The sequence below is a fragment of the Eubalaena glacialis genome, chromosome 1 (genome assembly GCF_028564815.1).
Source record: "Eubalaena glacialis isolate mEubGla1 chromosome 1, mEubGla1.1.hap2.+ XY, whole genome shotgun sequence".
In the NCBI taxonomy this organism is placed as follows: domain Eukaryota; kingdom Metazoa; phylum Chordata; class Mammalia; order Artiodactyla; family Balaenidae; genus Eubalaena; species Eubalaena glacialis.
The window spans coordinates 183,156,691-183,300,869 of record NC_083716.1 but is presented as its reverse complement, the minus strand read 5'-3'; the positions used below and the strand labels follow the sequence as shown (position 1 = coordinate 183,300,869).

At 36.6% G+C, this 144,179-nt stretch overlaps 1 protein-coding gene across 4 annotated transcripts; it reads right to left on the bottom strand.

Annotated features, from left to right (window-relative positions):
- Positions 1-25,294: 25,294 nt before the first annotated feature.
- On the bottom strand, positions 25,295-90,442 carry MTX2 (metaxin 2). Of its 4 annotated transcripts, XM_061202369.1 has the most exons (10): positions 90,179-90,441; positions 63,568-63,615; positions 62,473-62,519; positions 42,198-42,270; positions 37,174-37,250; positions 35,819-35,911; positions 35,269-35,307; positions 34,753-34,878; positions 33,458-33,534; positions 25,295-25,651 (listed from the first exon to the last, which is right to left on the bottom strand). In XM_061202369.1, the coding sequence occupies exons 1-10, from the start codon at positions 90,216-90,218 to the stop codon at positions 25,477-25,479; spliced, it is 795 nt and encodes a 264-aa protein (XP_061058352.1). In that variant the 5' UTR covers positions 90,219-90,441; the 3' UTR covers positions 25,295-25,476. The 4 variants fall into 4 exon arrangements, with proteins under 4 accessions (XP_061058352.1, XP_061058362.1, XP_061058370.1 ...); XM_061202379.1 differs by lacking the exon at positions 35,819-35,911; XM_061202398.1 differs by lacking the exon at positions 33,458-33,534 and having other exon boundaries at positions 25,565-25,651; positions 90,179-90,442.
- Positions 90,443-144,179: the final 53,737 nt, after the last annotated feature.

Here is a 144,179-nt window from a genome sequence, read left to right as displayed (position 1 = left end):
CTAAAATGATGATCAGCCCCAGGAGCAATGAGTATCACTAAACACCACTAACCACCACAAAGAACCAGAGTTTTTAAGAGATATAGCTGATCCCAGGTCTGAGAAAGAAAATGTATAAATAGACCACAACAAAAACCAAGGAAGCTGCCAAATACTACCCCAGTCAAAAGGACTCAGAGGTCAAGCTGAAAAACCTCCCACTGGGAGGGAGGGAGATGCAAGAGGGAAGAGATATGGGAACATATGTATATGTATAACTGATTCACTTTGTTATAAAGCAGAAACTAACACACCATTGTAAAGCAATTATACTTCAATAAAGATGTTTAAAAAAAAAAAAACCTCCCACTGGCCAAAGATGGGACCATCTGAGCATCAATAAAGATGATAAATGCGTGGATTAAACAAACAAACTTTAAAAAATCCATTTGTTCATAATGATTCTAAAACAACAACAACAAATACACTCATTGGTCATTGAAGAGCATTAGGGAACAAATTCATTCATTTGGAAACTGGTAAATAAAGGGAAAGAAGATGCCATCAGCAAATTCAGACTGCAGAAAAGGCTACAGGACAAATACCTAGTTTTTGCCACAACTAAATGCCAAGAAAAAATAAAGAGATGGAGGAGTTCTCTATAGCTTAATCAAGAGTAAGTGACACATCAACCTGACAGCAATGTGTGGACTTTATTTAGATCTTTATTCAAACAAACATAATTTTCAAAATACCTTTATGAGACAACAAAGGAATATGAACATTGACTGCATATTAGATGATAGTCAGGTATTATCGTCAATTTTGCTAAGTGTTATAATGGTACTTAATAAGGTTTCAAGAGAGCCCTTATCATTTAGAAATATATACTATGTTTAAAGATGATATATATCATCTAGGATCTGATTCAACACAATGACTCACAGAAAAAATGGGAAGAGAGGTATAGATGAAACAAGACTCTCCACAAGTTCATTACTGTAGAAGCTGGGTGATGGGTACAGGGAGTTTATTACATTAGTCTCTCTAGATTTTTGTATGTTTAAAATTTGTCATAATAAAAAAGATTTTTTTAAGTGCCAAATGTTAACAGTTGAAAGAAAAAGGGAAATCAAGAACTGGACATGTGAGCTAAAAATAGATGTCACGTACAGGAGAGATCAGACTTGGTGAAAGCTATAATAAAATGTAAAGAATTAGTTCCAAAACTCAATCAATGCAAAAAGTTAACAATCAGATAATATTTGATAAGTCCTGTTTGATTAATTAATCAATTAATTAATTAAGGCCATGAGGTCCCTGGAGCAGGAAGTTCCCTGCTAGAGCAGAGACAGAAAGGGGGCACCTCAGTCTGGAGGGAATAGTTAGCAAAAAATAAGAGAACAGTGAGGATCTGAAACCAGGAACAAAGCAGTGGAATGAAGATGATGGGTGAATTCTAGAGACCATTCATAAGAACAATTGACAGTACTTAATATTGCAACGAGGAAGAGAGAGGAGCCAAAGCTGATTCAGTTCAATTCAACAAATATTTACCAAGTATCTGCGTGCCTTTCAAGGTCTCGAAGACCTAACGGGTCTTCCTGAAGAGATAAATAATTAAAACTATAACATATACAAATGTTTTATAACAGAAATTAGCATGAAAGTTGTAGGAGAACAGAGATGAAGGAACAACTGAATAAATATTGATATTAACCAAAATGGGGAAAATACTGGAGGAACAGTAGTTTAGAAAGGACTGTATTTTTTTTTAGGTGCTTATGGGACATTCTGTTGAATAGGTTCAATAGAGATTAGACATAGAGGTCATACATCAGCATAACGGCAATGACTTTCAAAATAAATAGACTAGTTAAGTTTGTTGGAAGACAATTGCCACCTTTACACTTTGGTCCTATGAGTAAAGTATTTGCTATTATCAGCATCTTCATCACGTCTAATTATTTATTTATTTAAATCTATCCTGAATGCTAAAGAATATTTTAATTTAATGTTACAATAAAGAATTCCTGATATCATCTAAACCTTAATGTCAAATTCCCTGATGTAACATTTAAGTGCATCATTTAAGAGAGATTAAAACAATTCATTTATAAATGCTTGCCTCACTGTACTTATCAGTACAAATATAAAATAGCATAGTGATAATGGCTACCTTCAATGAGAAAAAATGTTATTTCAAAGATGGAAATGTAATAAATCTTTGTTTTAAAGGTTATATAATGAGAGGGCAGATGCAGCTCTGCTGATATAACTGAATGGAAGTAACTTTTCCAAATGAAAACAAATCATATTTCTCTTTAGAAATTTTTGTACTCAATTTCTGAATGCCCTGTTTTAGAATTTATAATTTCCTATAAATTAGAATTTATAGTTTTCTTGGAAACTCTGGGAAATTGAGAAACGGTCTCTAAAGTTCATTTATCAGTGATCCAAATACATGCAATAGAGCAATGACTCAGGAGTGTTTATAACATTTGCTGTGAATGTTTACACTGAAAAACACAGTTTTCAATACCAATTGGCATCAAGAACTCAATAGTAAAAAGTGCCATATGGTATTACATTCATTTGGTAGAAACAGGGACAATGCTGTCTCATTTTAATCACCATTTACAGTCATTTTCTTGGGTTGAAAAAGAAATCCAATAATACCATATATAAAATTAAAGGTGACTATGAGGTATCATTGAACATTTGCATATTAACTTCTTAAATTTCTTAGAAAACATAAGAAAAATCCTTATGATGAGCCATTTTCATCTTATTCACATTCTACATATCTTTATAGTGAGAAACAGAAGTCAATATTCTAAAAAATAGCCTCGCCAATTTGAAAAATGAAGTAAAGTTGAATAATGGTGTGGATGGAAAAGTTTATTTAACTACAACCTCACCTAGATATGGAATGGAAGACTGCCTCAAGATCCCTATCCCATACAATGCGCGTTTTTATTTTTATCTAAGCACGATACAGTCCATGACTAAACATGATCCAATTTGATTTGTGTTGCCGTGGTTCTCCAAAGAACAAATCTGTAAAATTACAACATGTGAAAGCTTAACACAGTGATATAAAATGGCAGTGGCACGGTTCATATCTTAAACTGACAGACTGATGGTGATTATTGCAAGGACAATGCCCTGCATATGTCAAACGATTTGCAAATAATTTGTCACCTTCCCCTCCATTATTGTTTTTGCAGAGGACGTAAACTGTGTCACCAACATTAAACTGTCTGCAAAAAGAGCCGAGCTCAGCTCTCTCTTCTCTGAGAACGCAGAGCCACCTGCACCCAGACAAACATGCACGTGGCGATCATTTGTCCAACATTTTACACAGTGTGAAGGTTTTTTACTTGAAATGCCAACCTGTGTGGCAGATGATGTATGTGTTTCCTCAGTCCCGTGATTACCGGGCCCGCGCCGCTGCGCCGCGCTCTCACCTCATCAGTTCCACAAGCTGCGCTCCAAGGTGCGTGAGGCATTTGCCGCAATATGGCTTCTGACACGCGCGGGGCGGAGGGGCTCTGGTGTGAATATCCGACTCCGGATTTTGTTCCAATCAGGGTCAAAGCCTGACCCGCAGAAATTAGTGTGGGTAGGGATTTAGGACTCGAAAACAGCGATTTTAAAACTGGAATGAATATATTTTGATAAAGGGGAAAAGCAAAGGGCACTCTTGCTATCCCCTGGTTAACTACTGTGTCAAATGCCTCGGAAATGGCCTTTGTTTTGTTCCTTTGGAAGAGAACGCGGTGTAAGATATACTTGAAATCACCGGTGGTAAACCGAACTGGCTACACCTACAACCAGAAGGTGTGATGAGTTTTAGGGATTTGCCATTGCTACAGACAGGAAGTAGAGGGAATTGTCATCCCTGCAGGCTCTCTCACACACACAGACACACCCTAAGAGTGAGATCGTAAAACATAATTTCTCAACTATTAAGATACCTTTTCTTTTAAGAGCTCTGCAGAATCCAGACACTCGATTCAAGGCAGAATACAGCATTTTCCTCTGTTTTTACCAGGGAGGGAGAGGGAAGCACAGAGGAGGAGAGCTAAGAAGCTTAAAGATTGTCCCAAAGGGATCCGTTTAGACATCAAATAGCTTTTACAAAACCACACATTTTGATGAGTGAAGTGTAAGTTCATCAGAAACAAATGGATTTATTTTCCTATAAAATTCACGTGGACATAAAATATCTCCCCAACCTCCCTCTTTCAGTGGTGGGTGGGCAGCGGGGAGGGGGAGGGGCACTAAAATCAGACCTGATATTTAGTTCTTGTCCTCCACCATTTATCAGATTTGGACATAAACAAAAAAGTTTTCAAACGTGGACATTGAAACTTCGACCAAAAGTACCTAATTTTAATTTAAGAAAATAATCCCTCAAAATTTTTGTTTGATTTTTGTTTTAATTTGTAAAACAAAAATCTATGTACTTAGCAAAATGAAACATCCCACTTAGGACCAGTTATGCTTACGGAAGTAGTGAAATAGAAGCCATCAAGGCCATCTTCGTAGTGACTCAGTATGATACGATTTCCAGAAATTGAACACTATCAATTGAAAATAACAGGCAGTTAACAGAATTTCTGTCAATATTTGTCACTTCTGATTACCTGTAATTCTTTCAATTAATGACAAGAGGGAAGAAAATGGAAATATACATATGTTAATAATAAAATTATGGAAAAACAAGCATGATGGATTTTGTGAATTTACATTTGGGGACTTTTTAAGATGTGGCCAGCAGCCCCTCAGGAGTTTATCCTGACAAGTTTAATTTGCATGTTTTTAAATGAGCATTGTCAAGGTTGGCAGAGCCAAATTATACCCGGTTTACCCCTCCCCCATCCCCAGGCTTTTTGTTCTCCTACACCCTAAAAAAACCAAGGAAACGCTTATTAAAATTTTCTCTAGGTACAGAAGATTCTTTGGGAGATTCATTAAATTCGAATTGTGAAAACTAACGTCTTTGTAAACTGCCTACTGGATATTTCCATTTGGATGTCCAGAGTAACATGCCTAAACTGGCCTCCAAACTGTCAACCACTCATGAGACTGCTTTTCTAGAAACTATACTTTTTCTGCTATTGAGGCTCAAAACCTTTGACGCTACTTTTTCTTTCTCCACATCTGATTAGCTATCAGCCCTGTAAGCTTTTCCTTCCACACTTTTCTCAGATCTGCCCTCTATTTCCTTTCACTTGGTGACCTTCCTAATGCAGGTCTCTTACCTCAATTTAAAGTAACGAAACAGCCTTTCATTTTTGCCTCCTAGCTGCAGGAAGCATCCAACACCTCACTTCCTGATCAAGCTTGCTCAACAGCCAATTTAATCATATCTTATTCTTCTCTCCAATAACAATAACACTTTGGATTTGTGGAATGCTTCATAATCCACAAAGCACTTTCACATTAATTAATTTGTTTGATCGTCACAACAAGCCTGTGAGGTTGGCGGAACGGGTATTCACATTTCCATTTTGTAGACCAGGAAGCTAAAACTTGGAAGGGGAGTGACTTGTCTGAAACCATGTACATAGCTACCAACTGGAGCCAAGGCTCCAACTCAAGTCTTTTTGACTCCAAGCCTGGAGCAATTTCCATTATACCATTCTGTGTAGGATGACTGCACATTGCCTAAATGTCAAAATTTCTGAAGTGCACTCAAAGCATTTTGTAATCTAGTACAAATTTACATTTATAACTTCATCTTTCATGGCTATCCTACAGAAACCTTCTGATCCAACCACATTGATTTACCTACTGTCCATGAACTTGCTGGGCCCTTTTTACTCATACTGTGACCTTCTAATAAAAGTTTTCCCCTATTCAAAATCTACCTACCTACATTTAAAAATGTAATTTAGTTGACCTTCTCCATGAATCTTTCCACAACCATTCTATTAAATGTCTATAATTTTTCACATGTTTAAACTCAGTGTCATTTCTTGAATACTTAACTATGTATTACCATGTCCCTTCTTAAATTGTTGCTTTTTTGTACTCTCATTTAACTTTTCACACATCTTTGTCTGATCTACCCATACAGATTATAATCTTTTTGACAGCAGGAGCTATGTCTATCTTTGTACCTCCTTCAGAACCTAACAAATGCAATATTAAAATGTTCAACAAATATGTTTAATTGCATTGAATTCATTTTGATTGAGTTTTGTTAGCAGATGGTTTTTACACTTGGAATTTCCATTCTGGCATTATAATAGGATTCCATATACAGATATCCTGACTACCCTCTCTTAGATACTTTCAATCTAATTTGATATATTCTTTTAAATTTTATTTTAAATACTATATTATTAATCATCATTAAATGAGGAGTTTAAAATAAAGTAACCTTTTTCTTGGTCTCTTTTAGAAATCAAGTGTTCATGTGACATTATTTTCTGATTAGGTTTACACAGAGATGGTGTTCACTGACTCCTATTAGAAAACCACTTGAAACAACTTCACTAGGAGAAATGTGTCATTAATCAGTGGTAATTATTAAATATATTGTAAAGCTTTGATGGCATACCAAATGAAAAGAACATAAACCTACATTTTGTTTATTCCTTTGTATATTTTTAATCATTTTAGGATAATTTTAACACAAGCATAAATATAATAAAGTTCAGCATTTCAATTTGCCATTCAGGATAATTTTCCTATTGTTTGAAAATATAAATGACAAATTTTTCAAGGCTTTCTCTACTTACTAAATTGCATCTTCTGAAAAGTCAATCATATTAATCCTGGCTTATTTGCATTGATTCAGTCCTTAGCACACTTTCAAAGCTCTAACATCAATTGTCTACCTAGAATAACACTTATTTTCCATAACATTCTCTCATCTACCTTCTTGTACATAGGGAGTATAACTGCTGTTGTAACATCCTTATGTACTAATTCTGTCACCTCTGTCATTTCTGGGTCTATTTCTACTGACTAATTTTTCTCCTCATGTTTCTTTGCATGCCTGGTAATTTTTTCTTGCAGGCCAGACGTGAATTTTACATTATTGGGTGCTGGAGATATTTATGTTAAGGTTTTGTTCTGGGATGCAGTTAGTTATTTGAAATTAATTCAGTTCTTTTGAGACTTGCTTTGAAGCTATAGTAGGCAGGTCCAGACAGCCTTCAGTCTTAAGTCTAATTTGGCCCTAATCCCCTTCTGAGGCAATGCCCTTCTGAGGACTCCATTTGATCCCCATGTTTACCAGGTAATCTTTCCAATCCGAACTGGTGGGACCACAAGTTCTTTGCAGCCCTCCATGAGCTCTAAAGATTGTTCTGCTTGTTCTTTTCCAATAGTTTTTTTCCTGAGTCTTGGTAGTCTCTTCATACCCTTGTGATGATCAACACTCAGTTGAACACTAGAAGTGGAACCCTCTATAGCTCTCCAGAGTTCTCTCTATGTGCAGTTGGCTTATCTCCAGTACTCTGCTTTGTGAATTCTAACCACCTTGGCCTTCGTGAACTCTCAGCTCTTGTCTTCTCAACTCAGGGAATCTACTGAGCTCTGTTTGGGTTCCTCTCTCCTTTGTTGCGGCGTGGGGATGCTTTCTAGGCAGAAGCGGGGGTAAGTGAAGGCTCACCCTGTGTTTCCCTTTCATGCAAGGATCACTGTCCTGAACTGACTATTGTTTCGTGTCTGAAAACCATTGTTTCATCTATTTTGTCTGGTTTCTTTAGCTGTTTAAGGCAGGAAAATAAATCCAGTCCCTGTTACTCCCATAATGACTGGAAGTGGAAGCTCTTAGATGGCATTAATGAAAGGTAAAGATTACTCTAGAAGTCAGAGTAAAAATGAGTTTTTCTTATTTGGAATTGTGGAAAAAAAAAACAAAAACCTAACGAACAGAAATGAAAATTTACCCTTTCTAAAATAAGCCCTTCAGAAATGGTATTTAGTTCAAAGTAGAAAAAGTAAAATACATTGACTGTTTATAGTAAAGTCTTTAACTTATACATGTTTGAGGAGATAATTCAACATTTAAAAGGTTATTTACCTAACCTCTTTTGAACTCAGTTTAATTTCTTAATGGTCACAAAAATCATTGCTTTGATAGCCAGAAATATTTCTTAATGTACTATTAAAACATAAAGTATTTGTCCATTTGTGTTATTTGGTAGCAAAAAGCAAAAAATAATGTGACTGGCTACACAAGTCTGTTCATAGTAAAAATGGAGAAAAAGCGAAGGAGAATGGAGAAAGAGCAAGAAAAGGAAGGAATGAAATAAACAGAAAAATTGGTCTAAGCAAGCTGGTACTTTTTTTTCTTACATGCCCCACTTTGTATTGGTAAGACCAGATAATGAGTAGCACTTTTTCTTTGTAACAATTCATTAATCAGAGAAATGATCCTTGCTAGTGTTTAGATGTTTTACTTAATTTGGTACCTCTGGCCTGCTGCCCCACTAGTGCCAAAATTATTATTTCTCACCCAGCAGGTGATAAATAACAACTTCAGTCCTGATTAATACCATGAATCCTTCAACCTGACTAATGCAAAAAACTGGAGACCTACAGAACAAGTGGGTGATAATTGTTGTGAGAATTGTTGAAGCTCTGCTCAGCTTGTGAGGAAAGAAAGCCACAGGAAATGAAGCATCTGCTAGCAGTCCAGCTGATACTAAGAGGCTTCATTAAGCCCATCTCAGTGACATTCACCATCTGAATACCAGTGCTAGATATTCTCCCACCCAACACTACGTTTTAAGTATCTTCAGAGAAAAGAAACCACTAGCTCATTTTTGCATACATGTAAATATTTATTGAATGGATGAATAAATGGATAAATGAATAATACATGAGAAAATAGAATTCTTGCCCAAGTACTCGACATTGTAATATGGGTCATTTGAGAGCTACATATGGTTATCTCTTGTCATTTCTCTAATAATGCAATTGTGCACAAATGTAGTTTTGCTAAAACCCACAGCAAAATTAACATTCTCTGCTGGCAAAAAGAAAACTGTTAGTAATGGCCAGTAACTAAAGCCACATGGTGCCATCAACTTGATTATGATCATTTAGCACTGGATACCAAGGTAGTATACAAGTCATCCTCAATTAGGCAGATGGTAAGGGGAATATGTATTGTTTGAAAAGCTTCCCAGGATATTCCTTGCCTCTTAATTGAGAAACTTCTTTAAATGATACTATATATTTTAAGTCACAAGTCAATGGATTCATAATGGTGTCAACCAGTTGAACGTGGCCTAAAGACATATTTGCTTGGCAGGCAAGTTGTTTTAATTTCTTTATGCTATTTAAATGCCTTAGGCAGAGGGATGCGTTCTCCAGTTTTGCGCAGCCTCCACCATTCTCTATTGTCTTAATATCCTGTCCATCTCACTCATTCTGACTTCCAAACTGAGTTTATGATCCCTAGCTAAATGGAAAGATATAAATAATAACAACCAAGGGAAAAAAAAAAACTGAGAAAGTAACCTGGATCAAGATATGTGGCTAAATATATCCAGAGATTTTTCAAGAATCACAAATTATCTAAGCATCAATTTCTTCAGTTAAGAAATATTTTACCTCTGCCCTATCTAAACAAGCAATGCCTGGCATGGTATCAAGATCTCTTGAAAATTGCACAATGTTATAAGTGATATGGAAACACAGAAGAGGGGAATGTAACCCAGCCTAGATCTCAGAATAACTCTTGAGAATAGTTTTAGCCAAGATTTGAAATAAATGGAGAAAGAAACAGAATGAAACAAGAACCCTCTTCCCTCAGTAACCAAACGTCTCATAACGCTTAATAAGAAGTGAAGAAAAGTACCTTAAATTGAAATTCTAGACTATTGATTCATCACTGATTTGCTCTTTAAATTAAAATATAAAATCTAAATAAATTAAAGACAAATAATATAAATTGAATTGGTAGTCAAAAATCTACTCCTCCCCCAAATCCAATAACCTTTAAGAAAGACAATCCCTATATCGTATAAGTTTCAGAGAACAGAGTGTCATCTAATTCATAACTTTATATCAACTTTATTGAGGTACAATTTGCATAGAATAAAATGCAGTTTGATGAGTTTTGACAAATATATACAACTTATATACAACATCAAAATCAAAATATAGAATTTTTTCATTCCCCCCAAAAGCTCCCTTGTGCCTCTCTGTATTCAAGCAAAAACAAAAACAACCCCCCGAAAACCAAAATACCTCATCCCCGGCAACCACTGATCTGCTGTCACTATAGGTTAACTTTCCCTATTCTAGAATTTCATATATCCATACATAGAGTATGTATTTTCACTTCTGGCCTCTTACCTTCAGCCTACGTAATGGTTCTGAGATTCATCCAGGGTGCTGTAAGTCATAGTAGTCTGTCCCTTTTATTATGAGTAGTATTCCATTGTTTGAATAAACCATTATCTATTCATCTGTGGATGGAATTTGTTGGGTTTTTTTTCAAATTCCAGGCTATTATGAATTCAACTGCTATGAACATTCAGGTACAAATCTTTATATGGACGTGGTTTCATTCCTCTAAGGCAAATACTTAGAAGTGGATTTGCTCAATCATACAGTAAATGCATATTTAAGAAACACAGTTTTCCAAAATGCTTGTACCAATTTATACTCCCACTATCAGTGTGTGAGAATTCCAATTTTTCCACATCTTTGTCAACACATGGTAATGTCAAACTTTCCAATTTTAGCTATTTTAATAGGTGTGTAATGATATCTTGTGGTTTAATTTACTTTTACCTGATGGCTAATGACATTAAGCTTGTTTTCATGTATTTATTGGCCATTTATATCTTCTCTTTTGTATAATGTCTGTGTTATGTCTTTTGCTCACTTTTTAACCTGGGTTGTCTTTTTATTAAGTTCTAAGGGTTATTTATCTGTTCTGGATAACAAGACTTTTATCAGATATATTATTAAAAAATATTTTCTCCATCTGTGGCAAGCCTTTTCATTTTATAAAGTGTCTTTGGAAGAGCACAGGTCTAAATGAAGTCCAATTTTTCAATTTTTTTTTTTCATAAGTGCTTTCTGTGTCCTATCTATAAAACCTTTGCCTACCCAAGGACACAAAGATTTTTTCCCAGTGTTTTCTTCTAGAAGTTTTAGAGTTTTAACTTTTACATTTAGATCTATAATACATTTTGAGTTAATTCTTATGTATGCTTGAGGTAATATTGGGTTTTTTTTTTCCATATGATATTGAGTTGTTCCAGAATCATTTATCTAAAAACCTATCTATTCTCCCCTTTGAATTATCTAGGGTTTTATTGATTTTCTCTATTTTGTCTCTGTTTCTATGTCATTTGGGGTTTATTTTCTCTATTGTTTGTCCATTTCCTATTTTATTGATTTTCATTCTTTGTTATTTCCTTCATAGTACTTATTAGGGGTTAATTGCTCCTCTTTTTCTGGATTCTAGAGATGGAAGCTGAGATAATTGATTGTAAACATCTTTCCTTTTCTAATATAAGCATGTACAGCTATAATTTTCCCTCTAGGCACTGCTTAAATTAAATCACATGAGCTTGGATATATTTTCATTATTCCTAAATTCAAAACATTTTCTAATATCCTTTGTGATTTCTTCCTTGACCATGGGTTGTTTTGAAGTGTTTTGTTTAATTTCCAAATATTAGGGGATTATCCATGACCTAAATTTACTCGGTAACTATTTGTTGAGCACCTGCCATATGCTCAACAAGTTAGTAAATTTCTGGAGATACGGGACAGGAAAATAGCAGATCTTCATCCTGACTGCTTAACCTTGCACAGTCCCTGGCAAATTAAAGGTGTTTACTGAATGAATGAATATAAGCACTTTGGGGATGTAAAAATGAAATTTGATTAGAACTTAACTCTCAAGAGTATTAATCTAGTGATGAAGAATATGATTGATACCAAACGACAAAGACTACATGGGTATTCAAGAACTTGCCAAAATACTGCTTCTTGTGCTAATGAGAAATTCAGCACTTCTAAATTCTCCAAGGGAACAGATAATGGATGCCTAATCTGATACTGCTTTTAGTTGGAAAAAACTTTTAACATCACATAGTCAAATGACTGCCAATAAATGATACAGTAGATCTACCCCATATGAATAATGTGTTAAATTCTTGTTTACACAATTATAGCCTTATATGCAGGAACATATCATAGACTGTTAACTAACTTTCCAGTCTATTTAAAAAATCAGGGACTTCCCTGGTGGCACAGTGGTTAAGAATCCGCCTGCCAATGCAGGGGACAGGGATTCGATCCCCGGTCTGGGAAGATCCCACATGCCACAGAGCAACTAAGCCCATGCACCACAGCTACTGAGCCTGTGCTCTAGAGCCCCCGAGCCACAACTACTGAAGTCTGCGTGCCCTACAGCTTGTGCACCGCAACTACTGAAGCCCGCACGCCTAGAGCCCGTGCTCTTCAACAAGAGAAGCCACCGCAATGAGAAGCCCGCTCACCGCAACGAAGAGTAGCCCCTGCTCACCGCAACTAGAGAAAGCTCACACGCAGCAATGAAGACCCAATGCAGCCAAATAAATACATAAATAAGTAAATAAATAATCAACTATCATAATAAACAACTAGCTAGTAGGAGAAAGGTCTTTCCTATTTAAAGGCCTAGACATTTTTAAAAATTCAATTGACAATTTAATTAATTAGCTTTGCCTTTTCATTTTGAAACTCCATGTATGGTCAATAATAAGACTCCCGTATGTTTTTCCTCATGCACTTTCTTCTTGTCTTTCAGTTTCCCTGTTTGTGATACAAATTCTCAATGATATCCTTAAGTACATACCTTGCTTATTCCAACAGAAAAAAGTAAAGAGAACTGGGAATTCAAACTAAATATTTACAATAAAAAGCTAAAAATAGCAATATCCTTACTGTTTTATTTTTAATGCTCTCTGGTTTTATAGGAGTGAAACATTACACTGATGAAAGTACATTGCATTAAACTCGGTAAGCCAACATTTCTGATTAAAATACCATAAAATTAGTCATTTTTCTGGTCTAAGCTATATTATAGTCTTTTATACATTATTTTTAAAATAACTTTTGTTTAGTTTTAAAACCTAGGCAATGAAAAACAATAAGGAGCTAATCCCCCAGAAACAACTTTGCGCCTATAAATGGTATTTCTTTTGAATGTATGATTAAACCAAAATGAAATAATTACATGTTCAACATTAACAAAATACACGTTATGTGGGCGCAGAGAGATTTAAGTATGCTCTACCCTCCCCAGTTTCAGCTCAATAATCACTGAAAGTTCACATATTAAATATTTGGGTGTGAAACCCACAAACATACTGAATAATATCTAACACACCAAACTTAGGACATTGATCTAATACTCAGTATAAATTAACAATCCATCACCTAAGATATTAGGTAATATTTGTAATTTGGTAAAGTTTTCAAAATACTTAGTAAATACAAAGGGTATGATTGTTTTTTAAGGTATAGCCTTTTACTATCTCTCACTAATGGAGGAAGTTAGGAATCAGGAGGGAGAAACATTGTTTTTCAAATTAGAATCAATATTTTTTCCTCCAATACAATCTCATCAAGTAGGCAGGTGAGGATAAAATGAATACCTTATACCTTTAGTGTTTAAATAGAATGTGAGCAAATCAAATAAGCTATGTTTTAGAACTTTATAAGGATTAATAATTATGATATATACAGATGTATCTAGCATTCTAGCAATAGATGTAATCAATTGGCACTAAAATTCTTCATTCTAATTATAACTGATTTTCATAAAAATAACCTGAAGCATTATAATATCCTAGAATACATTCTGCTTCATTCTGAGTAATTAAGTTATGCCTGATGCTATTTCACTATTAATTACAACCTACTGCATTTTAATGATTTGAAAACTGAAAATCCATGTAACAAGAAATACTATAATTTACCATAATAACAAAAGTTAGTGTAACATTTCTGGACAAAATTTCAAATTGGAATTTAGTATGATAAGTATGGCATTTCTAATCAGTGAATTCATAAAATGGTGTTGGAACAACTGGCTAGCCATTTGTATGAATAGGTAAATAAATGAACATACAAATAATAAAGCCAAATCCTTAACTCTCTTAATTCTTGCCTCAAGATAACTTCCAGTTAGACCAAAATAAGCATACAAATCAGAAAGCCATAATAAAAAAGAATATATGACAATACATTTAAAAAAATTTAACTTACTTCTGGAAAAAATGAAGTCAAAAGCAAATGGCAAGCTGAGGACAAAGATCCACAATACCTATGAAAACAATGGGTTAATTTATGCATGATACAAAGATCACATGTAAATCAATAAGGAAAAGAAACAATCTAATTGACAACGAACAAAATCAGACATTACAAATAACTAATAAAGATATGAAAATATGTTTAATCTCACTTATATAGAAATACAAAATCAAAGAGTAATGAAATACTACTTTTCACTTAGATTGGCAAATATTTAAATGTTTCATGGTGAAACACAGTTTTGTGTGATGTAAACTGATATAATTTAGCTATATGACCGTGAACAAATTTCTTAATCTCTCTGTGCCCCCTTAGTTTTCTCATCTCTAAAATGGGGATAATATTACATCATAGGGTTATTGTGAAGAACACATTATTTAATATCTGTAAAGAGCTTAGAATAATGACTCACATCTGCAACTACTATAAGTCTTTACTAAATAAATACACTTTTAAAAATTAAGACTTTATTTTTTAGAGCAATTTTAGGTTCACAGAAAAATTGAAGGGAAAGTACAGAGATTTCCCATATATTCCCTGCCCCCAAGTATGCAGAGCTTCTCCACCATTATCAACATCCCTCACCAGAGTGGTACAATTGTTACCACTGATGAACCCACAATGACACATCATAGTCACTCAAAGTCCACTGTTTGCAGTTCATTCTTGGTATTATACATTCTTTGGGTTTGAACAAACGTAAATACACTTTTTTAGAAGGATAATTTGACAACGTATACTCTTAAAATTTATCAAAAGAAACATATATGCTTTCACAAAAAATTTCCATTAAAAATTTACCCTTCAGAAATATTTACATATTTTAAGATATATGTTCAAGAATGTATATTACAATATAACTTATGTACACTGTAAACCACCTAAATCTCTAATTAATGAGGGTGATAAACTACTTATGGTACACCTTCATATAATGAAACATGTAACCACTGAACATGTGTCCACAATATTCTACCCTATAGCCCATAAACTGTCAGAAAAGTATTTTAAAAGAATATATCTATAGCAACTGTGGAAAACAAACAAACAAACAAAAAGGGCTACCAGAGGGGCAGAAATTCTGAAGAAATTCTGCTTTAAAAAATAATGCAGATGGCATAAGATTTACACAGAAATAAGTTTGGAGGAAACCAAAGCTCCAAGTAGAAGCAGAAGGTTATCACAAAAAATGGCAACAGTCCAAGGAAACTCTGCTGGTAGGTACCACCTTATACAAATTGCAGGAAGGGATTTTAGGTATTCAAGTGATTAATTAGGAAAATTAATTCAGAGCAGCTTGGCTAATGGGGCTCTCCTCCATCTCCAGCTTTGGCTAAGAAAGAGGTGCTCAACAGCAATATAGTATTTGCTCTCAAAATGATGTGGTGAGCATAGATCTGAGATTAGAGAGACAGTGAAGCACACAAGTAACAACTAATCCCAAGAATGAGGAACAACACACTCACAAACTGCCACCAAACTCTATTTAGAAGCACATCATGGAAAATGAGAAGAACCAGACAAGGTAATATAACTAGCACCCACAAAGAAATGTGTAGCAATTCTCAAAAACAAAGAAAGACAAGCAGACAATGAAGAATTGGCAAACATATAAAGAAAACCAATTCCATTAGAGAAAGACACCCAAATTCAACAGAAAACTGCGTCGCAGAACAAAGCTCAAGAATATTCATACGGGGCTTCCCTGGTGGCACAGTGGTTGAGAATCTGCCTGCCAATGCAGGGGACACAGGTTCGAGCCCTGGTTTGGGAAGATCCCACATGCCGCGGAGCAACTGAGCCCATGAGCTACAATTACTGAGCCTGCGCGTCTGGAGCCTGTGCTCCGCAACGGGAGAGGCCGTGATAGTGAGAGGCCCGTGCACCGCGATGAAGAGTGGACCCCGCTGGCCACAACTAGAGAAGGCCCTCGCACAGAAACGAAGACCCAACACAGCCATAAATAAATAAATAAATAAATAAATAAATTTAAAAAAAAAAGAATATTCATAGGAATACAAAAATATCCAGCCCCCCAAAAGACAAAATTAACAATATCTGACATCAAGAGTTACCAGGTATGCAAAGAAGCAGGAAAATATAACTTGTAACAAGGGGGGGAAAATCAGTTTATATGCAGCACACTATAAAACTTTCAAGAAGTACTCAAAAGAAAATCTAAATGAATGGAGATATTTACCATGTTTTAAGAGCAGAAACTCAATATTTTTAAACTGTCAATTCCCATCTAATTAATCTACAAGAAAAGGATCTTCCATTTTTATTTAACATTAACGTAGAGGTGCTAGTAACTGCAATATGACAAGTAAAAGAAATGAAAGTTTAAAAGAAACAAAACTGGGGCTTCCCTGGTGGCGCAGTGGTTGAGAATCTGCCTGTCAATGCAGGGGACACGGGTTCGAGCCCTGGTCTGGGAAGATCCCACATGCCGCGGAGCAACTAGGCCCGTGAGCCACAATTACTGAGCCTGTGCGTCTGGAGCCTGTGCTCCGCAACAAGAGAGGCCGCGACAGTGAGAGGCCCACACACCGCGATGAAGAGTGGCCCCCACTTGCCACAACTGGAGAAAGCCCTCGCACAGAAACGAAGACCCAACACAGCCATAAAAATATAAAAATAAATAAATAAATAAAAATTAAAAAAAAAAAAGAAACAAAACTGCCATTATCTAGGCATTATATTATTTTATCTATAGGAAACCAAAAAGGATCCTTAGAAAGATCATTAGAATAAAAACATTCAACAAGATTACTGGATAGATTTCATACAAAAGTCATGAACATTTTTTATATCAACAACTTAAATTTTTAATTGTTATTTATAATGGCTAAAAATAGAGTGAAAAAATAGAAACAAAATCAACAAAAGATGTTCAAAACCTCTATGGAGAAAAACCTTATTGAAGGACATTAAAGAGATATGTGGAAGTATGACACATTCATGAATATAAAGACTCAATTTTGTAAACGTAGTGATTCTTCCCAAAATGATCCAGAGATTCAATGTAAACCCAATCAAAATTCTTCTTGTTTTTGATGGAATTTTAAAAGTTGATCCTAAAACTGACATTGAAGGGCGAAGGTCCAACTTCAATTTATGAAGATAAAGAATAAAATGGGGTATTTGCATTATCATATATCAAAATTTGATATAAACTATAGTAATTAAGAGAACTTGATTTTGATGCAAAGTAGGATAGCCATACATGGAATAGACCGATATAATAGAGTCATCATATATTATCTCCAAAAACCTCTGTATAGAACACAGAAGCCAGGTAGGCAGAGTTTAGTTTTTTGTAGAACAATTCTTCAAGCTAACCAGTTCTTGAAGAACTTGACTGTTTTTCTTTTCCTTAAGTTTTATATAGGAGTGCTATGCAGTTGAAAATTATACCTTTCTCAACATATCTGTTGTCAGTTTCCCATTGTCTTTCTCCACAAATTTCAACAAAAAGTAAACTGAATGTGCTTAGGAATTTCATAAAGTGTTCTTTGTGGTATTACCTTTAACATATCAGTTAAGGTCTCCACTCAGTTGATAAAGTAGGCAAGAACTTACAAGGGGAACACTAAAATAAATACATGGAAATATTTTGCTTCACATCATACAATGGGTATAGTTTCCAGTTACCTGCTCTATGACACTGAGATCTACCATAACCATACTGGTTCACAAGACTGTGTCCACTGGACTGATTAAAATACAGAAAGTAAACTAGTCACAAGGTTTTAGGAGTCACTTCCCATGGAAAAAAAGTAAGGCCTTATTTTGGAGTCCCATGAATGAGAGGACTGTAAGACTGAAGCCTGACTTATACATAAGGATTGGGAAGGATGTCCTGTATAAACTAGGCACAAAAATCTCAAATCATGAAGGAAAAGATTGACCATCACTGACTATATAAAAATTGAGAACTTCTGTACATTAGAATACACCATAAAGGGAGTGAAAAGACAAACAACAAGCTAGGAGACATTTGTAACCCTTATAACCAAGTAGGCATTAATATCTATAATACAAATAGGACTCCCATAAATCATAAGAATAGGCAAACAACCCAACAGAAAAATAGGCAAAGCCACTAGGAAGAGTCATTTCAAAAAAAAAAAAGGAAGAAGAAAATGTCCAATAAATATAAACATGTACTCAGCTCACTGGTAATCTGGAAAATACTAACTAAAGCCCAAATGGAAAAAAAAAATTGTCCAATAATTCCAAATGTCTGCAAAGTGGTAGATAAGTGTAAGTGTGTAAACTGGCACAAACATTTAGGAAAACAACTTGGAATTACCTAGTGAAAGACACATACCTGACAGCCCAGCAATTATACTCCTAAGTATATACCCTGGAAAAATTCTTACAAATTTATATCAGGACATATGTACAGAATTGTTCATAAGCAGCATTTTTTATAACAGCAAAATTCCATACACAGCCAAAATGCCCACTGACAACAGAACAGAGAAATAAAGTGTTGTATTTGCATACAAAAGAATACTATGTAATTAACCACTGCTAGGTGCAACAAAATGAAATTTTTAAACGTAATATTGTGTGAAAGAAGAAAAACACAGCAGAATGCATATAGTATGATTCCATTTACAGAAATATCAAAGTAAAAAATTAAATCATGGGAACGATTAACACAAAATTCAGGATAGCGGCAACCTCCAGAGGTAGAGCAAGGAGTTGGGATTAGATGAAAATAGTGTCAAATAGAGGTTTTAAGATACCAGTAATGTTCTATTTTTTAACCTAGGTGTGGATATGATCTACATAACAACAAAATATTTTTAAGAACATGTTTATATATTACATCTTCAAAAGCAGACTTACATGAACTTTTGGGCAACATATATTATAAAGTAAATAAAGCATATAAAAAAGAATGGGGGTACAGACCGCCCTGAGTTGGTAACTATTGAAGTGAGGTAGTGGTTCATAAGTACATGGGAGTTCTTTTTATTTTCTCTTCTTTTTGTATGTTTGAAATTTTCCATAATAAAAATGCTTTAAATAGTCAGCACTTAAAATTCTTAATGAGCATTTCTTGCCTCAAGAGTAAAAAGCAGATGGCAGAGTAGAAGGACGTGTGCTCACTCCCTCTTGTGAGAGCACTGGAATCACAACTAACTGCTGAACAATCATGGACAGGAAGACACTGAAACTCACCAAAAAAATACCCCACATCCAAAGACAAAGGAGAAGCCTCAATGAGACAGTAGGAGGGGGCAATCACAATAAAATCAAATCCCATAACCGCTGGGTGGGTGACTCACAAACTGGAGAACACTTATACCACAGAAGTCCACCCACTGGAGTAAAGGTTCTGAGCCCCACGTCAGGCTTCCCAACCTGGGGGTCCAGCGATAGGAGGAGGAATTCCCAGAGAATCAGATTTTGAAGGCTAGCGGGATTTGATTGCAGGACTTTGACAGGTCTGGGGGAAACAGAGACTCCACTCTTGGAGGGCACACACAAGGTAAGTGTGTGCAACAGGACCCAGGGGGAAGGAGCAATGACCCCATAGGAGACTGAACCAGACCTACCTGCTAGGGTTGGAGGGTCTCCTGCAGAGGCGGGGGATGGCTGTGCTCACCATGGGGACAAGGATACTGGCAGCAGAAGTTCTGGGAAGTACTCCTTGGTATAAGCGCTCCCAGAGTCGGCCATTAGCCCCACCAAAAGGCCTGTAGGCTCCAGTGTTGGGTAGCCTCAGGCCAAACAACCAACAGGGAGGGAACTCAGCTCCACCTCTCATCAGACAAGCTGATTAAAGTTTTACTGAGCTCTGCCCACCAGAGCAACACCCAGCTCTACCCACCACCAGTCCCTTCCATCAGGAAGCTTGCAGAGCATCTTAGATAGCCTCATCCACCAGAGGGCAGACAGCAGAAGTAAGAAGAACTACAATCCTGCAGCCTGTGGAACAAAAACCACATTCACAGAAAGACACAATGAAAAGGCAGAGGACTATGTACCAGATGAAGGAACAAGATAAAATCCCAGAAAAACAACTAAATGAAGTGGAGATAGGCAACCTTCCAGAAAAACAATTCAGAATAATGAGAGTGAGATGATCCAAGACCTCGGAAAAAATAATGGAGGCAAAGATCGAGAAGATGCAAGAAATGTTTAACAAAGACCTAGAAGAATTAAAGAACAAACACCTAGAAGAATTAAAGAACAAACAGAGGTGAACAATACAATAACTGAAATGAAAAATACACTAGAAGGAACCAATAGCAGAATAACTGAGGCAGAAGAACGGATAAGTGACCTGAAAGACAGAATGGTGGAATTCACTGCTGCAGAACAGAATAAAGAAAAAAGAATGAAAATAAATGAAGACAGCCTAAGAGACCTCTGGGATAACGTTAAAGCATGAACATTCGCATTATAAGGGTCCCAGAAGGAGAAGAGAGAGAAAGGACCTGAGAAAATATATGAAGAGATTATAGTCGAAAACTTCCCTAACTTGGGGAAGGAAATAGCCACCAAGTCCAGCAATTACAGAGTCCCAGGCAGGACAAACCCAAGGAGAAACATGCTGAGACACATAGTAATCAAATTGATAAAAATTAAAGACAAAGAAAAATTATTAAAAGCAATAAGGGAAAATGACAAATAACATACAAGGGAATTCCCATAAGGTTAACAGCTGATTTCTCAGCAGAAACTCTGCAAGCCAGAAGGGAGTGGCACAATATATTTAAAGTGATGAAAGGGAAGAACCTAAAACCAAGATTACTCTACCCAGCAAGGATCTCATTTAGATTCGACAGAGAAATCAAAAGCTTTACAGACAAGCAAAAGCTAAGAGAATTCACCACCACCAAACCAGCTCTACAACAAATGCTAAAGGAACTTCTCTAAGTGGCGAACACAAAAGAAGAAAAGGACCTACAAAAACAAACACAAAACAATTAAGAAAATGGTAACAGGAATATACATATCGATAAGTACCTTATATGTCAATGGATTAAATGCTCCAACCAAAAGACACAGGTTCGCTGAATGGATACAAAAACAAGACCCATATATATGCTGTTTACAAGAGACCCACTTCAGACCTAGGGACACATACAGACTGAAACTGAGGGGATGGAGAAAGATATTCCATGCAAATGGAAATCAAAAAGAAAGCTGGAGTAGCAATACTCATAACAGATAAAATAGACTTTAAAATAATGTTACAAGAGACAAGGAAGGACACTACATAATGATCAAGGGATCAATCCAAGAAGAAGATATAACAATTATAAATATATATGCACCCAACATAGGAGTACCTCAATCCATAAGGCAAATGCTAACAGCTCTAAAAGAGGAAATTGACAGTAACACAATAATAGTGGGGGACTTTAACACCTCACTTACACCAACGGACAGATCATCCAGACAGAAAATTAATAAGGAAACACACGCTTTAAATGACACAATAGACCAGATAGATTTAATTGATATTTACAGGACATTGCATCCGAAAACAGCAGATTACACTTTCTTCTCAAGGGCACACGGAACATTCTCCAGGATAGATCACATCTTGGGTCACAAATCAAGCCTCGGTAAATTTAAGAAAATTGAACGTATCAAGCATCTTTTCCTACCACAACACTATGAGATTAGAAATCAATTACAGGGAAAAAAACGTAAAAAACACAAACACATGGAGGCTAAACTATGTTACTAAATAACCAAGAGATCACTGAAGAAATCAAAGAGGAAATCAAAAAATACCTAGAGACAAATGACAACGAAACATGACAATCCAAAACCTATGGGATGTAAGCAAAAGCAGTTCTATGAGGAAAGTTTACAGCACTACAATCCTACCTCAAGAAACAAGAAAAATCTCAAATAAACAATCTAACCTTACACCTAAAGAAACTAGAGAAAGAAGAACAAACAAAACCCAAAGTTAGTAGAAGGAAAGAAATCATAAAGATCAGAGCAGAAATAAATGAAATAAAAACAAAGAAAACAGTAGCAAAGATCAATAAAACTAAAAGCTGGTTCTTTGAGAAGATAAACAAAATTGATAAACCATTAGCCAGACTCATCAAGAAAACGAGGGAGAGGACTCAAATGAATAAAATTAGAAAAGAAAAAGGAGGAGTAACAATGGACACCGCAGAAATACAAAGCATCCTAAGAGACTACTACAAGCAACTCTATGCCAATAAAATGGACAACCTGGAAGAAATGGACAAATTCTTAGAAAGGTATAACCTTCCAAGACTGAACCAGGAAGAAACAGAAAATATGAACAGACCAATCACACATAATGAAACTGAAACTGTGATTTAAAATCTTCCAACAAACAAAAGTCCAGGACCAGATGGCTTCACAGGTGAATTCTATCAAACATTTAGAGAAGCGTTAACACCCATCCTTCTCAAGCTCTTCCAAAAAATTGCAGAGGAAGGAACATTCCCAAACTCATTCTATGAGGCCACCATCACCCTGATACCAAAACCAGACAGAGAGGGGCTTCCCTGGCGGCGCAGTGGTTGAGAATCTGCCTGCCAATGCAGGGCACACGGGTTCCAGCCCTGGTCTGGGAAGATCCCACATGCCGCGGAGCAACTGGGCCCGTGAGCCACAATTACTGAGCCTGCACATCTGGAGCCTGTGCTCCGCAACAAGAGAGGCCGCAATAGTGAGAGGCCCACGCACCACGACGAAGAGTGGCCCCCGCTTGCCACAACTATAGAAAGCCCTCGCACAGAAACGAAGACCCAACACAGCCATAAAATAAAAAATAAATAAATAAATAAATAAATAAATAATAATTAAAAAATAATGATAATGAAGTATATGGGAGAATGTGTGTAGGTTATTGCAAATACTGTACCATTTTATATGAGGGACTTAAGCATCCAAAGATTTTGATATTTGCGGGAGGTCCTGGATGACTGTAGTTATTTTAAACCCAACAACGTACATCATTCAGAAGTCATCAAATGATAGGGTAGGCTATACCTATCTTGATTTAAAGTTTCTCACTACTTATGACTTAAATTTTAATTTAAATAAGGAATCATGCTACTTACTTTAAAATTCAGTACACACCTAAGTGTTTTGGCAGCAAAACCTTTAACTCTTTGGTCAGCAAACTAGCTTTTCAGTGGTAATTTCTAGCTACTGTGACTTGGCTTGATGGACCCAAATTTAAAAGATAAAAGCAGGTATTAAATAACCATAACTGAATGTCAAGGTTTCTACTTTTTAAGGCATTCTGTTTTGATGGTGATTCACTCAACACTAGAGAAAAACAAGACCTCTATCAAAGTGATCCTACTGATTAAGTCAGTAAGTCTTAAATAAGAGTAAATATCTCAACTTGGAATAAACCACCATTGTCTGCCAATGTTTCTCATATTAAGATAATACAGCCAGTTGTAATGATTAAGATTAAAATATCAGAGCCCATGTTGTTATAATATCTTTATATCCAAAAAACCAGAAGAAAAAAGTCTAGATTTTATATACTGAGTACAGAAGGTACTTGTTCTATGAAATGAACGTTATGGTATTATTAAAAGAGCATCATTCAGTATAAAACAAGCATACAAAAATACATACCAAAAAAAAAAAAACCTGTCATAAAAATTGTACAAAAGCACAGGTAACTTGGAATTTTTATTTTAATAATAAAACAAATTACAAAATCAGTTCAGGAAAGCTATAATAAATAGCACTATAGTCAAAAGGGAGTACCCAAAGTTTATGTAGGACTTGGGCTAAGGAGAACCTAATACATCCGTTATAAGGTATAAATCTATAATCTTAAAAAAAAAAAAAAATGTTGTGTTCTTTAAAAGCCAAACAGATGCCAGATGCCTAGGTTTGAATTCCAGCTCTACCACTTACTAACCTTATGACCTTGGGCAAGGTATTACCCATTTTGTGTCTCCATTTCCTCTTCTGTAAACTGGGAATAATAACCTTCATAGTTTTTGTAAGGATTAAATGAGTTAAAATGTCTGGTACAGGGCTTCCCTGGTGGCGCAGTGGTTGGGGGTCTGCCTGCCAATGCAGGGGACACGGGTTCGAGCCCTGGTCTGGGAGGATCCCGCGTGCCGCGGAGCGGCTGGGCCCGTGAGCCACAATTACTGAGCCTGCACGTCTGGAGCCTGTGCTCCACAACAGGAGAGGCCGCGGTAGTGAGAGGCCCGCGCACCGCGATGAAGAGTGGCCCCCGCTTGCCACAACTAGAGAAAGCCTTAGCACAGAAACGAAGACCCAACACAGCCATAAATAAATAAATAAATAAATAAAATTAAAAAAAAAAAAAAAATGTCTGGTACATAAAAAGAAATATAGAAGTACTACTATTCTAGATATTTTCAAGAAATTATTTGTACATCTGACTTTTATAGCATCCCTGGCTTTACATAAAATATTAGAAAAACTGAAAGAAATACAGCATATAATCTTTTATGCTTATGTATAAATTGATACTTCTGTGAAATCTATACTCCCTTCCCCACAAAAGGAATAAAACAGCATTATTAAAATATTATTTTCTCCAAAAAGAAGTTTCAAAAAAATAAGGTCCTTGAAACTTATCCCTTTATCAAATGTAAATTATAGCTACTCTGATAAAATGTTTTTAAGTTCAATAAAGTTTAGATAAGAAAAATGCTCTTAAATGGTAATCTGTTCCAGGATTTAATCACTTTGTAATCATGCGCATTTTCTAAGTGCTCACTGTTAAGAACATTCTTCCCATGACCAGGTTTACCATGCATTACACCTAGCAAAGTAATCTTGGGAGTATGGAATACAAATTATTGCCTTAGAAAAGACACTGTTTATTCCATGTATAAAGCTCAGAGAGCAGCTTTCAGAAAGATGGGAAGAAAGTAAATACATCGGCCACAAAGTTGTTTGAGCTTTATTTTTATATGCATACATGTGTCAAAAAAAACAAAAATTTCAAGATATAGAGTACAACATATCAAATGAAATCATTCAAAATTATTTTAATGTATACACAAATAGCAGTATAAGGTACACGTATACATTATGTAATTTGTTTTGAGGTTTTGAAAAGCAGTATTTTTGGTTTTAAAATTCTGATACCATTATCTATTACATCATTCAAGTAACATATATTTCAAAAGTTAAACTTTTTAAAAGTAATAACTAAATTAACACATAACTCTAAGACAATCTGATGGATGAGCTGACTTTACCAAAATAGTGTTGTTCGATTCTTCTACAGAAAGCAAGGAGGTTGCTATAGTTTTTCACCTTCTCAGAAAGTTCATCATTGGTCAACTGTGTGGTAAGAATGGTGTACAGATGGCCAAATACCAGTGCATCTAGTTCAGTAGGCCTAAGACAAAAGCAGAAATGAGAGTAACATGAACAGTGTTTAACTTGTATGGTAGACTATATACTATTTTTTTAAACACTTTATTCATCTATTTAAAAGAAAAAAAGTCATGTAAGCAATAAATCCTACCCCAACTTGATAGAATTTATTCTATTTTATTGGAGTTTCTGTTATAAGATATGAAAGAAAAAAAAGATCTTTTAAACTATGATTTGCTAGTTGTGTGACTTGCTTTTTTAAATAGCATCACTTAAATGTGTTAAAATAATATTGGTGTAAAAAAAAAGAATGTCATACAAATGGAATTATATAGTATGTAACCTTAAAATAATAATAATATTGGTGTAAATGATCATATTCGTTTTATTCATTAATTTATTCACTAAATATATACAACAGGTCTCCAGTGTGCCAGGAACTATGCCAGATGCTAAAGATATAAAAGCAAGAAAGATATTCTAAGACATGGACACAAAACATAAATTACCACAACACAATTTAGTAAGTGCTTTTGTAAATGCATAACCAAAAGGCTGTCAAAGCAGAGGATTTCACTGTGGTGCTAAGAAAACAGAATGATACCTGATTACCTGATCATCATATTACAACATGACTTAATTTTAATTTTACCATTTTAAAAGTAAACTTAGCTTCTGAAGGAGATGTAAGAATGGCTTCAACAAAATTTTTTCTATGTTTTTTTTCCCTTTAATTATATATTACTAACAAAAAGATGAAATTTATCTACCTTGCTACTAACGGTCTATAAATGGGACATCACCAATCTATATTACGTTAAAATAATTACAGTAGACCCTTGAACAACACTGGTTTGAGGGCTTCCCTGGTGGAGCAGTGGTTAAGAATCCACCTGCCAACGCAGGGGACACGGGTTCGAGCCCTTGTCTGGGAGGATCTCACATGCCGCAGAGCAACTAAGCCCGTGCGCCACAACTAAGCCCGTGCACCACGCCTCTGTGAGCCTGCGCTCTAGAGCCGTGAGCCACAACTACTGAGCCCGTGCTCTGCAGCAAGAGAAGCCACCGCAATGAGAAGCCCGCGCACTGCAACAAAGAGTAGCCCCCACTCGCTCCAACTAGAGAAAGCCCGTGTGCAGCGACAAAGACCCAATGCAGCCAAAAATTAATTAATTAATTAATTTTAAAAAAATACTGGTTTGAACTGTGAAGGTCCACTTACAGGCAGGTTTTTTCAATAAATACGTACTACAATACTACACAATCCAGGGTTGACTGAATCTGCAGATGCAGAACCACAGATGCAGAGGTCTGACTGTGAAGTTATACATGGATTTTCAGCTGCAGCAAAGGGTCAGCACCCTGAGCCCCCTCATTGTACTGTACTAGTACAATATTACTAAAAGGAGAAAATACGATCATTATTATGAACTAATTATTGCTGTCAGCCCTACAGTGATAAAGTTACTGAGAAAACACATTAGTTGACCTAAAATGTAAAAATATGTTGCAGTAATCTGGTTTGGCAGAACAGATTTGGGGGTCCGTCAAATCCTAATTCTGTCACTTACTAGCTATGTGGCCTTGATCGCCACTGATGAATGACTTCTTTTAATAGTTGCATGGCTTTGTATCTCTTCATGCCACTGATTCCTAAAATATTTATCTCCAATCTGAGTCTCTCCCCTAAAGTCCAGAATCATACATTCAAAGGCCTATATAACAATTCCACTTGAATGTTGAATAAGCATCTCAAACCTGCTTGTCCCCTCATCTTCCCAAAATAAAAGTCACCACTACCCACCACCTGTTCAAGCCAAAAATCTGAGTTACTCTTCAGTCCCCTCTTTCTCTTACCCTCCCACATCCATAAGCAAGCCTGGTGAGACACAACCACCAAAATATGTCCTGAATGCCACCACTTATCTATATCTCCTTCAAGCATAAAACATTCGAATGAATTTCCACTCCACTTACACTAACATGCCAAACTCCTTATCCAAAACACACAAATCTTAGATGATCTGGCTCCTGCTTACCTCTTCAGTCTCATCTCCTACCATTTTCAACACACAACCATAAATGGTTTTGCTTCTTCCATTTGAACATAAACTCTAGCCAATCTTAGGGCCTTGACCCAACTATTCCTGCTGCCTGGAACACTCTGCCCTTGACTTCATACTGCTGGCTCCTTGTTTTTCAGAATACAACTTAAATGTCACATCTTAGTTTGAGTGGTCAGCGTCCCCTGACCATTCAAACTAAAGTGGACATATAGCCGCTTATTGTGATGTGATCCTATATTAATTCTCTATATGGCACTTAAAACTATCTAATATTTGTTTTTAATTAACTATCTCTTTCTACCAGGACATTGTCTACTTGTTTCCTGCTGTGTCCCCAACACCTGGAACAATGCCTGGTCCAAAGTAGGTTCTCAATAAATATGTGTTTAATGAATCAATAAAAAGGCGAAGTACTTCTCATACCATACTATAACTGTTTACTTAATGTTTCCCCCATTATACTCTAAGTTCTCTAAAGATAACACTGCATATATCTTTATAACCACAGTTCTTAGCAAAGTATCTAAGGAACTGAATGGTTATTTGCTTAATAAATACATGAAAGGGAAAAGAAAGCATCCTGCCTAAGTTGTATAGGATATTTAATTTTTCAATAGTAGTTATTCACATTCTTCCAAAGCCTTCCCTCTTTTGACACATTCATGAAGTATTAATCAAAGTCAAATGTGCAATTTATGGCCATGTTTAAGAGGGTAGTCAATAGGATAGTTTAAAAAAATCACAAGTGTCCTGGGACTTAATAGCACCATGATCCTAGCATTACAGATGAAGAATCAATAACAAATGGATACCTGTAAAAACCAAGGATGTAGAAGGTGGATAAATATTGAGCTGAGGCACTTTGTGAGAAGTAATATAAACACCAACTCCTCCAGATCCCTAAACATATTTCTTAAAACGTGTATCTTACCAATTTAGGATTAACTACCCTCTGCTTCTTGTACTAGAGCCTAAAAAAAGGTGAATATATTCTCTGATGCAACTTCCAGTAGGGTAGATGGGCATCTTTTATCAATAAGTGAAGGCTCTGAATGAGCTCAGGTATGAAGGTATGTTCAAACCAGAGTAGTCTAGAAGTACCCCTCAAGTGGCCAAAATATTATTTGCTTCAAATATACATCCACATAACTCAAAAGGTCCTGAATTATGTAGGGTAATGAGCATACAAAAACTGATCTGATGTTACCTAAAGATAGCAACTTCGTGACAAATTACTTTTAGAACATCTAACAGGAAGTAGAATACACTATACTAAATCAAACAAAACACACACATAGGGCTGCCCTGGTGACGCAGTGGTTGAGAATCTGCCTGCCAATGCAGAGGACGCGGGTTCGAGCCCTGGTCTGGGACGATCCCACATGCCGCGAAGCAACTAGGCCCGTGAGCCACAATTACTGAGCCTGCGTGTCTGGAGCCTATGCTCCGCAACGGGAGAGGCCGCAATAGTGAGAGGCCCACGCACCGTGATGAAGAGTGGCCCCCACTTGCCACAACTAGAGAAAGCCCTCGCACAGAAATGAAGACGCAACACAGCCATAAATAAACAAATAAATAAATGAAATTTAAAAGAAAAAAAAAACCACACACATAACAATGCATATTTTTTGTAATCCTTACAAATTTCAGCAACTACTTACATTAGTTGACTCTGACATATATGTTATCAATTCCCACAATTCTTTCTTTTTAAAAAGTACACTGTGGTAGTGGGGACACAACTGTATACCACTGCTAAAACTCACAGAACTATACACATAAAAGCGTCAATTTTACTTTTTGTAAATTATGCCACAATAAACCTGACTTTTAAAAAAAGCAATAAGCTCAGAAAAATATTTGCAACTCCTGTAAGAGACAAGGACAAAAAATTACACTTTAGCCAATACTTCCACTGAATTGTTTAATCAAGCCAAGATTTCATGTACCTCCAGTTTTAATTACCTTTTCTATACAATATGGAGAGAAAACATAACATTTCCACCCTTCTGCTTACTAAGTAGTTTGTAGATTGTAATTTGGATATAGATAGCAACTCTCCTCCTAAGACCTTCAACATCTTTCACACTGTTGCCTTCCCATCTTGCATTATCATTCTTTCCACATTTCTGTTGGTTACCTACTATTCTTTTTTTTCCCAGTTTTATTGACAAATAATTAACATACACCACTGTATAAGTTTAAGGTGTACAACATGATGGTTTGATTTACGTAAATACATTGTAAAATTGTTGCCACAATAGGTTCAGCTAACATCCACCGGTTATCTACTATTCTTTCATTTGAATATCAAAATAAAAACGGTACCATAAAATGCGAATGTTTTCCTAACCTTTCCCACTAAAAATTTTTTTGTACTTATCTTTTTCATTTTCTTCAATTATTATGGTTCCACATTTCTTTCTCTCTTTCTGATACGTTTCACAGTCTAGTTTCAAAAACATTAATTTTGTCTGAATGTTCCCTAATTTTTCTTTCCCATTATACTATTAACTTGTCATTTCTTCATACTAACAGAAATAATCTACATATCCTTTCTTTATATATCAATCACTGATCTTTAGGACTATCATTCAAATTTGTAAATCAAGCCCCTTGCCATCAACTTTGCTATATTTTGCTTTTGGATATTTTTGAGCAATTTCCCCTTAATTTTCTTAACTAGTGATTTCTCAATTGAATAAACTTCAATGAAATCCCATTACCCCCTGAAATTTTTCTTAAGGTTCCCAAGTATAATTTTTGCATCATTTCTTTAAAATACTTTCCTATCAGTATATGAAGGTATATTTTCAAATTTTACCATTTACTTAATGGTTAATAGCAGTATTTTTTCTTTTTCAAACCTAACTCCTTTTCCAATTTCTCAATTTAATCTAGTCTTAACCAACATTTACTGAGCTTCCTCTAATAGGTTTTGTTTGGAAAACACAGACCCTCATGGAGCTCATAAATGCTTTGGAGTAGTATTAACTCTTTCTATCCTGATTACATTTAGAAAAATTGTTTTTTTCTTCTTCTTCCCCTTTATTGAAAAGGTAACATGAAAATATCACTTCAAGAAAAGTTTTAGTTTTTTATTCCAAATCCACTCACGAGGTGAAAGGGAATAAATTACCCAGTCTTTGTGTAGGTGTCTTAACATATATCACATCAGCAAGATTACAGATACAACAGATAACACAGATTTTGAGTTGCATTTTAGAAATATGATTTAAATATTTAAAAGCTACCAACTATATATTATGAAGGATAAAAAGGTCAACAATTGTTAGTATCTACTTTGTATTATTTCTAATTTTTTTCAAATTCACTTTCCTTTTTCCTTTCCACCATTTAGCTTCTTTGTCCTCTTTTCCCAATTACTATTCTTGCTGCAAGATCTCCCTCAACTATCTTTCCCTTTCTCTCATCAAGTAAAACTACTGAGTTTCTTTCATGAGGCCTCTCAACATGTCTAGTAGGTAAGCTAGAAGAAAAGCTGATTCTAATTTTAGAGGGTAAGGAGAGGATACACAGGGAAATAAATTTTAATATTAAACAATTGGGTAAAATTAAAATGAAAAATTAAAACTATTCTATACTTCAATGATAAAAATGTTTATCTAAGTCTCATATAAGGTAAAATTATTTCAAAAACCTACATCTTAATACCAGTTAAACAGTTTCTCAATTGTTTTTGCACCTATTCTAAATTTTGAATTTTTCATTACAAGTTTAAAAATAATTATACCCAAGCTGATCTCCCTGTGCTATGCAGCTGCTTCCTACTAGCTATATATTTTACATTTGGTAGTGTAAAATAGCTCGGTGCTTTGTGACCACCTAGAGGGGTGGGATAGGGAAGATGGGAGGGAGACGCAAGAGTGAGGAGATATGGGGATATATGTATAAGTACAGCTGATTCACTTTGTTATAAAGCAGAAACTAACACACCATTGTAAAGCAATTATACTCCAATAAAGTTGTTAAAAATAATAATAATTATACCCTTATAAAGAAAAAAAATTTTTGATATTTCCACTGAATCACATGCCAAATGATACCTGGTTACTAACTCTTTGACACTGAGTTTTAAATGAGGAGAAAAATAAGTTAGATCTATTATCCTGGCTTCCCATGGAGACAGGGTGCATAAGAAAACTAACTCCTAAAACAGAGTGATGCACTTCAAACAATAAAATGCACCCCTTCTGAGCTTTTCAGCTCCTAAGAATTCCTATATCAGAAAGAAAGGGGACTACATAATACTAACATTTTGATACCTTTCCTTTGTATTAGAGACTAAACAACTAGAATCAGCATAGCAAACATCACTAGAAATAAGAACATAGCTGTAGAAACTTTACCTACCAGGATTTCATGGTATGAACTCCATGACCTTTCTGCTTCAAAGATTAACAGAGGGGCTTCCCTGGTGGCGCAGTGGTTGAGAATCTGCCTGCCAATGCAGGGGACAGGGGTTCGAGCCCTGGTCTGGGAAGATCCCACATGCCGCGGAGCAACTAGGCCCGTGAGCCACAACTACTGAGCCTGCGCGTCTGGAGCCTGTGCTCCGCAACAAGAGAGGCCGCGACAGTGAGAGGCCCGCGCACCGTGATGAAGAGTGGCCCCCGCTCGCCGCAACTAGAGAAAGCCCTCGCACAGAAACGAAGACCCAACACAGCCAAAAATAAATAAATAAATAAATAAAAATTAAAAAGAAAAAAATCATTCACTTTAAAAAAAAAAAAAGATCAACAGAGTCCAATTTTATTTTAATATCAGTTATATAGCACATACATTAATATAACTTTAATATTTCCAAGCTATCATCATAGTCATTTTTGCTACAAATATTAGTACCTCTACCAAAAGATGTTTGATATAGCTATAGATGAATGCCTACGAAGATGTAATAAATAATAGCAAATAAACCTTTTTAAAAATTATCAATCTAAAAGTCAAGAGATTTTTATTAAAAAGCCAAGAAAAGATTAGAATTCTAAGCAAACCAATGAGGTTAAAATGCTAATTTAAATCCATCTTAAACTGGATCACAGGATAGCTGATTCTGATATACTAAAATTGTAACTTTAAAAAAAAAGGAAAATTCATTCTTTGCCTACATTAGATATTATTTTTCAAATTACAAAAAAATTCTGTCTTAATAAAACATGAATTACTCAATTTACATATATACACATACATATATTTAATCTATATCCTTCACAATTATTTCTATGCTTTACAAATATTTTCATTAAATTTTAAAAGAAAAGTTCATAATAATGCTTGTCCATCCAACAATATTTTTTACGGTTTAGTTTTATTTACTTTTCTAGTCCTCAGGGTATCATCCTATACAGACAAGTATGGCTACACTTCACGTTTTAATAGTAGTTTGCAAGCTCAGATTTTGTTAAGATGTCATAGTTCCATACAAAGCACCTTGAACTACTTCTAGTAGAACCTCTATCATATCATACAATAATGACTGGTTTACATTGTCTACCCTCAGGAGAAAATTCTTAATAGCTAGCACTGCATTTTAGAAATCTTGGTCTCCCAGAAGCTAGTGCTATGCCTGACACCCAAGAAATTAAATGGTTAATGAATGCAAAAATGAACTTTAATATAACTAAATCTTTTCATAAATATTTCTTGATAAAATAATTCCTCTATGATAAAATGTTTGATACGATATGTATGATAAAATAATAACATAGAAAAGAAACTAACTAAAAAGAATAAATTCTTACTGCTTATTGAAGAAATATGGTTGTGTTCCCAGTCTTTGAGAAAGAGCTTGACAGCACTGGTCTACATCTTCTAAGACCTAACACAAGCAACAGACCCCAAAGAAAAATATTTAAATTAGCAAAGCAATAAAATGTGTCTAAAACTTAATTTGTATCATAGTTTATAATAAAAATATAAATTTAGGTAACCATTTACAGTATATTTAAATCAGACTATAGACCACATAGAGAACATACGTAATAATTTCTATACAAGAAACAGGAAGAAAATTTGAGAGCAAATTTCCTTTAAATACAAGTACATTTAAGTTACTTATAAGGATTATGATCAAGAAAGTTTTTATCTCAAAACTCTACTCCCTACAAAAATGTTCTCCTGAATCCATATAATCAAATGACTTCACATATATTAAAAAATCTGCTTCATAAAGATGACACTGCTGACCTACCATGAGTAAAAAACATTTGAATTGTTTTCCCACTAGTGGAAATAGATTTTATCTACTCCATCCCTATTTATTTACCCAATCCCCGTTGTGGCCAATGGCACACATCAATGAGCTGGCTGACTAGGACTAGGGGTATCCTTGAAAAAGAGACATTAATTAGCTTAATGATGCTCAAACTCATGACCTTGACAAGATATATATTTTTATAATTTTGCTACTTCAGTAAATTTAAGACCAAAGAAAAGCAGGTATATTAAGCACTGCATCTAACAGGGTTGGGTTTTTCTTTTTAAACCCTGATGCTGCAGATCTATATTTATTGGCATAAAAAAATGTCCACAATGTATTGCTGAATGGATTAAAAAAATGAGGTTATAGAGTAGTGGTATAATATGACCCCATTTAAAGAAAATGTTATTAAGAGACACCTAGAAGAATGTTTTCCATATAGTTAACAGTGGCAATTTCTAGATAGTAGGATTCCAGCCAACTTTTATTCCGTTTTTGAAGTTTTCTGTATTACATAATTTGTTTTACAATAAGCATGTGTGATTTTTATAAAACAAAAAAGTACTTCATGTCAGAGAAAATAAGAGCAAATGTTTTGTTAATTTTTTTTTATTATGTTGGGAGCTTTTTTTTTGTTTTGGCTGCGCCACGCAGCATGTGGGATCTTAGTTCCCCGACCTGGGATGGAACTGGTACCCCCTGCATTGGAAGCGGAGCGTCTTAACCACTGGACCGCCAGGAAGTCCCCTGGGATTTTTTTTAAAGGACTATCAATTAAAAATCTTTTTTCTTTATGTATTAAAGTTGAGGGTTTTATCAACTTCAATCTGAACTGACCTGGTCCAGAGTCTTGTTACCCCATCCAATAGCTTTCATCTTACGTTTGACTTCCCACTGTTTCTGATAGGCCAAAATATGATTCAGAGGCCAAGGGTAAGGAGATCCATACCTAGCATGAGTGATCTAAAGCAAAAAGATTATGTTAAAAACATGATTCTAAAGACATAGCCTGTTTTCTCAAATAAAATTCTAAGGGAAATATATTTCCAGAGACCACAAACAGAGCAATCTGAAAAAATAAAACAAAACAAAACATAGCTTGCAATCTAAAAATTAAAATTTTAAACCATTCCCTTTAAAAATATATAAACTTTCACATACTCTGCAACCAGTTATATCAAACAATGACACACAGCTTCCCTAAAATGTATGTGCAAGCAAAATTAAAGTGAAAAACTATATCACTAATGGTATAAACCACAATGTTTCATTTATGAGCAGGGACTTATGATTCTGAGCAAAAGTGTTTTTTCATTAAATTTTAATTAAGATAAATGCTGCAGAACCACTCACCTCCCCTACAGTAGCTTCATCACACCACTGAAGATACAACTAGGAAAAAAAAAAACAGTCACCAAAACTTTATAGAGTATCAAAGAGAAAATGGATAAAGAAAGTTATTTCTTGCCAGGGTTAATTTTTTATAAGCCAACATCATAAAAGTCACATATGTGAGGGTTGTTTCTGTTTTTTCTTGGCTAATGTTGCTACATAGAATTATTAAACTTAATGGTGGTACCTATAAAAATATTTCTTATTCATAGGATACATCTCTAAATGCCATTAAAGTATTTTACAGATACCATTTAAGTGAATTTCACAAGACCAAAATAAAATAATGAGTGGGCAAGAGTCACTCCTGTTTACAAACAGAAAAACTAGAAATGATAATATCAGGCAACTTGCTCAAAGATAATGATCAAATAATTTGGGTAACCACACTAGCCCTAGAATTTGCTTGACTGTTTTCCTATTTTTCAGTAACTTTAACATAACCCATAAGAAAGATGATCTTTTGTAAGAGAAAAAGCTTATTTTCAAGGCCTATTATCTTCTATTATACCTCTGCAGTCAACAGCATATTGTTGACTAATTCCATGTAGGCTTTCATTTCTGCTTTTTGGACTTCATCCAGCCCATCACTAAGAGAATGGCCCTAAAGGGAATTTAAAAAACTTTAAAAGAGCATCATATTAAATATACAAAAACTTTCAGTTATCTTACTACCAAGTAATACAACATCAATGTTTTACTGCAAATGTCCAATGGATTAATTTCCAAAATGCCCCCAAAACATAATTATTTTATGTGAAAAAATAATTAATACTTTGCTATCACTACAAAATATTAATAAGAAGTATTTACTTGTCATTATAAAAATGTATCTTTCAAGAGACAAAATTACATTATTATTTCACAAAAGAAGAAAACAATGATGGTCAGTAAACCTTGTTTTTTTTAAGAGACTAACCTTTTTAGTAATAAAATAAATTCCAAAGATTGACATGTGTTACTTATAAAGTGGTCAAAGATTTTTTTAAATGTTATTAGTAAAGGATAGGGAAATAGACACTAATTTTTAAATTCTAATACAGTATAGTAATGAGTGGATGCATAAAATAGTATAAGCTTTAGTTGTAAGATTTTTAAAATGCATACCCTATAACACTGTATTATCACTCTTAGGAATTTACCCTAAGGAGATAATTTAACAAGTGTACAAAGGTGTATGTACAAGAATATTTATATTAGCACTCAATAACAGCAGAAAATTGGCAACAACTTCAGTGTCCATCAATAAAGACTTAAGTAAATAAATTATAATACATCCATATGATAGAATATTATACAACAATTTAAAAGGATAACATATATCTATAGTCATTAAATGGAAGAATTTCCAAACACATTGATGATTTTAAAAGGCAGGTTGCAAAATAACACATAATAGTATGACCTGTATTTTTCTACATATGCAAAAAAATTCTGGAAGCATGTTCCCCAAAATGTTAATGGAGGTTGTTCTTTGATAACTATTAAAATCTAAACTGAATAATAATTCAAATGGGTGAATTAGTATTGATACATTCAACTTTTAAACATATTCTATAACTCCCTTCTCAAAGGTTAACCTGATATTTTACAACAATGAAGAGTTTCCATTTGCGACAAAAATTCTCATAAGCATGAGTTAGAAAATTATCTATCACTTCGTAAAGATCAAATGGCCTCTTTTGCCATTGACTTACATTATGGGGAAAAAAACCTTACTCTTTAGAAATATTTCTCTGGTAGTTTATATCAGCATTTTGTAAAACTAGGTTAAAATCAACGTAAATGTTACAACACCCTAAAGAATGATGAATGACTTATTTAAAAGTAACTGTGATCAAATGTATTTAATATCTTTTTTATTACCTTGGCTTTAACGAATTGGACTATTGGACCAAGTTCCGATACTACTTGATTTCCTACGTGAATAAAAGGTACTTTACCTGTTGAGGGGGAAAAAAATGTGAAAACACTCTCCATAAATTAAAGTTTGTGCTAAAAAGGAAATCAACACAAAACTGGGATATGTTTTATTAATACACAGTTTCCTAACACTATGACTTTTGAAAATTACAGTTAAATGCATGTGTTAAATTCTAAAAATTTTAAAACATTAATTACTAATTTTAAAACAAAAGAAAACAAGGAGATTCATTTCTAGAGTTCTTATATGTAATAACAGATCACAATATTCCCTTTTCAGAGCTAACACTAATAAATCACTATATAGCAGTAAATACTAATTATTCAAATTATATGAACCAAGCCTAGTCATTGGTTCATGACCACTGATAGATCTGAAAAAATTTAACTGGGCCTTCTCTTCAGAGTACAATGAATCAATCTATATTTAAACTACATTTATGAAGCTTTATTTATTTTTTTTACACCTACTACTTTCAAATCTCAGGTACCCATTCAGATCAACTGTTTAAGCACATAATGGTGCATTAGTAAATGTATCTGACTCAAAAATATCAGGAATTAAGACAATAACAATCTTTGAAGGTATGCTAGCTTATGAATTATAATACAAAGTATGTTCCCAACACATGTGGGGAAAAAAGAATTAGTATGCTTACAAAAACTGGTTTCCCTAAATAAATGCCACATTAAAAAAGTAATATTTCATTTTTTAAATACTAATAATAGATGAAATTATCAGAGATGACGATCTCCAAATAGCAATAAAGTCTACCTCAAATGCTAGAGGATGAAACTTTGTCAGACCTAGTTCAAATAGAGTTCACACTAACAGCAGGCTTCTTCGTGGTCCTTTTCAACAGATTCACTCCTCTCTGGCTTAGACAGCCTGAGGGTAATGGATGAGGTGCACAGCACCAACAAAAGCTTCATCTGCGTCCACAGGACAACATTACAAAGGAAAGGCAGGCCTTTTGGAATACAACTCAACAGAGGTATTTAGAAGACATTTCCATTTACCAATATAAAAACACTGAATTCTGCATTCCTTTTTTCTACCGCTTTATAAATCTTGCAAAAGAGAAAAAAATTTCTTATCTGCATTAAGAATTAGATCATACTCTTTTTTAACTTGGGATAATATCTTTGTAACTACTATACTGCTAGAAATAGTGCAGGTCCTCTGAGATAATATAACCAGAGAATGAAAACTATTTGTGAATGAATGTCTAGACTGAAGAGTATTTTGGGGTGGTACATTTTGAGATCAAAGTATATTTCTCATTTTCATTATCCAGTTTGGAGTTCTTAGAAGACAGAGTTTATACTGGCATACCTTGTCTTATTGTACTTCGCTTTATTGTGCTTTGCAGATATTGCGTGTTTTTACAAACTGAAGGTATGTGGCAACCCCGAATTGAGTAAGTGTATTGGTGCCATTTTTCCAACAGCATTTGCTTACTTTATGTCTCTGTATCACATTTTGGTAATTTTCACAATACTTCAAACATTTTCATTATTATTATATTTGTTATAAATATAAAACTTTAAAGGATGAGGAGTTGCTTCTTATGGATGAGCAAAGAAAGTGGTTTCTTGAAATAAAATCTACTCTTAGTGAAGATGCTGTGAAGACTGTTGAAATGACAACAAAGAATTTAGAATATTACATAAACTTAGTTTATAAAACAACACCAGGGTTTGAGAGGATTGACTCCAATTCTGAAAGACGTTCTACTGTGGGTAAAATGCTATCAAACAGCATTGCATGCTACAGAGAAATCGTTTGTGAAAGGAAGAGTCAATCGAAGAGGCAAACTTCAATGCTGTCTTGTTTTAAGAAATGGCCAGGGACTTCCCTGGTGGCATAGTGGTTGAGAATCCACCTGGCAATGAAGGGGACACAGGTTCGAGCCCTGGTCCAGGAAGATCCCACGTGCTGCACAGCAACTGAGCCCGTGCGCCACAGCTACTGAGCCTACACTCTACAGCCCGCGAGCCACACCTACTGATGCCGTGTGCCACAACTACTGAAGCCCACGCACCTAGAGCCCGTGCTCCGCAACAAGGGAAGCCACTGCAACGAGAAGCCCACGCACCACAACGAAGAGTGGCCCCCGCTGACCGCAACTGGAGGGGGCCCGCGCACAACAACGAAGACCCAACGCAGCAATTAATCAATCAATCAATCAATCAATGAAAGAAACAATAAGAAATGGCCAGAGCCACCCCATCCTTCAGCAACCACCACCCTGATCAGCCAGCAGCCATCAATATGGAGGTAAGACCCTCCGCCAGCAAAAAAGTTTTGACTCACTGAAGGCTCAGACGATGGTTAGCATTTTTTAGCAATAAAATATTTCTAATGGAGATATGTATAGTGTTTTTTTAGCCACAATGTTATTTCACACTTAACAAACTACAGTATAGTGTAAACATAACTTTTATATGCATCGGGAAACCAAAAAAATCCATGTGACTCACTTTATTGCGATATTCGCTTTACTGTGGTGGTCTGGAACCAAACCCCACAGTATCTCAAGGTATGCCTGTATTTTATTTCTTTTCTTAAAAATACTTTGAGCATTGTAGATTCTGAAGCAGGGAAGCAGTGTGGGTAGTCAATTGAATACTCATATATCTCTAAATACAAAGAAATAAATAAAAATCAAGGCAACAAGGGACTTACCTGGTGGTGCAGTGGGTAAGAATCCACCTGCCAATGCAGGGGACACGGGTTTGAGCCCTGGTCCAGGAAGATCTCACATACCATGGAGCAACTAAGCCCGCATGCCACAACTACTGAGCCTGCGCTCTAGAGCCCGCGAACCACAAATACTGAGCCCGCATGCCACAACTACCGAGGCCCAGGCGCCTAGAGCCCATGCTCCGCAACAAGAGAAGCCCGCACACTGCAGTGAAGAGTAGCCCCTGCTCGCCACAACTAGAGAAAGCCCGTGAACAGCAAAGAAGACCCAACGCAGCCAAAAAATTAATTAATTATTTTTTAAAAATCACGGCAACAAATTAGAAGTAAATAATGTCTTCTGTCACTAGCCTGACTTAAAGTGGAGCCAGTGTTATATCCTTATTATTGGAGGTGATCAGGCAAAGGCAGAGTGAGACAGTTATTCTCTGGCACCAATCAAAGGTCATTAAAAAAAAAAACCCGAAGGCCCTGCTTCTCATTTTAGGCAGAATAATCATTTTTGGAACTATTATATTTAAAGAAAGCAAGAAGATGTTGCCAAGCAAGTTTATTTATTCAGAGAATATTAGAAATAGAAAGGACTTTGGATGTCATCTAATCCAAACACCTCATATTACAGATGAAGCCACTGAGGCTCAAAGAAGAGAAGTGAAATTTCCCAAGAAAACTGTTAACATGTGACAAAGTCACAGAAGGGTTAGACTAAAAATTTCCTAACTCTTAGCCAAGTGGTCTTCTGACTATTCCATGATGTTCTCTGCTTTAAAAATCTACCAACAACCAGATCAAACAAGCAAATAAAATATAACACATTCCCATGGTCACCCAAATCATATGAAAGAAATACTAGAGACATGATGAAATTTAAATACCTTAATAGAAAGTGCCATTTTCATCTACCTATAGGAGACTTCTCCTATGCATATATGTATATATGCATGTATTGTAGTCTCTATACTATTTATGTTTGTCTTTCCTAGAATCTATAAAGATGGATAGCTACCTAGGTAATACTACATATAGTACAGTCATTTTAGGAAATAGGTGGATAACCTATATGGCTTCTCCTTGATTTGTCAAAGATATTAACTTTAGTATTAGATTACTAACCTTTTTATATGTATATGTACACTCTTTGTATGACTACACAGAGGAAAAAGATGGACAGAACCCAATATAATTCATTTCACCAGAATTCAATAAAGTTTATAAAACCTATGTATAAATTTAAAACAAAGAATCTAAAAGATGTCTATGTTTATAAGTCTAAAAATTCATTTATTGAAACATTTTTAAAATGTATATTCATAAACCTATAAATGTAGAGGTATTCATATAGAATTTTCAGTGTGTATAGAGAGGGTGTCTTCACAGCTGTTGACAATTGTTACCACCCTTAAGAGTTTATGATGAAAAAAATGTCATTCCTAATGATCCAAGTCATTCCTAAATTATCACCACAATAAAGAGATCGATAAATGTCTCCCTAAAAAGCAACGTAACACACTTGTACCAATCAGTTATATTCAACGAATTTATTCATAAAGCAGTGGTTCTATGTGTTATTATTGCTCCAGCAAAACCATAATTATAATAACCCATACCAATTCTATTTATTTATCAGATTTGGTGGCACTATATTTTTATATTAAAAATTACCTGAATCGTATTTATTTAAAACTGTACCTTAATCTACTAATACATGATACACAGAAAAGGCAATACTGATTATAAAAAATAGCAGAAAGGCTAAAACCTTAATAAGAAAAAGTACCTTAAAAACTTAAAATGAAACAAAAAGAATCAGAAACCAAAGACATTCAGATCTATGACATGTTAATTTAATTATTCCACAATCTCTCTTCTTCCATCGGCATAATGGGAGAATACAATTTAGAGAAGTGTATTTAATAATAAATGGATTCACATATTAAAATTTGTTTTCTGAAGAAGGAACAGTCTTATGTAAATAAGACTGGGGGAAATCTGAGATTATGTATTTTCTTAACACTTACTATTTGAAACAATTCCCCTAACTTTCCAGTAATCATCTCTGACCACAGAGTTGAAATGAGCAGACATGTCACCCCAAGACTGTCAAGTTTGCAACTGTTACTTTATAGAACGGGAAAATTCTTCAAAGGGTAAACAAAAAATATAGGCATTTTAAAAATCTAGGTACAAACTGGACTATCACTGCAATTTTATCAATGCATAATATTAACAGAGAAGAAAAACAAAACTAAAAAACACTTACCAGATGGAGACATATATTCTGCATTTGCCCTGCAAACCACTTTGACAGGCAGATTACACATCTGCAAAAAGGCCTGTCAACCAAGAGAAGTCTACAGTAAGTCTAGTGAAAGTATACGCATATTCGAACACAACTTTTTATTTATTTACTTTCTAAACTTAAGTAATAGCTCAGGAAAAGAAAAGGAATGAATCAACTTAAAGTGAAAGACTTGTACTCTAAAACAAAAATAAAATGTCATTTCAATACTCAAAATCAATATGACTTAGACACCAGTAAATGTATAAAACTTAAAGCATTTATACACACAAATGTAAATTATCCACTTATTTTACTGCATTAGTTTATGTAAGTCAGCAATACTGTATATTTATTTAATTTTCTTTAACAGATGACTAAAGTCCAAACTTTATAAGCTATTACTAACTTCCACTACTCTTTACAGATTCCTTATCTTTCCTGTCTTAGGGGAAAACTCTCAAAATGTTATTTTTACTACTTCAAAGTTCTCTTCAATAATACTCAACATCCTAATGTGTAGCTTTCATGCTTATTAACTCACTTTTTAAAGATATAGAATTGTTTATTTTTACTTTGTTTATAGCAACAAAAATTTTATAAGTGACTTAACTGTCTAACAATAGGGAACTGGTAAATTATTTATGATAAATGCAAACCATATAATTTTATACAACAATTTTTTAAAATCATTAATTATATCTTCACACATGACTGCCTGAAATAAGAACTTTATTTCCAAAGCTTCCTTCCAACTGGGTGTGACCAATGTCTAAATTCTGGCCAACGGGACTCAAAGTTCTGGGCAACTGCTCGGGAAGTTTCTTTAAAAAGAAGAGATATGACCTCTCCTCTTTTTCCTTCTTGCTGACTAGAATGTGAAAAAGATGACTTACAGCCACCGTAGCCAAACTGAATCACAGTAGAAGCTAAGTGTTGAAGATGGCAGAGCAACAAGAAGAGGCAAGAAGCCTAAGTTTTTGATAATCATTCAGTCCCAAACCTGGATTACTTGTATTTAAAAAAAAAAGAAAGAAAGAAAAGAAATAAACTTCTATCTTTTTAAGCCACTGCTATTTTGGGTTTTCCATAACTCACAGCCAAACCTAATCCTAACTAATTTACCAACAATTACTGTTTCTAGGCTTAAACAGCACCTCACCCAAACAAAAGTTGACTCCTCTATGTCTATGCAAGTATAACTAACAGTCCTCTAAACACTATAACCTATGCTCCCAATTTATAACAATAATAGTGAGCTTCTTGGTTGGCCCACAAGTATGGACTCCAGGTAGTGGTTCTCCAGCTTCAGTGTACCATCAAAGTCATGTGGAAGGCTTGTTAAAACACGGATTGTTAAGAAGGGAAGAATTAGAATAAGTATAAAGAGACCTTTCAAGAAGACTGAGAAGGAAGAAGAAGGGAATTAAGAAGGGTCAACTCCCTTCTATTATATATGTATCTGTACCCAATGATGGAAAAAGGTTGAGCTCATTAAAACATATATAGGAAATAGGTTGAAATGACAAGAACCAGGCAGAATAACTGACATACAAGATCCATGAGAAGATAAAAAGGAATGAAATAAGAGCACAGGTGGAAGCATCTGTTTTTTTCAGGAAACAGGACACTTTTTCCACTGTACTTGCAAGGGGTGGTCAGCATCAGTGATGATGATTGCAAGCTGATAAGTGAGAAGGTCAAGAAAATGAGGGAGTGCTCATATTCTGTGAAATGGGAGAAAAAACTGTCTGCCGAGAATGTAGGACTAAGAAGGGGTTTAGGCCTTCAGAAGAACAAAAAGAATTTGAAAGAACTGCTTAATGCATCTTCTCAAAGGTCAGAATAATACTCAGTTGTTAGTTAACAATCATAGTACTATATAAAATAGTAAATACGGTATATTTTGCTAACCTCCATGTATATTGGTAACTGTACTAATCATTGTTCCAAAAAGCTGTGTTTCACTAAAAGAGATTAAGCAAAATTGTAACGTTCTACAATCAAAGCCGTGTTTCCAGTCCTGTGAATTTTTTACTTCTTTACTAAAAAATAACTGGCTTAATTTTAAACAATTTAACAACATTCAACTTACCACAGACCTCAATTGATGGCACAATTCTACTTAGCCAAAGATTAATTTTATAGTATTTACTGCAATTATTCTTCATCCCTGATTCAAAAGAAATTTTCTGAATTAATCCGAATTAATCACAAAGAAGTCTGATGTCACAAACACAGTATTTTCATCCAAACATTAAAAATGCAAACCAAAACATTACCATTGCTGTCTTCAAGAATATAAAAATTCCAAATCCAAAACAGACTTTGATTCAGCAGTATTTCTCCTTTCTCTAGTAGCATAGGAGAAAAATCTCTGAGGCTCCAAAATAGTACTTTCACCTTTCACTTGCATTTTCAATCTCTTATCAGCACCTCAAATACTCTAATTAAAACAGGTGTGATACAACAACCTAAAACACATTTTATTTTCAATTCTGAATAGCAATCTGCATACTTTTATTCTTATGTAAATCCAAAGAGAAACGTAGTTCTAATTATAATAAGGAAAGTTAGGAAAATTCAGCCAACTCCTATTCCTCTGTTGGATACATTATTCCAAACCAAGTGATTGACAACATAAAGTAATTTAAATAAAAAATTTAGCACACCCTATGAGAACAATGATTTATAACTGTGCTGTCTAGTATGGTAGCCACTAGTCACCTGTGGCTATTTAACTTAAATTTAAATTGATTAAAGTTGAATAAAATTTTTAATTCAGTTCCCCAGTCACACTAGCCATTTCACAGGCTCAACAGCCACATGTGGCTAGTGGCTACCATATTTATTGGCCAGTACAAATAACAGAACATTTCCATCATCACAGAAAGTTCTACTGGACAGTGTGGGTCTATTGCAATAGCAATGGTAATCAGTGCATAAAAGATACCTTAGCACAACAGGCTGACATCATCTGAAAGAGATTAGGCTAAATATTATAAAAACAACCTGCATAGTATTACAGTGATGACTGTGAGACATTAAACACCATAATATTTTCAATTTTCAGAAAGAACTAATATAGGGTTTACTCATTTGCTGAGCAACCCCAATTGACAAAATGGGTCAGGTAAGTTTATTAAAATGTGAAAACTAAGAACTTTAGAATGAATAAATTAAAGCACAGCCAATAAACATATTCTTTGAATATAAATTTACTGAGTACCTAAACATATGACATGGTAGGACTTTTTTAAACACACACACACACATGCACACAGAACATAATACCCAGTACCTAACATCTAAGACCCTGAAATTTAATTAGCTTCATGTAGTTTCAACATATTGAGTGAATTAATTAAGTTCATAGCGTCAAAAAAATTCATTGAAGGGTATGTCTGTATATTTTTTTATTTCCACAAAAAAATTCAAAGGAAAAAAGTAATACTAGATCATCGAGAACCAGGTAAACATGAAGGATTGAACTTACACATATATCTCTGCAACCTTACAAAAAATCCAATGAAATAACAGTGAAGAAACAGAAAATGTGTAAACTCAGAAAAACACAAAGAATGGAAGAGGAGACCAAAGCAGACCAGAGGTGTCAACCCATTTTTATAAGCTAAAAAGCAGACTTAGCAGGGCAGAGGAAGCTGAAACCTAAGGGCATGCAGAGGAGAAAATCAATACATTTGCATCACAGAAACTGGGAAGATTCCAAAACTGGAGGCACCAAGTACCACAGAAGGCAGAGGTGAGGTAAAGGACTAAAAATAGGAGAATTGGATGAAAGTCTGTAAAAGCATCAGACAACTAGCCCGCCCCCAATCTGGCAGGAGACAGGGGTTCATTCTCTGGAGAAACCCAACCAGAGAAGCTCCTGACTCAGGACCCAAGCACAGCAGAGGGCCCTGGGTAGAGGGTCACACTGGAAGGAAGGTTAAGGGAAAGTATGTACACTGTAGAGAGCCACAGCACCCTCTCCCTCTCAGCTCCCAAACACTGGCAGCCACATTAAGTCCTCCAGAGTACCTCTGCATAGAAAACACCTACCAATACTGATGATTTTAGTGAGGGGTAGGGACAGTGGCCAAAAAATGGCCACTGTGCAATCAGTCTATAGTGAAGCCCGCATGTCAAAAAGTCCCTCAATGCCCCACCAGCTTTTTAGTGCCTCACTCTTAAATATAAATTGTTAGCAGAGATCAATAGATATTTGAGGAAAGCCTCAAACATACAGAGCCAAAACAAACTACAAAAAAAAGTAGTTGAGAGGAAATAAAAAATGCAGACAGCAACTTCAAAGAAAAATTATAATGGTTAATATTCATTGAGCACTTACTATGTGCCAGGTACTTGTATAAGAGCTTAACTCTATGAGGTAGGTACAAAAAAAAATCCCTATTTTAAGATGAGAAAACAGAAGTACAGGGAGGTCAAGGAATCTATTCAAGGCATATAGGAAGAAAGGAAAGGAGGGAAGGAGGGAAGAAAGGAGAGAAAAAGGGAAAGAAAGGAAAAAAAGAAAGAAAGAAAAAGGGAAAAAAGGAAAATGAAAAGAAGCAAAGCATAAAAAGGACTGAGATGACACTGAATGTCTCAAAAGAAGCTCCAAAAGCTAAAGGATGACAAAAGGCTTTCAAAATTCTAACGAAAAATCTTGCCAACCTAAAATTCTACATGTGGCCAAGGAATCAATCAGGTGTGAAGATAGAATTTAAAAAAAACATAACACAAGCAAGGTCTTTTTTAAAAGCCTAAAATAAAAATAATAAACCAAGAAAAAAAGAGCATGGGATGCAGAAAATTAGGGAATCCAACATAAAAGGAAGGCAAGAAGAATTCCCTGAATGATGATGAATAGCAGTCATAACAACCAGCTGTGACGCCAACCAAGAAAGAAACTGTCCCAATTAAAGTAGAAGGAACAGGGCTTTCAAAGGTAATAGTTCCAAGAAATAAATAAATAAATAAAGGACCTGACGTGTTTGACCATTGTGAGGGGGAGTTTCACAGTTCAGTCAAAGAGTTTAGGAGAGAAAACTACCCAAATGAATTAAATAAAGCAATTATTTACTCAATGGAAAAAAAATCATATAGAAAGAATATGTTCATTGTACACTAAGCCACTCAGCTGGGGTCAATATTTACATTCTAATTATAATATAAACACTGAATGTTAATTTAACAAAAGTTAAAGAACTATTGGGAAGATGGGGAAGGAGAAGGGGAAGAGAGCTGCAAATGGTAAATTTCGTAGTGGAATTCAATAGATATATTTAAATTAAAAAATGAAACGGCAACACAAGCATCTTACTTCGAAATATAGAGGTAAATACCCAGGCGAAAAAAATACAGCTGAAAGAACAGAAAGTGGTTGTTTCTGGGTATCAGGATTTGGGGTGAGGTAAGGGTGGGACAGTCGACTGTTTTCTGTGTGTGATAAGACTCCCATACATTGATGGTGGGAGTGGTAAACGAGCCAACCACTTTGAACTGTTTGGTAATATTGACTATTAAGCAGATGCCTACTCTGTCAGCCAACAATTCCCCTCCCAGAAATACACCAAAAAGAAATGAGGCATATAGTCACTAACATACAAGAATGCTCCTAGCAACTTTGTCCATATAATCAAATAAAGGAACTCAAATGTCTGTTAACATGAGCAGCAATTCTAAAATTCCTAATTCCAAGCTAAAAAGGATATATAATGTTACCAATTGCTATTATAAAAAAGCGAAAAATATAAAAAGATTACACATTTTTCTTAACTCTAAATTCTTTAGAAATAGCATACTTTGAGAACTTTTAAATCAGAGAAATTCTAGAAACAGTCCCAGAAGGTAACACCTATGATAATCCATGAAGATTCTAAATTCTATTTCTTCAGTAATTACTTCTGAATCATATCTTCTGGGAACTACAGCTCAAATATTTTGTAAAAACTAGTTTTGAGAAATAAAATATATTTCATTTACATATAATTGAAACTAAGGCCAGGAGTCTAAAGAAATAAGAACAATCTGTTACCAATCAATTCAACCCGTACAAATACTTTAAATCCTATGTTCAAAAGTTGTTATTTTAGATAACAGGGCCACTCCTTTTATTAGATCATAAAACTAGCATCTTAAATGTTTGGGGAAAACCTAACACATGTTGCAGATAAAAGAATGTCTTGTGATTGCCGGGGCCGGGTTGGGTGGGGGGTGGCAGCAGCGGGAGGGATGAATGAACCGGGAGTATGCGGTTAGCAGACACAAACTACTATATACAGGACACATAAACAACAAGGTCCTACTGTAGAGCACAGGGAACTACATTCCGTATCCTGTGATAGACCATAATGGAAAAGAGTATGAAAAAGAATGTATATATATGTATAACTGAATCACTTTGCTGTATAGTAGAAATTAACACATTGTCAATCAACTATACTTCAATAAAATAAATTAAAAAAAAAAAGAATGTCAGGAATATAGACAGGGATCCTGTAACAGCAATCCTTCAGTAACACAGTGGCAAGGCTTCTGATTCCTCTTCCTTCTCATTTCAGAACCCTCTGTCTTCTAAAACTAGCTTTTACTGCTGTAATTCCCAGTTATGTGCCTGGTACATAACTGGCAAATAATAATTATCAGCTTAATGAATAAATGAACAAACACACAAAAATCTGAACAATACATAAACCACAAAATAAACAAACAGTAGAGAATCCAAAACTCAGTACACCTAGTTCTAGTCATATATGAATTTTTCTAAATGAAACAACAGAAACTTCTGATAATAAAAACACAGGGGGGAAAAAAAAGGCTGCTTTTGTCAAAATTCAAAACAAAATTTATACTCAACCACTGGTCGGGGTATAAATCAATGTAATCTTTTTAAAGGGCACTTTGGTAACATCTACCAAAATTCTAAATATACAGAGCCTTTGACCCAGTAATTGTATTGCTAGAAATATATCATATGGGCATATTTACATAAGATTATATAAGGTATATGTAAGGATAGTCACACCTAAGCCCTATTTATAGTAGCAAAGTAATAATTTTAACAATAGCCTAATATCCATCAATAAGAGACTGGTTCAATAAACTGTGGTGAATCTATTAATGGAATATTTGTAGCCTTCAAAAAAGAATGGGGTTGCCCCTCAACTGAACTTCTCACACTAAATTCCAAAGACATTTCTCATCTGCGCTACTGAATGACATAAGACAGTATACACCAAATGCAGAATTCCTTTTTGTGTTATTTTTCTTCTAAAGGCCTGGAGCAAATCACTAAAACCATAGCTTAATAAGGCCTGCAAAAAGCTAATTTATTTGGTCCATTGCATAGCTTCCTGTGAACTAACTTGGTAGGAGGATATAATTTTGAATATCTAGAAGAATGAATGGAAAGCAATTATTCACTCATTCACTCACTCAATAAATATTATTGAGCACGTGCTATATATCAGAAACTGTTCTTGGCACTGGGAATAGAGTGGTCCCAGACCTCATGGAGTTTACATTCTAATGGAGACAGATGATAAGCAAATAAAGCAGAATAGATCCACTGTGATTCCTGCTACTTAGAAATACAAAGCAGTGTCAGGGTATTGCTATTATATGTAGGATGGTCAGATAAGGGTTCACCGGTAACATAACATTTGAGCATAAACCTGAAGAAAGTTAGGGAGCAAGCCATGTAGGTTTCTAGGAGAAGAGTAGTCCAAGTTCAAAGCAGTTCTATGCTTCAACTGGAGTGTTTGAGGAACAGCAACAAGACCTGTGTGATGATGCAGACTAAGGAAGTGAGTGGTAAGAGACGAGCTCAGAGAGACAACCAGGAGATCATGTAGGACATCTAGATAATTGTAAGGATTTTGGCTTTTAATTTGAGTGAGGCGAACAATCATTACAGGAGGTTGAGCTGAGGATTGCTGGAATCTGACCGACATTTTAAAGGACTACAAACCACTATACAGAGATTAGGTTGTAAAGAGGAGAAGGGTGGAAACACAAGAACTAGTTAGGAAAATTTTGCACTAATCCAGGCAAGAAATGATGGCCGCCCAGGCCAGGATAGGAGAGCTGGAGGTGGTAAGAAGTCAGATTCTGGCTATGTTTTCAAGGTAGGGCCAAAAAGATTTGCTGGTAACTGGATGTGGACATAGCAAAAAAAGAGAGGACTCCAAAGATGACTCAAAGTTTCTCACATAAACAATTAGAAAGATGGAATTGCCATTTACCAAAATAGGAAAAACTGTGGGACGAGCAGGTTTTGGTGGGAGGAGGAGGATTCAGGGGCCTTTAGATGGTCTTCTCTAACTATCACTTCTCTGTTAGACTTCTGACAGGCAATGACTAGCAGAAAACTCTGCTCTCTTTTCAAAGGCCTGGAGTTGCAAATGGCACAGTTATATGCTTTGAAACCAGATAAACAGATTCTAATGAAACATCAAGAAGCCCAATCTCAAAGGCCACCCCATCTCTTTTATGAACAAAGGTGAAAGAAATACCTACAAATCAGTATCATCTTTGTCAACACTTTCCTGCAAGTATGGTAATATCAAGGTGTTAAGAAATGGGTAGAGCTACAGATATTATGCAGAACAAAAACACAATCAAGGACAGTTTTTAATCTTTGATCTTTTCTGCATCTATAGCCCACCAAGCTTAAAAACTGAAAAGTCAATTTAACACCTGGTTAAACAAGAAGCTTTAAGAAGCTAAGAAACCATCTGATAAAAACAGTATTATCTTCTGAAAATTTACTGAGAAGTAACACAGGAAGCAGCCACTGTCAGCCGGAGTCCTTTAAAATCTCAGCAACTATGGCCCAGTTGTCAGAAAATTTAAAATAAGCATGCAAGTCTCACAATTAATATAAGTAGGTAAACAGACTAACATTAATGAGTAAATCAAACAAAACATCTCAAATAGTACACAGAACTAGTTTCTTCACGTCTTTATTCCCAAAGCAATATATTAATAATAATATTCCAGGAAGAATCTAGGGGGAAATCAGTGAAATTAAATTTAAGCCAAGAAGTCATCAATTTCTTTTACAGAAAACAATAATTATGATGGTCCCTGACAGAAGTAAGGAAATAGAATCTACAACCTTAAAAACCTTAAAATATCAAATATCCTTTGTTTTAATTGCATTGTGTTAACAACAACCAAAAAGGTAATTAAAAATATTCAGTTCATGAAATGGTGTAACGGGCTCAACCCTGGTTGAATAGAAACACAGCCAGCCAACCACAGGCCCACCCTGGTCACTGCATTTGCACACGAAGGATGCTGCCTCATTGAGATGCTGTCCTTACCATCATTTAGAGTAATCTGACTTTCTGTTGCTGACTCATAAGCCATACCACTCTTATGACTGGGCTACTATTAGCACACTCTCACTCCTTATTTGTCACTGGTTAAGTGCCCTAGCAGAACCTAATGGATCCTAACAGAGTAGAGATTTAAGAAGCAAACTGTTTAAGTGGGAGACTATAGTGTCTTTTGAAAAATGGGAATCCCCTGCATCAGTCTTAAAAGTCAATATAGAACAAAAAAGGTTAATAGAGCAGTGAGACAGCTCTGGGTGGAATCTCGGTGATGACTGTGTTAATCTGAGAAAGTTCCTTTACCTTGTAAGCGCTCCCATTTCTAAAATGAAGACACCTTATTAGGCAGATTAACTGAAGTGTTGTATGTAAAACACTTTACATACTGTCTGGCACATAGTATTTCAATAAATATAAGGTATTATTATTAAAATTAGTAGTAATAATATTAGTAATAATAAATACTCATAGATCTATCTGCAAAAGAAGAAAGACTATTTAACCTTGGTGATTGCAAAAGAAAAGTTCACTTATTTTATTACCTATTAACACCTCCTTAAGAGAAAAGGGCAAATAATAATTATATACTGTAACTTAGTTATATTTATTTATAATCAAAATAGAAAAATTGTACACTAAGACAGAAATCTCTAAGTAGATATTAAAAGAATAAATAAGGGAACATAACCAAAAGCTTATACAATATAAAATCTTCTCAACAAGGCAAAAACAACTGAAGACATTTTGATATTGACATAAACGTTTACTTTACAAATAATTTTTCAAAGTCATACACACTGACGAAACTGATAAAAGGCCTCCCCCTCCAGAACATAAGTTCCATTAGTACATGATGACCACGCCTATCCTGTTCACTACTTTATCCTCAGCACACCACAGGTTCTCAATAAACGTTTGCTTAATGAATAAGACACAGATATTCATAATAATAAATACAAACATACCTAAGTTCATAGAAAAAGAGTAAGCTACAACAAAGATTAGCATTTTGTTATTTTATGTTACCAAAGCTCACTGCATTAAAAAGATCAATGTAACTCCTGTTAAATTCAGAGGTTGTTTAGAAAAACAACAGGAATTCAACTTCTTAAAAAATTAGCTATGCAGAAATCATCAGAAACCACAATTCAATATGCATAAAAAGCTCTAAATAGAGCAAATTTGTTACCAAAAACATGAAATGCTATTGGGAGCACATATGAAACATCACATCAGAGACTAGGACCTTCCTAATTAACACAACTCTCACCTGAATACCACTCTTGTAATATATGACTCAAGTTTAGATATATCAATATCTGACAGCTGTAGGAAAAAATCAAGTGCAGAAAGAAAGCAACGAAAAAGCTAACCAGAATAGGAAAAGATATAAGCTTTCCCTGTTAGGATTAAATATAAATAAAAGTAAATCGTAGGGTCAATATTAAGTAAAAGAGTTATAAAATAGTCAAAGACACAGAAAGAATAATTCTTGTAACCCAAGAACCTAATACAGTATCAGTCACAGAGTTGGCACTCAATGAACAATTTGGGAGTAATGACAGGAAACTACTTTTTTTCTGAGTTCCTATAATGAATGTTGTAAAGTTTTGTGATTTACAGATTAAATACTCCCAACTGAGAAAAATAACAATAACAACAAAAAAACCCACTAAATTTAAAATTCTTAGTATAAGTTAAATAGTAGATGGCAATATAAAATGTATTCATTTCATTTTAATAACCTAATGGTAACTCGATATTGAATCATTTACCAATGAGCAACACCAATTAACTTCTTTTCTTTATTCCAAAAATAAAATGAACATTTGTCTTATAAGTTAAATACATAACAATACTCTTTAATTGCACTTAAGCAATAAAATCAACATTGCTTGCCAATAAAAATATTAAAAGAACGCAAAATTTTAAAGAATTGTCCTCAATAACCTTTTAAAAGATTGGGTGCTTTAAATTGATTAACACTGTGGAATTTAAGGGATTATAAACATAGTTTCTAAATGTATGTAAATTTAACATTAACAAAATTATCCAAATTCTAAGTAGAAAAAAATCCATTTTCAGTCCAACCATTACCAGTTATCCTTAGACAGCAGGCCTCAGGTTTTCTTTTTTAGGACAAAGCTTCTATTCATTTCATAATTAAATTTGAAATATTTTAGGTAAGAACTCACTAAGGACTATTCTAAAGCATGCAATGCCATTTTCAGGGCACAAAATAAAAATGGTTCTGAATTTTAATTCATATCTTGTTTTACCCAAACACAAAGGAAAATCTGTGACAACAACTGAAGGATTATTTTCCACTTTACTGAAGAGACATGTTTTAAAATTAAAAACCACGAACAAATCTATCTACAAAATAATTCATTTTTTATATCAAACAGCTGCAGACCCTGTAATTGAAATAATGTATCTAAGGTTACAAATGAAAAGTGTTAGGTATCATTCTTGAAGTGACAGATTAAGTTCCTAATCCAGTTAAAGTAATAGCCATATTTGTAGTTTAACATAAATTAAGACCTTAATTATATTTGTGACTATTTTAAACAAAATAACAAATTCCTTTGTACCTGGTAATGTAATTTATATCAAAGCCAGGTTCATTTTCCAAACCAATCTATTTCACACTGCAGAAATACTCTGGTATAATGGTATAATGTAATTCTTGTTGTAGAATGTTGAAAGAGTAGATTCACTAAAAGCACAGAAGAGGTCTGAAGATAAATGAAGATGCTATTCATTCAAGGGTAATTTCATCTTAGAACTATATGAAAGATGTTTCGCTCACACGGGGTAGTGTATGGTCTCAAATTTAAGTGCATTTTCAGCTCAAATATAATGCTGCTAGATCGATTATGTTGATACTGTATATCTAATCATGAAGAATTCTAGCATTTTTTCTGTTTAAAAAATAGACTTGTCATTTTTTTCATCTTACTGCTATGTCTCTATTGTCTGTTTAACAGCAACAAATTTTAAAATCCTGCTTGCTATTTACTTTTTAAACAGAAAAGTATACGGTTGATACTCTAACTTGCAATCTCTCAGAACTACAGAAATGTAAATTTCTGCTAAGTTAAATAGATATTTATATTAGCAAACCATTACCCTGTATAACCATTTTACATTATTTCACTAATTACTAAAAATGGCAACTCTAATAGCCACCTAATTCTATTTTGAATATACTTCATTTTCACAAATCTGTAAGATTAATTTAAATGTTTTATATACACCATACCATTTATGTGTTGAGGGATTAATATTAATACTGAGAATTTTTTTAATCTTCTAAATTCTATTTGCACTTTAAGTTCACAGTCATCTTTCCTAAAGGTCACATTTTATACATTTAAATCATTCCATGTGTTATATGCATATATCACCAAAACGCTTTATAATACTTCTGATATAAAAAAGGTAATGTAATGTAACACATTCAATCTGAAGAATTTAAATTCAGTGATATCAAGGAAACATCTGCAGCCTCTATTTTGCTCATTTTAGAACACTGAAAAGGATGCACTAAATTCTCCCTATCCCTTAGCTTTCCTTCTCCTAATCCTGAAAGTGAACACAGAAGCCTCATTTTGCAGAAAATGATCAAAGTGGAAGGGATAAACATACTTTAAAAAACTAAAATTTTACACTTTATAAAACTTTAAGAAAGTTATATCAATTTTAAAATGTTTTACATAAAACAGTATTCTATTAATTCTCTATTAAAATAAATGCATCGGTGCATTCCCACCTATTGTATTTATATCCGGTTTAAACTGACACTTAGAAACTACATACAACCATAAACAAGCTGTTTAAAGTAGAAAATGTATAAACCAAACTGAAAATTCAAAATCATTTCCTCTAAAATTCTATAGGTAAGTTGTCCACTGTGACCATCTGAATGACACAACAAGTTCACAACAGCTGTAATTTCATAATCACAGTTCTTTCTCCAATGCAAGAATTGACCTGCAGTCCCGAAGGAGAGATACTCCTCTTTCCTGCTCTTCCCCAATCACTACATTATGATGTTATCATTTAACTTCATATTAATATGTCCACCTAAAAAGCATCAATCGTGAAAAGGAAAAAGCAAGGGTCAGCTAACTGCTTATCAGCAGATCTGACATGTTAGTGTTCATGGCCCAGTATTAATGGGGCCTATAAAAATGCTGACATTTTTAATGATTAAAGTGGGGGGAGCATATAGAGAGGCAGGCTCTCAATGGAATAGCTTAAACTATATTTTCCTACTGTTAAAATAGGACTTCGCTCTCCCAGTTTATTTCCTTTTGTACCAATAGTAAATAATTCTTTGGGGTTATATGACCAGATATAATTTTAAAAAAGCAAAACAAAAGTTTTTTTTTTTTTATAACAGCCTGTGTTAATAAAAACCACAAAACCTGAAGAAAAAAAAACAACATATTCAACAGAAAGAATACAGTTTTTTTCTGTTGTGTTCCCTTTCATTTTTAGAGATTAAGTATTTATTCACAAAGGATAGGAAAAAATAAGAATATTATTTCCCTTAACCTGAGCTTAAATGTTATTCTTACTTGAAGTAAGTAAAAAATGAAGAAGTAAAAAGTAAGATTACTTTTTCATTCAGCATTCTAATAATCATCAGTTTGAGACACTCTCTAAAAAATAAATTCAATAACTAAACTTTTACAATATTTAGATTAAGCCATATAAAAAAGGAAAATAGGTTTCTTTTTAAATTGGCTTCATATATAATAAACAAAAATCCTTTCTAAAACTTACTAGAAGTAACATTTTATTATATAAAGACATTCACAAAATATGTATATAAATCTTTGAAGCAAAAATAGGCACTAATTCAGCATTCAACATCATCTTGTAGTTCTACTGCTTTCACTTTTTTCAAAAGAATTTCCCATTTATTACCTAACTTGAACTTCCTAATAACCCATAACATAGGTAATGCTACCTTTATCACATCTCAGAGATCCAAAAGCTGCAACATATCTATCTCTCACATCTTAATGTAATCCGTAAATGGTAAGATATAATTTGCTAGGAAATGTCAGAAATGATTTTTGAATTAAGTGTCTACTTATTTTTGGATAAAACTCCAAAGGTCTGTATCACTGGACTGGACTGGTATGCAGCAAAGTGTTACAAGGGTGGACTCTATACCCAGACTCCCTGGATTTGCATTCCAGCTCTGTCAAGTACTAATTATATAAGTTTGGGCCAATTGCTTAACTTCTCTGCCTCAACTTCCTAATCTGCAAAATGGAAATAATAATGCTACCTACCTCATATGGTGCCTGTGTGTAAGCATCATCTATGATACCTAAAGTACATAGAACAAGACCTGGCTCATGGAGTAAGTGCTGTGTAAATTTTAGCCACAGTTATTATTGTTGTTCTTATTAATATTATCTGCAGAATGGGGATTATAAAAGCACTGACCTCATACCGTTATTATAAGGATTAAATGAGTTCATAAGAATTAAGTGCTCAGCACAGTGATGAGCACATAGTAGGCACTCCACCAATGCTGTTGGTGTCTGTTTACCTCCGCAATTTGTGGGCTCTATGACCTTGGCCAGAGCTTTCCTGAGCTTCAGTTTCCACATCTTTAAAATGAGCTTAATAATAGTGCCCTACACTAGGGTTACGGTAAAGATTGAATGAGATACCGCACATGAAAGCTCTCAATACAGTGCCTTAGACAATAAAAGCATTCAATAAATACTCAATTTTAAAACAAACCTTATTTAGTATTATTAAAATAATGGTTTGTTTGAATTCAAGCACTCTATATTAACAACTTTTAGTTACGGAATGGAACAATGATTATAAAAATTATTAATGTTCATACAGATTTAAATATGTCCAAAAATAATTCTTACACCTAACATTTATTTTAATTACTTTAGGCATTACAAAGTCTGCAAGCTTCCATTCCTGCTGCTGACACTGATTATGTATATTTCTGTCAAAGAATCAGGAAAGAAGGAAATAATAACCAATATTCATTGCATGTTTACAATATGCCAGGTGCTTTTCTAAATGCTTTAATTTTTATATATATTTTACATATTTTTTAACACATTCAGTCTTCATGACACCCAGTAGGATAGCTTCTATTATATCTCCATTTTACAGATGAGGAAACTTGAAACAAAGAGTAATGTTTAAGGTATTTGGAACAGAGACCAACCACCCATTTCATTTGTGGAATCTGCTATAAAAGACAACATATACTGAATCACTAAAGACATAAACTTCTTGAAGAAAAATCAAATGAAACATTTTCCGCAGAAAACTTTGAAGTTCATATGCATTTGCTCATACAGTATTTCTGGACATGTGCTGCCCAATACAAGAGCCACCAGCTACATACAGAGTACTTGAAATGTGGTTGGCAGAAATTGAGATGTGCTGTAAGTGTGAAACACACAACAGATTTTGAACTTAATATAAAAAAAACCGAAAAAATCACGTTAATAAATTTTGTACTGATTACACGTTAAAATGATATTTGATAATATTAAATAAAATATATTATTAATTTCACCTGTTTCTTTTTCCTTCTTTTAGTGGGGCTACTACAAAATTTTAAATTACATATGTGGGCAACATTATATACATTATATATCTACTGGACAGCTGATTAGGTTTAGGGGATGAGAGGATAGCAACAGAGAATTGTTATCAAAATTCTTTTACCAACCATTACAAGCTTCAAAGTGGAAGTAATATTATGAAATGGAAGATTTCTCTCCCCCATGTTTGTGTATGTAATACTGTCTATGTGCACCTTGCCATATATATGTGTGTGTATATATATATATATACACACACACACTGCTCATGAGAACCAGAGGAACACGCTACTCTAATACTTCAAAATATTCAACATACAAGATTATTTTATGACTAGGCAAACACTTCAGGTAATACCAATACTTTGTGGATGAAAGAAGGAAAGAAATCTAAGAGGAAATAACAGCCATGGGAAAAAAAAAATTTATTTTCTTTTAAACTGAAATCATAAAAGTTCCTTTAACCAAAAAAAAAAAAAAAAAATCTAACCACTTAGTTCCAGGAATATAATAAATGCCAATTCTATGTGGTAAGTAAAATTTAAATTTCCTGATGGCTTAACTGGCAGACTACTAAAATATCTGATGCTTGATATCTGATATCTTCTAGAAAATATCCAGTTTATGGATACCCATCACATTGTTTTGATCAATTTTATACATTTAACTGATTCTTCTAAACGGATACTGGTCCACTATATAGAAGAAAATTACTCCATAAAGTTTACATCAGATATCTGGAAAAGTCACATTTATAGTCATGGCTACTATCAGCTGTCAAGTCAAAGAATATTGAAGAAAACCAAGAATTTTTAATATATGCTGGTTAATTTATCATCTAAGTGACATACATAGGATAACAAAAAAAATTAAAACGGTTACGCAAAATTCTGCATTTTAAAAGGTTCTTATTTTCTGGTTTTAATTGCAACTGTGATTTGAGATGCCACGGTGAGAAAGCAAATTAATAAGAACCATAAAAACAGAATTACTAGATAAGGTACACACTAAGATTTCTTTTTTCTTTCCTTCCCCAGATTATTTAAAATGTTAATTTTTTTTAACAGTAATATAATGATATCTTGGTTTGTGCTGAAAACTAGTTAAACCGTCTATTCTAGGGTTTCTCAACATTGACACCATTTACATTTGGGGCTGGATAATTCTTTCTGTGGAGGGACTGTCTCGTGCACTGTTTCACAGCATCCCTGGTGTCTACCCAGTAGATGCCAAAAGCAGCCTCACTAGCAGTTGTGACAATCAAAAATGTCTAAACACTGTCAAATGTCCTCTGTGGGGTAGTAATCCTCCCTCAGTTAAGAACTACTGGTCTATTCCTACCCAAAATACAAATGGGACCTAATGAAACTTAAAAGCTTTTGCACAGCAAAGGAAATCGTAAACAAGACGGAAAGACAACCCTCAGAATGGGAGAAAATATGTGCAAACGAAGCAACTGACAAAGGATTAATCTCCAAAATATGCAAGCAGCTCATGCAGCTCAATACCAAAAAAACAAACAACCCAATCCAAAAATGGGCAGAAGACCTAAATAGACATTTCTCCAAAGAAGGCATACAGATTGCCAACAAATACATGAAAAGATGCTCAGCATTGCTAATCATTAGAGAAATGCAAATCAAAACTACAATGAGGTATCACCGCACACCAGTCAGAATGGCCATCACCAAAAAATCTACAAACCATAAATGCTGGAGAGGGTGTGGAGAAAAGGGAACCCTCTTGCACTGTTGGTGAATGTAAATTGATACAGCCACTATGGAGAACCGTATGGAGGTTCCTTAAAAAACTAAAAATAGAACTACCATACGACCCAGCAATCCCAGTATTGGGCATATACCCCGAGAAAACCATAATTCAAAAAGAGTCATGTGGGCTTCCCTGGTGGCGCAGTGGTTGAGAATCTGCCTGCTAATGCAGGGGACACGGGTTCGAGCCCTGGTCTGGGAAGATCCCACATGTCGTGGAGCAACTAGGCCCGTGAGCCACAACTACTGAGCCTGCGCGTCTGGAGCCTGTGCTCCGCAACGGGAGAAGCCACAATAGTGAGAGGCCCGCGCACTGCGATGAAGAGTGGCCCCCACTTGCCACAACTAGAGAAAGCCCTCACACAGAAACGAAGACCCAACACAGCCAAAATTAAATAAATTAATTAATTTAAAAAAAAAGAGTCATGTACCACAATGTTCATTGGAGCTCTATTTACAATAGCCAGGACATGGAAGCAACCTAAGTGTCCACTGACAGATGAATGGATAAAGATGTGGCACATATATACAATGGAATATTACTCAGCCATAAAAAGAAACGAAATTGAGTTATTTGTAATGAGGTGGATGGACCTAGAGTCTGTCATACAGTGAAGTTAAGTCAGAAAGAGAAAAACAAATACCGTATGCTAACACATATATATGGAATCTAAAAAAAAAAAAAAAAAAAAAAAAAATGGTCATGAAGAACCTAGAAGCAGGACGGGAATAAAGACGCAGACCTACTAGAGAATGGACTTGCGGACACAGGGAGGGGGAAGGGTAAGCTGGGACAAAGTGAGAGAGTGGCATGGACATATATACACTACCAAATGTAAAATCGATAGCTGGTGGGAAGCAGCCGCATAGCACAGGGAGATCAGCTGGGTGCTTTGTGACCACCTAGAGGGGTGGGATAGGGAGGGTGGGAGAGAGGGAGATGCAAGAGGGAAGAGATATGGGGATATATGTATATGTATAGCTGATTCACTTTGTTATAAAGCAGAAACTAACACACGATTGTAAAGCAATTATACTCCAATAAAGATGTTAAAAATATATATATATTCACTGTGCCCTGAAGCTATCTTTTCAAAAGTATAAAGATTGAAGACACTATTTCACACACAGCAAATAATTTACTTGTGCTATCAGTTATCAAGCAAGATTGCTTCTACCACACTTATAAACGCTTCATTCAACAAATATTTACTGAGTACATTTTATAAGCTAGGCACTGTGTCATCAGTATTTGAAAACTAAACTTAAATTTCAACTTCCTTATCCCCCCTGCCAAAAAGGCAGTATAAAGTCCATATTTATTAAATATAACCAACTAAGAAGTTCTGCCTCTCAAAGATTACCGTAAGAAAGAAAATACACTAGTTATAGTACTAGTGCCTAAAGATAAAATAAAGGTAAGTAAATAAAATAAACAAAATTTATATTCTTGGTAAAAAGATATAAATCTTCTAAAAGAAAGAAACTTAAAAAAGCTCATACTCATACAAATAAATTATTGTCCAAACACATTTCTTTCTATCTTTTCCTTCTTTCCCTGACTTAAACAAAACTAAAATGTACTGAATGACATACTATGTATCAGACATAGTTATTAAGCCCAGATGATATCAAGTTGAATTTAAAAAAAACAAGATGACCAAGTGCCTAGCATCATGCCTAGAACGCAGCAAAAGCAGTCCCTCTTCTTCCTTTTCTTTCTGTCCTCAAGAAGCTCACAGTCTCATCTCCAACAAATGTCACATCTTAGATTTCTCTTTTAAGTTATCTTTTAGGTGCTACACAATAAAATTCTCTTTGTGATTCAAACTATGTAAGCTAACCAAACAGCAACTAAATATGTAAAATGTTTCAATAATTATAATTCCATAATCTACATAAACATTTCTCTTTTTTTTAAGGTAAACAATTCCCAAGTATCCTATTCTTCCTATAGTGCAGTTTAAAGTTTACAAGACCACTAATCTTTTGGACTACACAACTGTGATATACAACTTGAAGAGTTATTATTATATTCAGTAAGTGGTCTGGGGATAATAGACACTAATGTAATCGATAAATATATAAGGAATGGCTGGAGAAGAATATGTTTGCTTCATGATTACCAAATGGATTAAGGCTAGAATGAGAAGAATGAGAGAATGATGCTTAAAAATATGTAGTGAATAAATCTTTACAAATAAGTTAGAAAATAGTTTTGTGCCTATAAATGAACATATCACCCCAAATAATCAATACCATCATATCTAGCCAAAAGCAAAACAGCAAATAAAGAAAATGCACCTACAACATAAGTGATGTTTATAAAAAGAATGAATAATGAAGATTTTTATGTTCATTTTACATACTGACAACAATTACCTGAATAATATTACATAATAAAATTATACTTCACAAAGAGATGTTATATTGATAATGATAAATCACAAAAAATTCTAAACATACAGTATCAGACTGGAGAGGAAAAAAAATTTGCAACTCAAAATTTAAAAAATTACATTATTTACATACTTACCTGCACAGCAAGAGAAGCTGCATTGTCAGAAAGCAAAATTTGCTCCCCTGTGGAAATACAATGAAAGGTCTGAGTCAAAAGCATAACTGCTAAACAAGTAAAATACATTTATAAATGTTTTTATTTTTAAAAACTATTCCTATTTCTAAAAAGAAAATGTAATCATGAAGTTCTATATCAATGCTGTTGTGTCTATATGTCTATATCAATGTGTGATTATAATTTTGATTAAATTATCATAGTATGTAAATAACAATGAAACAAAACTATTTACTCTGAAACTATTTGATCATTATTGTATTTTATCAACAATTTCCTCTAAAACTAATTGATCACTTACTGTATTTTATCAACAATATGTAATGAAAATCGCTCACTTAAAAACAAATTCGTTTTCCAAGTTTTCAAGAAACATTCCTCTTCTTTTCATTAAAATTAAGTAAAATAGTATCTCTACTCAAACCTCTCTAGTTAAAAGTAAAAGCATTCAAAATCATACAAAACCAGCTTACAGTTAATATTACACAGTGTGTCTAGGTCTGTCACACAAAAGAAAGATGACAAGTTTGCTGCAATAAAAATTCCATGCTTAGAAGACTAGGACTGCTGCCTATTAGTCTTCATTACTTTGCAGTCTTCTGACAACTGTAGCAGGCTGCTGAGCCCCAAATGGGGTCCATAATGTGACCTGATGATATATGAAGAGCTGCTAAAGGGAGCCTGAACCATCCTAGCCTATACATTTTAACAGTTCCTTTTTACTGAGAGCCCACTTTACCACAGGACTTCAAAAATCTGCTGTGTCAGCTATTGGCACAGTAAATCTGCCAACTGCTCCTGCAACCACATCATTTTACACTGCCTACAGCAGCCAATATAATGAGTCAATAATAAACTAAGGACCTTATAGGCCATGAATAGTTGGTTTACACTGGCAGATATAAATTTAGGTAAAATCTCCGAGACAAATTATACAAGGGAATCCCTTCTTTATGTTTTATGTTCTCTTTGCAAAGGATTATATTATTGAAGGGTGTTTTTGGTAATAAATATATTTTGATACAAAGCCATTTTTAACTGAGAACAAGTACCTACCTTTCAGTTGCTGATATAATGTAGCATTTTCAGGCCAAGGTTCTGCAGCTGTGGAAACACAGCAGTGATAATTAGGCACATAGGGCAAAAACATACCAATAACCAACCAAATTAATAATCACATACATTTGCCTAGAGCATTTAAAGTCAATTGCCAAGGATACCTTAAATATGGCAACTAGTCACACTACTTTAGATTCTATGGGAACCTATATAAGCAGGTTAGATAATTTCTTTTAAGTGAATGTTTGGTGGTAGTTTCATTTTTTATGGGGAGGAGGTGGAAGACATCTTGCCCAATCAAAAGGGAAAATTTTAAAAATAAAACAGCCTACATGCTACTATTCCTTTAGCCTCCTTCAAACACAGACATATGCAAAACGTTACTCATGCATATAAAAAGATAATGAATTTCAGTTCACTATCAAAAAGAAAAATAGTGAAGCAATATTTATAATATTTTACTGTAAACTTTTAAGGAAGTAAATTTTCAAAAGACAACACTGTATGAAAGAATCAAATACATCTGTATCAGGCTGTGCATCTTTCCTTATAAGCTGGTAGTATTTAAACAGACAGAGGAATCCTGTTGTTGTCTACATTTCATTGCCTTGACCTCACCGATACCATCTCACAAAAACAAAGGGAAGTAATATGAAGCAGTTAAGTACCTACAATGTGAAATAGGGCTGCTAAAGCTAATTTTAGGCCTGAAGCCAGGCTGGACCTTGACTCAATCTCTCATTCAGAGTAGACTCCAACTACAAACAGAATATTAGCACCCTACCAGTGCTTGGAAAAAGCACTAGATTTCAATTTGTCTAATCAACTGCACTTAAGAAGCAATGCCTCCACTGACAGAATATTCAGTATATCATTTGTTGAATTCTTCTTTGTAAAAGCCATAAAACATCAGAATCACCAATTCTAACACTCTAACTATATTTGCTGTCAGCAAGAAAGTCAAATATGAAATTTGACAATAATTGGTATTTTTCTTACTGTGTTTAAATTAATACAGTCTCTGTGACACAGTAACAGATTATATTTTTAATATATACTTCCAGCTGGTTTTTTAAAAAAGAAATTTATACACATGAATTACATGATTACATAGTAATCAAAGTGGCAAAAATTAAAGACAAAGAAAAATTATTGAAAGCAGCAAGGGAAAAACGACAAATAACATACAAGGGAACTCCCATAAGGTTAACAGCTGATTTCTCAGCAGAAACTCTACAAGCCAGAAGGGAGTGGCATGATATACTTAAAGTGATGAAAGGGAAGAACCTACAACCAAGATTACTCTACCCTGCAAGGATCTCATTAAGATTTGATGGAGAAATCAAAAGCTTTACAGACAAGCAAAAGCTAAGAGAATTCACCACCACCAAACCAGCTCTACAACAAATGCTAAAGGAACTTCTCTAAGTGCGAAACACAAGAGAAGAAAAGGACCTACAAAAACAAACCCAAAACAATTAAGAAAATGGTCATAGGAACATACATATCGATAATTACCTTAAACAAGAATGGATTAAATGCTCCAACCAAAAGACACAGGCTTGCTGAATGGATACAAAAACAAGACCCATATATATGCTGTCTACAAGAGACCCACTTTAGACCTAGGGACACATACAGACTGAAAGTGAGGGGATGGAAAAAGATATTCCATGCAAATGGAAATCAAAAGAAAGCTGGAGTAGCTATACTCATATCAGATAAAATAGACTTTAAAATAAAGAATGTTACAAGGGACAAGGAAGGACACTACATAATGATCAAGGGATCAATCCAAGAAGAAGATATAACAATTATAAATATATATGCACCCAACATAGGAGCACCTCAATACATAAGGCAACTGCTAACAGCTATAAAAGAGGAAATTGACAGTAACACAATAATAGTGGGGGACTTTAACACCTCACTTACACCAATGGACAGATCATCCAAAATGAAAATAAATAAGGAAACAGAAGCTTTAAATGACAAAATAGACCAGATAGATTTAATTGATATTTATAGGACATTCCATCCAAAAACAGCAGATTACACGTTCTTCTCAAGTGCACACGGAACATTCTCCAGGATAGATCACATCTTGGGTCACAAATCAAGCCTCAGTAAATTTAAGAAAATTGAAATCATACCAAGCATCTTTTCTGACCACAACGCTATGAGATTAGAAATGAATTACAGGGGGAAAAAACGTAAAAAACACAAACACATGGAGACTAAACAATACGTTACTAAATAACCAAGAGATCACTGAAGAAATCAAAGAGGAAATCAAAAAATACCTAGAGACAAATGACAGTGAAAACACGACGACCCAAAACCTATGGGATGCAGCAAAAGCAGTTCTAAGAGGGAAGTTTATAGCTATACAAGCCTACCTCAAGAAACAAGAAAAATCTCAAGTAAACAATCTAACCTTACACCTAAAGAAACTAGAGAAAGAAGAACAAACAAAACCCAAAGTTAGCAGAAGGAAAGAAATCATAAAGATCAGAGCAGAAATAAATGAAATAGAAACAAAGAAAACAATAGCAAAGATCAATAAAACTAAAAGCTGGTTCTTTGAGAAGATAAACAAAATTGATAAGCCATTAGCCAGACTCATCAAGAAAAAGAGGGAGAGGACTCAAATCAATAATATCAGAAATGAAAAAGGAGAAGTTACAACAGACACCGCAGAAATACAAAGCATCCTAAGAGACTACTACAAGCAACTTTATGCCAATAAAATGGACAACCTGGAAGAAATGGACAAATTCTTAGAAAGGTATAACCTTCCAAGACTGAACCAGGAAGAAACAGAAAATATGAACAGACCAATCACAAGTAATGAAATTGAAACTGTGATTAAAAATCTTCCAACAAACAAAAGTCCAGGACCAGATGGCTTCACAGGTGAATTCTATCAAACATTTAGAGAAGAGCTAACACCCATCCTTCTCAAGCTCTTCCAAAAAATTGCAGAGGAAGGAACACTCCCAAACTCATTCTATGAGGCCACCATCACCCTGATACCAAAACCAGACAAAGACACTACCAAAAAAGAAAATTACAGACCAATATCACTGATGAATATAGATGCAAAAATCCTCAACAAAATACTAGCAAACAGAATCCAACAACACATTAAAAGGATCATACACCACGATCAAGTGGGATTTATCACAGGGATGCAAGGATTCTTCAATATACGCAAATCAATCAATGTGATACACCATATTAACAAATTGAAGAATAAAAACCATATGATCGGGCTTCCTTGGTGGCGCAGTGGTTGAGAATCTGCCTGCTAATGCAGGGGACACGGGTTCGAGCCCTGGTCTGGGAAGATCCCACATGCCGCGGAGCAACTGGGCCCGTGAGCCACAATTACTGAGCCTGCGCGTCTGGAGCCTGTGCTCCGCAACAAGAGAGGCCGCGATAGTGAGAGGCCCGCGCACCGCGATGAAGAGTGGCCCCCGCTTGCCACAACTAGAGAAAGCCCTCGCACAGAAACGAAGACCCAACACAGCCATAAATAAATAAATAAATTAAAAAAAAAAAAAAAAAAAAACCGTATGATCACCTCAATAGATGCAGAAAAAGCTTTTGACAAAATTCAACACCCATTTATGATAAAAACTCTCCAGAAAGTGGGCATAGAGGGAACCTACCTCAACATAATAAAGGCCATATATGACAAACCCACAGCAAACATCATTCTCAACGGTGAAAAACTGAAAGCATTTCCTCTAGGATCAGGAACGAGACAAGGATGTCCACTATCACCACTATTATTCAACATAGTTCTGGAAGTCCTAGCCACGGCAATCAGAGAAGAAAAAGAAATAAAAGGAATACAAATTGGAAAAGAAGAAGTAAAACTGTCACTGTTTGCAGATGACATGATACTATACATAGAGAATCCTAAAACTGCCACCAGAAAACTGCTAGAGCTAATTAATGAATATGGTAAAGTTGCAGGATACAAAATTAATGCACAGAAATCTCTTGCATTCCTATACACTAATGATGAAAAATCTGAAAGAGAAATTATGGAAACACTCCCATTTACCACTGCAACAAAAAGAATAAAATACCTAGGAATAAACCTACCTAGGGAGACAAAAGACCTGTATGCAGAAAACTATAAGACACTGATGAAAGAAATTAAAGATGATACCAACAGATGGAGAGATATACCATGTTCTTGGATTGGAAGAATCAACATTGTGAAAATGACTATACTACCCAAAGCAATCTACAGATTCAATGCAATCCCTATCAAATTACCAATGGCATTTTTTACGGAGCTAGAACAAATCATCTTAAAATTTGTATGGAGACACAAAAGACCCCGAATAGCCAAAGCAGTCTTGAGGGAAAAAAACAGAGCTGGAGGAATCAGACTCCCTGACTTCAGACTATACTACAAAGCTACAGTAATCAAAACAATATGGTACTGGCACAAAAACAGAAACATAGATCAATGGAACAAGATAGAAAGCCCAGAGATAAACCCACGCACCTATGGCCAACTAATCTATGACAAAGGAGGCAAAGATATACATGGAGAAAAGACAGTCTCTTCAATAAGTGGTGCTGGGAAAACTGGACAGCTACATGTAAAAGAGTGAAATTAGAATACTCCCTAACACCATACACAAAAATAAACTCAAAATGGATTAGAAACCTAAATGTAAGACTGGACACTATAAAACTCTTAGAGGAAAACATAGGAAGAACACTCTTTGACATAAATCACAGCAAGATCTTTTTTGATCCACCTCCTAGAGTAATGGAAATAAAAACAAAAATAAACAAATGGGACCTAATGAAACTTCAAAGCTTTTGCACAGCAAAGGAAACCATAAACAAGACGAAAAGACAACCCTCAGAATGGGAGAAAATATTTGCAAACAAATCAACGGACAAAGGATTAATCTCCAAAATATATAAACAGCTCATTCAGCTCAATATTAAAGAAACAAACACCCCAATCCAAAAATGGGCAGAAGACCTAAATAGACATTTCTCCAAAGAAGACATACAGATGGCCACGAAGCACATGAAAAGATGCTCAACATCACTAATTATTAGAGAAATGCAAATCAAAACTACAATGAGGTATCACCTCACACCAGTTAGAATGGGCATCATCAGGAAATCTACAAACAACAAATGCTGGAGAGGGTGTGGAGAAAAGGGAACCCTCTTGCACTGTTGGTGGGAATGTAAATTGATACAGCCACTATGGAGAACAATATGGAGGTTCCTTAAAAAACAAAAAATAGAATTACCATATGACCCAGCAATCCCACTACTGGGCATATACCCAGAGAAAACCGTAATTCAAAAAGACACATGCACCCGAATGTTCACTGCAGCACTATTTACAATAGCCAGGTCATGGAAGCAACCTAAATGCCCATCAACAGACGAATGGATAAAGAAGTTGTGGTACATATATACAATGGAATATTACTCAGCCATAAAAAGGAACGAAATTGAGTCATTTGTTGAGACATGGATGGATCTAGAGACTGTCATACAGAGTGAAGTAAGTCAGAAAGAGAAAAACAAATATCGTATATTAACGCATGTATGTGGAACCTAGAAAAATGGTAAAGATGAGCCGGTTTGCAGGGCAGAAGTTGAGACACAGATGTAGAGAACAGGCATATAGACACCAAGGGGGGAAAACTGCGGTGGGGTGGGGATGGTGGTGTGCTGAATTGGGCGATTGGGATTGACATGTATACACTGATGTGTATAAAACTGATGACTAATAAGAACCTGCAGTATAAAAAAACAAACAAACAAACAACAAAAAAAAAGAAGTTTATACACATGAAGCATCTTTTTCTTAAGACTGATCATTTAAGATGCACTAAAACAGTCTTAGGAGTGGGAGGGAGAGGTGGACGCCTTAATTTCCTTTTACTTCCACTTTAGAATGAAAAGAAAAACATTGTACTATTATTGTAAATTATAAATTTTGGTTTGGTCTGGGCTACACAAAATTAAACTCATACTTAGGGATAATACATGAAGTCACCAAGCAAATAGTGGACCATACACAGTTTTGCACACTGTTATCCACAGTATTACAGACCTCCCTTGACCTACCATGGGTTTACATCCCGATAAACCCACTGTAAGTTGAAAATGCATTTAATATACCTCACCTACCAAACATCATAGCCTAGCCTAGCTCACATTAAACGTGCTCAAAACACTTACATTGGCTTACAGTTGGGCAAAATTATCTAACACAAAGCTTGTTTTATAATAAAGTGTTGAATATCTCATGTAATTTATGGAATACTGTACTGAAAGTGAAAAACAGGATGGTTTTATGGGTACAGAATGGTGGTAAGCGTATCAGTCATTCACCCTCTTGATTTCGTGATTTCGTGGCTGACTGGGAGCTGTGACTCCCTGCTGCTGCCCGGCATCAAGAGTATCTAGTTACATATCGCTAGCCCAAGCAAAGATCAAAATTCACAATTTGACGTACAGTTTCTACTGAATGTGTATCGCTTTCACTCTATCGTAAAGTCGAAAAATCGTAAGTCAAACCGCTGTTAAGTTAGGGACTGTCTGTATACATATTCGTAAAGGCTACTGAATTTCAATTCACATACCAAAAAGGCAGTGCAACTAAATATTACTATATGTTACTGTAAACTTTTTAACAAAGTAAAATTTCAATAAGAACCCAATTAACCTGTGTAACAGTTTTAAAAATAAAAGTCAGGGAAACAAAAACAAGCTGACATCAGCAATTTACTAAAAAATAACCTTTTAGGATAAACTGTATGATCAGCACACCTACACTGTTTACATCTATATAAGAAACAATACAATGAGGTTCATTCATTATAAGAGTCTACATCATCAAAGACTCAATTATATGCATTATATTAATCTTATTAAAGAAAGCAATAAGGCATAGGAATAAAATTTACAAAAGTTCCAAAGACATTGAAATTAAGTTCCTTGAGGGCACAAATGTGTCATATGCATCTGTGTATGCCACACTGTGCCATGTTTTGCGTACACTTGGTGATCATTAATTGTGCATGGAAAGAAAGAAAACTACCAGTCAATCCCCTAAATATTCTGGCTAACCAAAGTTTTACTGAATTTAATTATCAACTATGTTAAAGTAATAGGGTGCTCTAATTAAATATTCTGGTAATTTTAACTTTTGGTTAGCTATTTTGTGTACATATTAGACATGAATTACAAATTTTCAAAACAATGGAAAAACATACATTTAGCATTAAATATATGCTGAATATAATTTAAGTGTTCTTTGATAAATCAGAAGCTACATCACTACTCCACAGTATCAGAGGTCTCATATGAATAGGAACTTCTGTGTTCAGTAATTCCAGTTAAAAGTTCATTTATCATCACCCCCTTTCTCCTGATGTAATACAACCGACATATGTAAAAGTAACAGAAATCTTGCAACATAGTACCCGACTGCAAATAAGAATAAAGGAGTTATCTACAAATACTAAAAGCTCTGTTATTAAGAACCTAAAGCTGGAAATGGGGATGACGGAGTATATTTTCCTTGCTCCAATATACAAACTATGTTCCAACTCAGGAATTATTGAAAATAAATTCTCAGGGCTTCCCTGGTGGCGCAGTGGTTGAGAATCTGCCTGCTAATGCAGGGGACACGGGTTCGAGCCCTGGTCTGGGAAGATCCCACATGCCGCGGAGCAACTGGACCCGTGAGCCACAATTACTGAGCCTGCGCGTCTGGAGCCTGTGCCCCGCAACAAGAGAGGCCGCGATAGTGAGAGGCCCGCGCACCGCGATGAAGAGTGGCCCCCGCTTGCCGCAACTAGAGAAAGCCCTCGCACAGAAACAAAGACCCAACACAGCCAAAAATAAAAATAAATAAATAAAATTTTTTAAAAAATTCTCAGAAAGTAACTCTGCCAAAACATTTGATGTTATCTTCACAAACAGAACCTATCATTTAAAAAGAGAAGGCAAGTAGGCTGATATAAACCTATATAACCATGCTATTTTAGCAGCTTGGAATTCCAGTATATCCATAGTCCAGGAGGCAAGAAATAGCAGAGTATGCAGGGAATGATCAGGGAATGAATGACATGGGAGAAGAAATGGCTGGTGTGTTATTCAACAGAGAGACAATAGTGAAAATCCTAAGTTGTGTGGCATGGCAATGGATCTACAAATCAACCATGTAGGTATCTTTCTAGGAAATGAGCTTTCATAAGTAAGTCCATGAATCATGAACATTATCCACACGTAACAAAGTACAAAGCTTACTTCTTGGTTTGGGTAATATTAATTAAAGCCTTTTCATTGAGAATGCCTATTACGTGAAAGACAAAGTCCAAAAATACAATTTCTTCCCCACTCCTCTTTCCCAAGGTTAGGGAAGTTAATATCCACCCTTGTCCCTGATCATGTGTAAAAGAGAGGGAGATTAAGAATTCAAAATTATAGTACTCACAACAGACCTTAAAAATCTGCAGCATTTAAAAAGAAAAATCTTTAAAAATAAATAATAAAACATTTTCATCTCTTACTAGTTTTACTTTAGTCAACCTAAAATGTTTTAGACCACAGACTAATTCAATAGTGAATAAAATTTCATGACTCACCTATCCTATTTTCAATTTCTACCACCAAAATCTCTCCCTGATGTGAAGAGCCTTTTTAAACCTGCCTTAGGGAAGGGCCAGCCTTAGAATAAATATAGAAGGTGAGACTAAACGTTTCTGAAAAGGAGACTGATAGAAAATGAGGATTGAGAGACAACGTTGTCCAACACTGTCAAGGTGCCAATTACTGGTATTATTTGCATATCAAAAGTAATTTTTATGCTTCATACACATCAATAGTTTGTGTGGCTCTTGGAATAAAGATCGACTTGGCCTTACACGTCACCCTCTCTCCCTCTCTGGCCTCATCATTCCTCTCCACCCACTCTATACACCAGCCACAATGGCCTTCACCCAGTTTCTGAATGCATCACGTTCCTTCCGGCCCCAGAGATTCATTTAAGCTGTTTCCTCTACCCTGGAGCTATCCTCCCCTCCTATCGTGTCCTTACATCGCAGCAAAAACATCACTTCCTCAGGTTGGGCCAGCTTCATGGACTTACAACCTGAACAGCTGCACAGGGCCCGTATGTAGAAGGGCTCCACGGGTGGTTTTAGGTTCTGCTGCGCCAGTCTTGAGGCCCCTGTTCTTTTAAACAGGGGCCTCATATTTTCATTTCGCACTGGGCCCTACAAACTATGTAGCTGGTCCTGTCCTCAGGGAAGACTTCGGTGACCTCCGGAATAGTTCAAACCCTCTCTTTTTCAAGCTTGAATAAGATGCACACTTCTTTGTACCACTTTATCACAGTCAACATTTTTACAGGGATTTGAGGACTATTTGTTTATCTCCCCCACTAGAAAATAAGCACATGAATCCAGTGTTCATGTCTGATTTTTGCTTACCACTTCATTCCTAGAACCTAGCACCAAACAGGCAATCAGTAAATGCTGGTTGAATAAATGTTTGTGTTTACTATTACTACTATCATTATTATGATTCTGTACTGTTTAGGCTAAGAATGAAGCAGGGAAGATAAGAAAACTACACAACCTGGCCAAAAAAAGGGAAACTTTTACCCAGAGAACTCCAATACTACAACCAATAACACAACTATAAAAATATTAAACAGCTGCCTGAAATAGTTGGCAGAATCTAATCCTGTAAACTTACCTATGCGCTGACCCTAAAACTGGAAATCTGTTTCTATGTTTTATACCAAATATACAATTTTCACTGGATATTACTGTTGAAATGCTCCTAAGACCAACACAAGGCCCTCAACCATCTGACAAGTCATCTCACTATTCCCCTTTCCATATTCTTTAACTCTAACATAGGGATTATCACTTTTTAAAATCTCATGTCCCCATCAATAAAATACTTGAGTATGCAGACCCAAATAGATTTGGAAATCATATGGCTGGTATTCCTAAGCTAATAAATCATGCACATTATAAAACATACGCTAAAAAAGAAAACAGTTAAAAAATAAATTGAAACCTAAGTTTCAATATTTTCTTCCTGTACTTCAAAGGATTGTCCTGCATAAAACAGGGTGTATATATACCTCGCCCCACCTTGGAAAACACTGTTCTAATTAAATAACTACTTATTTGAAGTTTCAGCAGGGAACCCAGCCATTCACGTACCCTTGAACAAAGAAGAGTCCTCCTCTATTCTAGTGAAATCACCTTTTTTGAACAGGAAAAAAGCTTGGAAAGAACACACACAAATTAATTGGGGGGGGGGGGGGAATACCTGCCTACCCATCTACCTAATAATAGGACCCTTGTATCCTACCAGAGTACTTAAAATTTCCCCCATATACTTCATACTTCCTCACCTTAGTGACTTTGCTCAAATTGTTCCCCTCTGTCCAGAATATTCCTTCCCCACCACATACCCAAATCCTACACCTTTTTCAAGACCAAGCTTAAAATGCTACCTCTATCAAGAAGGCTTCTGTAACTAAACAAATCTAATTTCTCCTTTATCTATACTGCTCATAGCAGTTTGTACTTGTCTTATATCATATATTGCTTTCTTTTCTATTCTATTATTATGTCAATATCTTATCTCCGTTTGTAGGCAGTAAGTTCCTAGAATGTGAAAATTCCTATGGTCCTGAGATTATTTATTAAAGACTAGGCTTCTCAATTGCTCCAAACTTGAATATGGCATTTATAATAATATGTACAATACATGCCAAAATATGAAATTCAAATTAAGCAATATTTAAATTTTTTTGATCTAAGTATCATTTAAAACTAATCTTTATCACAAGAGTTCCAAAGTAAAACTACCCACCTTTCAGAAATTAATTCTTTCACAATCAGAAACTACTATATCATTTTCATACCAAAGCAATAACTTACTCCAAGATACTCTTAGTGACCTACATTAATTCATTCTTGAAAATTAGAATGACTTCTTATTCCCTAGCAAAAGGTCCATGAAAGTGTTTATCATTTTTATAAAGAAGAAATATATTCCTATTTTACAGGTATAAATAAAAAACATCTAGAAATAAAGCAAATATCAGAACACCGCATAACTTTCTATCCAAATAACATTATTAAAGGTCTTTTAACCCCTTTATCCTTTACTTTCTTTCCAATTTTGCCCAGGTAAAACTGCCCTGAGTATTTTACACTAGTGTCTCTTTTACCAGGAGCAAAGGTGATTCCTCTTAAAGTCTCAGCCTTTAGTGACAGCTTTTTTTATGCAAAGGAATGTTTTTAAATTTTTCAAAGTTATTTTCTACCTCCCATAAGTATTTATGTTGGAGGAGAATAAAGCTTAGAAAGAGAGAGAATACATACTTTTGGACTTTTGAAAGCCCTAATATAAAATAAACAATGCATAAATAAATAAATTTGTGCTAGAAATACAAACATGATAAAGCAAAACCCATAGTCCCCAAAAATACATACTTGATTCTCATTTAATTATCTTTAAGGTACCTATTATTTTTAAGCTTTATCAACCAATATAACAAAAACATCAATATTCTTTACTACAAATCCATTACAATTTTTAGAGAAATGACTACTGGCCAACAAATTCACATATCTAGGTTTCTTAAAGACTCCATTTTACCTGCAGTATTCTCTATAGTATCAAGTTGGGTGATAAGTCATTCTGGTGGCAAATGATCTATCTATTCCATTCAATTCAGGGTATTTCACAGTATGAAAGTGCTATGACCTAATAAACAAGTCTAATTCTAAAGTCCATCTCTTGATGATCTAATCTAAAAGGACAAGAGAAGAGCCATAAAAAGAGATGCCCTCTGTTGTTGGGGTGTTTTTTTAAATTCTTCATTCTTAATGTACAACATGACTCCTCTGGCATATGAATGTAGGTGAAGACATAATTTGTAGGATAATAGGCACTAATATTACATGCTGCTTCAGTACTGTCATATTTCCAATCCATCAAATTGATTAATGCTATAATAACTGTACACAAACCTATCATTTGTGCACTAATGAAGTCAAACCCAGTTTATCCTTAGGCAACTAGATTCCAAAAGCTCATAGATGTCATCTCTTCCGCTTCCAAAGACTATTTAGACAGTCTAAAGGAATAAGAAACGCATGTAACCTATCTCCAAATTTGGATGTCGTTCTGCCAAAGGTGTAAATGCAAATACGACTAATAAAACAAAATGCTCAAAGAACATTTGACAGCTCTTAAACATGGACAAGTTACTGCAAGACACACAGAGAAAAGAAGGAAATAAATTTACTGTTTGACATAAATACTATACTGATGACTCAGTGATATCAACATAGACACTAAGTTCAAAACCTGTCAAGTTTTAGGCAGTTATGATATGAAGCCTTCATTTAAAATAGATTTTTAAGATGTTTAGAGTTAAAATATGATGACATGTGACTTCATCAAAGCTAGAATTTTAAGAGCTATGTATTAGAGTCAACAATTCAGCCTGCAAACTATAGTACAATTCAAAGATAACACTATATCCCAGATAATACTGATCATGAAATGATTAAATAGCGATATCCTTGAGGTACTGTCTCATAGGGGATGTTTAATGATACTACATAGGATGTGTAAGCAGGACGTGACTCTTCACACAATAAGAGTTTAAAATCATTCTCAGACTTCCCTGGTGGCGCAGTGATTAAGAATCCACCTGCCAATGCAGGGAACATGGGTTTGAGCCCTGGTCCGGGAAGATCCCACATGCCGCGGAGCAACTAAGCCCGTGCTCCACAACTACTGAGCCTGCGAGCCACAACAACTGAGCCCACGTGACAACTACTGAAGCCCACGCGCCTAAAGTCCGTGCTCTGGAACAAAGAGAAGCCAACGCAGTGAGAAGCCTGAGCAACGCATCGAAGAGTAGCCCCCGCTCGCTGCAACTAGAGAAAGATCGCGCACAGCAACGAAGACCCAACGCAGCCAAAAATAAATAAATAAATTTATTAAAAAAAAACAATAAAACATTCTCCCATCACCTCAACAGTTGGAGATCAATGTTCATGTCAGAAAGTGGCTCATGTATCGTACAACCCAGGGAATATACCCAATATTTTATAATAACTATAAATGGAATATAACCTTTAAAAAATGTGAATCACTATATTGTACACTTATAACTTATACAATATTGTACATCAACTATACTTCAATTTTTTAAAAATTTAAAGAAAGTGGCTCATGTTAGAGAATGGAGAGGTGTAGTGCCATGCTGTCATTTCCATAAACTTAAAATAGTTCCAATACTTAAAATACTGACAGGTAGTATTTTGTAACACAGTGGTAAGGCCACTCTCTGTCTTAGTCCACTTGGGCTACTATAACAAAATACCACAGATTGGGTGGCTTATAAACAACAGAAATTTGTTTCTCACAGTTCTGAAAGCTCAAAGTCCAACATCAGGGTGCCAGCGTGGTTGGGTTCTGGTAGGAGACCTCTTCCAGGTCACTGACTGCAGACTTCTTGCTGGGTCCTCACATGGTGGAAGGGGCTAGGGAGCTCTCTGGGATCTCTTGGCACTAATTCCAATCATGAGGGTTCTGCCCTCATTACCTAATAACCTCCCAACGGTCCCCACCTTCTAATACCATCACCTTGGGATTAGGGTTTCAATGCAAAAATTTGGAGGGGACACAAACATTCAGATCATAGGAGCCACTTAAAAAATATACTGCAAGGAAGGGCAGATAGAAAGATTAAAGAATACCTTAGATTGAAATAAGGGTCCTGAAGCAAGGAGCAGACATTCTAAGACAGACTAGAGAAGTGTAAGACAAAAATACAAAGGGATTGCCAAACTTTGGAAGAAGATTCACACTAGAACCATTCCCTTGGCTACAAGTTATCATCAGTCCTTAAAAACTTGTTGATTGACATCAGAATCCACTGCATATTCTTTATTGCTTGTTGCATATAAGTATGTGTAGTAAACTGTACATAGCTCTCATTTTAGAAAGTAAATTAAGCCACATTCTACAAATCCGTTTTATCAGTCATTCAATAAATATTCACAGAACACACACACACACCCCCACATATATATACACATACACACACACACACACATATATATACACATACACACACACACACACACACACACACCGTGAATATGTGCCAGGCACCACTCTAAGCACTAGGGATAAAATTATAAAGAAAATCAAGTAACTGCCTTTAAGGCACTTAGACTTTAGTGGTACCATATGGCCCATCTCCCTATCTGTTATCTTTATAATGTTTCAAGTTTAAAACTCTGACGAATACTGGAGCCTATCTGAAAATAACAATAAAGATTATCTGATACACCCATAACAAGGCTTAATTCTGTCTACATGTTACACAGAACTAAGAAAAAAAATTACATAAAACAGTGCACAATCTCCAGAATGCCAAATGAATGCCAATTTACTGAGCCCATGGCAGACAAATCATCAACCCCACAAATCCCTCATCAATATCTCCAACCACCTATTCATTTGTAACAAAGTGGTAAACAAAGGACTAAAATGATTCAAAGTGAGGGCACATGAATGAATGATACATTAGAATTAATATCCAAGGCAAATGGGTTCTAATATCCTGCCATTCAGGAGGCAGAAGAAGGAAAGCAAAACAGATTGAAAATTCAGGAAAACTTGTAAAGGGCAGAACTTCTCTCTTACAACCAAAGTTGGTGCCCAAATGAAACTAGAGAATAATGAGAATCTACCTCTTTCTGGTCAAAAACTACCTAGACTGCTATTGAGGCAGATGATAATGGTGGGGGGGGGGGGTGGATGGTGACAGCAGTTAAGAGTCCCTTAAGACCCTTACAGCTATTATCTAGAATATATAAAAAACTTACAACTCAATCACAAAGATGACAAATAACTCAATCCTTTCAATGGGCATAGGATATGAATAGATATTTCTCCAAAGGAGATACATGAATGGCCAAACAAGCACATGAAAAGATACTCAATATCATGAGTCATTAGAGAAACGCAAATCAAAACCACAATGAGATGCCACCACCTCACACCCACTAGAATGGCTTTAATCAACAAGACAGACAATAACAAATGTTTAGAGGATGCAGAGCATTTGGAACTCTCACACATTGCTGGTGGGAATATAAAAAGTTTGGAGGTTTCTCAAAATGTTAAACACAGAATTGCCATTATGACTCAGCAATTCCACTCCTAGGTATTCACCCAGGAGAAATGGAAGAACATATCCACACAAAGATTTGTACAAGAATGTTCACAGCAGTGTTATTCACAGTAATCAAAAGGTGGAAACAACCTAAATGACCATCAACTGATGAGTTGATAAACTAAATGTGGTATATCCATACCATAGAATACTCTTTGGCAATAAAAAAAGAGCCAAGCATTAATACCTGTTACAACATAGATGAACTTCAAAAGCATTATTCCCAGTGAAAAAAGCCAGTCACTAAAGAAAACACATTGTATGATTCCATTTATATGAAATGTTCAGAATAGGCAAATCTACAGAAACAGAAAGTAGGTTAGTGGTTGACTCAGGCTGGGATGGGAATGGGAATGACTGTAAACAGGCAAGAAATTTCTTTTGGGGGTGATGAAAATGTTTCTTCTACAACTGGATTGTGGTAATAATCACAACTCTGTAAATATATTTTAAAAATTAATTGTACACTTAAAAATGGTATATAAATTATACCTCAGTAAAGCTGAAATAGATTTTAAAAGACTTATTGCATTTATTGTGCACTTAAGTGCTTGACATAGTAACTACCTCACAACAACTTGATGAGGCAGACACTACTATTATTATCCCTATTTTACAATAAGAAAGTTAAGGTACAACCATAAGTAATTTGCCAAAGTCACAGTGACTAATAAGTGACAAGAGCCAGGGTTTGAACCCAGGTAGTCTGGCTCCAGATTCAATGAACACAGAACTGTATTAGATAACCTCTTACAAAGCCCACAAATAAACGTTCTTAGGTAATAATTATAATAATTAATTAATTATAATTAAAGAAATTACAATCATCCTACAACAATGGTTCTCAACCATTAAAGTATACGAATCCCCTAAGGAACTTTGTAAAATTGCATATTTCCACCAAACCCTAAACTCAGAGATTCTGATACTGTAGAAACGAGGGCCAAGAATCCAAACTTGCCACACACACTCCCAGTAAATCTGATGCAGATGGTCTGCGACCACCATCAAAAAAAAAAAAAAGTACTGTCCGCAGAACATGGAGTACACTTGAAATAAGATTAAGTTTTCACCCCTTTCATTCATTTGCCTCACAGAATGTGGCAGTAAGGATCTATGTAGATTAATTTTATTCAAGAAGATTTTTACCCATCTTATTCTACTTAAGTATTTGTGGATATGGCTTAAAGCCATGTTTTAAAACATGCTTTAGTAACATGTTGCAATTTAATAGTGTTCCAGAATAAGCTTTTAAGACTAGTGAACTGAGGCTGCACTTGCTTTGGAACCAAGAAGTGGTTAAATGATAGTTTTTCCATTAGATGTAATCAATAAGGAAAGTAAAATTAAGTTAGTAGTTATGAGACTTGAACGTGAGCCATCTGAACCTATCTATGTGACACTAGAGATCAATTTCAAAATGGTATTCAAGGATCAATTTCATAAAACTGACAAACTTCCGGAGGTTAACAAGGGTGAAGAAAACAAATTCACAGCATCAGCAAGCCAATAACTCAGGCTAAAATGAATACAAGTTAAACTGAAAACCCTCCATTCTTAGTAAGGATTCATGTGTCATCCTCTCAAATGGTTATGTTTAGACTTCACCCCATTATAAAAAAGATCCACCATTTTTCATTAATTTCCAATAAACAGCAGGCCGACTCCAGGTGACTATGAATAGATATGAACCTTGTAGCTAGGACTCAAAATTTGAATTCTCTTTTTAAAAATGGTAATCTGTAATTCATAAAAGAGGAAACACTGACACCGTGTCTGAACTTTTCTCAGAAATAGAGATGAATATGAGATCAATAGCAGAACTATGCAAAAACAGCTGGTTAAGATTAAAAGTGCAGTATCTGGCCAACAAACAGAGAGAAGACAAACAGTCCCACACAAGTATCAGACCTCAACATTGTTAACAGTGTTAACCTTCAAGATTTAATGGTTCTCTAAATCTAATCCTAGAAAATGGAAAATAAATGTCCCTCCAACTAAGAAACAATCCTCCCCACTACTCTAAACCAATTACAATCACTGTAACAACAGTACCTATTATTTTAAGTATCTGCCCTTTTCTAGTACGTGACATATACTCTCTCATATCAAGCTAGGTAACCAAAGAACTCTCTATTCCTCCTCCCTTACTCCTCTCAGCTAGCCGTGAAACAAATGACTCCTTACAGAGGATTTGATCTGTTGTTATACCTGCAGAAATCTTGGCAGAATTGCCAGATTCCCCAAGAACAACAACAAAAAAAAACCAAGAAAAAACAAACAAGAAATAAGATAACATAGACTAACCATCACAGAATCCCTTCATGAACAGAAGCACAGGGATAGAAAATCCTCAGAGAGGCAGAAAAAAAATATATTAAAGCATTTAACTAAACAACCATAGGTTATTAAACTTGGAAAATGTACCAGGGACTATGACAGATAGACAAAGATGAATATAAAACTGCCATTGCTCTCTAAGATCTAATTTTGTTGAGCGGGTGGGGGGCACAGAGCAGAGGGAGTGAGAAGAGGTGACTGAGATACACATAACCACTTACAATACAATAAATGAATACAGGTGGTGTAGGGAAAAAACAGGCCCTGAAGTGAGGCATGCCTGGGTTCCCCTCCCAACTCTACAACTTATTGCCTAAGTGACCTTAGCCAAGTTGCATAACCTCTTCTTGCCTCATTTACTTCATCTGTAAAAAGGGGAAATATCATCTACCTTGTAAGGTTCTTGGAAGAATAAAATTAGATAAACTATGTAAATGCCATATACAGTCTCTAAGCTCACAGAATGTACTCAGTAACAATTATTAATATAAGCATCAGACCAGAGGGATGAATAAAGCACTACAGGAATCCTCTTGAAGAAATAACAATCTGCTTGAGGAAGACAGGAAAGAATTCACGAGAGGAGACGAAATATGAACTGGGTAAAAAAAATAATCACAAGTGCGCTAGACAGAAGGTGAGGGACAGGGAGAGGAGTTGAGATGTTCACTAAATATCTAACACCCCCAATTCAGTTTGAGAGAAGGGAGGTAAAAGGCTCAGTAAATTAGCATTTCTATTACAGGATACACCACTTTGTTTCAATGGATCTGTCCAACACAAGAATGTAAGTTCACCAAACGCAACAACTGTTACTCATTTTTGCACCCCAGCACTTAGCAGAGCACCTAATGCAAATTAGATACTCAACCTAAAAATATATTCTGTGGAAAATACAAGCAGGTCGTTTGCTATCTAAAGCCTAAAAGATATCTGACAGCAAAAAATTGCTGTAAGTCTGGAAATAAAACCATCTAACCAAATTAGGAATGATAACATCTCAGGTTAAGCCATGAAGAAACTCCTCTGGTTTACAAAAGTTCTTAGAGATAAAAATATATAATCAGTACAAAAACATAGCTAAGTGTACAAGCATAATGAAATGCTTTTTATGGTTTCTATTTTGCTAATGCAGTTATAGTTAATGGGAATTGCCATGACAAAATGATTGTTTTTATGAAAAGAATCTTCTTTATTACTAACCACTCAAATTTCATTTTTATTACGGATGTAGGAAAGTTCAAAACCATGATTCATTTACAGAGCGTACAAAAATAAGAAAAGTGTTCAAGAATAGAGTACAGGATCATTTACAAAGCAATAAAAAATTAAAACGTGCATTTCTCTTACTGGCAAGGCAGAAACTTCTACACATAAATGTCTGTAGCTGGATTTGCTGAATATTATAACTTCTGTCTTTGAACAAAAAATGAGAAGCCTGAATTTAATATCTCATCTTCATTTGACATCTTCAGCCCATCTGAAAACTGCTTATCAAGAAATATCAAAAATGTTTGAAAAATGTTAAGAAGTTTGATGTTTTCTTTCAATTTTCACTCATATATGAAAGGCTTGAGCTAACATTAATAACTCAAAAGTCTTCACAGAAGACTGACAAATTTTATGGGGCATACATCACCAAAATCTTTTAAGTTAAAAATGAAAAATCATGTAATTTCAGAGTACAGAATGTTAATGAAGCACACAAGAAAATCAAAACTCACATTACGCTTAATATGGACTATTATACAATCAAAAACAAGCCTTTCAAGTGATCTTAACAGCATACCAAAGTTTTCTAAAAGGAAATAAACATTGCCTTTAAGAATCTGGTTTTCAACCTATTCATATGATAAAAGAAAATAGGTCACACTGCTGTCAATAAACTGTATTTTGCCTCTAATCTGAAGTATAACCTATTTTGTCTTTGTTTTGCTTCTCCATCTGCCCCTTCAATATCCACTTTACATGTGCCAAGGTGATAGGCACTACGGTATGAGTCTATTCATACAACTAATACAAATGAAAAAAGATTCTCTGAAATGTAATGGCCACTTCAATAACTTCTCAGTAATTCCTCAGTGCCTTCGTCAATACTGGAGAATCCTCAGAATGTGGACTACAAATAACTAACAAAATATCTTTATTTTCAAGACCAAAAGAATTGAACACATTGTATTTTTTCAAATATCTGTTGCAATTATTAGATATTAGATATACAGATGTAAGAGCCTTGACTACCATTTTCTTCACTCTTAATAAATCTTGTGAGCAATAGCATCACTTCTACTTTACAAAGGACTTTTAACCCCCAGTTTCCACTTTGGGCCTCTAAGACGCTTCTGAAATGCTTTCAAAGTCCAAATTTCCCAGTATTCATATGGAAGAAAGATGGAATAAAAAGCACTTTATTACTGATATAAAAACAAAATATTTTAAACATGCCTATATTGATTATACTTACTTTCAAAATGCTTTCATATGGGTGCCATGGAACCTGTAAAACTACTTTCCTAGATCATACCATAAATTAATCCAACTGTGAGAATGAAATTATTAATAAATTTAAATAATTAAGCACCTGCATGCCCACAATGAGATAAATGAAATATTCCAAGTCTTCTTTTTCATCCTTTACATAGTTTACGGAGCTTCTAAATAAAGAACAGAACAGATACTGTCCTGATTTCAAAAGATTAATAATCATAGTATGATGAAATTAACTAATATGCTTAAACTATATCAACATATTAGTGAAGTAATAAGATCATTCAGAAATGATGGTATAGAAATTAATAAAAATAAAGACACTTTGGATATTTTGCTGACCAAAATGGTAAAGGGATAACAGTACAAAGGTAACATCCTCAAAGGCACCTAGGAAACAAAAGCAGTAACAAACTACCACATACTGAACATACCATGTACCACCCTAGGTGCTTAGATGATAAAATATACTATCCCCTTTTCACAAATAAGGAAACTGTGGCCTAGAAAGCTCTGCCCAAGATCATAAAACAGAAAGCAGAACTGAGCTTAGAATTCAGTTCTGTCTCGCTCCAATGGCCTTGTTCCTAACCGTTATACTCTATTACCTAACAGAGTTTCAATTTCCTCATCCATAAAACAAGAAAAATGCCTAACATGATCAAATTGTTAATACTAGCAACTATGTATCAATATACCATCTAGCACAGTGGGTCAAAAATAGACGCTTACTCTTATCATCAACCAGATACTTAGCAGCTAAGTTTTTAAGGCTAAAACCTTTTGGCAATGCTAACAAACAAATCACACTGAAAAAGTCTCAGAGTATTTATACCTATGACCTATACTGAAGATTCAATTATATAATGAAGATAAATATGGCTGGAACTTATCAAAGGTATAATCTTGAAACAAATATCTTAGAATAATTTATTACAGGAGTAATTTTAATAAAAGTAATAACTGTTTACAGATGTTTTATATTATTGAAATAAATTATGTATTCTATTTATAAGTAATTTTAAAAGCTTTACCAAACTTGTATCTTCACACAGGAGGACAGAAGCAAAGTCCAGTAAAAGAGAAAAACTGATAGGTAAATGAGCTAAAAATAATATTAATGAACACTTACTGAGTGCTTACTATGTGCCAGATACAATGCCAAGCATTTTCTATCTTTTGTCATCTATTTCTTAAATAATCTATAATTATCTTTACCACTTTGCAAATAAGAAACCTGAGGCTTAAAAAGGCAAGTAATTTGCCCAAGGTCACACATTTAGCAAGTAGCTGAATAGGAACCCAGGTCTGACTCTCACTTCCAAGTCCACAGGAAGAAAGGTGAAGGAAGTGATCAACACTGTAGGAGATTCCTGCAGTTTAGCGCTCAGCACCTCTCTAGCTTTTTGCGTGTATCTGGCAGCACTGTGGAGCCCTAAAAGCTGGAGTCACTCCTGGTAAACAGATGGGCAAGTGAGCCAGGCCTGTCCATCACAGTACTCCGTCCTTTTGGCTACAGTGACTACTCCAAATATGGTCATACAACCCAAATGCGAATACTCAATCCTCCCCCAGGATATGTGCCTACCCAACTATCTGAAAAAAATAATTTTTTTTAACCTGAAACTCAACTAATGTATTGCAAAATTTTGCCAGTTAAAAAAACAAGTGAAAATTTAAAATACACAGGCTGTTACAAAAGATTTTGAAAACCACTCAATATCCAGGACTATTTTCATCCTCTTTTTAAAGTTCTTAATCTAGCATATCATTATCTAGAGATCCAAGCTATTAATTCAAAATCATAAGTTACCATTTCTTTCCATGTCACTGAGTTAAAAGAAAAATTCAAAATTCTCTCCCAGTTTAAGAAATTTATCCAAAGAAACTACTCAGATACACAAATATGTATTTGCAAGCACTGTTTACAAAGTCATATACACCTGTGATGGTTTTGCGGTACATTAAACTGGCTAGACTGAACTACATCTCCCAGAATACCCTTTCTACTGTTTATTAGGGTGAGCTACAAGCAGTATCCTCCAGCAGGTGTTGGGAAGACAGAAGGGAGGCAACAGCCATTTTGTAGCAAACACCTCCCAGTTATTCAAATGCTAATCTAGGCAATGCTGTGAAGGGATTTTGCTGATGTAATTAAAGTCCAGGATCAGCTAACTTTGTGTTAATCAAAAGGGAGATTATCCTGGGTGGGCCCAACTTAGTAACAGAGGACCTAAGTCCTCCCTGAGCTCAGGCTCTGCAAGCAGCACCTGCGGCACGTGCTCCCTCCTCCTCCTGGACCCCCTTCAGGGCTGTCTGCCTGCGGACTTAGCATTTGCTTGGCCAACCCCACAACAACAGCATGAGCCAGTTCCGCACGCGTGCGTGCGTGGAGGTGTGTGTGTGTGTGTATGTGTAGACAGAGCTAGAACTAGCGCTAGAGCTCCTACCACTTCTGCGTCTCAGGCAGAACGAATACAACACCCAAATACCCATCATAATAAGATTAGATAAGCTAATTATGATTTCTTCATTACCGTGAAATACTAATGCAACCATTTAACAATGATGATATATGTCAGTCCATTCATAGACATGGAAAGAGATCTCAATATGCTACATGACAAAACAGATTACAAAAAAGTAATCATATATTATTTATGTTCATTTTTTTTATTTGTAGGGAGAGTAAATGAGGTAGCTTTGTTCACCAAAGTTTTAATGATGAGGATGAGATCTTAAATTTATGATTTTAGGTGATTTTTACTTTGCATTCTTTTGGATTGTTTTCATTTTCTACAGTAGTAATGTATCATTTTTATTATGAGAAAAAAAGAAAAAATAAATAAACCTATCTTATTACACAGGAAAAAAATGTCAGGTAGAGTTACAGGCTAAAATGTGCTCAGAGTCTTAAAGGACAGACAGGAGTTATCCAAGCAAAGTGGACAGTTCAGGGAAAAGGCAACATTTGCCAAAGATGGACACTACTAATAGTTTATTTATTTACTAATAGTTTAGAAAGGCAAGAGTTCAAGGAAAGGGGTGATGAGAGATGAGGCTGGAGAGACAGACTTGGAATAACTCACGGAGGCTCTTGTATGCCTCACTCCATTCTACTGACAGTGGGGAACCAATGAGGTGTTAAAACAAGAGGAGTTAAATCTGCATTTTAGGAAAATAAAAATAAAACAACACAAACAGACAAAAACCCACTGAGGCTTTGCAGTGTAGAGGCTGTACTAGAAAGAGACCAGACTGAAAGCAGGAAAACCTATTCAGACACTACTACAGTAATCCAAGCAAGAAATAACAAAGCCCTAAACTAAGGTAATAATATAGCAGTGGAGATGGAGAGAATAGCTACTGAGTCATAATAAGGAGTAAGAACTGAGAGGACTTGGTGAGGGATACACTAGTGGTAAAGAGACAGAAGTGGTTCATTTAAATGGGGGAGTTCAGAGAAGGCTTTCAAAAAGATGTCCTTATGAATGAGGTTCTCAAGGAGGGCACTTCATGAATATCACAGATAGATGTAAGATGCCGTTAAATGTTTCCAAAAGAAATACCAGTTTGTTGGCCCACTGAAAGAAAGAATAATAAGCAAAGGGTTAAATACATTAAAAAATAGAGCTCTCAACTACAAAAACAGATTCACATTTACTTATTAAGTTATAACGGGACTATGTAGATATATATCTCTAATCTCTTGAGGTTGATCTCTTCCAAGAAAACCGTATTACTGCCAGAAGCAGAATGCTGTGATTAGTTGTTGGATTTGAGTCACATTTACAAGCCAAATACAAGGTTTCATATAAATTATTGGTATAGCCACCCTTTTTCGCTGTTGCCAAAATATAATCTTTCAAATTTTTTAAATTAGAACCATTTAAATTCAAAAGTAAAATATTCTCACTCCACCAACATCCTATCCTTATTACCCTGACATTACTAGTTAAAATTAGTTGAATATTCTTCTACATTTTTCTTTGCTTACATATACATGTTTATACAGGGTTCATTTATTTAACAACAGTGGGTTCATACTATATACATATACACACATACACTATTCTATAACTTGTTTTTACTTAAGATAATCAGAGTTTTCAAGCCAATACATTTAACAGATATACCTCTTCATTTTTAGTATCTGTAATAATGTGGACATGCCATAACTTAGGACATTGCTGGGATTTTGCTATTAAAAATAATACTACAATTATTACTGTTGTATATTTCTTTAAATACTGGTCCTTCTATTCCTATCATATAAATCCCATGAAGAAGAATTTCTCGGTCAATTAACAGCATTTAAATAAATATTGCTATGTTAAGTTCCCAAAAAGCAGTGATTTCTTACAGATTCACCAATACTTTGAGGGTCCAACTGAGTGGAAATTAGTGGAGAGCATCTTTTCATACCTTCACTGCTATTTGCATTTCCCCTTTTGTGAACTGCCTGTTCCTGTCCTTTATCTTTGATTCTGTTGGACTGTCTTTTTCTTAATTTGTAGAAACTTATGTCTCTTATCATACAAAGCTTTTTAAATTTATGTGCAATAAAATCTATAATTTTTTCTTCCATGAACTCTGAATTCTGTGTCTTGCTTGGGCCTCCTACGCTGTATCTCCTATATTTTTTCCTAATTATTTTATTACAATTTGGTTTTTGTTCTTATTTTACGCTTAAATCTTTAATTCATCTGTAATTTATTCTTGAAATGTTATGACTTAGGAGTTGTCCCAACACCATTTATTGAATTATCCATCTATAAACGCCTCTTCCTAGAGTGACCACTCCAAATAGCTAAGATGGCAGACTGATAAAATTCCTAGAAATTCTTAAATTTCACTAATGGAAGCAAAGTTCCAAACTTATTAAAAGCTTACTAAAAGATATTCATCATTTTTTCTTTAAAAGAAATCACACATTAGGGAATACAGTATACCAATATCAGCATACACTGAAATATTTTAACATAGCAGCAATCTAAATTAAATTAATGATCTAACTTTTCTTAAAACATTAATGGTATAAATAGAAATAATCGTTGTTTGAAATCTCAAGATTATTCATTGATTCAGGTCGTGAATATTTACTGAGCACCAACTGACAGGTCCTCAAGATACTAGAGACAGGGACTTCCCTGGTGGTGCAGTGGTTAAGAATCCACCTGCCAATGCAGGGGACAGGGGTTCTAGCCCTGGTCCGAGAAGATGCCACATGCTGTGGAGCAATGAAACCCGCATGCCACAACTACTGAGCCTGCACTCTAGAGCCCACGAGCCACAACTACTGAGCCCGCGTACCACAACTACTGAAGCTCACATGCCTAGAGCCCGTGCTCTGCAACAAGAGAAGCCACTGCAATGAGAAGCCTGCGCACTGCTACAAAGAGTAGCCCCCGCTCACCGCAACTAGAGAGAAGCCCTCACGCAGCAATGAAGACCCAAGGCAGCCAAAAATAAATAAATAAATTTAAAAAAGAAAAAAGATACTAGAGACAAAATAAGTATTATCCCAGCTTTCATGAAGCTTGCAATCTAGTGGGAGCTTCCCTCTCTTTTAGAAAACAGTCTTTAAGTGAAAAAAGGAAAAAAGAAGTGTATGTTCACACAAATGCAATGAAAAACAGTTTGGCAAATTCTGTAACACATTCAGTACTTTCCATTTCAAAAATACTACCTTATTGTAAATGTACCTATTTATCCTCGTGACTGAATATTTACCGTACTCACCGTGAAAATACTGCTAGGATGTTTAAGATTAACTCCATTTAAAGATTAACTATTACCCATCAACCTACACCTACAATAGTCTCCTCACTTTCTCAACAATATTTAATTTCTTTCACTACAGTAAATAAGAACCTCGATAACAGAAATACATTATAAATCTATTTACATCAGTCATGTTCAGTCCGTCAAGTCAAAGGTGTTTCCAAAAATTCATGTAGACTTAAAAATGTGTCAATGAATCCTAGAGACCTAGCAAATGGTAATACTGTGCTGCTCGGAGAGGAAACTTCGGTGGCCACTCAAATGACAATGGCGACTCACTAGTGACAATCACCTTAAACTTCAAGTCCCACACCGAGGCTGCCCCCATACTTAATCACTGAAGCCTTCGGAAGCCCTGCCCGTGGCCACGCCCCCACCTTAATTCCAACCCACGGCGTTCTCCACGCACCCCAACACCTCCAGACCCAGTGGGCAGCTGGACAAAGCAGTGCCCAGGAAAAGCAGATGGAACTCCCAGTCCTACGGGGTGACCTTGGCCAAGTTTCTCCCGCTCCGTTTTCTCATCTATGAGATGCGGCTGGTAGTCAGTGCCCACCTCCATCCCCAGGCCTGGGTTCAGCGTCTAATGCTGCAAGGCTGGAGGAAACCTGCAGTCCTAAAGCCCACAGTGCTCCCCACGACTGCCCCACGCCGGTCCCCGCCTCCGTCCGGGTCCGCGGCCATGCACGCTACCTGCGATCTGCGAGACGAAGGCTTCTGCCACTAGAGACATGTCGGCTGGGAGGCCCTGCGCCCGCGGTTCCTACTCCCCGGGAACCTCAGCGAACTCCTGCGCAACCCGGCGGTTCCTGGCACCTAACGGACCTGGCCCCGGCTGAGGCTCGGACTAGCAAAGCCCACCCCCGCGGCGGCCGTGGCTGCTCGGGCGGCGAAGACCCCAAGGTTACCGCCAGGCCGGGCCAGGAACTTCCGGCGCAGCTGACAGCGGCGAGCGAGCACTTCCGCTGGCCCCGCCTCTGACTCGTCCCGGCCGTGCTGTTCCGGGCTTACGGCCGCTGGGAGCCGCCGGTGGGCGGGGGGAGGGGAGGGAGAGGGGAGAAGGGTGTTTGATTCCCGACTCCAGCCTACCCGACAGGCGGGGGTAGCCCAGAGGTTTTCAGTTTCCTTTCTAAGCGAGGATTTTGTAAGCAAGTAACTTTTTTTTAAAGCCGTTTCAAACAACAAGCATTTGTTTGCTCTTGATTGTATAGGTTGGTGATTTTTTTAATTTTATTTTTTTATATAAGTTTTAAAGGTTAAACTCCAATTACAGTTATTACAAAATATTGGCTATATTCCCCGTGTTGTATTGATACAGTACATCCCTGTAGCTAATCTTACACCGCGTAGTTTGTACCTCCCACTCCGCCACCCCTGTATTGCCCCTCCCCCCCGCCACTGGTAACCATTAATTTGTTCTCTATATCCGTGAGTCTGTTTCCTTTTTGTTATATTCACAAATACAATATTTGTTGTATTTTTTTAGATTCCACAAATAAGGGATATCAAGGCAAGTTAACAGTTTTTAGTGTCCACTGGATACTAGGCACTTAAAAAATATATACAGTATTCTATTTCATGTCATCCTCTAGGTGACCAATAAGATGATGTTATTGCCATTTTACAGATAAAGAAACAGGCTTAGGGATTTTAAACTGCCTGCGCAGGGAGTCCACTCAAGCCCAGATTCAAACCCACATTAATTTCCTCTGTTCAACTATACTGTTAGGTTGATTAGTCCATGGACAGATGTTAGTGTTTATTTCTTTATTCAAACATGCTTGCCAGAGAGAAGGCGGCTTGAGCAGCACCTAAGCTAAAAGTTTGCCCTTCATCTGTGTACACCTGAAATGAAGCTCATCCTGGAGAATAAAATACTCTAGTCACACACTTCAGTTCATCCCTTTCAGGGGTAAGAGGGGCAGGAAGAGGAGACACCTAAATCCCATAGGTGACTTTTTACCCCTTAACCTAATAACTTTTTAAATTATACATAAACAATTCAAGAAAAATCAGACTATATTACAGATTTAGAGGAATGAAATATTACAAGTGAAACAGACTTCAGAGATCATCTGGAGGGCCAAAGCCCCTCTTTCACTGATGATAAACAGGTTCAGAGTGATGAGGTGACTAATTTTAAATCACACAGTAATTGGAAATCCAAGCCATAGCAATTAGGCAAGAAAAGGAAATAATAGAAATTCAATTTGGAAATGAAGAGGAAAAACTGTCACTATTTGCAGATGCTATGATATTAAATGTAGAAAACCCTGGGCTTCCCTGGTGGCGCAGTGGTTGAGAGTCTGCCTGCCAATGCAGGGGACACGGGTTCGTGCCCCGGTCTGGGAAGATCCCACATGCCGCGGAGCGGCTGGGCCCATGAGCCACAACTACTGAGCCTCCGCGTCTGGAGCCTGTGCTCCGCAGCGGGAGAGGCCGTGACAGTGAGAGGCCCGCGCACCGCGATGAAGAGTGGCCCCCGCTCGCCGCAACTGGAGAAAGCCCTCGCACAGAAACGAAGACCCAACACAGCCAAAAATAAATTTAAAAAAAAAAAAAAAAAAAATGTAGAAAACCCTAAAGACCACCAAAAAAACTTTAAACTAATAAATGAATTCAGTGAAGTTTCAGGATACAAAATCAATACATAGAAATCTGTTGTTTCTATACAGTAACAACAAAATGTCATAAAGAAAAATTAAGAAAACAATCCCATTTACAATTCCATCAAAAATAATAAAATAGGGACTTCCCTGGTGACGCAGTGGTTAAGAATCGGCCTGCCAATGCAAGAGACACAGGATCGAGCCCTGGACCAGGAAGACCCCACATGCAGCGGAGCAACTAAGCCCACGTGCCACAACTACTGAAGCCCGCTCACCTAGAGCCCATGCTCCGCAACAAGAGAAGCCACCACAATGAGAAGCCCGCGCACCACAACAAAGAGTAGCCCCCACTCGCCGCAACTAGAGAAAGCCCATGAGCAGCAACGAAGACCCAATGCAGCCAAAAATAAATAAATAAATAAATTTATTAAAATAATAATAATTGATTTTTAAAAATTGAAGAAGACACAAATAAATGGAAAGTATTCTGTGCTATGGATTGGAAGAATTAATATTTTTAAAATGTCCATAATGCCCAAAGCAATGTACAGATTCAATGCATTCCCTATAAAAATTCCAATGGCATTTTTCACAGAAATAGAACAAACAATTCTAAAATTTGTATGGAACCACAAAAAACTCCAAATAGCCAAAGTAATCTTGAGAAAGAAGGACAAAGCTGGAGGCATCATGCTTCCTGATTTCAAACTATTTATATTACAAAGCAGTAGTAACATAAAGAGAATGGTGTTAGCATAAAAACAGACACATGGATTAATAGAACAGAATAGAAAGCTCAGAAATAAACCATGTATATGTCAGTTAATTTATGACAAAGGAGCCAAGGATATACAGTGGGGAAAGGACAATCTCTTCAATAAATGATACTGGGAAAACTGGACAGCTGCATGCAAAGGATGAAATTGGACCGCTACCTTACACCATACACAAAAATTAACTCAAAATGGATTAAAGACTTGAATATAAGACCTAAAACCATAAATCTCCTAGAAGAAAACATGGGCAGTAAGCAACTTGACATCGATCTTGGTGATGATTTTTTTGGATTTGATACCAAAAGCAAAGGCAACAAAAGTGAAAATAAACAAGTGAGACTACATCAAACTAAGAAGCTCTGCACAGCAAAGGAAACAATCAACAAAATGAAAAGGCAACCTACTGAATGGGATAAAATATTTGCAAATCATATATGTGTTAAGGGGTTAATATCTATAATACATAAAGAACTCATACAACTCAATATTTTTAAAAATCTGATTTTAAAATGGGCAGAGGGAATTCCCTGGCAGTCCAGTGTTTAGGACTCTGTGCTTTCACTGCTCAGGGCCCGGACTCAATCCCTGATCAGGGAACTAAGATCCCACAAGCTGTGCAGTGCAGCCAAAATAAAATAAAATAAAGTAAAATAGAAACGGGCAGACAACTTGAACAGACATTTTTCCAAAGAAGACATACAGATGGCCAACATGAAAAGATGTTCAACATCACAAATCATCAGGGAAATGCAATTCGAAATCACAATGAGATACACCTCACACCTGTTAGAACAGCTATCATCAAAAAGTCAAGAAATAACATTGTTGGTGAGGATATGGAGAAAAGGGAACCTTGTGCACTGTAGATGAGAATGTAAATTGGTGTAGCCACTATGGAAAACAGTATAAAGTTTCCTCAAAATAATTAAAAATAGAACTACCATACAAACCAGCAATTCCAATCCTGGATGTTCATTTGAAGAAAGCAAAACACTAACTCGAAAAGATATATGCACCCCCATGTTCACAGCATTATTTACAATAGCCAAGATTTGGAAGCAACCTAAGTGTCCATCAACAGATGAATGGATAAAGAAGATGTGGTATTCTTATATACATGCAATGGGGTATTATTCAGCCATACAAAATAATGCAATCTTGCCATTTGCAACAACATGGATGGACCTTGAGGGCATTATGCTAGCTGAAATAAGTCAGAGAAAGACAAATAACATATGATCTCATTTATAAGTGAAATCTAAAAAAAAGGAAGAAAGAAAAGAAAAGAAAAAAAGCTTATAGATACAGAGAACAAATTGGTGGTTGCCAGAGGTGGGGTGTAAGTATTGGGTGAAACGGCTGAAGGGAGTCAAAAGGTACAAACTTCCAGTTATAAAATAAGTCAAGGGGATATAATGTACATCATAGTGACCATAGTTAACAATAATGTATTGCATATTTAAAAATTGCTAAATCTTAAAAGTTCACATCACAGGAAATAATAGAATAAATCTTAAAAGTTCTCATCACAAGAAAAAACTTCTGTAACTATGTATAGTGATAGACTGTTAACTAGACTTATCGTGGTGATCATTTTGCAACTGTACATACAAACGTGGAATCATTTAGCTGTACATCTGAAACTCATATAATGTTGTATGTCAATCATACCTCAATAAAAAAAGAATCACACAGTACATTTAAAAGTCAGATAGCTTACTAAGTTTCTGCAAAGAAACCTGATGTTCCAAAAATTATTGCCCGTGACATTTAGAAAGCAATGTCTCCTTTCTTTATGCTTCCATAGGTCTCTAAAACTGTGTGACAGTTTATTGTTCATATTTCTGCCTCCTTAACTAGTGCATTAGTTTCATAACAGATAACCACAAACTGAGTGGCTAAAAACAGTAGAAATTTATTTTCTCAAAAATGTGGAAGCTAGAAGTCTGAAATCAAGGTGTCAACAGAGCCATGCTTTCTCTCCAAGCTGCAGGGAAGAATTCTTAGGGAATTCCTCTTTGTAGCTTTCGGGGGTTGCCAGCAATCGGTCCTTGGCCTTCTTTGGCTTACAGACACATCACTCAAATCTCTGCCTCCGTCATCACACGGTATTCTCCCTCTGTGTCTATGTGGGCACATTTCCCTCTTCTTATAAGGCACCAGTCATTGGCTTAGGGCCCACCCTAATCCAGTATGACCTCATCTTAAATTGGTTTCATCTGCAAAGACCCTATTTCCAACTAAGGTCACATTCACAGGTACCAGGGTTTAGAAATGTGTACATATCTTATTAGGGGTGGGGGGAGGGAACACAGTTCTACCCACTGTACTAGATAATAAATTTTTAAGGATAAGTCATCAATATTTGTATCACCCTCTACAACTAGGAAACTTGTTAAACTAAATTTAAATTTACCAAAAACTCACGGGGACATAAACATAGCAGTGTTTAAGAAGCAGCATCTTCTCTCTGGCTGAGATTCAGAGTTGCCAAGAGGCAGAGATAATAGGTTTTTTCTTGTGCTGAAGGACTTAACACTGATAGTAAAGTGTATGTATGCTATGCCCAGTTTCCTCCTCCTCATCCCATGGATGACATTGACCAAGGGAAATGAACTGTTCCGGGTACTTTGGTGTCAACTGAAAGAAAAACTTTCAGTTCCTGTCTGTTCTCTCACAACAGGGAATTATATATAACTTTTAAAAGTGAAGAATATCCATCATCTGTTCAAGTTCTATTACCAAGTTTAGTTTGTCACCTTTAAAAAGCTGAAGATAGAATGTTTTGACTGCTTTTTGACACAAGCAGGTTTTTTTTAAAGATTTCTCCATATCATAGACCCTGTGTGGAAACCTGAACCAAAGCCCTGAGAAAGTGCTGAGGATTTGGACTGGCAAAAACAAAACAAGTCCAAAGGGCAGAGGTGAGCCCCAAAATGGAAGAGAATGGCAAGAGCCAGGGACTGGGCACACATGTAAGAGAAACAGAGCAAGATTAGAAGAAAAGGAGAATTCACCCTTGATATTTCAGTTAAGCGTCTATGACTTGATGCGTGGTACATGGATGAGCTGGGCTGGCTGAAAGGTACTGCGTTGGGACTGACAGCAATCCTGTTCCAGCAAGCTTTTGAGAAAAAAACAAAGATCTGTTAGGGGAAACTGTCTATGCTCAACTCTTTCTTCATTGTAGCCAGGGAAACAGAATCATTGGCACCATATGGATTCACTTTTTCTCCCTGACTGATGGCTCTTTGCTTCCCACACAGGCTAATTTGTGCTGGAAAGAATCTATAAATGTGGGAGGTCTTTATTACTAAAAATTAAATCCAATAAAATACAGATGTCCTGACGGTGCCCACAAACAAGCTGTCTTTGTAATAAATAGCCAACTGGAGAAAATATATTTATTCATCTGTATTAGAACAACTGGCAGATTTAAAACTGAAGATCTGTTTAAGATCACCACAATTAGGGAACATACAAGAAAACAAGCCACTGGAATTTTTAAGAATGAGGTTATAAAACAAAAGTGCTAGGGAATTCATATGTTACTAAAAGGATAATCACACAATTATTTAAAATAAAATATTAATGCATGACGCTAACAGCCTTACTATTTGCCCTAACAAAATCACTTTTCTTGCAAAACTGTTCTGTCAATGTCATTTTCATGTCTTAATCTGGATTTTATATTACCATGTTAAATTAAAAATATATAGTGATCACAATGAATATATGCTTTATTAAGCTTAAAGTACTAAGGCATTTTATCTTCATTTCATTTTTCTGTAGCAGAATGTTAATATTTTAAATGTAAATATTTTCTTTTTTCAAAAATGCCTGCAAGAGAAAATTTGAGGCTGAGATTTCTTCAAAATTATACTATTTACTTAACAATGATATAATAAATTCAGGTCTTTTTTATCAAATTAGTTCCCCCCCAACTCCCAACAACAGAATTAACTACGATTAATTCAATCAATCCAAATAGAGTGTTAATATAGTTAAAAACACTAAGGTAACCATGTTATGCACCAGAGCTTTTCTGTTCATCTGTTAACAGTTTTTACTTCTTTAAAAACAATGGAAATGTAGGCAGCTATAAGCAATCTAATATATTACAGAGATTTTTTTTTTAAGGGTACAGAAATGTGACAGCCGTTGGTTCTTATCTCTCTCAACCCCTCTTTCCTGCATTTTGTTTAATTCCTAAGAAATCATGGTCAATCCAGGACTATTAGGTTCTTACCTCTTTCTCACTTTCTGATCCCACCCTCCTGCATTTTAGGTTAGCACACCCTCATATGAACTGCAAGTCTATTGGCCTACACTTTGGGAACTATCTACATTATCGATTCTAGTGGGCCTAGATTCTTCAAACATTAACTGGTTATCAAAAGAAGTAAAAATGCTTAATTTCCAAAATATTCTGCAGAATATGTATGTTACCTCATTTTCACAGCTTTAGGTTATTATTGGGAGCTGAGTCTCTTAACCGTATCTACTGAGGGTGCTCTTCACTGGTGGTGGATAAATGTCTTATCTACAGTTACAGGAACTGAATGAGTTAGGACTTTTCTGGTTGCAAGTTATAAAAACACAATTAAACCTAACATAAGAAAGTTTAAGTTTTTTGCCTCATAGTGGCAGAAAAGACACGAGAGTAATTCCCAGAACTGAATGAAGAGCTCTAGGAACCAGGACCTTAGTGCTTCAGCTCTCTGTCTCGCCACCTCTCATCTCTGTTCAGCTTTATTTTTTTTTTTTTATTGAAGACACACCTTCTCCCAGATGGCAGGAAAAATAGCTGCCAGCAGCACCGACTTAACATCTTCCTAGGTGGGCAACCCCAACTTCCTTAAATCAATCCCAGGGAAGAATGATCATTGCTTGGATGTTCTCACCTCTGGATTAATATTTTGTCCAAGTGAATGGGTTCAATGATCAACCAGGCCAGGGAGAAATGGGACCTGTTATAAGGAAAAATGGAAGAAGAGATGCTAGGAGCCAAAACCAGAGTACCACAGTCTACAGTAAGACTCAAGAGTGCTACACTGTGGCTGCCACTTGTTTTAAAACTAGAAAAGCCATTTGAGCTCTTTGGTATTTTTCATTTCCACAAAGGGGATAATAAAATGTCATGACGCCTTAACTACAGTCTCTGAGGTGGGGGAAGGAGAGAGAAATTCAGATGATTGTGGTAACTAAAAGGAAGAGCTGAGGATACCTTCAACAAGTTATATTTATTATTTATATGTATTTATTGTGACATTATTATACTTACGGAAAAGTAATTACTTTTACATAAATGTAATAAGCTAACTCAGTCCTAAATCACTATAGCAGTAAATTTACAGGTTTGCAAAACAAAACGAAAAACCCACACACAATTGTCTCATCCCTTGGTGTATATATTATCCTTCCAGAGCTGGCTAACAAGGATATACGCTTTCTGAAGCTATAAATAATATGTATGAATATAACAACATGGAAACATGGAAAATATGAATGATGCAATGTTAAGTAATAACAGCAGAATGTGAAATGTATTTTATTGTGAATACCACTATGTAAAAATGTGTATGAAAAAAAAACTGGGTGGGATTTCTCAAATGTGGTAAAACTGTCGCAACAAAGGGATGGGATTTTGATTTTTTTTCTTTTGGCTGTCTTCTAAACTTTGTCATATTTTTTACCACTTTTACAACTTAGGAAAAAAGTGTTTTTATCACACTGAGTAGAACTTTTTAGAAGGTGACTAAGATGGCAAGCACGCTGGCCTGTCTACATGCAGGCCTCACAGTACAGGTCTCCATGCCCTTAATTATACTCTTGAGAACCTGCCTTAACCAGCTCCATGTTCCATAGCAGAGATTCACTGCTACGGTAACGAGAGAAGAACACGTGCAGACAGAATAACATCCAAAATACGTTACTGCTTGATTGCATGTCCTTAGTCAATGCTGCACACACCTGGACGAGACATATCTCAATGCATGACTCCTATCGTCAAATACTGATTGGTGCATTGAATAGGGAGAAACTGGCAAACTTTGTAGACTGGTTATAGAGACTCTTGCTTTTGATGATGGTTTGGCATTGACTTTAAACTTTGTCTGAGTTTTCATATTTTACTTTATAACCCTTAAACAAAGCTGAAGAGGAAAGTGGTTAAGGAACCTGAAGCAAGAGTGTCTACAACATGTGTGTCACCAACAACTGGTAAAGAATGGGCCTAAGACAGCAGAAATTTGAAAGGACCCCTGAACACTTGGAGACACTTCGAGAAAAAGGTTCCCATTATGGAAAAATAGGTCACCTCTGATATAAAGTTGGCATCTATAAGATTATGTCCATCGACATGGCCACCACTGTTTTCCTTTGCCCTTTTTTCAAATCAGAATCTGTATTAGAGCATGAGATTTATTCACTCATTCATTCATTCATCAGGTAATTATTGGACCCCATTTTGTAATGCTAGGTCCTTAACATGATCATGGAGATACTATGGTGAACAAAATTCAGTGTCCGCTCTGAATTACCATCTAATTGAGATGGACCCAGTTGAGAAGATGGACAAGCAAACAAGCCATTTCAACAGCGTAACAAGCGTTATGAGTGTCCAAACCCATTCAAAGTCACAGGCAATGTGACCTAAGAAATATTTTAATTTGCTGTGTTGCCATAGCTACCACAACTCTTCAGGGTAAGTGAAATGCCCTTGCCAGGACACCAAATGCATTTCTGAAATTAGATGTCTGCAAATTAACTCCTTAGGCTGGTACGTAGTGCACCTTCAGTAACCTGAAAACTCATCAAATATCTTAGCCTTCACAGGGGTAATGAACAACCTTATTTTGGCACATGTGTGAACCTCACAGTCTCTCAGGGGCACAACGTGCTTCTGTTCATGGCAATTCATTATTTTTTTCCTTTCTAGATAAAATGAAAACATCTCACCATATACTCCTCAAAATTAAAAGCAACGATTTTAAGCTGTTGGTCAGTTCAAATTTCAGCATGAAACATTTGGTATCTTACCAGCTTCCCTTTTTTTAATACAGTATCCCAGAAATAAAACACAGGAACTCAAAAGGAATAGAAGCAACTAATATTGGAAAGCAGCACTTCTCACCAATCACAGCAATGTTTCCCATTTTCTTCCTGGAAAGTTTTTAATAAGTGACTGAATATTCCTCTCTTTGCTGTTGAACCCAGTCATTCACATGAACCCACATGAACTTTACTGAGATCTTCTATTTAGTTTTGTCTGTATTTTACTGTCAGTAAAGAACCTAATTCCAACTATAAAAGTCACAAAGAATAACTGCCTTTGCTTTGTTTAAAGTCGTATTTATAACACCAGTAGTGTGGTTAGGCTACTACTCCAAAATCATGAGAAAAAGGTACTGTATGAGGAGCACTCAAAGCACATTAGTTGCATCTCAACTGTAATCTAAGGCTGAAGTATTAAAAACTCAAATAGGAAGGCCTTTCACTAGCTAAGGAGGGATAAGAGAATTTTGTTTCTTTGCACAGGACTCCCTCATCCAGTTTTCTCCAGAGGATTTGTAGCTAAACTCCCCCATATCTGAGAAAGAGAACCCGCATATATAATGTATCTAGAAAGATGTAGTTTCACACATACATAAACACAAGTATGAAAAACAACGAATCTCAGTATCTTAAAATGAGATGAAGACAGAATGAAAAAAGATGATACTTAAGAGAATTTTTTTTAATAATAATAAATTTACTTTGGTATCTAACAACTTAAAGGTCATATAAGTAGCCAATATATATTCCTGTGATAAACTAAAAATGTATCTCTCAACTTTTCTTTAATGTCCATCATGTTGAAGTGTATGTTAACAGCAAGATATAAGGCTTTTAGAAAAAGAATGGCATACTGGAAAACACTTTAAGCTTACCAGCACTGCCTGATCGTTTTGTGGTAAGAAAGCATATTAAGGAAAGTGTAAGTTGGATTAAAACACACAATAACAAGCCTAAAATTAAAATTAGTATCATAGCCTTCCCAGTATTTTTTAAAATTTCAGTTCCTGAGTATTGAAGTATATCTTCCTAGTAGCTGTAGTTAAGTCCTTTTATCTAATTGTTTTTAACTATTGTTTTGAACAATTTTAGACTTATAGAAAAGTGACAAAAATTGTACAGAGTTCCCATATACACTTTATTCAGTTCTATCTAATGTTAATATCTTAGAGGAAAATATAGTTTTATATTTTATGTAAATACAAAATTGTATTTGTAAATCTAATGTATTTGTAAAATGTATGTGCATTTGTAAATGTAGAATAAAACATAATAAAATTACTGAAACCAGGAAATTAACAGTGATATAATACCATTAGCGAATCTACAGACCTATACTAATTTCTCCAGTTTTCTTACTAACTTACTTTTTCTGGTCCAGGCTCTCACATGCATTTAGTTGTCATGTCTCTAGTCTCCTCCAATATGTGACAGTTTCTCTGATTTTCTTTTTCGTTGTCTTCCATGACATTGACACTTTTGAAAAATACTGCTCAGTTATCTTGTAGAATGTCTCTCAATTTGAATTTCTCTGATATTTCCATGATAAATTGAGGTTATGAGTTTTTGGCAAGAGTCCCCCAGAAGTGATGTTGTGTCTTTTTCAGTACATCATATGAGGGGTACACATCAATACATCTTATTACTGGTCATGTTCACTGTGATCATTGGTTAAGATACTATCTATGAGTTACACTCAAATTTATACATAGATAAAATGTAACTGCACAGTTACATTTTATTTGGTAATTGATAAGTACATTGTGAAAGATACTTTGAGACTATACAAAATCCTGTCTCTGATCATACTCCTGTCCGCTAATTTTGATATCCATTGATGGTTCTTGCCTGCAACAATTATTACTTTGATGTTTGCCTAATGGTGATTTTCTACTTTTGTCTTTCCTCCCACATTTATAAATAGAATCCTACTTCGAGAAAGGGCTGTGCTTTCTCCTCTTTTTAAAATTTATTTATTTATTCAATTTTTCATTTATATCAGTATGGATTCATGAATATTAATTTTATTCTATTAGTTATAAACCAAAGCTATCATTGTTTATTTTGTTGCTCAAATTTCCCCAGATTTGGCTATTAGATCTTTCAAGTTGATTCCTGTGTCTTTTCAAAATGGCTCTATCATTTTTTGAGCATTTCCTTATTTTCTAGCACTAGAAGATGTACCAGGCTCATTTTGTATTTTCCCTGCTCCAGCCATGGAATCAATCATTTTCTAAGGAAGTCTGATTTCTTTTAGTGGAGTGGTAGTTAGAAACCAAGATCTGGTTGCTAGGTATGCCCAATGCTACTGGGTTGTTATTGCTTTCAGACCAACTCAGTGAACAAAGGTAGGAAATAAATGTGTGTATAGTAGCGCATGCGCACACACACCTATATTTATTTCTAAAACTATTCATCTGTGTGTGTGAATATATATATACATATATATATATATATATCAACATATATAAAACAAAAGGGTAAGTGGTTTAGCTAGCAAAATTAAGTTTATTCAGGAATAGCAGAGGAATTGCAGTTCGGGACATGCAAACCATGGTGAACCATAGGCAAATCTAGAGAACAGAGGAGAAGCCATCTTCTTTTACAGAGAAAAGGAGGAGGTTAGGAGGGGCTGTCTGCCACAAAAGTTTATTGGAGGAGAGCAGGAGTTCAGGGTGGTGGTAGCTTCTGGTTGGCTGAGTGTAGTGGTTTCTCATTGGCTAGGGAAGGAGAAAAATCTTTCCACCTTCTGCAGAGGTGTAAAGCAAGCTTCTTCCTGCTGGAGTCTGCAAGGAGTGGCAAGTGGTAGTATATGAGAGCCCCTCCTTCAGGACTTCCCCACTCCATTTTAAATGAGGTTTCCTTTATTTTCACAATACATATATGTATACATTATATAAAATATACATTATAAATATATAAAACCGTGAGTTCATACTGATACCTTCAATTTTAATCCAACACCACAAAATTCATTTTAGCCTTCCCCCCTTTCCTTATTTGTAACTTCTTTCTCTGACAGTGAGAAGCCTGGCTCGCATTATCCACAATATATTTTCTTATTTGTTCAATCATAGTGTACACAAGTACACAAGTAAAGTACACTTTACTTGCCATAAAGTAGTTTCAGAATTGCAAACCCATATCCCCATGGGAAACAAATTTACTAAGTAGAGTACAATATTTCTGTGCAGGATTTTGGGCTTTAGCCTTATAGTTTATAGCTAAAAAACTATTTTTCCAAGGTTAGTTAAGTTAGTTCTTTTCTTCCCCACCCATTTCAGTGTGACTATGTTATTCATTTCATACATTTAGGTTCATTTATGGCTCTTCATGTTCTAGTTGAGGTTACCCCCAAGTCCTGGCTTATTTCAATTATTTGTTTTGGGGAGGGGGGAGCAAGTGAAACACTACCATGGTTCTAAGAGTCAAAGCAATATAAAAAGACAGTCACAGAGAAATGTGTCTCCCTCATTCATAGTACACATTCTTTCCACCCATTCTCATCCACTCCCTATAAGTAACCAATCTCATTATTTCTGGTTTATTGTTCCTGCATTTCTTTTGTAGAAGTTAGCAGATAAATGTTTCTTTTCTTAAAACCCCCTTTCCTTTTACATGAAGTAATTTATCTTCTTCAGTGTCTTTCTTTTCTCATAAATTTTGAATGTTATCCTGTATATTCTTGCATGTTTATTTTTACACATGAACTTCAGTATCAACTTATATTGCTCCATAAAAAAAAGCTTGTTGGTATTTTTATTGGAATTGCATTAAATCTATACACTGATTTAAGGAGAACTGACATCTTTATAATGTTGACTCATCCTATCCAGGAATAGAGAATGTCTTTCCATTTGTTCAAGTCTACATTTTTGGCTTTCAGGAGTGTTTTAAATTTTTCACATCTAGGTTTTTCACATTTCTTATTATGTTTATTCCTGAGTATTTAATCTTCTTTATTGCTATTAAAATGGGGTTTTCTCCAAATTTATAGAGTGTAACTGGTTATTGTTTGTGTATATACACAGAAAGGGGCACATATTGTGGGAAGACAAGTGTAGACAATGTCGAATTTGAGGTGGCAGAACAATATACAAGTGAAAATGTTTTGGAGGCATTTTGAGATGCAGGACTCAAGCTAGGAGAAGTATTAGGGACTGATTTTTTTTCTTTTAATCTAGGTATGGATGATAATTGAAACCAGGAGAGGGAATGTAATACCAAATGAAGAGAGTTTTAAACAAGAAGATGAAGAAGAAAACTGGGAGCTGAGGCCTGAACCTTGAAGAACACCCAGGCTTAGGACACAGAGTGGTAGGAGGAACATCAGACTAAGGGAAGTCACAGAGGCCAAGAAAGAAGAAAGATCCAGAGAGTAAAAGTGAGCCTCTATGCAGAACCTGCAAAGTCAGTGAGGCCTGAGCAAACGCCATTGAATGCAGGTAATTCTGGTGTTTTCCAAAGCTCAGTTCCCAGCATTCTAGTTCCTTCAGGATGATAACAGGTATTATTCAAAAAATGTTATGGAGATCAAAAAGTTTTGAAAAACATTGGATTAATCAAAATTAAACAGGATTTCTCAGAGCTATTAACATGCTTCCACGGATTATGAATTCCCATAAGAAAGAACAGTATGCAGATCTCTACACTTTTTTTTTAACCAACTAAAAGTTAAAGAAATTATAGTAACAGTGGAAGCCAGATAACAAAGAGTTGGATGGATTTCTCATAAACCTGTTCATGGAGATGTAGCATTCATTTAAATAGAGGTCATACTATGTGCAAAAATAAATATTTTGCATATGTTTTATAGTAAATTAACCTAATGATGCTTTTTTTTTTTTTAATTTATTTTGGCTACGCCAGGTCTTCGTTGCAGCAAGTGGGATCTTCACTGCAGCATGTTTAGTTGTGGCATGCGGGATCTTTAGTTCTTAGTTGTGGCCTGCAGACTTCTTAGTTGAGGCATGCATGTGGGATCTAGTTCCCCGACTAGGGATGGAACCCGGGCGCCTGCATTGGGAGAACGGAGTCTTACCCACTGGACCACCAGGGAAGTCCCACCTAATGATGCCCTAACCAATCTTTTTTTCCAAAGGGATTCTCGGAACAGATGTATCTTGGAATACACTTTGGAAATTTTAGAGCACACTGTAAACCAATTTTCTTCAGCCTCCTCTCTGCCCTCAAAGTCAAACACAGAATCTAGGAATTTTATTTTTATTTTACAGGAAACAGAACTTTGCTACCCTGGAAGATGGCCACAGAGTACTCCTAGTGTTGACACACCGCAGCCCCAGCTGAACAGCATGCTGAGAATTACTCTGAAGCAGGCACCTGTGAGCTGGGGTGAGCAGGAGGGTGCTCTGAAGAAGAGAGGGACTCTGCGGAGGGTTAGGGAGAACACCAAACCAATGCAATCAAAAGGCCCAGGAGTATTTGGAAACTCACATGCAGTGTAGCAGCACCGTTCCGGACAACTTTGGTTCTCAGGAGCAGACCCTCAACCCGGGGAGCTCAGCAGCTGCAGGCTCTTTCCAGAAGGGAGCAGCTCCTGACAGGGCCTGTCCAGACGGAACCTATAGGTGGGCACCAACCCAGCAGGCAGTTAGGGTGGGAACAGGGCTGATTGGGATTCCCCCTCCCAAACAAAATATTCTAAACTCAGTCATTTAAAATTTTATTTTAAATTTTCTAAAATGAAAACTCACTCCTCAAAAAATACTTTATCAGCAAAGGAAAAACTGCTTCTCTTAATAAACACCTAAAAAGAAATTCTAGTGACAGTGGAAGCCATACAACAAAGAGTTGGATGAATTTATCATAAATCTGTTCATCGAGATTATGAATTGCATTAAATCTATACACTGATTTAAGGAGAACTGACATTTAATCTTCTTTATTAGGGACTGATTTTTTTTCTTTTAACCTAGGTATGGATGATAATTGTGCATTCGTTCATTTAAATAGGGGCCATACTGTGTGCAAAAGGAAATATTTTGTATGATATTTTGTAGTAAATTAAAGAGGACGACAATTGCTTTATTACCCAATACTAATGTGAGATTCTTCATATTTTAAGTCCTAAAGGCATTGCACAGTCAAGAGATAAGTGGGTATATAAATACAGTCAGACGTATCAGTGCCTGCCTCATGGAACTTGACCCAAATTTAGGTTTTAAATTTGCTCAACTTCTTACGAAGTCCTAACCAAGCCTGGCAACATATTGGAAACCCCATTCCCATCAGTATGTGGGGTCTGGAATTAGTCTTGTTGTTTGAAGTCTGGTACCCAGGGTACCTGTAGTTCAAATCCTGAATGAACTATGTCTTCACTGCTCCCTGTCTTCTTTATGCACGCCTAATCTGCATTACGGGACTTCTTTCACAATTTGTTTTGTAACCCATTTCTCTCCTAGGATATACGTCTACCCTAAACTCAAGCCCTCTTGACTAGAGTCTCGACAATCATCCTAGTGTCAGCAGCTATCCTCCGTCTCTCCCCCTATCCCCTGTAACCACCACCATCACTACCACCACTACCCCTATACTCTACCTGGTGGCTGGGGTCTTGCTTCCAACTGGACAGAACTGTTCTTTCATTATTTGACTTAAATTATCACTACTTCATGGAGATCCCTGCCACTAAGCCTCACCCCAAAATGTCTCACATTTTAAATATCAACATTAAATGAACAGGATGGAAGTTCACATCATCCCATGGACATTATGACAACTCCTAACCACTAGTCTTAGCCCTGCTTATGCCCAAATTTCTCCCCTTTCCCAAGCAATCTGCCCAGAATGAGGCTCCAAAATACTTCTTTAAAATTTTAATAACTTTTTTTCTTATGTTCTTAATTTCTTCTTTGAGAACTACAGTTGTATAAATCAGATATTTTAACCAACACTTTCATTAACTGAAGTTCTTGGGGTCTAATCATCCTGTCGGATGTATGTATTTTCTGACCCCCACTCACAGTAGATTATTTCCTTGTGTATTTTGTAATTTTAATCTGTGTAGCTTCCTCTGCGGCAATTATGTGCAACTAGGGTTAAGGATATAACCACCACCACCCCGACAGGTTTTGCATTTGCCTCTACCAAGCACTCCGGAAATAATACCAGCCTAGCCTAGACCACCTTTTTTTTTTTGGTTGATTTCTCAGTGTGGGGGAGTTCCTGGACCCCTACAGATAGTGTAAATTCAAATGACAAATCCATATGAGGGCTTGTGGTTATTAACCTCAAGTGGATACTGTTTTGGTCGACCCACTGCACAGGTGGAAAGCATCAAGCTCCTGGTTGCCTCCACATGTTGGTAGGCAGATTTTTGTTAGCCTGTCCTTTCTCTGAGGCCACAGCCTTTCGGGGTTCCAGCATTATGGGGTCATCTAACCTGATACCAGCCCAAGGCCTCTCGTGTTCTTGCGTGGGATAATAAACCCAGGACTCTAGGTTAACAAGACCAGCAAACTCTCCAGGGCACCGTAAGAGCATCTTCCACCACACCATTTTCGTTTTCAATTCCCTCTTCACTTTTGATATATATGGGGATGTTGTATTTTCCCTGATTTCCAAGTGGTTTGTAATGAGAGACCTTTTCATGTTATCTAATTCACAGTTTTGCTGGGAATAGAAGTTTCAGCGTGCCTTTAAAATTTTATTTATTTATTTATTTATTTTTGGCTGTGTTGGGTCTTCGTTTCTGTGAGAGAGCTTTCTCTAGTTGCAGTGAGTGGGGGCCACTCTTCATCGCGGTGCGCGGGCCTCTCACTGTCGCGGCCTCTCTCGTTGCGGAGCACAGGCTCCAGACGCGCAGGCTCAGTAGTTGTGGCTCACGGGCCCAGTCGCTCCGCGGCACGTGGGATCCTCCTAGACCAGGGCTCGAACCCACGCCCCCTGCACTGGCAGGCAGACCCTCAACCACTGCGCCACCAGGGAAGCCCGGGAAGCCCCCAAAGGTATCTTTATAAATTGGCTGCTTGAAATGCTGAATACGATCTCCCTCAGAAGTCAGATTATAAATGCTGGTTGGATTTTTTTTTAACTTTTTATTGTATATTGGAGTATAGTTGATTAGCAATGTTGTGTTAGTTTCAGGTGTACAGTAAAGTGATTCAGTTACACATATACATGTATCTGTTCTTTTTCAAACTCTTTTCCCATTTAGGTTGTTACATAATATTGAGCAGAGTTCCCTGTGCTATACAGTAGGTCCTTGTTGTTTATCCATTTTAGATAGAGCAGTGTGTGCACGTCAATCCCAAACTCCCTAACTATCTCTCCCCACTACCCTTCCCCGCTGGTAACCATAAATTCGTTCTCTAAAGTCTGTGAGTCTATTTCTGTTTTGTAAATAAGTTCATTTTTATCTGTGTAGATTTTGAAGCTGGCTCACAAAAGTCTACTTAGCCTTTAAGGAAACTGAACCCAAGTTCTCAGGACCAGTTTAAGAATCTGTAGGTCAAAATTTTATGTTGTCCAAAAAAAGCAAAAAGATGAATAATAATTTACTCCTCCCTTTTGATAAAGCAATAATTTCTGCTCTTGGGCAACTTTCTACTTAATTTAACAAACATTTATTGGACAATTACTAAGTGACAGATTCTGTAGAAATACAGTGATTAAGATAGGCACATCCCTTGGCCTCATAATGGTTCCTTACCCCTACCCCCTTCGTGTATGCAATACTCCCTCATCTCATCATGCCCTTCTTCCAGGGTCCAAAATTTCTGACCTAGTGACTGGGTTATTGGAAGTAGTGCCATTCACCAAGGTGGGAATTGCCAGAGAAAGGATGGGTTTGGATTTGTTTGGTTTGGAGTTTTTTAGTGGATGCTTTTTTATGATGGTAGTGGCAATGGAAGTGGTTTCTGCTTTTATTATATTTTGTTTGGGAGAGAAATGTTGTGTTGAGGAGAGAAGAGTATGTCAAAATCTATTGGAGCTTAAAGTTTGGCATGCTTGTGAGATAGCAGGTAGATATCTGCAGAGTGAAAAAAATAAAGGAAATGCTGTTTCAGAGCTTATGAGGAGAAGAAGTGACTTGGGGGAATTCCCTGGCAGTCCAGTGGTTAGGACTCCTCACTTTCACTGCCGAGGGCCTGGGTTCAACACCCAGTCAGGGAACTAAGATCCCGCAAGCCATGTGGCACGGCCAAAAAAAAAAAAAAAAAGTGACTTGGACCAGAGCTAGAGGTTTAGACTGATCAGCGTACCAAGATAATCATTCGCATCATGGGTATGAGTAAGATCATTTTTGTAAGTATAGGTGGCTTGAAGGTTTATTTTTTAAGGTGCTAAACTGGCTATATGGTCTTGTATTTTATTTTGCTTTTCCTTGAGGACATTTTATAACAGCAGCTAGTGTTCTCCCTTAGAGCCAGAACCTTTCCAATCCAGCTTTAGGCCCCATAAAGACTTGCACACTATATGGATTCAATAAATATTTGTCGATTTTTCCACTGTGTCAATGTTAGATTTTGAGACACATCAATAATTTCCCTAGGGTTAATAAAAGTAATTATAAACAGTTGGATAGTCTGATGCACCACAGGCTGGCTAAATATAGCAATAATAACTACCACATTTGCTAAAATAACAGCTAAGCTGCTATACACAATTTGGGATTAAAGACTCATTAAATAATAACACAATTCTTTCCAGCTGAACTGGCCTACGCATTATTCCAAGACAGACATTAAATATTCCTGCTCCTATGTTCCCAGTGACTCTGTTTATCCCAACTAGAAAGGCCTTATCACTCCTTTGCACAGGTCCACCCTCTTCTACCTTGTTAACTCTTTCCAGTCCAATCTGTGAAGGCCTTCCTCAACACTCTGGTCCTAGGGTGTCATTCCCAACCAGTACACACTATTCTGTTCCCTTAATTTTATCTATCTAACTTATCTTCCCAACCAGACTGAAGAGGAATCTTTTAAACTTTTTAGTATCCTCCTTGCCTAGCCCAGTAACACCCATAACACATTGTTGTTGAAGATGATTGAAAGATAGCCACCAAATAAGTCATAGGATCATAGACAGTTAGAGATGGAAGGAAACTTTGAAAACCCCATCATCCTAGCCTAACATCAAACAGACATTGTGCATTTGTCCTCAGATTGACTACATAAGCTAATCGGAAGTTCCCAACTAGAACACCTCTGACAACTGCTGAAATGAGGTATTCTGATGATGAAGCTAACTTCATCAGTCTAATCTAACTTTCTTATTTTGAAGATAAAGAAACATAGTTCCAAAGAGCTAAAATTACTTTTCCAATGTTGCACAACTGCCTACTGTTAGAGTTTAGAAACCTCGTTTACTGACCCGTACCTTGAAGTTTTTTGCATAATGCCAGAATATTTGGAGACTAGTACATTAGCTATATTACTTTTATGAAGGACAACTTGACAACTTTCCCTTTCTGCTTTCTATAATGATATTTTGAGTTCAAAATCTATTGAATGATTGAACGAGACAGTGACTGGATAAAAATTTTTCTTTGGGTTAACCAAAATAACTTTGCACTTAAAAATATTCTTTGTGGTTATTATCACTGAATCTCAACTCCGAATGGAGTTAAGTAGGAGAAAGTTTCGAGAACGAAACTGCTTTTACTCTTCTATCGTCGCTACCAACTCCCACAAGGGCAAGGATGTTATGAATTCTCCAAAATACTTCTGTAATATAGGTGTGGCTTTTTGATGTTGTGAAATCACCATGCTTCGTTTTGTTTTGAACATCTTAGATAGAATTCAATCAATTGTCTTAAAATATAGGAAGCTTTAAAAATGGAGTATACTAGGGACTTCCCTGGTGGCACAGTGGTTAAGAATCCACCTGCCAATGCAGGGGACACAGGTTCAAGCCCTGATCCAGGTAGATCCCACATGCCGCAGAGCAACTACGCCCGTGTGCCACAACTACTGAGCCTGCGCTCTAGTGCCCGTGTGCCACAACTACTGAGCCCACGTGCCACAACTACTGAGCCCACGTGCCACAACTACTGAAGCCCACGTGCCTAGAGCCTGTGCTCCGCAAAAAGAGAAGCCACCGCAATGAGAAGCCCACGCACTGCAACGAAGAGTAGACCCTGCTTGCCACAACTAGAGAAATCCCGCATGCAGCAACGAAGACCCAACACAGCCAAAAATAAATAAATAAATAAATAAATAAATAAATGGAGTATACTATAACACGGTCAATACCTCAACAAGAGAGTTTATTAAGTAAATGAGCATATTTACTTTCCATTACTTCCTCCTGAAGATCTATAATAGGAATATTCAATGCCAGAATAAAAAACTATTCATTTCCTATCTATGCTTAATAAGAATTTGCTTATAATCTTGATAAGAAAAAAATATTGTTTAATAGAGGAATTAGCTCTCTTGCTCTTTCCCTCCCCCATCTTTCAAACTAACAATAAAAAAGAAATATGAATTTTACTTTTCAGACAATTTATTCAGTCTTGCTATTGTTATATCTCCAGGGACTAGATTTACATTTTGAAAAAATACCACAGTGTACAAACGTGCATACCCTACTCAGCCAGCATAGCATAGATACTGTATAATAACATCTGGGAATATTAAACTTTGCCCTTACTGGCAACCCAATTGGCATCTTTAACTTACAGTGCAGATGTTTTATACTGATGTGTTTTTAAAATATTTGAAGTATTCTCAAGACAGTATTCTGAGGTTTCTGCAGTGGTCCACTTTAGTCTTTTGAAGTTTTCTATACAATAGGATACATGCATAGATTTTCCAAAACATGCTTTGGGGGAAAAAGAAAAAAAAATCAAGGTGGCATTATACAAAGCTTCCCTGAGTGGTCTGTACCTAATTCCTTTCAGGCACTGTTGTTTTGGCAGTTCATGAACTTTATGACACGCATCTGATAAAACCGTTCCTGTTCCCACACTGCTTTGTGGAATCAATCATTTTAATGCCTTGTATTTATGAAATACTTATATTTATAAAGTACAGATATAAAATTTTAATTTTACTTCTGAGCACATCGTGTTTTGGCTGTGCATTATCCAGAGGTGATGCCCCATGATAGCAATTACTGCCTGTGTGTGCAGAGATGGCTGAGGAATCCGATGTATGTTGGTGAGTCCTTCAGCAGTGGTCCCACTGATCAGTGTTCTTTCATTAAAGGCCTCGGCCACTTCTCCTGGAGCTTGCTCTGGTTCACAGCACTGGCTTCTCTACTTGAGCACAGTCTGGCTTTTGTCTAAAAGAAGCTGCCTTAATTGTCTGTTGTTAGTGTTTGCCAGCAGTCCGCTACTGTGTCACATGCTTAAAATGTGGACCTCAGAACATTTTAAAAACAGAACTGACATCTCCCCTATTGCAGTGTGATGGGGTTAGCATGTAGAAAGTACATACACTTTGGAGACACGTTTGCTTTGATATAATTCCCAGCTCCATTGCTTACCAGCTATATGACTGGATAAGAATACTCTCTGGCTAACAACAAAGACCTACTGTATAGCACAGGGAACTATATTCAATATCTTGTAATAACCTATATTATATATATATACTTTTTCAGATTCTTATATATATATATTTTATATGTGTGTGTGTGTGTGTGTATATATATATATATATATGACTGATCACTTTGTTGAAACTAACACATTATAAATCAACTAAAAAAGAAAACAAACAAAAAAAAGGGACACTCCCTGGCTCTCTGTTTTCCTTCTCCTATGATGAAGATAGTTATACTTCCCTGATGAGGCTGAGTGAGGATTAAACAAGAGGAACTGAATAGAACACTTTCCACAGCATTAGACCCCTATTAGTGTGTGCAATTGACATTCTGTGAACTCACTTGGATTAGCAAGTGTTAAAGTGCACACTGCTTCAATTTTTTTATTGTGGTAAAAAATAAATGACGTAAACTGTACCATTTTAACCATATTTAAGTGTGCAGTTCAGTGGCATGAAGTACATGCGCATCGTTGTGCAACCATTACCACCACCACCATCTCCGGAATTTTCTCATCTTCCCAAACTGAGACTCTCTACCCATTAAACACTAACTCCCCTCCTTCCTCCCTTGGCCCTTGGCAGCTACCATTCTTTCTGTCTCTATGAATCTGACTCCTCTAGGTATCTTAGGTAAGTGGAATCATACAATATTTGTCCTTTTTCTTCAATTCTTATAAATTAGCTACAATCTGGGACTTCATTATTGATTACTTGGCCTTGGCATTAAATTATTTATTTTTTTAAATTAATTAATTTATTTTTTAATTTATTTTTTTGGTTGTGTTGGGTCTTCGTTTCTGTGTGAGGGCTTTCTCTAGTTGCGGCGAGCGGGGGCCACTCTTCATCGCGGTGCGCGGGCCTCTCTTGTTGCGGAGCACAGGCTCCAGACGTGCAGGCTCAGTAGTTGTGGCTCACGGGCCTAGTTGCTCCGTGGCATGTGGGATCTTCCCAGACCAGGGCTCGAACCCATGTCCTCTGCATTGGCAGGCAGATTCTCAACCACTGCACCACCAGGGAAGCCCCTAAATTATTAAGTTAACATTGCCACATGTATATCACATTTAAGATGTTAGGGTCCAACCCAATGCATCTATATGTATATGTATCCCTACTACTCTTCTAATAGGCTGTTAGACTACATGACGATGACGACAATGATGATGATGATGATGGTGATGACATAACCTCCCAGTGTTATCGCCTGAGTCTTCTCCTTTGTGCCCTCTGAATAGTAATTCTAATGTTAGCAAATTCCTCTCATCCTCAGTCTCTTTACAAAATCTGACTCATCTCTTGCCTGTGGAGAATCTGAGAACATTCTGTGCCGCAGCAACCCTCTGCAGCCCTCTGGAATGGAGGTTGCTCATTTTCCATCCCCATATTCAATGGGCACAGAGGCTATATTGGCATTCTCCTAGTATTTCTGTTTTAAAAAGTATTACTCTTCAATCTTTATGCAAAAACTCTCTATCATTTGGATAAACTGAGATACCTAACAAGAATTGCTGGGGGATTAGATGTGGTGTGTGAGAAAGAGAAATGCCAATGATGATGCCAAAGTTTTAGGGCTTTGGAAGGATGGAGTTGCTATTAACTAAAATACAGAGGACTGAGAAAGCAATTGGGGGCAGAAGGAAGTATCTGGAGCCATGCTTGAACACGTTAAGTTTGAAATGCTCAGTTGCTCACTAGACACCCAATGAGAGATGATAAGCAGGTGATCTGGGCTTCAGGGGAGAGGTTCCGAGAACCTGAGATTCATCAGCCTATAGATGATATTTAAAATCATGAAGTTGACTAAGATCATGTAGAGAATAAATGGAGACAGGAAAAAGGAGAAATCCAGGGATTGGGTACTCAAACATTTCCAAAGGAAAGGCCAGAAAAGTCGGAGGAAAAGCAAACTAGAGTGGTGTCCTGGAAGACAGTAGAAAGTGTTCCAAGGAACATTGGCAACAAAGTGTTCAAATGTTTCCAATTGGTCAAGGAAAATGAGGACTAAGAAATGACTACTGGTTTGGAAATGCGAATGCCTTTGGTGACATCGAAAAAAAGAGCAGTTTCAATGCAGTGTTGGAGGTGAAAATCTGTCTAAAGTGGGTCGAAGAGAGAATTAGGGAGAGAAATTGGAGAGGGCTGGTATAAACAACTAATTCATAGAGTTTTGCAGGAAAGGGACAGAGAGGTAAGTGTGTAGCTGGACAGGAAGGGAGGGCCAAGGGAGGTTTTCTAAGATGGGAGCAATAACAGCATGATTGTATGCTGATGGGAATGATGTATAGAGAGGGAGAGGGGGAACAATGATGCAGAAGAGAAGGGGAGAATTGCCGTCGCAACATCCTTGAGTTCAGAGAGTGTGACGCCGTAAACGGATGAAAGAATTGGCCTTTTCAAGGAATGTGGCACTTCATCCACAGTAACATGAGAAAGGACAGTGCATATGGACACGGATACAGGTAGATAAGTAGACATGATGGTGAGAGCTGTGAAAATTCTCTTCTGATTCATTCAAGTGTCTTGGTGAAGGGAAGTCATCAACTGAGAGTAAAAGAAGGCAAGGAGGTGGTGGCGGTTTGAGGAGAGAAGGTACAAAATAGTCTAGACATTTACAGCAGTGCTACTCAAAGGGTAGCACGCAGACCCGTGCTTTCTTGCAAATTCTCTGTTACCTGTCCATGAAAGGATAAATACAGAAATTAAGAGTAAGCATTTAGAATCTTTTATAGCAATTTGACAGAGTAATTTTTAGACAAATTTAGAATTTGCATTTTGCATGTCTTTATTTCATTTTTCTTGTAACCCATTTTAGTTGTATTTTATAAAAGTATTATTCTAAAATGAATTTTAAATTATAAGAGGGCTTCCCTGGTGGCGCAGTGGTTGAGAATCTGCCTGCCAATGCGGGGGACACGGGTTCGAGCCCTAGTCTGGGAAGATCCCACATGCCGCAGAGCGACTAGGCCTGTGAGCCACAATTGCTGAGCCTGCGTGTCTGGAGCCTGTGTTCCGCAACAAGAGAGGCCACGATAGTGAGAGGCCCATGCACCGCGATGAAGAGTGGCCCCCACTTGCCGCATCTAGAGAAAGCCCTCGCACAGAAACGAAGACCCAACACAGCCATAAATAAATAAATAAATAAATAAATAAATAAATAAATAAATAAATAAATAAAAATTTTAAAAAAATAAAATAAAAATAAATTATAAGAAACTGGCCCTTCACCACAGATAGTTTGCAAAACACTTGTTTAAAATGTGGGAGAAACTGACTAAGCAAACAGTATAACTGCTAGGAAGCATGAAGCCCCCACTTGATGCTAGTAATCATGAATTTAAAACACACAGTCAACATAGTTGTTTCTGTCTCATCTCATTCAACATCACAGATAAGTTATTATTGGTTGGAGAGCTGGATTTAAGCAGAGTTTTGGTTTCTCCAGCTGAGTACAATAAACAGAGAAGGGACAGAAGAGTTGGGGTGTAGCAAGTGATCAATTATAGAGTGACTAGTTTGTCAAAACTCAACAAACGTAAACTTAAGATTTGTGCATTCCCTTATATGTAAATTTCACGCCAAAAGAAGAAAACTGCAAACAAATGTTGAACTCAACTTAATGATATGCATACTAAAGAACTTAGAAAGTAGAGATGTCTAATTTACTTTGAAATGCATTTTTTAAAATTTATTTAATTTTATTTATTTTTGGCTGTGTTGGGTCTTTGTTTCTGTGCACAGGTTTTCTCTAGTTGCGGCGAGCGGGGGCTACTCTTTGTTGCGGTGTGCAGGCTTCTCATTGTGGTGGCTTCTCTTGTTGCAGAGCACGGGCTCTAGGTGCGCGGGCTTCAGTAGTTGCGGCTTGCGGGCACAGTAGTTGTGGCTCACGGGCTTAGTTTCTCTGCGGCATGTGGGATCTTCCCAGACCAGGGCTCGAACCCTTGTCCCATGCATTGGCAGGTGGATTCTTAACCACCGTGCCACCAGGGAAGCCCTGAAATGCATTTTTAAAGAGATGAATTGATAGATGAATAGACGAATGACTAAGTGGATAAATATGTGATAAAACTTAATGGTAGAATTCAAGTGAAGGAGATATGGGTGGTCACTATAAAATTCTTCCCTTTTCACTGTTTGTCTCACAGTTTTCATAATAAATGTTGGGAAAATATTGCCTTGAATTTTTGTGAGCGTTCATTTTAACTTTCCAGCCAGATTATTGTCCAAAAGACAGAGGACGTTATGTAAAGAAGGTTATTGAGTCCATGATTCTTTTTTCCACAGATGGAGAAACTGAGTCCTGAAGATGATGAATGACTTCATCAAGATCAGGTGGCAAGTTAGGGGCATATCTGACTCCTACTTGGTTTCTTCCCAGTGCACTAAGAGGAACTGAAGTCCGTAACTCACCCCAAGAGGATCCATGAAAGGGCTTCTGGAAAGCCCACTAAACTCCCCAAAACCAAATGTAAAATTTGGAGTGTATGTTCAGATGTGCATTTTCCTGAGGAGACAATTCATAGCTTTCAAATGATCCTTAAGTAGTCTATGACTCAAAAGAGGTTACTGTCTCTTTAAAAAATTATGAGGGCCAATTTCTTTTCATCTGCCTTCCTTGGAAGTACCAAACACAGTGTTAAGACATTCAAGAAATATTTTTAAACTGAGAGTGTTTTATTGATCAGTGTTAAACTGATAATATTTTAAACTGATTCGTCATAATGGTATTCCAGAAGGCTTTTTGAAGTTCCCAGATTGTAAGGTTGTTTATAATCTAAGACACTCAAGCCCTTTCTCATTTTTAATTATTGTTGAGCTTGTCCCTTAGGATCCACATAAGGCTGGCTAAGCTCTGAAAAAAGAGTTGCTTTTCTTTTTCTTTTCCACTTCTTTGGCATTCACAGATCACTGTGTTGTTTAGCAAAATCCATCCAAGGCTTTCAATTCTTAATTTCCAGCAAAATACTTTATTATGTAACATCCTTCAAGTTCAGGCTGTAAGTTACCTGCTTTTGCATATGGGGTGAGTAAGGGGTTGCCTGTAAGCATAGAGTTAGGCTTGTGTGCTCTCACCTCTGCCATGAGTTAGAGGAAAGCCATCTTCCTGAGCTTTAGGGTCTTTTTTTTTTTTTTTGCCTCTGAATTAATACTTCCTGAAGTATGACACAAGGTTTTGTCACTATTAAGTGAATTATTACTTTTAAAATTGTTTGAAGAGTATGAAACAACAAATAAGATATATTTGGTCAAGCCAAGGGGGCAAAAATGATATAGATATAGATATAATTTTTATACTCTAAGAGGCCCAAGAAGTTGTAAATTATTGAAGAAATGAATGATTTGGCAGAGCTGCTTCTAACATTGGGGGGAAAATATTTTTCATCTCATATAAGCGTCATTCCAGAGTGACTCTCCCCTCTACCTGTGCCTGAGTTTGCCATCCCACTATTTTTCTTATTTGTCAACTCAGTCAATGCCTACCTTGATCTCCTAAAGGCCACATTTGTTAAGTAAATATCACAGAAGCTTATAAGCTAACTGCAACAGGTTTCACCTGAATCTCCTAAGGATAAATTGAATAAATAGGCCGGCATAGCTAAAACAGAAATGTCTGTAAATCTGCTTGGGCTGCCAAAAGAAAAAGAAGAATTGTGCAGGAAGTAAGAGAGTCAATGAGACAGATTAAAGGAAATAAAGAATTCTGGTGTGGACTGAACTGACAAGCTCAAGAATAAAATGATAAAGACCTTTAATCACATCAGAAAGTCTATAAAACTATGTAAGTACAAGAACAAGAAAACGTTAATAATAAACCTTATCCTGTTACATAAGAAACAAAATGAACTGCCAAAACTTCAGAAAGGTCAGCTCTATCAGATAGTATATCTGTATTGAATGCTCATATTGAAAACTAACTGGAAGCCTAATGAAGAATTTGCTAAGAAAGATTGCTCTTTTTAATGACTCAGATTATATCAAATATGGAAAGCTCTTGGACCTCTGTAATTACCCATGAGGACATGCTTGGGCTCATCCCATCCCACTGGAGGCCACCCTAGATCAGACTGCTAGTTGACCAACTAGCGTGTGAGCCCTAGATGAGCCCAGAAAAATCACCCAGCCAAGCCCAGCCGACCCACAGAGATCAGTAGAATCACCCAGCCAACCCACAGCTCAGTCCCCCCAGAAAATACCCCTTATGGAATGGGAGCAAGGGCAAAGTGGGGAGACCAGTGAGGAGGATACTACAGTGCGCTCTACTGACAGCGCCTAAACTGCCGATCAATGCCAACCTCACACAGAGAGAGACAACCAGGCATTATGCAGCTTCCGAGGTGATGTAGCAGGGAGTACACAGTACCACTTATGAAGTAGTCTTCCCCAATAATAGGAGATGCTCTGACCAAGCACCCAGATCTAACTACTAATTTACAAGAAATACAGGGGACAGAAAACATGTTAATAACAGGGGGATGCAATCAGCAAAATTGAAACTATGGAAAACTCTATGGGACAAAGTACCTGGTTTCTTCAACACATAAAGGGTAAGGAAAAAAATAGAGACACAAGTCAACCATAAAAAACACTTATGAGACAATCGGGGAGATTTTAAGAGTAACTGAATACTTAACAATAGTAAGGAATTCCTGAGAATTTTCTTAGATGTGATAATGTATTGTGGTTATTTTTTTTTATAGTCCTCTTAGGACTACATACTGAAATATTTATGGATGAAAAGATAGGATATTTGGATTTGCTCCAAAATAATTCAGTTGGGAGGGGGGAATGGTTGGGAGTATAAACAAAACAAGATTGTGCATAAGTTGACCATGGCTGAAGTTGGGTGATGGATACGTGGGGCCTCGTTTCTCTCTACCTTTGTATATATCTGAATTTTTCCTTTTAAAAAATGTTTTAAAAGTGTGAGAGAATATCATTTACATACAACATATGACAGGAAAAGGTTCATGGATACGGCTCTTCCTCATGATTGACAATTAAGCCTTTCTATTGCAAGAAGTGCCTCTCCTTTGCAGACGCTTGTTTCTCTGGGGACCCCCAATGACATTATTAATGCAAAGATTCCCCCCTGGCTAGAGACTGGCTGCAACCAACTTAAGAAAGAAATGAAGGCAAGGTAGAAACATGTATCTTCCTGTAGAAGATATGTATGTGCCTGTAGACTGTGTTTTAGTGTATACACACTGAATGATTACCTTTGTTAATTAACCAGTTTTTAAATTATTAAAACAAAATCAAGTTCATGACAAAAAATCCAAATAGCATAGAAGATAGGGAAAAGGTGAAAAGTAAAAGTCTTTCTCTCAACACCCAATCTCACTCCCAGAGGTGTGGAACCACCTAACTACACATTCTTGAACGTCCTTTTAGAAATATTCAATGCATAGTCAAGTGTGTGCATGTGTGTGTGTGTGGGTGTGTGTACGTGCATGCATGCGTATGTGTTTGGAAGAGTTATTTTTAAGGACTATTTGATTAAGGACAAGAATAATCTGGCTTTTGGTTAATTTTATTATAAAAAATTATTAGTGAGTGTATAATACATCTTTATTTTGCAGCAACACTTTAATACTCACAGAGCTGTATATTCATACAACTTAATCATGGCCCTCTTGTCACAAATGATTTTCTGTATCATTCTAATATAGTTATTTATATTTTTATTGATTATTTGAAAATGTAGCTGAATTTTTCACCCTAATATAAAACAAGATACATTAAAATGAAAACAAATTAATGGCTTATTTATCATTGTTTCTTTAAATCCTTCAAGTTGAAAATGTTTAGATGGATTTTCCTTTGGGGCTATTATGGCACTGACTCTCATCAACAAAGTTATACAAAATTTGAGTGCATGAAAAGAACAAGACTGTTTATTCTTTTTTTTTTTTTTTTTAAGATTAGTTATAGCCTATCTTATTTATTTATTTTATTTTTGGCTGTGTTGGGTCTTCGTTTCTGTGTGAGGGCTTTCTCTAGTTGCGGCAAGCGGGGGCCACTCCATCGCGATGCGCGGGCCTCTCACTATCGCGGCCTCTCTTGTTGCGGAGCACAGGCTCCAGACGCGCAGGCTCAGTAGTTGTGGCTCACGGGCCCAGTTGCTCCGCGGCATGTGGGATCTTCCCAGACCAGGGCTCGAACCCGTGTCCCCTGCATTGGCAGGCAGATTCTCAACCACTGCGCCACCGGGGAAGCCCAAGACTGTTTATTCTTAAGTCATCTCCCTGAATTAGGAGTAAAAATGGTTATGTTAGAGATATATGCAACAAATTTTTCAAAATATATTAAAATTGTGAGTAGTATTTTAATACGACCGCTCTGTAATTTTTAAACTTTAGTTCTTAAAAGTTGTAAGGTTTGCAGCAATAAGCAAAAATGTTTAATTCTTTAAAATTTTTTAATCCACTAATTTTCCACACAACTATGTAATTATTGCACTTCAGATGTCTCTCAATTGAACTTTGCCTTCAGATTCTTTTTTTCCTATTAACTCTTTTAAATATTTCAAGATTCACCTCATGCTTGAGTTACCCATTACAGTACTATTTTTTAATATTGCCCCTATTGGCATGTGCTCATTTTGTTTGTGCTCTTCCTATAATTACACATTTTTCAAATTATTGAAAAAGAAAGAGTAACTCTTACTTTGGTTACTTTCAGGGCTGGCTTCATGGATGTGTGACCTGGGCAGTCACATAGCCCCACATTCAGAAGGGCCTCATACTTGGTTTAATGTGCTACTGTCACTGTGTTGAAATTCATAATGATTTTGTCTTTGAACTTGTGTTTTGTAAGTGAAGTCCAAAGGCACAACATAGCGCAGCATAAGCAGATATGCACAATATATGTGTGTCCATAGTTCCTTGCCAGCCCATTTGCATGTAGCATTCCTGGTGCTGCATGAGCACAGAATTCCAGAGGACTCAGCGTGGGAGTTCAGCAGGACTCAAAGCAAGTACAAGGTAAGCATTTTATGGAAGACGTTGGCTTCTGTGGAGTGTTGGTAGAATGTGCATGTATCGAGAAGTGAAATAAAAAACAGTTGAGGTCGTTTTTTGCAGCATTTCCAGTGTTCTAGTAAGAACAAAATACATATGCAGGTAATAGCTACAAAATACAAATTGTGTAATTTCGCTGATCCTGCATGCAAGTTAAATGTTCTCATATTTATATTTAAAACTGGAATTCCAAGATAAAAAGATGAATGGTAAAAATCATGGCAGTAATTTAAACTGTCTAATTCTTCTTTACTTAGAGCAAAACTAAGCAATAATAAAAAGCAATGTGACAAGTCAAGAGAGAGGCAGTGGAAGAAAGGAAAAAGCTTTATATTTTAGTAACTTTAATGGCACTTTTTTCCTGACTTTTGAACAAAGGGCCCCAACGTTTTCATTTTGCCCTGAGCCTCACAAACTCTGTAACCGGTCCTAGTTGCATGTTCTTTGTCTTCCCGGGGAATCCTCCTGCAGGAAGCATCTGTCTTCCATTCTGAAGTCATTAGTTCACTCTCACAGCTGAGGTTTGGCTGGAGAAAGGACGTCTTTATTTTGGCAAATGGGCAGAACTGGCAAACAGAAGTAGCAAAAGGAATAATCGTGTATCCTGAAATGTAGTATGGAAAAATGCTTAAGCTCTTATAGATTAGGTTTTCTTTGCTTCGTTGTGGTTTACAGCTGTGGATTTTTCACACTGAAGAGCAGCTGTCAAATAAATATTTTTCCTTCATCACTTCTTTACAAAAGCTCAAGACTTCCCAGGGCCGTCTTGCTGTGAATTTTCTTTTCTCTTAGAAGTACTAAAAACAACCCAAGACTAACCAAGAGCTGTGTTGTTAATTTTTATTCTGTGCTTTTCTGTCAATGTCTCTGATGAACCATCTTCAGACTATTTCAACAAATGTTTATGGAGAGCTAGCTTTGTGAGAGCCACTGTGCTAGGCTCTTGGGATACCAAGTGAAATAGAAAGATCCCTAGCCTCAAGAGATTTTGATCTGAAAGTCCTCCAGAGGGAACAAATGAGGCCAAATGTGATGGTAAGTGATCTGGTGGTTCCTAGGGAACATTCTTTTGGGTTTTTTCCCCACCCACAAACTAGTGAACTCTATTTTTCAGGGTACATGAATCATTCCCTCATAACAAATTAAGCACATTAAGTTAACTTGGAGTACACTGGGTAAATATATTATTGCTTCAGGAAATGGCAAGAAGGGACTGAAATTGACTCATTTGGGAGGAAAATGCTACTTTGAAAATAACTGGTATCCTTTGGAGTTGAGATTTCAGTTTCTCTGATTTGAAAATCTAAGTACAGAAATGCTGCCCATGAGAACATGACCCAAATAAAACTCTGCGAGTCCCAAATCTGCGATTCAGAGGTACTCCTCTGACAATGATCAAAATCATTCCTCACGTTGTGACAGGCTGCTGTTACACTTCTGGTGTCCCTTCATCCGAAAGTCTCTGAGGTCTTTGTTTTCAACAGTCACTCACTCTTCTTCATTCTCAGCACCTACATTAAGAGTTATAACTTGTCATGTGCTTCTACTACCAGGCTCTTGAGAGTTGTGCTGTAGTTCTATTATAAAAATGTTCTGGGAAATGATTTCACATCTATTTTAAATTATTTGCTTAATGTTAGAAAGCAGAAATTCTTTGGGAGTTGTTTTCATAGAATGCTCATGGATCCTTTTACCCCCAACAGTCCCCAGTTACATCATATTTATCTATTCCCCAACATCTTTCCTTCTTCCTTGCAATAGTACTGATTTTTAGCTAGGCATGTGGCCACCTGGTAAAAGACATTTCCCAGCTTCCCTAGCAGCTAGGTATGGCCATATGACTAAGTTATATCTAATGTGATAAAGTAATATATATATGTAATAGCCTTCTTTCCTGTTGGCTGGAATGCAAATGTGACAGCTGGAGCTTTAGCAGCCACTTTGGGCCAGGAAATGGAACACTAGAGACAGTAAAGCCAAAAGACGGGGGAGCCTGAATCCCTGATGACTTCAAGGACTGCCTACTGAAGTAGAAATCTAGAAATCGAGAAATACTTTTACATGGAGAGAAATAAAGCTCCACGTAGGTAAAGCCACTATTATTTTGGGTTCCTGTTACTTGCTACAAGGTCTAATCCTAGCTGATATATTTTCTTATAGATTCCTGGTTTATTCCATCTTAGGTGAATTCAGTCTTAATACTTATACTTTTTTCTCTACCTTGAAAATCATTGCTCCTTCTCCTAGAGATTCCTTGAGAAAAGGTATGCTTTTCACAGCTCCGGTTAATTCATCCTAGTTATAAAAAGGATTTAAACAGCAGAATAGCTGAAAATATTAAAGTAATAGCTGAAAATACCAGTTATTGGCTTTCTGCCGTATTCTAATTCTGCTAAAGCGTGCTATATTCTAATTCTATCTAAAGCATTCATCCCTAAGCCCACCTCTAGGTTGGTTTCTGATCCAATCCATCCCACCAGTTTCCACAATTCAACATTTAATTAGCAAAAAAAAAAAAAAAATTTTTTTTTTAAGAAACAGGGCATCTGGGTTCCACCTCAAGCCTGGGACAAGTCTGATGGAAGCATCATTTCCCTTCCAATGTGGAGGTTGGGAGAACATTTCCTGTGGTAGCCATTGAAGTTGTTGCTGGAATGGGGAAGTTAGGAGATGCTGAAGTTGTAAGCCAGAAGACAACTGGAGCACTTCCAGTCAGAAGGACAAGGTAAGAACTAGATGGATAAATGAACTATATGGAGAAATGAGTTATAGTCACCTGTGGAGAAAGTCTCAGTGGGATTGGGGAGCACCAGATTGGGTCTAGAAGAGTAGTTTAGGATTTAGTCTAGCAGCAGCGTAAACAGCAGAGGAGCCTTTTACCTAGTTCCCTGCAGACAGTAATAGAAGAAGTTCCAATGGCCTCAAAATTACAAATAAGCCTAACCCAGAAGACCAGAATGGGCATTCTTCCAAAGAAGACATACAGATGGCCAGCAGGCACATGAAAAAATGCTCAATATCACTATTCACCAGAGAAATGCAAATCAAAACTATGAGACATCACCTCACACCTGTCAGAATAGCTATCATCTAAAAGACCACAAATAACAAATGTTGACCAGAATGTGGGGAAAAGGGAACCCTCGTACACTATTGATGGGAATGTAAATTGGTGTAGCAACTGTGAAAAACAGTATGAAGTTTCCTCAAAAAACTAAAAATAGAACTGTTATTTGATCCAGCAATTCCACTCCTGGGTATATATCCAAAGAAAACAAAAACACTAATTCAAAAAGATACATGCACCCCAATGTTCATAACAGCATTATTTACAATAGCCAAGATGTGTAAGAAACCTAAATGTCCATCAGCAGATAAATGGATAAAGAAGATACGGCATATATGTGTGTGTGTGTATATAATGGAATATTATTCAGTTGTAAAAAAAAGAATGAAATTTTGCCATTTGCAACAGCACAGATGGATCTTGAAGGCATTTTGCTAAGTGAAATAAGTCAGACAGAGAAAGACAAATACCATGTGATCTCACTTACATGCGAAATCTAAAAAAAGAAAAAACCAAGCTCATAGAAAAGAGATCAGACTTGTGAGGGGAAATTGAAGGAAAGTGGTCAAAAGGTACAAACTTCCAGTTATAAGATAAATAAGTACTAGGGATGTAATGTACATGATGACTATAGCAAACACTGCTGTATGATAGGCAGGAAAGATAAGACAGTAAATGCTAAGAGTTCTCATCACAAGGAGAAAATTTTTTTCCATTATTCTTTTCTTCTTTCTTTTCTTTTTATTGTGTCTATATGAGAAGATGGATGTTAGCTGAACCTATTCACAATATATGTAAATCAAACCGTTATGCTATACGCCTTAAACTTATACAGTGTTATATGTCAATTATTTCTCAATAAAACTATAAATAAATACGTACATACATAATAAAGCCTAAGATCATGAACAAATTACTACAAATATAAGATGGACATGCTGGCAGGTTAAGGTAACAATCTTAAATAAAAATCATAACTGGTTAAGATAAATGAAAATTAAGGTACATAAGTGGGTAACTTCATAAAAATAAAATTTTGAGGAAATTTATGAATGTAATTATAACTATAATTGATTTAACTCTTGAATTTGCATTTGATTTAAGTCTTTAATTTGATCTAGATGGAAGGGCTGGTATTAATACTAAATGATAGTGACCAATATAAGGGCTACTGTCCATTTAAAACCACTCAGTTTAAAAAGAACCTCGCGAAGAACCATTTCCATCATGCAAATCCTGATGCATTTAACAAATTCATCTTAATTAAAAGTCTTAAAATGTCAAGAATGTTGGAAATTAAATTAATAATTGAAACTAACCATTCCCAAACAATCTTAGAATATATTAGTTGGAATAACTGGGTTTTAGTTCCTAAAAGAGCAATAATAAAATACATCAAGCAGTGGCAATAAATATCCAGAATTTAGCAAGAAAACCAAAGTAAGAGATAGTGGCTCAACTCCAGTGAGCCTCAGATAGACTTTCCTTTCCCATTCCCTACAATGAAGTCATTTGGAGAACAGCTTCTTATCCCTGAGAGATGAAACTGGTTTAGCTACAGAGCTTTCTGTTCTTTCCTCTTTTTTCTTTTCCTTACTGTAAAATAGTTCTTCCCAGTGCGGTGGGCAGACTCATCAGTGAGGGAGCACCTGTACCTCCAGGAAGAAGGCTTAGAATGGGGGAGCTGGCCAGGTCTAGCAGACACTCGAAGCAAGCTAGTCTGCTTTGACCGCTGTCCCGGAGTGTAGAGAGAGGGCTGAGCAAGCATCAGTTTGCAATCTGATTTCCTTCTTTGCCTGGAGGCCAGATCTGATGCCTTTGACACCAAAGAATACACAGAGTAACAAACTTTGAACTATTAACAGGAAATGTATAAAACAGAGTATTTACTGAATGTCACTATGTACTTGGTACTTGATGGATACAAAACAGTAGGTATGAATTCTGCCTCCTGCTTACAATAAAGTTGGCAAAACAAGGAACAAGCATGTGTAATTATCTTTCCATGTATCTGTACCTTCCACTAGACTATAAATTCTAGGACAGCAGAGATTATATTCATCATATTCACAGTTGCCCATTATAGCCCAGTACCTGCCCACTCAATAAATAATTGAATAAATAAATGAACATACACCATTGAAGTAACAACAAAAGGTAGCCTCTACACAGTCAGGTACCAAAGTGAGGGGTAGAAAATTAAAGCCTGAAGCAGTTAGAGAAGCGAAGATAGCTAAATCACAGTCAAGGGGTTTAGAGGTAAGGTTAGAATTGGGCTTTCCCATTTCATACAGAATAGAAGAAGCTCTCCCTGTTGGCTAGAGCCTGGCAGCCTATCAAATGTATAAAACATTGCCAAGAGAGGGCATAAAGCAGCAACTCCAGTGTCAAAGCTGCTGTCCCCATATGGGACAACAGTGGTCTTGTGGTAGGGCTTCCCAGGACAATCTCTTCTCTGGAGTCTAGAGACCCCCAAACAAATGACTTTATTTGGTCACTAAACTGTTCCTTAAAGTATCCAAAGCCTGAAAGCCTTAGATATAAAGCTGGATTATAATACTGTAATTTAGGGATTCCCTGACAGTCCAGTGGTTAGGACTCCACGCTTCCACTGCAGGGGGCATGGGTTCAATCCCTGGTGAGAGAAATAAGATCCTGCATGCTGCACAGTGCAGCCAAAAAATCACTGTAATTTAGGTGGCAATGATAGTTCTGAAATGTAAGGATTCGGCTGCCTTTTAGCTCTATGACTTTTAAGAATCAGTAGATGCCTGGGCGGCCCAGCCCCAGATTGCCTGGCCACTCTAGACAAAAGGCTATACCCAGGAGAGGGGCCTCATGGCCAACTCTCCAGGCCAGTACAGGTCTCTCTTCTTGTCCTGGTGAGACCCCATCAATGCAAATGTCATATCCCCTTTGACTGGAAGAGGAAGGATCCAGTTTTCTGGAGGACTCATAGCTATTGGAATAACTCCACTCACATTCTTTTCCCATCAGCATGGGCCAAACCCAGTCTGGAGTGGTAAGCATCTAGATCCCTCTTAGGCTAGGTCACCTCCTCTTTCTTCCCCAAAAGTTCTGGTTAGCAGCAATAAAGCTTGTGTATCAGTTGGAGTCTCAGCAGAAAACTGATAATATGGGGACTGTTTGAGGAGATTCTGGTAAAAGGACTATTTACAAGGTTATGATCAGGGTATAAGGAATGAACAAGGAACAATACGGTAGTGCCCTGGGGCTGTTTTCACCCTGCACTAACAAGAGTGTAGAGAAGTTAGCGGAACCTGAAGACTGAGGGGTTGTGCCCCGAGGGCTGCCAGACAGAAGCCAGGACACAGCCAGCCTGACCCAAGCCCGCAAGGAGGAGACCAGAAGGATAATACTCTCCTCCCTCCAGTCTCCTTGGCCAAAACCAGCAGAAAGTTGGAGGGCAAGAGAGCCCTTTAGAACCTAGGGGCAGGACAGGAATAAAGACGCAGACGTAGAGAATGGACTTGAGGACACGGGGAGGGGGAAGGGTAAGCTGGGATGAAGTGAGAGAGTGGCATGGACATATATACACTACCAAATGTAAAATAGATAGCTAGTGGGAAGCAGCCGCATAGCACAGGGAGATCAGCTGGGTGCTTTGTGTCCACCTAGAGGGGTGGGACAGGGAGGGTGAGAGGGAAACGCAAGAGGGAGGAGATATGGGGATATATGTATGCATATAGCTGATTCACTTTGTTATACAGCAGAAACTGACACACCATTGTAAAGCAATTATACGCCAATAAAGATGTTTAAAAAAAAAAAAAAAGAGAGCCCTTTAGTGCAACTTCTGCCCGCCAATTCTGATGCAGGGAGCAAGGTGGAGAAGGGTAGGCAGGGATCTCAGAGGACAAATGTCAGCTCCGCTGCTCAGCTGTGCTCTGTCTATTCTCCATGAGTCTGTGTCTGTGTAAAGACCCACTTATTCCAAGTAAAAAGGACCTCCTTCTAAAATCAGTCCTTAATCAGTGAGCCACAAGCAAATGGAATCGTGGGATTGGGAACCTAAATTCTAATCAGCCAATGAATGGCTGTGTGCTGCTGGGAATAGTAAGCTTTCCTGTATTTAGGCTTAGGCACTCCTCACTGTTTCATGAGTGTATTGCGAGGATATTTGCAGGACTTGATTATACATTGATCCCCTTTTTCTCTACAATTGCTTTCCTTAATGGATTAATAACTAGGAGCTTCCCTGGTTCTCTTTCTATTCATTTTTTCAAAATCAATCTATTTCTCTCTGTCTCTGTCTCTCTCTTTCATTGTTTTATGTTCTTTTCCACTGCACTTCATCTGATATTGAAATCTGCCTTGTGGTGTGCTGTGAATACTGCTGTGGTTTAATTCCATGTTCTGTAAAAAGGTGATCCTTCAAGTCTAACAAGAATCACCCCAATGGCACCTTATATAATCCTGATACTATCACAACTTGTTCAAAATGCAAATATTGTTTAAAATATCCTTACAATATGGCGGTAAAATGCCAGAAGCCACAGTATTCAAAGAATAATTGATTCTATATGGTTGTGAATATGATGCTAATAATGATAAATAATAGGTTTACATACTACATATGTTTACATATTATTAAATAAATAATGGGTGTTTACTATGTGCCAGGCACCATACTATGTACTTTATATATATAATTTCAGACAGATTATTATTAGGTATTATTAGGTGCCATTATTACCACCACTTTGGAGAAGAGGAAAATGAGATTTAGTGAGGTTAGATAACTTCCCCAATGTTGTAAAATATTACTCAAGACTCAAATCTAGGTTTGTCTAACTCTATAATCCATGTGCTTGACACTACAACATTATTGAATTTCAAAGCAGGCAGGTGATTCAAACCCTCTAACCCCGTAATCACACCTACAATAAATTCCTAATCCAGAAGGAAGATAATACCAATTGGAGATAGATAGTAGTGATGGTGGCACAACAATGTAAATGTACTAATGCCACTAAACTGTACACTTAAAAATTGTTAAAATGGTAAATTTTATGTTATGTATATTCTACCACAACAAAAATATTAAAGAATTCAACAAGAAAAAAGAAAGCAGTATTTCAAACAAAAAAATAGTGATTTTTAAAATATGTTTCTTTAAATCTTGTGTTATGAAATTAAAGTTAAATATTATAAATATATATTACGTATTTTGTTTGCATGTATAAAATTGTATATTCAATTTTAGCAGAAAACTTTTAAATTATCTTCTTATTGGGGAGATGGAATTTTTCTTGTTTGATATTGCCATATATTTGCGTGTGGCAATTTTCAACCCAAAATCAATAGCCATCTAAATTAATATTTAATGAAGAGAAAAACAAAGATAGCTTTGGACATGAAGTGACTCAGAAATTTTGCCGCCCACTGACCACTGAGGATTATCTGAGGAGTTACTACAACAAATGGAGAACTATACCAAGGAAGAGAATGGCATGGGAAAAACCAAAGTGGCGAAAGAAAAAAAGAAGACAACACCAGATACGCAAGACGATAATTGCTGTTATTTTCAATTGCAAATTGAAATAACAAAATAGGAAGTAACCAACATGCCCAAAGAGAATGAGGAAATCAGGTAAGTTATTGTACTTCCACTTACGAGAATATTATGCAGCCATTAAAAGTTGTAAGTACAAAGATTTTTTTATAGCAATATGGAAATACTTTGAATCTTTTGACTTGGGAAAGATCCTTTATATCACATTTTTTAAACGGTCAGAGGAAGAATGAGAAGACAATAGAGAAAAACCAAGCCCAGTCTGGTGATTTGCCTCGATTACATAGGATTCTGCTGTAAAAACTTCACACATTTCACAGAATAACTTATACCCTTCCATTTGCGAGGCGCTGGGCACAAGCAGGCAGAAATGAGGGGTGGGAGGAAGAAGAGGAAATAAAGATGACTCCCTACCCCCAAATTATCAGAAAGAGACAGAAAAAGATGCATCAATTATGGAATGATAGTAAGTATCTAATTATGCACCAGCTGCCAATCAAAGCCATTCTCTACAAAATTGCCCATCCTGGATTGCCAGTACGGTAGTCAGGGTCTTCACACCTAGAACAGGAACTTGTAATGTAAGCTTTTAAGAAAGGGGAGACATCTAGCTCTCTCAGCCCAGTTCAGATTAGAATGATACATATTTAAACTGTTTCCTCCAGACACCTGTAAGAAAGTAATTGTTTATTCCAGTTTACCGTTTGAAACAGGCGGTGAACCCCCGGAGGACTCAGAACTTTATTTTAGCTGCGACTGTCACTAGTCTGGGAACTCCTCCAGCTCGACAAGGCTCGCTCGGAGTTTGTGATTCAAACATTGTTGCTCCCAAGGCTCCAACCAAATGACAAATGTCTTCATCTGAGAAGGGTTTTTATTCTACTCTTCTGAAAAAGGGAAATGTATTGCCTTTTTTGTTGTTGCTTGTTTTTATTTGTTTTGGGAGGCGGTTTTATTCAGCCCATGGCAGGCAAAGGTCTGTGTCCTAAACCCCGGAAACTGTGGATATATGTTCCAGAGCAAAGAAGAATTCAGGTTACAGATGGAGTTAAGGTTGCTAGTCAGCTGACCTTAAAATAAAAAGATTATCCTGGGTTATCCAGTATTCACAAGGGTCTTTAAAAGTGGAAGCAGGAAGCAGAAGAAGAATCAATGTTGAGTGATGTGATATGACAAAGACTCACCCTACTATTGCTTGCTTTGAGGATTCTGAACCAAGGAATACAGAGCCTCTGGAGCCTGGATGGGCCAGGAAACAGGTTCTCCCCTAAGGCCCCTAGAAAGGAATATAGCATTGCCAACACCTTGACTGTAGGCCAGTGAGACCCACATCAGATTTCTGACCTCCAGAATTGTAAGATAATCCATTTGGATTGGTTTAAACCACTAAGTTTGTGCTACTCTGCTAAGGCAGTTACAGAAAACTAATACCAGCCACAAGCCAAACAACAAATTGCTAAAGGGTACCTTTTTCAGTCTCATTTAGATTGAATGGTTGTTTTACTAGGAAGGATTGCACAGAGATATAAGGATTCTTTGGGGCCTGGCTTATAGGACTACTGTGTAGGCAGTCTAAGCCTGCTGTCGTAATCATTACAAGTGGTGGCAGAAACAGCAGTCTTAAATTTCTCATTGACTTTTCACACTCAGTTGTGATAGTAACTTTCATCCACCGCAGAAATTGATTCCAGTTAGTGAAGAAATTGGAAAATATAGGCTTGTTTATTTCAAGGGAAATGAATGGAAAAATAAAGACATTTAACTTCTCCTGATACTCTGAGAGCATAAAGCCTGTTTTCAGCTTTAAGTCTAAAAATTCAGAGACATTTTGACCAAGGCCAAAAAAAAAAAAAAGTGCTTTACTGTCCATCTAAATCAGAGGGGCCTGGCTTTTTAAACCTTGTCCTTCATGTGGGTAAGTGAGATGAAACTCATTAATCTATTCTAGAAAGGTAAAGGGCCAAGTCCATCCTCCAGAGATGAGAACACGTGACTCTAAACAGTTCAGCCATTTTAAAGCTAAGGCTATGTTGTGATGAACTGGTAAGTGCAAAGAGATGGACTCCTCTTACTTGAAAATTCCATGGGATTTTCTTTCCTTTTTCACCCCCCTTCAGGAGTGTGTGAATGGAGCTTGAGCGATGAACATGGATGTTAAGAGGTAGATACTCTTCCGAGGATGCACTTGCTGAGCTTCCATTTACACTTCGGGGAATTATGTGGGAGAATATATCCCTAATACTCTATGTTTAATTTTTTTTTCAATTAACAGTTATGTTTAGTCAATCCCCAGCAGGATTGTTGGTGAGATTGCTGGCTTCCTAATGCAAGTTTCTTTTCAGTTAGCTGAGCTAATGTTGATGACCTGTTTTCACTTGGTGATGCACTGTTAGATATATCCACTGTCTACCTAAATGCATTTGAGAACTAAATCTTGTCTGGGAAGGTTTTCTCATTCAACCTAGGGATTAGAAATTATATTGACCCAAGGAGCAAGATGTGCTATATTTAGTCTGGGACCAGTGCCAAGCATGCACAGCCAGACCAAGAAATTAGGGGTCCCCAACATCATTTTTACTCCAGTAACTTATAAAACATCAAGGTTAGCAGTTAAGCTACATTGTTTGAAAGTTATAATTCCCAGGTTTCAAATTATTTTAATTTATTTTGTTTGGAGCCTTGTTTTCAGATCAGTGATAGTCAGTGCTTGAAGGGAAAGGAAGGGACTAGAAGGGGAAAGAATTGGCTTTTAGCAAGGACCAACCTATATTTCTATTCCCATTCTGCAATGAGGAAAGCAATCTATGAGGAGGCTAGTTAAGTAAATTACAGAAAGGCACAATCCAACTGGTAGCAGGATTAGTATTCCAGCCCATACCTTCCTGACTCCAGAACCCATGCCCTTTTCTTGTTACTATTCATCCTACCTTTGTATGAGGGAAAAGGAGTGTGTATGTTTCATTTCAGTTGGAGAACTGAGACCATTCTAATAATGGAATGAGTTCAGGCTTCTGACTCAAGCTTCCATTCCTTTTTTAGACAATCATTTTCCTCCTCTTCTGCCTTTCCTTCCTAATAAAAGCACAAAAGAAATTAAACATTAAAACTCCAAGAGGAAAAAAATCTCTAAGAGGGCACAGATTGTCATTTATCTTTGTATCTCTAGTGCCTTGTACATTACCTGGCCCAGATTAGGTGCTCGTCACTGGCTTGTCTTAGCAAAGAATGCATTAATAAACCAATGAAGATCATTCTATTTATAATGCCTATTGGAACTGCTGTTTCACTTTCAAATGTAGAAAAGCATTTTCTTATTATTTTAAGCCAGCTGTTTTGACTATGTTAAATATTCCAAATTTATGAAGTGTGTTACTAAAGACTGATTCTGGACATGGAACTATTTTTCTCTCTCACTATACACAGACACACATATGCATATATATTTAGTACTATATTTTTATTGTGCTTCCTAAAATGACTTGAAACAGTTTATATTCAGAGGTGTAAGCACTCTGAGCTCCCAAGTAACATTCTCTGAAAGGGTCTTTTTAAATTTCATTAATTAAAAATTAGCTCTCTAAAAATGAGAGCATTCATAAGTCTCTCTAAAATGTAGGTATCTCTTGGGCAGGATTTATAAATCGTCCACCTGTAATGTAAAACAGTTTCAAAAACTTGGGTAGATGTGGATGATGAACCATTAACAAGGAATTAAGAAAAAAACAGTAGTTCATATTTAAAACCTGGCTGCATTTGAAGCAGTGGTTATAGCTATATCTATGCAAACCCAGACAGCAGTCAAACTTTCCAAAAGTAATATGTAATGATTCTCTGAGAATTATTCTCAAAATGTACACCTAATGTTTCCCACATTATACTTTTCTTTAGAATAAAATATGGCATCTTAAGTGTCTTTCCAGCAAAAAGCAAATACATTTTGGAATTTTTCTTACATAGCATTCCATGAAATGCTTTATTTCCAAGTAAAAAAAATCCTATTTGTAATTAATTAAACATAAGTTTTGCTTCAGGAAAAAAACATTTCCAGAACTTGAAATAAAGTGGGACATTTTCTATGAAAGACTTTAGTTCATATCCTTAAGAAGAGATTTTTTTTTTCATAATACCACCCTTTGCAGGATGTTTCGGTATAATGAAATTGTCAGTACACGTATAGGTCGTACATGAGGTGTGTTTGGATTGATTATGTGTTCTAATAGCCTGAAATCTAAATGAGAGGTTTTCTAATAAGAAGGTAATAGGACTATAGAGATCCTTGTATAGCATAAAAATACATGGGGAGGAGTGTTAAAATGTGAATGAGACTAATTGATCATCTTACTGGAGAAACGCTTATCTCAAGATGAAAAATGGCCACATTGTTGTTTGACATTTGGATTGTCGATGGCTTGACCAGAAGAAACCTTAGTCAGACACTCCAGAGACATGAGCAGTTCAAGAGAGCAGGTGCCTGGCAAAGGTCACCGATAGAATAATAGGGTTTTTTCTTCACAATCTTAAGAAAGTTATCTGATGCTGCTTATATAGCTCAGTGAAAGGGGAATAAAATGATGGCCAAAAGTCATGCTTTTATTAAAAATAATACCATTCATATAACAACCAGTATGAAAACTCCAAAATTTCTTCATAATAGAATCCCTAAATAGCATACCGAGATATGATATTCTATTCTTTGCTCATCTGATGTACATCAAAAGCAAAATATTGAACCTTCTTTTCAGAAAACATAAGCTAAGAAAATATCCAAGTTGCATCACTAGTTATCTAGCCTGAAAATCATCCAAGTGAATAGAATTCTCAAGATAAGTTTAGACTCCATATTTGTTTTTAAATTTCCATAATAAAAAGAGACTTTAGGTAAGCTTAAAAGTACTTTTAAAAAGAAATAAAAACAGGGCTTCCCTGGTGGCACAGTGGTTAAGAATCTGTCTGCCAATGCAGGGGACATGGGTTCGAGCCCTGGTCCGGGAAGATCCCACATTCTGCGGAGCAGCTAAGCCTGTGCACCACAACTACTGAGCCCGCGTGCCTAGGGCCCATGAGCCACAACTACTGAGCCCACGTGCCACAGCTACTGAAGCCCGCACACCTAGACCCTGTGCTCCACAACAAGAGAAGACACCACAATGAGAAGCCTGCGCACTGCAACAAAAAGTAACCCCCGCTCGCTGCAACTAGAGAAAGCCCGCGTGCAGCAACAAAGACCCAACGCAGCCAAAAATAAATAAATAAATAATAAAATTAAAAAAAAAAAAAAAGAAATAAAAACAAAGATCCAAGAGGCCTCTCTACTCTGGAGTTAAGATTTTCAGGTAGAAGGGTTGGTGGATCTTCTTAGTCATTCCATGCCCCTCTGCTAATTTCAGCATTTTCTGTCCCCTGAAGCTGCTCACGTTAAAAGCTTTAATTTTTTTTAATTGTTTGGGATTTTAATACCCACATTAGCAAATACCACACAACCGAGTTGTTTAACAACGTGTTGGTAACAATGCTAAGGCTACTGGTGGACATGAGGCACTTCTAAACTTTGGACTCCTCACTCTTCAACAGGGAACAGATTTCACAAAACTGCAAATTTTAACCAAAGTAGTGCCACCCTGAGGGAGATACAAAAGCTAGCACCATGTTTGGGGAAGTTAAAATTTCCTCACTACCTCCCGCACCCCAGAATTTTTGCACAGTGGACTTCAAGTTAAAATACACAGTATGGGCAGACTTGAAAGCAAACAAAACGTCAAAACAATGCAATATGAATATATATGAATAATATGAGTCATAGTATATATAAATGCAATATGAATAATATGAAGCCTGAAATGTGTGTGGCGGTTCCATTCCCTTTTACCTTGATAAGAGTTGGCTGTACCTGAGGTTCAGCCATCCTACCTCGACCCTCCTCCCGCACAACAAATGTACACTCCATCCTTGCCTGTCTTGGTCACTCTAGTAACAAAGGGCTCTCTCTAAGCATTATTGCCCCAATTCATGCTAACCCCATAGACTGTTCTGAAAATTATCTGATGGTGCTTGTGAGTAACTAAACTAGCCACTGACCTTTTTTCTGCCCATAGCCGTGTGAAACAAATTTTGAGTTTTTTAGGTATGAACAGTCTGTCTCATCTTTTTAACTAATGGCGTTATTTATCCATAGGCTCTGACAAGTACAGCACAGTTTGGGTAGAATCAAAGGTTGACCTAATAACCAAATCACTGTGAGATTAAAATTCTCACTAGCACTGCATCCATGGTGCCTAGGCCACCCCCACATAGCTCGAAGAGCATGGAAGAAGCTCAGAAACTACATCTTACCTGTCCTCTTCAATCAGGAATCCACACTTGGAAGTCCCAGAGGAAAATGTACGAATCTCTGAAATACCCGTTTCCAGGTGGCTACCAGTTCCATGAATTCAGTAAAATTAGCTTTTTGCCAACATTATTTTTGCAAAATTCTCTGCAGATCAAGGTATCACTTGCAGCCAAAGATTGCCCAAACCTCACAGCTTCTTATGACCTATACACGGGACATAGCTCCAGGATCCTCTGTGCTCCAGAAACAGCCCTGAGTCTGGAGCTCCAACTACCTTTGGAAAGCTGACAGATTACTTGCAACCAAAGTGTCATGAAGGACCAAGCTGAATTGCCATCTACAGAAAGATGGTAGCATCCAATCTTCTATCTGATTTTGAGGGTGGGTTGCAGCCTAATCAAACCATTCAAGTGCTTGAAGAGTTTTATCACTGTCACCTCTGAATCATAAACCTTAAGCTAAGAATGGTGAACAAGGACTCCCAGAAGACACCCTGTCCACCACCATGGCCTTTGTCATTAACCACTGTGATGTTTTCCACTACTCCTTAGGAAAAAGTCCATGTAAGTAATTCCAAAACTCTCTTTCTCTTTCTCTTGTCCCCTGCTTTTTAAGGATGATAATAGTCACATTATTTAATATTGAAGTCCTCTGAAACATTTTGTTTCAGATTATCATGGAGCAGAGTCTGGTGAAAATTCTGAATCTACCATTTCCTAGCTGTGTGATCCTGGGAGAAGTATTTACCCTCTCCTGGCTTGCTTTTTTCAAAATGGAGCTAATAATACCTGCCTCACTGGGTACGTTTTAAGGATTAAACGATTATAAAGTAACTACAATGTCATATGCACATAAGAGATGTTAGATTCTTTTTAACAAAAATTCAAATTTATTTACATAGAAACTCGTAAATGGATGTGTTTTTCTTTTGTCAGTAATGTCTTTAGTGTTCAATTATCTAAAAAAGGGGAATAACCAAGCTTGTTTAAAATTTGCACATTAAGGACTGACTTTAAATGTTTATACACATACAATATTATACATTCTGTTTCTATTGTTTAGTTAACTTTATATTTTAAATAAAATTTCATATAATTCCAGTCTTTATAATATTCGTTTTGTGCATGCAAAATTTCCATAGAGCGATGTATGATAATTATTTAATTCTATTATTGGATATATAGTTTGTTTCCAGTTCTTCAATATTATCATCAATAACGTTGTATGGGACAGGAAACTTTGTGCACAAGAGCTTTCTCTCACTTGTTAATTTATCATTTCTTAGGATACAGTTCTAGAAATGGTATTACTGGATCAAAGAGTATGAACACATTTTTATGGTTTTGATCTGTTTTGTTAATTTTAAGTACAGGATAAGAAGAAAGTACTGTGAGGCGGGGTTATCAGAGGTCTGAATACGGAGAACTGAAAGATAGGAAAAGGAATATTTCAGGAAGAAAAAATGCCTGAAAAAATAAACAGAAGCAAGTAAAATCTTAATATGAATAAAAGACAAAAGGAAATTAACCTGACTGAAGTGAAGGTTTTTTTGGCAGTAATGGAGAACCAGGCTGGATGAGTTAAGCAAATTCTTATTAGAGGTGGCCCTTGAGAGTGAGATAAACTAGTTAAGCTTGGTGCAGTTTGCCTAGAGGCCAGGGGAGAAGCACAACTGAGAGAGAGAAAGGACACAGGAGTCACGGCAAATAGCTAGAATCAAAGCTTCCCATGCAATGTCAAATGAGAAGAGCATGGAAAGTGAATCCAAACACTTGAAGAGAAAAATGAGTAAAGGGACTTAGACGTTAGCGTAAGACAATGAAGAAAAGTGTACTTCCCAAGCGTTCTCATCTGGCTGACTGGAAGTGAAGAGAAGCAGGTGTCACCACAGGGACAGCAGTCAGGTAACTGGGAAAGGGAACCTCCAGTTCTAAGGAGTAAATTGGGCAGAGGGGTATTGATTCTGAGTTGAGAGTAAGATATTCAAGTGGAAAAGTCAAGTATAGGCAGCCCTTACATTCTTCAGGACTTCAGTGGCTTAAGTAGGGTACATAGAAAACTAGGAGTTCATAGTGCAGTAGATGACATCCTACCAGGAGATGGAGGAGGGACTGTGGAGCTTCTGAGGTGGTCAGATGAGCCAAGGCCTTGGATCAAGGCAGCAGAAATCCTGACTTATCAGCGTGTGGCCTCCCAGGGCCGCGACACGAACATCAGAATTCTATCAGAAATCCTATTCCATTCTCTAGTTCCATGATCCAATGCATGGTAAAACACCATTGTGGTGAAACATCAGGACAAACAATAAAATAAAATGTAGAATTATTTCATTTAAGGTAGGCGCAAAACTGGCAATGCTATTATAGGCTCAATCCATTTTATTTGGGGGCCGATAACATTGTTCGTGAATTATTAATTTTTACTTTAGAAAGTACCTGTGTACTTTCTAAAGTAAAAATTTAGACTCCTCTAAAATACATGGTAGAGACCCTGAAACTCAGAAAATCTCTGAAGAGCCATAGGAATAGCTTTCAAGAAACTACACAATAGTGAAAATGTGGCAGGCCTCACACCTGACAAAGCCTACAGATGAGCTCCAACACACAGTCAGAATTCCGGATTCCTCTTTTAACTACAGAAAATTCCACACGAAGAATCTAATAATCCCCTGGGTCATCCAGAACCACTGAACACATACCCCATATTCTAAATATAACCCTTGGCGTTTCTCCTTGGAGGAATACTAATCACATGTGTGGGCCATATGTTGCATCTAATATCTCCCCAATCAGCAAGGAATTTCCTTGGATTTTTCACAGGATCCCTGAGGAACGAGAAATAGACAGCAGGCGAATCCAGTTCAAAGTAATCATCTTCGATGGAATTAAATATAATTGTATATGTAATGGTACCAGGATCTGCTGGAAAAATTTGGGTATATTAAATATACCTGAACTTGTGTGTTTTATCTATTGATATTTTTAATTATCAGTTTTAAATTTATGGGGAAAATCTTCCCTTAAAATATTTTATAATTCAAGAATCATAAATAAGATTGTTGGTGTAAGGCCATGGTTAGTCACCTCCAAAAAATGCTCAGACTATCTGTGAGGTGAGTGAGGAAAGCGCCAGAATAACTCACAACGAGTGGGACTGCTTGTGGCTGCTGCGCCCACCCTCTCCCCACCCCCCCACCGGCCCCTGCCCCCCGCCAGTCCCTGGAAGATCTGTCTGCTGAGCATTCTCAGACTGCAGAGGAGGAAGGCTCTGGAAAATTGCTGGTGGGGAGTCACCCTAAAGCCCTGTATCAGAATCAAACCAGGAGGGTGTTAGATACATCCACCTCTCAAGAGTTGTGAGCCACGGGTCTCGGGCCTTCTGAGTGTAGAAGATGCTCTGGTCCAAGGTCTCCTGCTTTCTCAAGGTCAGTGGAGCTAAGGTGAATGAGCAGAGAAGGGAGCGAGAGGGAGAGTGAGAACATGAGGAAGCGTTCTCTTACCCCTTTCCAGGGGTTGTTTTGATTCCTTTAAATCGATAGAAGTTCACAGAATTATATATTTTTTCTTTTCCGTAACTCCAGTAAATATGTTCGTTGCAATTAAATAACATTTTGCAGTCCATTACCCTGTAATGGATGTAGCCTTTGGGCATTTTTGAAAACTAAAATTAAAAGAAAAATGAGCAAGTAAATGTGTTGATTAATGCATCTATGAGAATCTTTGTACTATCTTTTAAACACACTAATGAATTTTTTAAAGCAAAAGGATAACATGAAAATAAGTATATTATGTATTGGTAATGATAAACCTGTTCTTCAAAACAACCACCAGTGAATTAATATTGTCAAACCCCTTCTAGGGATGGAGACAGTAAGACATGAAGAGACTGACTTGATGTCACACACAGTAGACTGGCAGAAGCAACAGCAGCTATCTCAAACTGCTGTCCAGCCAGGTGACAGTGAGTGCCAGGACATTTGTCAAAAGCTTCAAAGTTCTCACTGCTTTGCTTCAAAGAGGAATCATTTTATCGGTATTTTTCAGTGGTGAGAGTGCTTCTGAGGTCTGTCACCTCCTCAGGGGCTACGCCTTCGTGATTCAAGCTGCCTCTCGGGCCCTCTGGTAGGGCGGAGAAAGGTGGATGAGGCTTGCCTTCCTGTCTTCCTGCCTTCCCCCTCAGGGCCAATTTAAGGCCTCCCCCCAGACGCCACACCACCTCCATGTTTCTCCTATTCCTGGGTTAATTCACGACTGGGATTGGAGCTGAAGATGGGTGTGGTAGCCAGCCTCTGAGAGCCTCACCTCCTGGTCTTCGTACCTTGCTGTCCCCTCCCATCCCGAGTGGAGTTGACTGTGTGACTGACAGAACATTCTGAAGTGATAGTGTGTCAGTTCAGAGGCTTGTTCAGAAAGACCTTGGCTTCTTGGACTGCTTGGGGGTTTTTTTGTTTTTTTTTTTAAATTTTTATTTATTTATTTATTTATTTATGGCTGTGTTGGGTCTTCGTTTCTGTGCGAGGGCTTTCTCTAGTTGCGGCAAGTGGGGGCCACTCTTCATCACGGTGCGCGGGCCTCTCACTATCGCGGCCTCTCTTGTTGCGGAGCACAGGCTCCAGACGCGCAGGCTCAGTGATTGTGGCTCACGGTCCCAGCTGCTCCGCGGCATGTGGGATCTTCCCAGACCAGGGCTCGAACCCATGTCCCCTGCATTGGCAGGCGGATTCTTAACCCCTGTGCCACGAGGGAAGCCCGGACTTCTTGTTTTGGAGGGAGCCAGTAGCCATGTCAGGAGGCCACTCAAGCAGCCCCACAGAGAGGCGCACATGAGAGGACCGAGTTGCCAGCCACGTGAGCAAGCCGGATTGGGACTGAATCCTCAGACTCAGTCAGGCCCTCAGGCTGATGCAGCCCAGCTGACATCTGGCCATAACCTGGTGAGAGACCCTGAGCCAGAGCCGTCCGGCCACACCACTCCAGAATTCCTGCCCGCTAGAAACTGGGGGGTCTAATGAATGATTATTGTTGTTTTAAGCCACTAAGTCTGGGAGTGATTTGTTACACCACAATGGATAACTAATGCAGGAGGTTAATATATAACCCCTCTTGAGGGGCATTTATACTTTAACCAGAATCTCTCACTTAAAAAAAAAAAAGCCGAAATAACAGGTAGGGGTGTGTGTGTGTGTGTGTGTGCGCGCGCGTGCACGCGCGTAAAGGAGTCTCACTGGCAGTCAGCCTCTGCGTCACCAGGCTCTCCCCTTCTGCCTTCTTTCTATCGTGGGAAAATAAAATGCAGTGCTTTGGGCAGTAGGTCACCTTCTCCCTCAGACTTGGATAGAAACATTCTTGATTATGACCTGCTATTCTCCCTCTCCTGGCTTTAAGAAACCCAGAGATGTAAAAACACTAAATCACTACGCTGTACACCTGAAACTGATATAACACTGTAAATCAACTATATTTCAATTGAAAAAAAAAAAAAAGAAACCCAGAGAGCTAATGGGCACATAAAGTTTCCTATTACTGTAGCTCCAACCCTGGCTCTACACTGAGCCGTCAGGGCAATACCTCTGGGCCTCAGTCTTTTTCAAGAGTAAAGTGAAGGATGGCTAACATAGATGTAGTGCTTACTATATACCAAAAACCATTCTTAAATACTCTTTAATAGATTGTCTTTATTTAATCCTTACAACAATCTTATGAGGTAGATACCATTTGTTCATTTCCCCACAAGGCAACTTGTGGGGAAAGCACAGAAGAGGTCAAATGACATGCCCAAGGTCATACAGTAAGGCATGAAGCCAAAATTCAAGCTCAGGCCCTCTAATTTCCAAGCCCATATTCTGGAACTGGACTAGGCAATCACTAATGCTCTTTCCAGCCCAAACAGTTAGGATTCTGTGCCGTGAGGGGCTCCTCCTCCACCCTACCTCATGGCACCTAAAGCACCTCCACCTTTAGGTGTGTGCCGGGGCCATGCAGCCATCCTGGGTGCTCATCTGCACGGGAGGTTTGGGAGAGCCCCACGCCTGCCCTGGCCACATGAGTCTCACCTTCTCCTCCATCAGCTTGCCGCTCTCCTGACATTTCCATTTCCACATTGTCTCCAGGATTCATTAGGGTCTATTAAAAATACTCCTGGTTAAAGTGTAAATATTTAACCTGGGAAATGCACACCAACCTGTTGTTACCCTCCTTGACCTATTAGCAGAGAACAGAGCCCAAAGGGAATAGGAGACTGGCCAGATACATTTGAATCTGGGGTGAGTCCAAGGAAGATCTGAAAATGTAGCGTCTCCAGGTGTTGGAAGGCCTCCTGAGCAGTGGAGGAGCGCCTAGTAGGTGAGCAGAGAGTACCCCCTACACACACACACACACACACACACCCCACTCACACCCCAGACACACATAGAGAGAAAAGTTTGGCTTCAATTATCCAGAAGTTTGCAATCAGAAAACCCAGAAATAGGCTTTTTAAATTTAAGCATATACATGATGGATGTCATTTTGAAAAATACAACTTTATCTTTAAGTGACTTGTAATGGAGGTGAGGCACAACAAACTCATTTGTTTTGAAAACTCTATGCTAATTTAAATAAGCCAGACACAAATGGACAGATATTATGTTTCACTTATGTGAGGTGCCTAGAATAGGCAAATTCACAGAGACAGAAAGTAGGGTAGAGGTTACCAGGGGCTGAGCGGAAGAGTAATGGGGAGTTAGCTAGTTTTTAATGGGTACAGAGTTTCAGTTTGGGAAGATGAAAACGTTCTGGTGATGGATGGGGTGATGATTGCACAACAGTATGAATGTACTTCACACCACTGAATTGTACATTTAAAAATGGGTAAAATGGTAACTTTTAATTTATGTATATTACCATGATTAAAAAAATTGTTTTAGTCATTTCTGTTTCTAGAGCTCTAAGGTCTGTATCTGGTCTTATCGCTCCTCTTTTACATCAGTCACGAATGCCTTCCCATTTTTCCTCCAAAGTGCCTGTTTTATGTTTTTGTCTTCTTTGCCTCAAGCCTTCAACATCTCTCATCAAGGCTATGGAAATGAACCCTGAAATGGCCTGGCTGACTTCCATGTCTTCCCATCTAATCCATCTTACGACACCGCTTTCCATGTCAACTCAGAGCTTACTACTCTCAGTGTCTCGTTCTTGCCTCTAGAAGAAGCTTAAAATGTATTAAAAGTCTTCTCTCTCACACAGAGGGAAACCCAGCATAGGTAGTGGTAGATACATGTCCTTTTTTTTTTTAATTCAAATTTAACTGGGCATCCCATTTTTTTTTAATTGTTTGTTTATTTATTTATTTATTTACTTATTTATTTTTGGCTGCATTGGGTCTTCGTTGCTGCGCACGGGCTTTCTCTAGTTGCGGCGAGCGGAAGCTTCTCTTCCTTGCGGTGCACGGGCTTCTCATTGCGGTGGCTTCTCTTGTTGCAGAGCATGGGCTCTAGGTGCGTGGGCTTCAGTAGTTGTGGCACATGGGCTCCGTATTTGTGGCTCACGGGCTCTAGAGCGCAGGCTCGGTAGTTGCAGCACGTGGCCTTAGTTGCCCCGCGGCATGTGGGATCTTCCCGGACCAGGGATCGAACCCATGTCCCCTGCATTGGCAGGCAGATTCTTAACCACTGCGCCATCAGGGAAGTCCCAAGATACATGTTCTTAATGTGCATTATTTCACTTATTTTGATTGCAGAAGGGCGCATTGAACTTTTGGGTACAGTTTAAAAAACAATAAAAGAGACCACTCATGTAACCAGGTTAAGACAGAACATT

Coding starts and splice junctions, on each gene's coding strand:
- MTX2 (XM_061202369.1), bottom strand. CDS start 90,218: ATGTCTCTAGTGGCAGAAGCCTTCGTCTCGCAGATCGCAG. Junction 63,616..90,178: donor CTTCGTCTCGCAGATCGCAG/GTAGCGTGCATG, acceptor GTGTTTCCACAG/CTGCAGAACCTTGGCCTGAA. Junction 37,251..42,197: donor AGAATATATGTCTCCATCTG/GTAAGTGTTTTT, acceptor CCCCCTCAACAG/GTAAAGTACCTTTTATTCAC.